At 38.4% G+C, this 144179-nt stretch overlaps 8 protein-coding genes and 1 pseudogene across 17 annotated transcripts; 3 read left to right on the top strand and 6 right to left on the bottom strand.

Annotated features, from left to right (window-relative positions):
• Window positions 1–1599: 1599 nt before the first annotated feature.
• On the bottom strand, window positions 1600–25458 carry tead3a (TEA domain family member 3 a). Of its 5 annotated transcripts, XM_028452847.1 has the most exons (14): window positions 25275–25458; window positions 17056–17297; window positions 12300–12364; window positions 12087–12149; window positions 11907–11969; window positions 8745–8756; window positions 8244–8354; window positions 8103–8146; window positions 7933–7994; window positions 7718–7851; window positions 5834–6004; window positions 5375–5515; window positions 4457–4609; window positions 1600–3164 (listed from the first exon to the last, which is right to left on the bottom strand). In XM_028452847.1, the coding sequence occupies exons 2-14, from the start codon at window positions 17060–17062 to the stop codon at window positions 3051–3053; spliced, it is 1140 nt and encodes a 379-aa protein (XP_028308648.1). In that variant the 5' UTR covers window positions 17063–17297; window positions 25275–25458; the 3' UTR covers window positions 1600–3050. The 5 variants fall into 5 exon arrangements, with proteins under 5 accessions (XP_028308648.1, XP_028308651.1, XP_028308652.1 ...); XM_028452850.1 differs by lacking the exon at window positions 11907–11969 and having other exon boundaries at window positions 3030–3164; XM_028452851.1 differs by lacking the exon at window positions 12087–12149 and having other exon boundaries at window positions 3030–3164.
• An 8391-nt stretch (window positions 25459–33849) lies between these two features.
• LOC114467388 (transcription factor Spi-B) lies at window positions 33850–45461 on the bottom strand. Of its 3 annotated transcripts, none has more exons than XM_028453629.1 (5): window positions 43838–44175; window positions 43639–43754; window positions 43328–43484; window positions 43007–43225; window positions 33850–34046 (listed from the first exon to the last, which is right to left on the bottom strand). In XM_028453629.1, exons 1-5 carry the CDS (start codon window positions 44100–44102, stop codon window positions 34018–34020), a joined length of 786 nt encoding a protein of 261 aa, XP_028309430.1. In that variant the 5' UTR covers window positions 44103–44175; the 3' UTR covers window positions 33850–34017. The 3 variants fall into 3 exon arrangements, with proteins under 3 accessions (XP_028309430.1, XP_028309429.1, XP_028309428.1); XM_028453628.1 differs by lacking the exon at window positions 33850–34046 and adding an exon at window positions 45260–45461 and having other exon boundaries at window positions 42773–43225; window positions 43838–44045; XM_028453627.1 differs by lacking the exon at window positions 33850–34046 and having other exon boundaries at window positions 42773–43225.
• An 18127-nt stretch (window positions 45462–63588) lies between these two features.
• On the top strand, window positions 63589–106064 carry lgr6 (leucine-rich repeat containing G protein-coupled receptor 6). The gene is made up of 18 exons (XM_028452762.1): window positions 63589–64226; window positions 79488–79559; window positions 86201–86272; window positions 88881–88952; window positions 91800–92015; window positions 92179–92250; window positions 95477–95545; window positions 95953–96024; window positions 96155–96226; window positions 96606–96674; window positions 98490–98561; window positions 98797–98862; window positions 98950–99021; window positions 101560–101631; window positions 102088–102213; window positions 103179–103333; window positions 103584–103664; window positions 103747–106064. The coding sequence occupies exons 1-18, from the start codon at window positions 64009–64011 to the stop codon at window positions 104889–104891; spliced, it is 2793 nt and encodes a 930-aa protein (XP_028308563.1). The 5' UTR covers window positions 63589–64008; the 3' UTR covers window positions 104892–106064.
• Window positions 105973–113285, bottom strand: ube2t (ubiquitin-conjugating enzyme E2T (putative)). 2 transcript variants are annotated; one of them, XM_028452764.1, is made up of 7 exons: window positions 113033–113285; window positions 112739–112853; window positions 110635–110704; window positions 110403–110508; window positions 109484–109582; window positions 107009–107092; window positions 105973–106161 (listed from the first exon to the last, which is right to left on the bottom strand). In XM_028452764.1, exons 2-7 carry the CDS (start codon window positions 112845–112847, stop codon window positions 106045–106047), a joined length of 585 nt encoding a protein of 194 aa, XP_028308565.1. In that variant the 5' UTR covers window positions 112848–112853; window positions 113033–113285; the 3' UTR covers window positions 105973–106044. The 2 variants fall into 2 exon arrangements, with proteins under 2 accessions (XP_028308565.1, XP_028308564.1); XM_028452763.1 differs by having other exon boundaries at window positions 112739–112893; window positions 113033–113283.
• Window positions 113286–115646: 2361 nt separating this feature from the next.
• LOC114467656 (uncharacterized methyltransferase YdaC) lies at window positions 115647–119694 on the bottom strand. Of its 2 annotated transcripts, XR_003674538.1 has the most exons (5): window positions 119413–119694; window positions 116957–117213; window positions 116613–116793; window positions 116235–116509; window positions 115647–116150 (listed from the first exon to the last, which is right to left on the bottom strand). XR_003674538.1 is itself a non-coding variant. In XM_028454115.1 (4 exons), exons 2-4 carry the CDS (start codon window positions 117209–117211, stop codon window positions 116313–116315), a joined length of 633 nt encoding a protein of 210 aa, XP_028309916.1. In that variant the 5' UTR covers window positions 117212–117213; window positions 119413–119694; the 3' UTR covers window positions 115647–116312. The 2 variants fall into 2 exon arrangements, 1 of the variants encoding a protein (XP_028309916.1); XM_028454115.1 differs by having other exon boundaries at window positions 115647–116509.
• Window positions 119466–128307, top strand: etv7 (ETS variant transcription factor 7). The gene is made up of 9 exons (XM_028454114.1): window positions 119466–119910; window positions 120031–120136; window positions 120677–120841; window positions 121896–122066; window positions 122726–122827; window positions 122918–123061; window positions 124744–124886; window positions 126113–126213; window positions 126301–128307. The coding sequence occupies exons 2-9, from the start codon at window positions 120031–120033 to the stop codon at window positions 126491–126493; spliced, it is 1125 nt and encodes a 374-aa protein (XP_028309915.1). The 5' UTR covers window positions 119466–119910; the 3' UTR covers window positions 126494–128307.
• Window positions 128308–128488: 181 nt separating this feature from the next.
• On the top strand, window positions 128489–132829 carry pnpla1 (patatin-like phospholipase domain containing 1). 2 transcript variants are annotated; one of them, XM_028453530.1, is made up of 9 exons: window positions 128489–128840; window positions 128916–129148; window positions 129225–129290; window positions 129383–129595; window positions 129679–129739; window positions 130071–130286; window positions 130455–130569; window positions 131866–131988; window positions 132093–132829. In XM_028453530.1, the coding sequence occupies exons 1-9, from the start codon at window positions 128666–128668 to the stop codon at window positions 132133–132135; spliced, it is 1245 nt and encodes a 414-aa protein (XP_028309331.1). In that variant the 5' UTR covers window positions 128489–128665; the 3' UTR covers window positions 132136–132829. The 2 variants fall into 2 exon arrangements, with proteins under 2 accessions (XP_028309331.1, XP_028309329.1); XM_028453528.1 differs by having other exon boundaries at window positions 130071–130569.
• Window positions 132830–133221: 392 nt separating this feature from the next.
• Window positions 133222–133824, bottom strand: LOC114467369 (60S ribosomal protein L12 pseudogene; annotated as a pseudogene).
• Window positions 133825–140150: 6326 nt separating this feature from the next.
• On the bottom strand, window positions 140151–142001 carry kcna10a (potassium voltage-gated channel, shaker-related subfamily, member 10a). The gene has a single exon (XM_028453590.1). The coding sequence runs from the start codon at window positions 141956–141958 to the stop codon at window positions 140210–140212; it is 1749 nt and encodes a 582-aa protein (XP_028309391.1). The 5' UTR covers window positions 141959–142001; the 3' UTR covers window positions 140151–140209.
• Between the last annotated feature and the right edge of the window lie 2178 nt (window positions 142002–144179).

The raw sequence follows: 144179 nt of genomic DNA, 5'->3' as shown, positions 1-144179 counted from the left end.
CCTCCTGCTGCTCCTGCAGCCTTTGGCAGATTGCCAGAATGTACCGTGACCGAGCAAAAAGAACCAATCAGAGCCAGGATTGTGTTTGATGCTATGAAAACTGGTGTGAATATTGTTTTGTAAACAGCATGCTGGATTGACTCCAGGAAGCAGCCGTACTTGTTACAGCTAATAGAGATCAAAATAAATACAAATAGCAGATACATTTTGGTTGCATCTTCAGATTTGCCACCTCTGAGGTCAGTGAGGTGTCATGGTTAGTCTATGACAAGGGTGGCAAACTGGTTTTCCATCAGGGGCCAAATACAGACCAGACCTAATCTCAAGTAAGCCACAGAATACAGGCAAAAAAGTTATTTCAACATCACTGTGCTCTAGTTTGCACTTCCATGTATAAATTAAAAAAAAAATGATACAACATCCAAGCACTAATAGACACATTATAGGCCCTGCAGGATCTTCACTTCTAAATTTGTCAATTTTGGTGTCATTTTTAGGGGGATTTTTCAAAAAGCAAAATTTGAGTTCTTTCTAAATTTTGTGATTAAAAAAAAAAAAAAAAAAAAAGGGTGCAGTCATAAAAAATAGACACGGGAAAATTGCAAGCCCCTGTAAATATTATGGAGTTTCATTGAATTTCCATTTTTGGAGGGACTGAGATAACTGAATTTAAACTTCTACCAAATTGGATGCTAAACCTATTGGATCCAGGGACCATTTACAGGAGAGATTTTACATAAACCCCCTCATAATCCTCATGTTAAACATAATTTGCTGACATACGTAGCCCTAAATGCATCAGAATTACCTTTTCTGTCAACTTAACTACTTTGTAGTAAAAAATAACCTATAGACCTGTACTAGTATTGTATATAACACAATGTGTTTAATGTATCACTAATAATCAAAATGATGTGCACATTTATATGAATAAATAAAATTGAAATAATGTTTTTGCACAATTTTATGGTCATCACACTTCAATGATACAGCAGTGAGTCATGTACATGTTTGTTTTATTGGTCCCCAAATATAGTTTGTAATGATACATGAATAATAGTATTTATGTTCATTATTTCAGACCCCAGTTTGAGAATCACTGCTCTTAAAGGGTGAGATTTGGCCCCCAGGCCTCGAGTTTGATACATAGGGTTAATATTCATATATATTTTTGGAATAACAGTAATTTAAATTCAAACCCACATTTTACAGAAAATACAGTAGAAACAAGATATTTAAATACACTGTAAAAAGACAGGAATTTTTTCACTCACCGTGACATAAAATCAGAATAAACTTGCTGTTTTAGGTCAAGTAGGATTTTCAAAACTATTTCGATTTGCTAAAAGTCAGAATAATGAGAGATGGAATTGTTCACGCATTTTATTTTATTACTTTAAATATATATGGTGTTTCTTGTAAAAAAAATGTATTTTCCCCCTGGGATCAATAAAGTCTGTCTGATTCTGAAGAAAAAACATATTTGATGGCGTTCATACTGTTTTGGCTAATTAAGATATATTTTACATTTGTTGATTTAAAAAAAAAAAAAAAAAAAAAAAACAGTGATTTATATTTCATAGAGTTGAATTAAAAGCATTGAATAAGACAGCATTTTATTTGCATTAAGGCACAGAATTTATTGGCTGAGCAGAGGTAACCGGCCACAGCACAAACATTAAGAGGAGAAAAAACCAAAACACTCCTAAATGACCACACAGTGAACATTACATAGCAAATTTCAAAACAGAAAAAGAATGCTCTGAATGTCAACATGTAAATTAAAAAAAAAAAAAAAACAGAAAGAAAAGCAGATTAAATTCCACATGGATGAACCGGACTCTGCCAGGAGGGGGCGCATTACAGTATAAAGTTCTTGTGAGCCAAAATACCAAAACAAAGCATTCAAAAGTAAATAGTGTCATCGTTAAAGTTTGCATGACAAAAATCTCTGCAGTGAAACACGGGGGACTAAACTGCACCAAATATCATTTTACATACGTCAAACACAGATAAAAACCAAAAACCACACATCGTTTAAAATGAGTTAACACTTGCTGCTCTGCTGGTGAAGAAAGTACAAACAGATAGTTCACTTTTATAAAAACCACTTTTTTTTTCAAATTGTCAAAAAAAAGAAAAAAACACAGTACCATTACAGGCATAGTGTACATATCCTATACAGTGTTCCTCAGCTTAAGGCCTTAAGATTCAAAGCACATTCTTATTCCAACTCGTGCGGAGGTAGAAATACTGCAGCGAGCCCAAAATGTCAGTGTCGGAAAATGTCAGTCTAACAATAAAAAGGTAAAGCCAACGTATAGAAACTGCTGCTGGCAAACAAACAAGGAACACGTGATGAGGAACTACTTCCTGTTCCAACGCACACTTTAGAGTTTGACTTTTCTCTCCACACTATTTACCGCAAACCAAATACCATTATGTCCCACACATAGCTGGGTCAGAAGTGAGCCATAATATACATATATATGTCACTGTAGTGCATTGTTTTCTGGCAGGGGGCTTACTCCTACTGTACATGATGTAATACTTGGGTTTTTGATTGACATTGACGCCATCTAGGTCAGATAAAGCTGTATCCAACTGGGATTACATGTGAAGGAAACAGCCACTCATGGGTTCCATTGACAGTGAATCTAATGTTCTAAACCAATAACTTAGTCACACCTGTGACATGGATGCATATGATAGTGTTACTTCCTTTAGCTACAATCTCACTGATTTCATGTACATACAAACATGGAGGGACAGCCCATTGTTTTAACGCATCTTTACTGGTTTTCAGTTTTTGTCTAAACTTTGCTTCTAATCAAAATGAAAAAAATATTACAGATTCAATATTACAAACTCTTTGCCGACCAAGTCAACGGGCGGAGGCACTAATACATGCAGCACGCGTGGCAGCGGTGTAATGTCTTTTTTTTGTTTTGTTGCTACAGAGATAAAAAACGAGCCGAGGAGTGATGATTCTGATGGATAAAAATCGAGAAATCAAGAAAAAAAAGTCTTTGCTTGTTGGTGACGCGTGACTAGTCGTTAACTAGTCGGTAAACATGGTACTGGGCTCCGTGCTCACTGGTGGACACTTCAAACACAAACGCGATGCACAGAAGAGTCTCTTGAGTCTCTCTGTTGGACACCACCTGTCACGGGACACAAATACAGACAGTCAGGAGACACAACACCAACAATTAACCAACAACCCAGCACATACATGAGTCATAAATGATGAGAAATAGTTTAGCCCAGTTGTTGTCAGTAAAACCTAAATGCTTACAGCTTTGCATTTCATCATGAAAACAGAACAGGAAAGCAATAAATGAGTGAAACTCTTTCACGTTTTATTTTATGAACATGTATGTTTTAATATCTGTCTATTCTCAAATACTGTTTTATATGTAAATGAAAGTGTTATATGTTATGTAGTTGCATCTTTTCACTGTATATTTTATTGTATATTTCCTGTAATTTGTGTAAGTTATATACTTTGGGGTGAAAATGCAGATGAAAAAAAGCTAATTCTGGTATATTTTCAGTATCAATTTTAATGCATACCGTCCCTGTTAAATAAACCAATAAATAATAAAAAATTAAATGAATTCATGTGGATCATTAGGATTGTTAAGTTTAGAAGAAAATAAAATGTGAATGAACATTAAAATATATTTATTCAAACAGTTATGCATTTAGAAAAGCTTGGTAGCCCCTAAAACAAACAAACAAACTCATGTCAAAGCCTTTCTCCTCAACATTATACCTTTTAGCTTCAACAAAATCTTTTAAATCAGGGTCACTTTTGGCTCACTATACTTCAACTTCACCTGTAAAATGAAAATAAAAAAAATAAAAAGTAACTATCAATAATAAAATGTTTGTGTAGCTAAATCAAAGCCAATCCACATATTTACATTACTTAGAAATAATGTAATATTGATAGTGTATTTCAAAGAAAAGCTGCCTGCAATAAAAAATGTAAATCATTGTTATAATGACGGTGACTATATTAATCACTGTGTTGTATCCCAGGAGTTAAACGTAATGTTTTTTTTAGGCTTTTCTTCCTCTCTACTGCATGTGTTTATTTATACTAAATAAATATATAGATATGCATGCTGCTCACCATTCTGTCCATTACTTGTCCAGTTGTCACACACGCACTGTGTAATTTTATAGACATTAACTTGAGTACACCATCAGTGCATTGTACTGTTATTGTTTCCTAGTCCGTCTTGAACGCCAAAAAAAAAAAAACAGTAAAAAAAGACCTCACACTTTTTCTGTAAAGTCTGCTAAGTTTGACCCACCGATTTGTCTCATTCACAAAACATGAATACATAAAATGCTTGGTTTTAAAAAAGTGTTTTCTTAGACTACTTTTTTCAAGGATATTTTCTCTACATCATCAAACGTTGAGTTGACTGTGATGCGCACACACCTGTAGAATGGTGAAGTTCTCCAGCACGCTGTTCATCATGTACTTCTCTGGCAGGTGTTTGAGTTTGTGAATGAAGTTGATCATATATTCACACATAGGTGAGCGATGGATGCAGAAAACATACTTTCCTCCTTCCAGATGTGCATACTCCGTCTGAATAGGTGGAGAAGAAAAAAAAAAAAAAAAAAAAAAATCAGAAAAAGTAATAAAAAACTAGGCAAGACCTAGTTTTTTATTACATTAGTAATAATTATTAGTTTTTATTTTTATATTTGGCAAAAATGAAAACCTTTATCTGATTTGTTGACAAGTTATATAATGCAGAAAAAATAGAAGACTGACCTTGACCTTAAATATGTGACCTAGATCAAAGGTCAAGGTCACATATTGAAAAAACAATGTTGTTCAATGGTACCAGTCTGCGCACTGTATCTCAATTTGTGAGCAAGTTATAGGGAAAATAATATTGTTTTTTTTTTTTTTACCTTGAGCAAAGGTCAAGGTCACACATCAAAAGAAAATGTCGTTCAATGTACCATTCTGAGTACTGTATCTCAATTTGTGGCCAAGCTATAAGAACATTTTTTTTGGTGAGGTCGGGAACTTTGACCCCTACCAATCATTTTACCGGTGGGTCGTACAGTTTCGATCCAATTAAATAAAGTACTCTACTTGAGATGAGCTTTGAATAAATGTAAGCGTCGAACTTGACGCGGCCTTGACCTTTTGGCTCCAAAAAAGGTTGACAGATCATCATTGACATTGCCCCTATGAGATGACAAACTTGTCATTAGTGCTGCATTAATAGCCTAGGAGTAGTTGTAGGACAAAGGAGTTGTGAAAGAAAAACTCCTACGATTACAATAATGACAAGGCTAGAGCAGCGAAGCACTGCTGTGGGTGCAGCCACACGCTCACCTCAACCTTCTCCACCACCTGTTTGCCAAAGGAGCAGACCTTTGTGGAGACGCTGATAGTGATATTTTCTGTACCACTGTACTGGCTGCTCACACCGTAGAATGCACCAGCGCCTTCTTCGACGTCACCGCTCAGGTCCGCCTGAGAAAGGAAACAACACAGGGCAATAACCAGGTTAACAAACACAGCAAGAGAGAAAATATCCTACATTTGAAGTCAATGATTCCTAAACACATTTAAGTCAGGATTAGAAACAACTGTGTACTACATTAAAATGTAGACAAATTACATCAGGAGTTATAAAGTACTTATATAATGCTTTTTTTTCTCCATTAAAAAACATTGGAAATCCACTTCAATAAACCTTTCCCTGAATAGCATTAGCTTCTTACATATTTCTCCCCCCAACCATGGCTTTTCTCACAGTCATCAAAGTGGGAAAGCTCTCTGTGCACCTACCCAGAACTTGACGAGAAAGAAGGCATTGTGTGGGCCTTTTTCGTAGAGCTCCTTCAGACCTCCTTTCTTCTCAGAGAACTTGTCATAAATCTGCCTCACATCTATAGACTCCAACACTGGGTCAGTGTAGCTTGGATTTGATGGTCCAATGTGTACAAATAGGTGTTTATGCTGTGACAGCCAAGCAACAGGACAGAGAGAAACAAAAGACATGTTAGATTGTTGGTAGACCTGTAATATTATCGAACAATATATAGTATTAAAGTGAAATCTTGATCTTTGCTTTTGTGAAGCCTTTGGCTTCATTCTAACCCGTTGAGAATGTCTTATTCGACCAGGGTGAAATGCAAGTATGTGAAGTAGAAACAACCAAAGCTTCTGTTCTTTCACTTCTTAAAGATCTACAGAAATATATGCCTCTATGCAAGTGTTTATACATGCTGTTTATATGTGTATTTCTGCAGTATCATATGGTAATTCAGTTTTTATTATAGCAGTAATTGGTCATTTGATTGATTTCCTATCAAGCATAAGTTCTGTGTTTTCTGCATTAGGGGCTAGAAAAGTGACGTCCCATTGCACATTAAGCTGTTGAACTAAATTCAGGTTGGCAAAAAAAAAAAGCCTTTGAAATTTGAATTTTTATTAATTTACTTTTAATCAGATATATACAGTGTAGCCCTCAGATCAATATTGCTGCTTGAAAGTTTGTTTTAATCCCCACTGTAAACACTTATTTTCATAGTTGGAAAAGTTTCACACACTGCATTGTGCAATGCATTGAAGAGTTTTTCTTCATTTTTACTGGAATTTTTCGTGTTTCTTTTCCAGATAAGGACAGTGAGTGGCTTGATGCCATTTTTGTTCTAGGTTGTTCCCTGTGTACCCCGTGGTATCACCTCACTCCGCGAGACATTCAACTTCGGATATAGATCTTTCCACGTAAGCCCCGAAAAAACGTTAGTGAAAACATCAGAAATCAGAAACACAAGAAATCACGATAGGAAAGAAGTAAAAACATATCCATGCATCTGTCTACAGGACTCCACATCCAACAATGTAATGTGTGAAACTTGTGTTTAAAGTGGAGATTAAAACTTTTGAGCGGCAATTTCAACCTTTTACATGCTTTTGTTTCGAGCAACCAATCTTCGACTTACCAATCCATGATGAGGCCTACACTGAGGGCCTGGAATTCACTAAGGGTGCAGCAATCATTAGTGCACAATCAGAACTAGTGCAGCCCGCCTCTATTTAAATGAGCATTGTACTCGTTTAATGTGGAAACGTCAGTGCGTTTCGGGAAGTTAAATTTGAGGCAGATACACTTCTGTCTGCTGCACAAACATTTAAAAATGTTGGAAACTAAATAATCAATCACGCGCGCACACATGCCCTGGAGCCTTATTTTCATCTCTGCTGTCTTTTCTGTCCACATTCACGGCAGCGATGATCTCTGCGTGTGTGTTTGCACCTCCTTCTCTGGTATTTTCTGGAACTAAAACTATCACCGCAAACAGTTCCAGATTTCATGAATCACATTGCGTCTCCTGCATCAATTTATTTGCATTCACTCCTCTCATATTTTTGCTCCGTCTACTATGCATATTTATCAAAGGGAAACGCACTAAATGGAATGAGGACATTTGGAAGATCAGCGGCGGCGCACACCTGATTCCTTGGGCTTTGTACTCCTTATTAGCACCTGGAGTGACGTTTGCACACATTTTAATACCATTAAACCTTTTGTGAATCCACCTTTAAGTCTTTATCTGAATTTTTTTCTTTGTCTCCAGCTTTAAGTGTTGGATAATATTTACATATTGACAACAAGGCTAATATTGGACATCCCCATTTGTTGGTCAACAATTGTATTATCTGTACCGTCTCTCTGTCCCTCTGGGTCTCCATAAAAGCGGAGAATTCGAGTAGTCGGAGCTTTGTTGAAGCTATTGTTCTGTCTTGCCAAACAGGAGCTGCGATCGCTGCAGGGCGAGGTGGTGGCAAAGTTTCATAACCTGGCAATAAACAAAAGAAAACCAACAACCATTGATAAACACAGAAGTAGATTAAACATCATATCATGTGTTCTTACTTACTGATGGATTGAGGGACAGGGGCTGGTAGTGTTGTGTATGGTGGCTGTGCAAAGGGCTTGATACTAAAACATATTAAAAAAAACAAAGTATATGGAGAGAATGAGTCCAAGATTGAAAGGAAAACTTTGCCTCATTTATAGAAAAGCAGCTGAACTTCCAGCAACACTTACTCCTGAGATTGTCCAGGCTGTCCGGGCATTGGGCCGGGCCAGAACTAAACAAAGAAGAAAACAAGGGAAAGGGGCAAATAGCGTTACTCGGACATTGGATATCTAGGAGGAAAAGAATGTGTGCGTTGATTTTCAGCTCACTCTGACTGGTGGAGGGAAGGGAGTCTGAGGTTTGATTACACTCGCTGATACTATCTGAGCTGATGACAGGTTGGCTACTGTTTGCAGAGCTTTGTCTTTGGATGCCTGGTCCTGATGGAGAGAGACAAAGAACACATAATGATCAAAGCGTCCTTCACATCACACACACACACAAACACAGGAATTCATTCCAACAACAGCCAGTGTACAAAGCAAGCCAGCAAACATGTCAAGTATTTCAGCGGGGTGCAGTAACTGTGGGATGACTGGGTCAGGAAGCAAAGCATGATGGGAAGCCAAAGCAAGTTGGACACCACACTAGAGGAGCTAACCGTCACCAGTATTGACTAAAAGCAACTAAAACAAAGGAGCCAAAGTGCCATTGAGCAGGGTTGTAGTGTCCAGCGGTGAAGCTGTTTTGTTGGCCAGTAGTAATATGATGCCATCCACACAGCATCAAGCCTGAAGCAGAAAACGATTAGTTGTTTAGCAATAACTTACCAAGTTCCAAGCCTAAGGTAAAAAAAGACATTTTATTAATTAACTTTGGTACATTTAAAAGAAACAAAGTCACACATTAGAAAAGGTGAGGAAGTATATAAGAAAGGGTGAGGAAACCCGAGTATCAGGGAACCAAAGCGGCGACGTTCTTACGACGACTCATTGAGTTACAAACCAAAGAAATGCAACAAGAAAACATGTGAAAACACTTGGTAACAATCCCTAAAAAACTGGAATGCAGGGAGTCATTTGGTAATCTTTGGTAACTCTATAGGCAAATGTTAAACCATACTTGAGTTCATCTTTAACAAAATACAAATCTAAGCAAAGAATCTAAGTTGTTCACATCTAGAATTTAATTGGACACATCTGGAATATAATGGAGACACAACCTTTAACAAGACAAACACGTTAAGAACCTATGTGATAGATTAATGAAATAACACAAAAAAAATTCTAACAACAATCATGCTCAACAGGGTGAGGGGTCACCTTTAGGTTAACAATGACTCAGTGTGAGTTTGTTTATGGCTGTAAGGCTTAATTTTAAACATACTGTAAATGCCCTTTACAATAAATATATTTTGTGTCTTTTATTATTACTATTTTTTCTTTTTTAATTATAATTAAAAATGAATGCCATATAATTTGTGTTTCTGGGGGTATATCCTATGCCTTATAGGGAAGCTTAGGAATTAGTAACTTTAATTCACTCAGGGAGAAGGGTTGGGTTCAAAAAACACATACGCTCTCAAAGATGTCAGTAAAACTGGAAAAAAAAAACCAACAACATTGTTCCTCTGTAATGATGTGATTCTTATAACTTTCCACTACATATTAAAAAATAAACAAATTATAAAAACAAATGAAATGTATGACACTGTAAACCCAAACGTTCAAAGTAAATAAACAAAATAAGTAGTTCATACTCAAAGTAGGGGTGTTGAAAAACATCAATTTGGCGATATATCACAATATTAAGTCACGCAATTCTCAGATCGATTAAAAATGCATCCATATCAAATTTTTTTTTTTAACCTTTATTAAACCAGGAAAGTCTTTTCCACTGCAGGAGACATTGTAACTACACAAAGAAGTGAGCGAAAACCTGGGCATGTTGACCAGCTCGTGTTTTTTAAAAAAAAAAAAATCTAAAAAGAAAGTACTAACTTTCAGCATTTATTTGTTATTCTAGGCATACACAGTACCTCAGTTAAGTTGTACTAAAGTCATTTGCACTAAAGTCATGTTGCACTAAAGTCAAAGTTGGTTTAAAAGCCACAGGCAGATTGTATGCTATTGTTTGATTTTAAGTTGTTGGCACATGGCATGTTAAAGCCAATGTTTTTAGTGTAAAATATGCCAATAAAATATATTTCATACATAATGTTCTCATGAAGGTGTACACATTTACAGATTGTTTCTTAAGTCACATATACAATTTAAAAAAAATCGCAATAATCGCCTTACACTTTAATATTGGGATACAACGTATCGTATCTTGACCAATGTTTCAGGATACGAATCGTATCGCCAGATGCCAGGCAATACACACCCCTACTCAAAGTTATAGAAAAAGTTCAACTAACTGAATTATGTCACGTTGTAGCAACATATTCTTCCTTTTTGGTTAAACCTAATTTTTGAGTAAATGGAACTATATTTGTTTATAAGTAAGCATAACTTAAAAGTACAACTTCATAGAATTAAGTAATTACATGCTAAGGATGATAAAGTACAATTGTTTCAAATAGGGATTATTTAAAATAAATGTAATTCATATAGCACTTTCACCATTATCAAAAAGTACAAGTAGCCAGTCATCCAACTTTGTAAGAAAACTTTTAAGTTCATCAACTTAAAAAAACTGAGGCAATCAATTGAGTTCTGGTAACTTATTTGAGTTTACAGTGTATAATTATATGTAAACTGAACTAAAGATGACAATATTATGGCTCCAGGCCTCCTGGATGTACACGACATAGGCTCTAAGGGTTTTCTGTTTCTAATCTTCAAAGGTGGAGCTTCAGAACCGGCTGGAGAGCGTAATGAGCCTAACAAGATTTAGCTGGCCACTGTCCTGGGCGGATACTTAACCAGCGTCCTGCGTGAAAGAGCTTTACTTCAACTGCTATCCCTGTGTTTGTTAGTGTTGTTTGGTGATGAATAAAAATGGAAATGCTTGCTGTGCGACCTCCCTCTCTTTATGTTACGGCTGTTGAAGCTCAGGCCAGAAGATGGCAGTAAACTGTAACTGTTCAATTTGAAAGCTGAATAAAACTTAGCTTTGGAGACACAGACAAGAACCAAAAAAACTAAACAAAAATAAGTTGAACAAAGATTTAAAAAACAAATACTAATTCCTTTAAAGGCCAAAACATTTTTTGAGGTGTGATATTTTTAAGTGCATGTGTTAAAGCGCACTGTATAAGCCTTGTATACATCTTACAAATCAAAACCGTTATCCACATAAGCAAATTAAAAAGGGTAGCAAAGTGATTAAAAGAGCAAAATATAGTTGAGCAATTAGAAACGCACCAGAAAAGAAAATCCTATTTGCGTGTGTGTTTTATCACACCCCTACAGATGATCACAAAGGTCAGCACACAGAGTAACTTGGTGTCATGCAATTATTTGCCCAAATCCACAAACCTCTTAAACAAAGAGCACAGACAGACGTGCATTACAGTAAAACTGTCATTATCTTACAAATCATGGAGCAAAATAAACATGCGACAGTGTGAGTGTAAGTCAATTAAAGAGATTAGGATCTATTTCCAGATATTTTGTGTGTATTTATGGTTTAAGATTAGCATGCCACAATTGTGAAACCACTCTGCTTTCATGCAAACATTTGTTTTTTAATTAAAATGGATTTCTAACTGTGCAATTAAGTGTTCCAATTACAAAAACATGGTATCCTCTCCAAATTATATACAAAGGCATTTTAAGTTAAAACCTATTCATTGCCGACCTGTTATAGCTCTCGTCATCTTTGAAGCCATGACATGTAGGATATTCACTCACAGCTACAACAGAGAAGCACAACTAAACATTGGCTGTGACAAAGACATCCACAGTAGATGATTGGGTTAATAATATAGTTTAAAGATGCATGCAAAGCAAAAGAACCAGCAGTGAAACATCAGTAAGCAAGTGTACCTTGAGCTCAGATTGAATCTCACGAGACTTTCTCTTGGCCAAAACTTGAAGGTGACTAGAGACCTGAAGAGAGTCAGGGTGGAAGAAAAAGGACGGGAGGAAACGGAAAGGAGAAGAGAAAAGAAGCAGACGGGGATGTGACTAAAGAGGGAGAAAGGAGCTGCTTCAGCAGGCACCCACCTTGATGCTTGCCTGGTATTCTCGTACCTTCTTACGTGCCAAAACCTGAATGTGACTAGACACCTATGGGGCAATAATAAGCCCCCATCAAAACACACAGATTAAAAGGATGATTGTGCAGTATGAAACAACCACTGCTTCATTATAACAACACTTCAAAGTCAAACAAAGAAATAAAACATTAAAAGCATGCAAAAAAAAATCTCTGCGTACCTGTTTGCGTGTACGCGTCTTCCCCGTTCGTAGCTTGATATAACGAGCTATCAGCTCATTTCGACCTGGCATTGAGAAAGCAACAAATGAAAAGACAAAAAATACACTTTATGATGCCTTGAAAGATGTGACCTGCAAAAATGCATTAGTTACACACAATATAGGCTCATTAAGGGCTCTATTCTCCCATGCGCGTAAGTCAGGAAAGCCACGCAATGGCGCTGTTTTTGGCTGCACGTTATTTATTCTCCCCCTGTCCTTAAGTCAGTCCCTGCACGCCTCCATCCCAGTAACGCACTGTGGGTGGAGCGGCCCTGAAATGTGGGTGTTCCCATTCAAATCTGGACTTATGTGCATTCTCCCGTCTGCTTCAGTTCTTTTCCTCTTACGCGCTTCTGAACTTGGAATAAGTGCAGCACCCCAATAAGGTGAACCATTATATTGCACTAGAACAGGGGTCTGCAACCTTTACTCCCAAAGGAGCCATTTTGCCTCATCTCACCTGGATCAAAGTCCTTTCGAAGCCGGAGAAAAAGAAAAAAAACCTTCTTAATGAAGACAATTCAGTGTATAAAATAATACACAGTTAAAATAATATTAAATAATTTTATGAATTAATGGATTTGAACGCCTACAAAATATAACTTGAATTTGAGAGCATGTGATCATGTCGGTCAACACATGCTAATTGCTAATTTCTTGCAACATATCAAGCATGCATATTAAGTGGGCATGTTGACAGTTAAATAAATCTTTCTCCACACATATAAAATCTCAATTTTCTTCCAGAATAGTCTTTTTGTTAGTTTAGTTATCTTACCAGGGATTTAAAACTTAAAGTTAGCCACAGGTGCAGGAAATTAATGGTCTGTAGATGTTGTAGGAGGTGAAGTAGGAAGGTGGCAGACTTATTGCGCAAACTGATTTATTTTTAGGTTATCAAATTGTTTTGCCATAATTTTATTTCAAGTTAATGTAATGAACCGTCAATACCATCTGTAAGAAATAACCATTCATTATTATAATATTTTTTTTAAAGCTATAGGGAGCCATTGCAAAAGAGTCAAAGAGCCACATGAGGCCCCAGAGCCGCAGGTTGCAGACCCTTGCACTAGAAGTATGGACTTAGTTACAAATTAAGCCACATGGACATTGCAAAACAAACTCCAAGAAAGAATCTATCCAAACTGACACTGTCACGGGGCTCAATTTGTTGACATTTAACAATTCTAGAAGGGACATAGAATGTGTTACATTTCATTATATTTTATCCATACCATCCTCGACTTTTACCGTAGAGTGGTGGGTGCTGTGTCGTGGAGCTTATCAGATGTGCGCACCCGAGTTGCACTGCTCAATAAATGAAAATGACAGACGGACATCACTGTGACCAACGTGGACAGAAGTCAACCTATTTTCATACCATGTCCAACGTAAAGTCACATCAGCTCCATAAGGCTTTAAACAGTGTATATTTAATGCAGGAAGCCACTGGTTCTGTTTCACTGCAAACATGTCTGTCTCCTCTGTATTAAAGCAGGACGCTCTGCGAGGTTATTTCCTCAAACCTCCAGCACATCACACTGGGTCACGTTTTAGATCAGGTACCGCATTGATAACGAATGATAATGATGCATGCGTTGATTATTTCTGAATGCAGGAATGGAAGAATTTAATAAAATCAGGCTTTCCACACAAGCAAACGGTAATCAGATTTTAACTGTGACTCGGACAGAAGAAAGTGGCGTTTCACATTAAAAGTGGACTATCATTTTCACGGATTTCAATGACATTTACAAGCGTTGGGAAAACTAATGACATCATGGCCCAGTCCTCCTCCTTGGCTTCAGACCGCCTTTATTGACAGACTACGCGCTTTTGGTCTACTTACGCGCGGTGGGAGCATCAGGAACCTGGACCGGAGAGTACGCGCAGGAGAGAGGCGCGTAACTGCAGGCGCGTAAAAAGTCCAAACAGGAGAATAGACCCCTAAATGCATAAAGCCTGCTACAAGAACAAGTCTTCAATTAGATTTCATAAGTCATTGGACGTACTGTCTCATCTGCTTGTTTGCAATGAAAGCTATACAAATCAGGCACAATGACATGAATAGCAAAACTGTATTTCCTGATGGTGAAACGACTTGACATATCTGTAACCAATTAAGTGCAAAACTAATGAGGGAAAGTTAATTCTGACAGGGCAGCATTTTCAATAGTTTTATAACTAAATACACAATTTGAGTAGAGGATATATTTAAATTGCTAAAAAAGAAGAGACTAGGTGAAAGAGAAAATACAATATGATAGCAAACACACAAGCACTGACAATCATTATTATTCTATCATTTGGGTAAAAAAATGTTGTCGTTCAAAAAACAGACTAAAAGAAGGTTTCAGTCCTGGAATCCAAAACACAAGTCAGAAGTGTTAAACATATGAAAATGTATTTAAAGATAAACATTTCCTAATTAACAGAATTGTTTGGAGACTGTGCTTTTAAGTCCAGACAGCCTGAGAGAGCTTGCATAATGTCTAGAGAAGTTATTGTGTATTTGTTGACTCCCAATTTCTACTGTAATGAAAAGAACTGCCGGGGTTTCCATTTCTGTGGCTGAGCTGAGAAATTCCCATTACAGCAGCCTGTGTCCATTTTGAGTCAGGTTTCTAAAACTGTTTGACTGTTGGTGGAATGAAAGGAAAAGAGAGATCACACTGTGAACATGTGTTCTAAAGCTGGTCACCATAGAGTGCATGGTCAGCTTTTTCTTTCACTGCCTCCACGTATCAAATGATCTGCTCCTCTGTAGATCCAGTACACTACAGTAAAGTAGGGCTATCAAACTCTTAAATGTATGTCTTTGTTTTAGCACAAAGACATACTAAGATTATAATAAAATAACTGCGATTTCAACATTATTAAGCCTCTGTTTATGTACACGTGTTTTTACTTCTATTTAACAATAGAATCTTCTATTTTATGGAAGTATTGAAAAAAAGAAGCCGCAAACTTACAGGACCTTTAGTCGTTCACGGCGGACAGGTAAGAGGCGTTAATTAAAAACCCACATTTTAATCAAACCCTCCCAATCTTAATAAAGTCAATCACTGGTTAAAATAGTAGCTATAAAAAGCATATTGACCAGTCACACACTCACCCAACTACCATTAAAACACTGAAAGCCCACCCCTCCTCTCACTGAAACACTGTGCCCCCTGGTGGTCAAATAAAGACATGGCCATTCATTTGATCACTTTCTCATAGCTGGCAAACATCTGTGGTGGGCTAGATTGGACCCTCTGGTGGTTCCAGCCCGCGGGCCGTAAATTTGACGCCTCTACTGTAGAAGCACCAGTTAGATGAGTCACTTTGGTTTTTGTGAGGTTACGAGAAAGAAGCTGACTCAGACACGCAGGAGAAGACTCCAACTTCTAAAAATGAAACAATGTGCATTCCAGCTACTTACCACAGCACCAAATAAGGAAAACACGCTTTTTCCCCAGAAAACAACCAACGTTTGAAGATGTAATACATTTCATAAAACCACAAAATAACAAGTTGTCACATTAACTTTCTGCATAACAGCCAATTGGTGCTCCAAAGTCAAAACTACCAAGGATATCAGGAAATTATCCTTTTTATAACTATTGTTGAAATTGACTGGGGCATGGTAAAATGTAATTGTATTAGACAATATTTAAAAGTTGTTTTAAAACCCTTTTGAAATGTAGATCACTGTACTCAACCAAATCAAGGCGACATTAAATAAATAATAGAGGACGACCGATATATTCCATTTTTTTTTAATTTTATTTAGCACTTTAGAGTTGCCATTAAACAAAAAAAGAAAAGAACATTAAAAAACATCCATTCGGATATATGAATATACTGTATATATCAAAATATATTTGTTGTATGAATATACAAAAAAAAAGTAATAATAATAGCATGTGCATGGGAGAGGTAGAAGCCAATAGGCTTACAAATAAAAAGCCGATATAATAGGATAAGGATATAATATAATAGTGCCTGATCAAATATCCTTATCCTATTATATTCTTAGGATATAATAGGATATTTGATCAGGCACCCGTGTGGGCAGCTGCAGCCACTGCTTGACTGACGAAAGGACTCCGCAATTATATCATATGTGTTTCAATTGTCTTTCATAATTAATTAAAGTAAATCGGCCTCAAATATTGGCTTCTAAAATCAGCTTTAGATATCGGTTGAAATTAGAAAAAAACTGCATAGGCCTTTGAAAATCCCATATCGGTCGACCTCTAATAAATTACAAACGGTTTTAATAAAACATTTCTTTAAGGGTGAATATTATAGAAACAGAAGCCTGAATACACTCAATAGGTGTTTTAAAATATGCTTAAATATTCAATAAATTAACAGGACTACAGCATTACTCTTTAACTCATAAGTGATTTGAGGTTTTTAGAGGCATTTCAAGTGGATTATTACATCACTTGATACACACACTCCCACCACATGTCTGTGAAGTACAATGTCACAAACCTTACACAATGTAAAGCAACCACCAACAAAAACCATCATCAACAAGTCATGAAGATGAGTTTGACCTGCTGTGGTCAAGGAGTTGCTGCTGTGACTTAGTTTTTGTAAATGCTCAGATTTTGGTGTTTTGGCCTGTGATTTGGTCCAGTGTCTTCATGTTTAATTCTTGTGTAGTTTTTTGTTTGTTTGTGGGTCGTGTCTTTCTGTTCTTAAATGTTGTGTTCCTCACCATACATCTTGCCCTCGTCTGAAAGTATGATCTTCCTCCTGCCACAGGGTGGGTAGATGGCAAGCGCCTCCTGGAAGCTCTGTTCAATGTCTGGACTCCAAACCCCCTCGGGGTCTCCTTCCAGTCCACGCTCCGGCCCATCGCCAAGTCCCTCTCCACTGTCGCCTTCCTCCTGCGCCCCATCGGGGCTGCTACGACAGCTCCACTCCGACGCAATGATGACGGCTCCAACCACACCGCACCTACATGACAGAAGACAAATACATATCTACCTGTAATCTTTAAAAGACAATGAATATGGCCAAGAACCATTTAATGGTTTTTGATGTACACAATGATCTTTGGAGTGCATTACTGTTGGTGGAATGCTGGAACTCAAAGCCTTTTATTAAAATGAGAAAAACGTTACAATATTTTTGTTATGGAGCTTCTTCATTGAAAATAATAAAAACAGATGATTATTTTAAAATTTGAACTATGTAAGTGTAGAAAAATATATAGTCATAATTAGAAAAGAGAAACTCTCAGGTCACCTTCAAAAAAAGTTAGTCTTTGAGCTTGGGTACCAAAATGTTACCCTTCATAAAAAAGTTCTTTCTTCCCACTTTTTTTTACATCAGATCTTTTCAAAACTCCAGACCTAACCATATATATAATGTTTTCATTATATTTCTGTGTTATTTTATGTTTGTATGTCATTTCTGTGATAAATACACTTTTTTTTTCAAATGACGAAAACAGAATGTGCATTTTTTTTTTTCAAAAATAGGGTGCAAAGTGGAACATTTGATATGAAATTTTTACAGACTTGATCGGGTCAATAATTGATAGGAAAATTGATTTTGAGGCATTATTACTTTTAGACCTTTGGGGATTTATTGAAAAAACCTTCTACAGCTTAGGTACCAAAACGGTACACTTCATAAAAGTGTCTTCAAAATGTCATATATAAATATTTTTCCCTTCAGATCTTTTCAACAACTCCAGACCTAACCATAGATATAACATTTTCATTATATTTCTGTGTTATTTTATGGTTTTATGTAATTTCTGTGATAAATACACTTTTTTTTAATGACAAACAAAATGTGCATTTATTTTTTTCAAAAATAAGGTGCAAAATGAAATATTTTATATGAAAATAATACAGACTTGAGTGGGTCAATATTTGATAGGAACATTGATTTTGAGGCATTAATACTTTCAGAGCTACGAGCATTTAATGTAAAAACCTACACTATTTGACCATAGGTACAACAACGGTACCCTTCATAAAAGTGTAATAGAAATGTTATATATAAATATTTTTTCACGTTAGAACTTTAGACCTAACCATAAATCTAAAGTTTCTCATTACAATATTATATACTTCATGTTTTTTATGCCTTTTTTGTCATGAACCCCTGATGGACCAGTTCATTTTGCCTTTTGTTATTCAACTTTTACACACGCCTTAACACACATACACAAAATATATTCTCAACCACATTCACACCACTGCTTTATGTGTATCCCAACACATCAAGACCATTTGTATGATTTTAGCTTTTCTACTGCCATGCATTTTACAGGGATGTGTCCTCCATTGAAACTCTACATAATAAAGCTCTGCTGACCCTGGTGTCTTGGTGGGTTCATCCCACCTAAAACCTGTTTTCCCTGTATTTTTTAAGGTAGAGGCTTAGATTTATTAGATATTTTTGGGAAAACCACTTTTACATGTCAGGATAACAGTATATCCAAAACATGTTGTTATAATGGGAGTCAAAGGGACCAAATCAGTCTGGAACTCAAAGAGTGTCAGTACATTTTATATCTCCTGTTCTATACATCTTGCAATAAAAGGGATAATTGAATTATGTACATGACAATAAAAGAAAACTTCTGTCCAAAGTTTGTATAATTAGGCTTTAAACTAATGAGATATTGAGAGTTTAAAACTCTGAATAAGCAGAAGGTACACACTTGGTCCCCAAAGGTGCCCCGAGGGTTAAATGTATTTGTATTGTTTTTCTACCTTAATTTTACATTGATGAGTGAGTATTAGAGCACAAATGATCTGAATTCGTGCTAAACTGTGTTTGCCTGTGAACCCCAGTTTAAGAAAAACGGCACCGGTTGATTTCTATTATTGTAAGCAAACCGGTGTGACCGGTAGGTTGGAAATGTTCAAAGACGGAGACAAAAGAGCATATTAGCGCTGTAGATACAGGAGAATGACAACAGGTTTTTTTTTCTTTAAGTACAAACATCTTTACCCTTCAAGACGAAAAGAACAGATAATGGCATTTTTTATTCCAAATTCTCATGTCTTGCAAAAGTATACTGTATGTCAAAATCCATCCAATGTAACGTTACAGGGAGAGATGTAGTATCCTGGGACGAGATATGTATCTAGAGCAAGCTCTAAGCTCCATCTTGAGCTAGCCTGACAGGAAGTTGTAAGGAGCAAGAACTGCTCATGTCATGCTCTGTCTGTCTGATGCTGAGATACAAAGTACAAGTACAAGAACCAATGTAACATATCTTTGGTCTCCGGCATCTTCCATGATTTTTCTGGGTCACAATGTTACACTGGTGTACTTAGCAATAACATCATGCCATCCAAGGAACTGGATGAAACATAACCAAGTGCCAAAATGTCACAATAAAATGTAATTTCACCAGAAATATATCGGACCACAAATTTGTTACAATTATGACGTGACGAGAACAAAACAGTGAACGCTGATTGGAACAAATATCCAAAATGGCTGTGGCCACATTTTGAGGAATATTACATTTGTCTGAAAGCAAAAAGTTTATATAAATTACTTAAAAGATATTTCTTTCACTAATTAGTTACATTTTATTATTCAGCTTTTAGACCTATGATCTAAAGTGCATTCATATGAAGGGTTGTGTATCGCTTTTAAAAAAAATATGTACATTTATCACTACAAACAATCTCAAAGGATTTTTTTTTTACATTCAATTCTTTGAAGAATTTCCCAGGGGCCTGTAAAGACCACATGAGGAAATTACACATTCTTTTGTTGTTGTTGAGGATGCTCCAACACACGACATAATGTAGCCTGCAGTGTAATGTTTTCCAGAGTGTGGCTAACATGGTCCCAGCCACAGATCAACCACAGATGATCGCACAGTTGCCCAACTTCTTTAGCTGTGGTTGTGCTACATGCTGTGTGCTTAGCCTTCCCAGTTTCAGGCACTGCTGAGTGGGCTGGACTTAATGCAGCTTTTAAAACACAAGAGTGTCTAATGTATCATTTTGATACTCAAGGGAAGAAGATTCCATTGCCAAATCTGTAGTTACAGGCTAGTTTCTCCTGCCTTGGTGTGATAGTGGATGTTACTGGTACTTTCAAGTAAATCACATACTTTTATTCAAAACTCCAATGATTTGAAGCATTCAATTACAGCTTTGTCTTTTGCATGAGTGGGAACATGAAAACACACAGCTTAAATGGGCTCTGCCAGTTTGAATATAGCTACCAGCGGCCCAAAGGTCAGGTGTTACCGTTTAGTGCAACGAGGAGCCAGCAGTGCATTGAGCTAAATAAAGCTATGAGCTCAGCAAGCTGCAAAAAGGCCGACTGCTTTCTGCTCCAGCAGCAGCAACAGTAGCATTATGAATAGCAACGTATGATTTCGTCATTGCACTTCTCAGATACCCACTTTTCTTTCTGCTCGCAAACTGCAACAGGCCTTTATAGATTTGAAACAATTGATCAAGCTTTGGAAGGTCTTCAAAAGACTTCAAAATCCAAAGGTCAGGGGTTTTTTTTGTTGATAAAATCAAGGACAGACAAGCTGGGAAAAAACCCCCCCCAAAGGTTTAGGTTTTCAGATTTCTTTATTTAAAGAAATAGATTTTCATAAAGCAAACATGAAAAGCTCTACTGTGCAAACATACATGTGTGTGTCCTGAATAAACCCTTTGCCCATGTACTGTTAACAACTGTGAGGTCATTGTATTGAAACTGACAATTTTTAGATGTGTCTCAGTGATAAAGAGGGTATCAGCTATCAACATAGCCTAGTAACAGAATACGGTGGTTCAATTCCCTCTGAAACCCAAATCTCTCTAAACAGTTTGTGCATATTAGCGTTCTCCAAATACTAAAACTTGAGTAATAATGAAATAAAGTCTCTAAACTGACTGTAGGGGTGAATATCAGTGTTATTTTTGAGTTTTTGATAATGTCTCTATGTCCCTGTAATCTCAGTGAAAGGAGGAGATGCATGGACAATTACTTTTTGTTGTTGTTTGTCTCCGCAACTAAAACTCTTCTGTTAGGTTTGAAAAACTCTTGTTGCCCTCGGTCATGCTCTCTGCAGGGCAACAAAAGATATGATGACTGAAATATGGAAAGAACCCCTAAAACATGTAGGATTTTTGCCCTCGAGGACCAGACCTGCCCACACCTGAACTATGCATAAAGGCCCAACTCTAAAAACTCAATAAGTAACACAATAAAATAAATGTTTAAAAACCAAGATGAACACACAGTATGACAAATAGTAAGATGATGAATGTGTCAGTTTCTACTGAACGTTCACCAATTTAAATCCTAGAATTAGTCGGAGAGCCGAGTGTGGGGGGGGGGGGGGGGGGGGGGGGGGGGGTTGAAAAAAAAGCAGCAGTCCCCCCGATAAGGTTACGGTGATAGGTGGGGGAAGCACTGAACACATGATCAGTAGCTAGTGTATACCGCTAATCAGGAATGAGTTATATGAAGAAGGTAAAAGCAACTGTGTGAGTAGCTGAAAGTATGGTAATTTAACTAGACCTAAACAACTTCAGTAGCCTATCTACTGACACTTCAGCACACACAGACTTGAGGTTGGTAATTAATCCACTAATCTTCTGATTTCCAATAACCTAATGCATAAACACATTTTCAAACACTAATAACAGTTTCTGTCAATTCAAATTGGAGCCATTACAGTATTTTCATTGGAGGACAACCTATTTATTATAGGCAGTGACTATCCGTAGGGTTGCCGCATCAATATACCGACATTATGTCCATACGCAGAACCCCTCATTGGCCAGTTTAGGTCACTAAGACTAAACCTAACTCTAATCCTAAAAATTGTTGTGATATAGAGTTATAACCTAACCCTAAGACGCTATGTACATGTACTTCGGTAACTGTACCAATAGCACCGGGGGTTTTCCGTACAGCAACCGTACAAATAGACACTTTCTTTATTATGTAAGTCAACACACCACGATCAATGGTTAATCAGCCCAAATTCCCGATTTTATTCCTATTATTAAAGTCTTGATTTGATTAGAAACCGAATTTCAATCATCAATTAGATTTTTCATTATTGCTGATTAGGGGTGTGCCAAAATATCGAGACAATATATCACAATATTTCCTCTTGTGGTACATTTTCCATACAATCCTGTCAAATATTGATCTTTTTTCCCTTTTTACACAAGTTAAGTACTAAGCACAAGTTACATGTTCTCAGGTTTTCAAGTTTACAAAGAACAAATTGATATTAGTATTAGCACTGAAATGTATGTGCAGTCTGCAGTGTGGGTTTAAATTGAACTTAGGGCTGGGCAAAAAATCGATTATCGAATTTGTAGATAAAAACGATTTTTATTTTGCAAATTCGAGTTTAAAAAAAAAAAAAAAAAATTATATATATATTTTTCCTCCCACCAGTTTTTTCTGACTTTTTTACATTCTGTCCTTGTGAGTTACCGCAGCGCAATGTGAGCCAGCCCCATCATTTGTTTACCCTTTGAGTAGGCTATGAGTGTGCCACAGGCATGTTTAATTTTTTTTATTCACACTAGGCTGAGATGCACAGAGTTCATTATTTTTTTAATAGTTATGTTATAAAATATGTAGTTATCTGATTTCTTAATCAGAAAATTTAAGCTACTGTGAAGTTGCTGTTGCACTTTTGCTTAAACCTGGGTTAAAGCCTGAAATTGTTGAATGACAGAACCTCATTTACTTTGGGATTGTTCTATGCATTTTAACTCATGAGGACATTCACAGCAATACAGTTGCACTTTTGACAATATATCCGATGTCTGCAGTCATTTTTAAGAGCACTGAAAAAAAAAAAACATCAATAACAATATTTTGATGAAGCATTATTTTGTATCAGTCTTCCCTTAAAAACTTAAACATAACACAAAGACATTGGACTAGTTGTGGTCAGTGTGTTATAGACGAGCCACTGTGCAGTATACACTTGTTTTACTTGGCTGTCATTCATGTGAAATTGATTGACAATGTTTTGTAAATCCTGTGAAATTGATTCAGTGCAGTCAAAATCTGAATTTCTTCAGGGACACAGATATCGCAATGTATTGTGGACAAAACTTCTCGCGATATATCGATTATCGCAGAACTCCGTATCGTGGTAATATCGTTATTGGTGGTCAAAAAATATCGCAATATATTGTATCGTGAGCGATACCCAGCCCTGTTGCTGATTAAGAATCGTCCATTTAACATCAGTCAGCGGCAGAATTACTTTACTTCTCTTTTGAGTAACACATCACAGCAACTTAAGTGTTATATGGAGTAAATGAAATATTCAAATGAGGAGAAATCATCTGGTTTTAATTTTATATATTTGAAAAATGTAGAATCAATTCATAAAATTGACAATAATAAAATCACGATTAATCGACCACCGCAATGGCAAGGTAACCCAAATGACAAAGTGAACTAAAAAGAGTCAAATATCAATTTTGCCAATAGGACTTCACTTGTTGAAATAAATAGAGATTTAAAAAAAAAAAAAAGAAAAGAAAAAAGAAAATGAAGGGAAGGAATCCCACACAAAATTAAATCAGAGCTTTGGTTGATTTGTCATTTCTGAGTACAGCCCAACAAATACGAGATTTTATGACCAATAGAGGGGGGTCATAAAAAGCCAATATCACATAACTGATATGTGGAATACACACATTTATATAGACTGGATATTAATAGTACTGTACATTAACACAAATTCTTATAATACTTAAAATACGATTAAAGACAAAGAAGCAAAACGCCATTAAATTAGAAAAAAGGAACTTAATCAGTAACACTGTCAACATAAGGACTGTAAAGACGCTGATAAATAAGAAATGGCAAGTTTGTTTGTGCAAACTGTATTTCTGGAATACAATGTAAAAACAAGTGAAAAAATAAAATTGCTCAAATCGCAAACCGTAAACATATACACACACGTTTATATATATATATATATATATATATATATATATATAGTTCAATAATGAACTAGTGTTTACAATTTTGTAGCTACAAAATTTCCAAACAGCAAAAAAAGTTACGAAGTGTCTATTTATACGGAAACGTATCAATAGCCACGGCAAAAAAAAAAAAAAAAGTTATTACAATAGTTAAATATTATAGCCTGGGCTCTAGTTCTGAGGTTTGTGTGAAAAAAAAAAAAAGAGAGATAAATAAGCTAATCAGAAGTAATGGTTTTGAGGGAAGTTAAACATAGTTTATTGGATCTCTACTGGTGACAGATGGATAATACTGATTAATAAATGTAATTTAAAGCTGATTTAGTCGAAATTAATTAATCCACAGATTTTTGTAATCTAAAATATTTATTAACTAAATCCTCTGAAACTATAAAAAAAACAAAACCCCTATGACTTTCAAACGTCAAAAGACCAAAATATAATGCAAACTGAAAACTAGCTGCCATTAGAAATACTGGTTTGACATCCTTTTACTGTTGAGGCGAAAATGAAATCACTGCCAAGCCTTGGACATGTTTGACAAACTGAGACTTGGACAAATCTGCGTTTAGAGTGAAACATTTCCCCCAAATTAATCCTCTAACAAATGGTTTAAGAGCCGAGGAGAACTTATATGTCTACAGAAACTTACTCTGCTGTAGCCTTTGTTTGGAAGAAAAACAATGCTAACACATTAGAGTTGGTAAGCTAGTTAGTTAGCATGAATGCTAACACTATCGCAACAAGCTGCAAACAAACTACGACAAAAGTTGTTATTTAGAGAAAGAAAGGCAGCATGAAGACACGCACGAGCCCAGGTTGAACACACAAATGTCTGAAATAGCAACGGCGCAGCGGGAAAATGCTAAATATGTCAAATATCCCAAAACTTTGAGCACTCCAAGCAGCAGCAGCAGCAGCGACGGCATGAAAAGTTACAGCTCACAACAAAGAAGTGAAGGCTGAAGGCACTCACCTCACAAACAGGCTTCAGGCTGGACGCACGGAGCTCTGTCCGCTCTGCTGTCCTGGAGGCCGTTTGCTTAGCAAACTGGGGACGGTTTTCAAGCTTTAAAACAATCGTGTTTGACAGGTAAAAAAGGCGGAATGCTAAGTATGAGAGAGGTATGAAGTGAACGCGCACAGAGGCGTGGCCTTCAGACACGCGCGCGCGCAAAAGTTTACAAACTCCTCCCATGACGTCACAACTATCGGTGGGACAGGATGAGGTGCTTTTTTTTTTTTTTTTTAGAAATGTAAACGAAGTGTCAATTGATACGTTTCCGTATCAATTGAATACGTATCAAATCAATACGTTTCCGTATCAATTGAATACGTATCAAATCAATACGTTTCCGTATCAATTGAATACGTATCAAATCAATACGTTTCCGTATCAATTGAATACGTATCAAATCAATACGTTTCCGTATCAATTGACCCCGGGACTAACGATGCCCGCTTTTGTCATTTTTTTTTTTTTTTCATTTTATCATTTTTAACACGGAAAATCCCACCTTTAAAAATACATATACGTTATTGGTTTGGGTTAGGGATAGGGTTAGGGCTAAAATAAAAGAATAGCAGGATAGCTAAAAAATAAAATAAAATAAAAAAAAAAAGAGCCAAAATAAAACTGACGGTACTTTAAGTCACGTGGTGTACCTATCACGTCACCTAAACTGGCCAATGAGAGGTGCTCCGTATGAATAGATGGTATGTCTATTCGTACGTTTACGTACGACTGGCCACGGCTAAATGTAAAAAAAAAAAGTGTCTATTGTAAAGTCAAACGTATTTTTAAACAACAAATGTGCACATAATTCATTGACAGAAAAACCAGTAACACAACACGTACGCTGGTGTACTCATTAACTATGTTTTCCCGAAATGGTTAACTCCAAAAATCTTTCTGCAGGCCTGATTGAACGATGTAAAGAAAATAATTTGACATGCAAAAGTGCATTTAGCACGTTGGAAACATATTAACCAGAGATACTATTGCAAAACCAAAGGTCATTACTAAAATGTTTTTTTTTTTTTTAAATTATTATAATTATCCTATTTATTTATTTATTTATTTATTTATTTATTTATTTATTTATTTATTTATTTATTTATCTATTTATTTATTTATTATTTTCCTTGAACAGATATACATTTTGCATATAATAAATGTGCTGAGAAACCATTCATTCAATTGATTCACTGACAGTTGAGTTGAGTGTTAGAGTTGTATATTTAATTAATATCTGTAATAATAATACATTACAATACATTTTATGTGTCATACTTGTACTTTAAAAAAATATTTTAAAAAATGGGCAACTGGTGGCCCGGGGACCACCTGCCACCAACCTTCTCATTTAGCATGGCCCCTCAAAGTAAACAGACAAAGAGATTTAAAAAACAAAGAAAATGACAGGAGAATGCACAAAACGACTCAGAAAACACACACAAATACAACAAAAGCGTACAAAATTAGAGTAAGATATACAAAATGACAACAAAAATATACAAAATGACAACATAAACACACAAAACTAAAATATAGAACAACAAAAACAAACAAAATTACATTGAAAAACTTACAAATTGAGGAAAAATTATACAAAATGCCAACTTAAACACACAAAATCCCTCCAAAAATACACAAAACCCTTGGTTGGTTGTTTATTGCTGAGATTGGTCAATATTCTAGATGCTGACATGGTTGTTGATAATGTTGATAACGGATCATGGGAACACATTTTTTGTGGTCATTCCGTGATAAACATCACCCATCTATAAAGTTAGATAATACGAGTTTAGTGAGTTTTAACAAACCTAAATACAATTGTCTTATTAAAGCAATTCTTCCAGTTTGACATTTTATATTTTCTTTTATTATTATTTTTAATTAATAATAAAGGTTAACAGCACTTAATTATGTACGTTTTTCTTTCTCTGTTTCTTCTCTCTTGTTTGGTGTTTGTTCTTTTGATTATAATTACTTTTATCTTAAATTACTTTTTACTACGGTAATATGTGCTCTGGTTTTTATTTATTTGGTTAACGGTTACTTAACCATACGTTTCCTTCTTTGGTGTTTGTCCTTTTTTTTAAAATTATTTTATTTGAAGTATTTCTTCAGCAGCTGTAACACAAGCAATTTCTCTGATTCTGATTAATTATAGTTAATTATACAATATTTGATTTGTAAAACTTATATCACCATGAATGTTATTTATCAATCATTTGTAAGAAGAAATTATGAATGAAAATGCAACGTTTATCTCTGTGTTGGTCCTTATAGTTTTTTCTAATAGTTAAAACGGTATAATTATTAATACACATTGTGCTGTCACTGTATTTATTAACTGCAATAACGCAGCCAGGCCACCAGATGGCGCGCCTTACTTTCAACTTTATTGCCCACAGGCCGACTGATGTTCTTCTGTGGTGGACAGTTGCGTTTTTTTTTTTAAACTATTTTAATTTTTAAATTGCATATTGATTCCTTATAACGATTATTTTTCGTATAAAATTAGTACATTTTAACAAAACCAACATAGATATAGTAATTGGCAGATTTTTCTCTTTAGGAACACGCATCAATTCACCTGTTGAATGAAGGTCGAGACAGTGTAAGTGTAAAAAAACTGCCGTGAAATTTTCCCAAGGTAGACAATGGGCATGCGCACCTGGCTAACTGCGCATGCGCGTCCGTCATGTTGAAAAAAAAAAAAAAAAGGTAAGAATCTTTCCTTTAATTTTTTGGGGTTTGGGTTTATCAAGTGCATTTGTTATTAGTTTTTGCAGTATATGCTGATAATATGTTTTTCTTCAGCTACAAACAAAGGTTTACAGCCAGGTACACAAATACATCTGCTGCTAATAAACAAAGTGGTGTTTTGGCAGAAAATGATCAATATAGTTCGTTTTCACCATCCTTTTATTTGACCGCATTTCACATTAAAACTAATATTACTGTGCACAGTTGAGGTCCAAGCTGAAGCAGGCAATTAGTTCAATTCAAGCCCACAGCTTGTGAATTGTCAAGTTTACAACACAAATCATATAAATAAAACATAATCGTAATCATCACGACATAATATATTTTAACAGTTAATGCCTCTTTTTAGTCCTGTCTTTTAATATATTTTGTGTTGTATTGTTTTAATCTTGTAGCACTTTGAGATTTAGTCTCAAATGTAACGTGCATTACAAATAAAATGTATTATTATTATTATTATTATTATTATTATTATTGGGTTAGGGTTAGGGTTTTCACTGAATAAAAATGTTGTTTTAGTAGAACTCAAATACTGGCAAGTGAAGCCTAGTCATAGCAGATTGTATAGAAAAATAGAACAAAATAACACATCAGGATGGGGAAGTTTGATCTTGAGCTGCTGGTAATAACTGTATTTCCCTTTTCTTGATCAACAGTGCATCAATGTTACAGTAATAGTGGGAAAAACTCCACAGAAACTCACTCAGACTGTTCACCCACCCCCATCCTGGGAATACAACCAAATGTTTTTATGCCACCAAAGTGCGAATTACTAAACAATTATAAGTAAAGTTGAAATGATGTCATTTAACCTGAGTTTAGTCTAGATTTGTGTCTAGCCTTCCATGGATGGGCTGCAGTGATGCTTTAGGATAGGCAGGAAGAGAAACTGTTGAAAATATAAAGAATAATAGATATATTCCGACATTAGAACAATGAAGGGCAAAAAAGGAGACATCAGATTTGCACTACAGTATCATACATACCCATAGCAGGTTTTTATTCAGTTATTCATTCATTCATATTCCATATAAACATAAAATGTTCTGAAAAATAAATAAATAAATCACATTTGAAATAATTTATAACATTTTTTTCAATGCCTCACTTTTTCAAAACTGGCCAAAAATGTATTTTCAAAAGGTTAAACAACATTAGCCTTCGTAGATATCTCCATCGAAGGCCTTCCTGGCCCCTAAAAACTAATCTTTGGTGGATAATCTATGATACATATGCACAAGGGGATAAAACGTATCTACTTCCGCTGTTCTTCAATGCAGAAGTTTATCTTCGTTTACACAATTTGATTGTTGAAAGTCACTTTTATCTTACTAATGGTCAGTACATACATTTTTAAAAATGTGCCTCTATTAAAACACAAGTCTATCTTTGAAATTGGATGTTTAGAAAAGAAAAAAAAACAAAAAAAAAAACCAAATACAGTGTTATCGATTTAAATTAAGTTGTGCTGCAACAGCAGAAAATAACAGTAGAACGGTTTGTCTATTCACGTTTTATTTGTTGTACAAGTGAAACAAGGCCCATTCATATCGTGTGTGCGTGTGTGTGTGTGTGTGTGTGTGTGTGTGTGTGTGTGTGTGTGTGTGTGTGTGTGTGTGTGTGTGTGTGTGTGTTTTAAATAATGCAAATATTTGCTGCTGTAAAGGTTGCTGGTGGAAAAAAAAAAAAAAAAAAAACGAAAAAAAAAGTACCTTCAGTGACAACTGAGCTGCTCACTAAACTGATAGCAGGACAAATAACACAGTGTGTCCCTGGGTGAACTGGGTGTGAGCTCTTAAAACACACGGTTATCAGCTTCAGCTGTCACAGCCAGTTAAAGGCAGACGGACATTAGTAAGTGGAGGCCTCTCCGACTCCCACATGCAATCATTGGGTTTTTGTGTCACTCATTATGGAAAAGTTGTTTGAAAAAACGCTGGACGAGCGTGACAAACTCCTCTCTTTCTGTGTGGGTTTGTTTGACATGAAAATGGTGGCTCTTCTTCTTCTTCTTCTTCTTCTTCTGCTGCCTCTGTACAGTAAAGTCTGCCTGTGACTATATTTGTCCTCGCTTCCTTCTCTCTCTTGCAAGGGGACAGGGGAGTTGGAGGGTGGCCAAAAGAGGCCGGGCCGCCCATGCAGCTGAAACTTTTACAAGCCAAGCAGGAAGAGACGCAGGGAGCGAGCGAGGGTAGAAAAGGAAGAAAAGAGGAGAAAAAAAAGAAGTAAGAAAGACATCTGAGCTCTTTTCTCTCCCTGTCTCTGCCTCTCCGTCTGTCTTTTCTTCTCTTCTCTTTCTTGGCCTTGTTAAAGCCATACTGTACTCGCCTGCCTTTGTTGGCAGGGGGTAAATGTAGGGCTTGAGGACAGGATGGGAGGGGTGTAGATGGAGGGGAGGGCGGACGTTGGGTTCAGAGAGTTCAGCTGAGGAGAGAAATAAATTCATAAACAACAAAGGAGTCGTGACGTCAGTGTGAGGGGCCGTCCAACCTGCTGGCTGAATCTGAGCCGCCATGGAAGAACCGGATTGTTCGCACTGTATGTTCCAGTGTGTGTGTGTGTGTGTGTGTGTGTGTGTGTGTGTGTGTGTGTCTGTGTACAGTTTAAATGTGCACATCCATTCCCCTGTCTTTGAGAAAAGACTTGTGGAGTCGAAAAAGAGAGTTGCTTTGTTTCTATGGTAAGTATTGTGTTAAATATTTGTATTCGGCTCTACATAGTTATTTGATTATACTGTAGTTGCTCAAAAGTTTACTATTTAATGTGAAATGCTTATTAGAGTTTTTTTTTTTTTTTTTTTTTTTTTGGTTCATCTGTTTACTGTCTTCCTCTTTTTTTTTTTTTAAATTGCACCCAGCATTTTTCAAAACGACGTAGGCCCAGAACTGAGCTCAGATTGGTCGCGTTTGTTTGGGATACCCGCTGAAACGCATCTGATTGGCCCACGCGTGTTGGGTTCTGCAGGAAGTCATCAATTTATGAACAGATGGATTCATGTTTTTTTCTCCTCATGATTGAGGTCAAATAGAGGTGACAGCGCACTGATCCAGGATCCTATTTGATGTTTGAGTCTCATACTGGTGTGAGAAAGCAAAAAGAAACCTGGGAAAGCTGCCAATAGCTGACAAAAAACCAAAAAAAACGTTCTCGTTCATTGATTCATTTAGCTAAACTCCCTTCAAACCCCTCCCATTCGGAGGGGCTGATATTATCCTGGATGCAGGCGGAGGATGAATTGAAAGGAGGATTAATAGAGAGGCGGAGGAGAAACGGTTAAAATGGAGCTGTCAGGGAGGACAGTAAAGTGTGCAGGGACTTCTCCTCAGGGCCCTTGAAGCTAATTTTCAATACTTTTGTTGCGCGAGTCTTCTTCCTGTTCAGTGTTCACAGAAGAAGAGTGTGGACTGGCTTTTCCTTTTCGCCATCTGTTTGTTGCCGCAGGACAGTGTGGGGACTAGATTCCGAGGTGTGTTTTTTAGTGTAAACGTTTGTAGAGCTCTGAGTTTCATGTCTTCCTGTTTTGTGTCACTTCTCCCGGTGACAACAGTAGACGCTCCTCTCCTGTTTTTCAGGTTCAAGCTCTCTTTCTGGGCTCTTTTTCCATGACTCCACTTTCTGTTCCTGCTCTTGCTACGAGCATGTCTCTCCCTTCCTCTTTCTGTGTCTCTACACCCCCCCTCCTCCCCCTCCTCCTCCTCCCTTCTTTTTCTCTCCTTCCCTCTTGGCAGTTGTGCCAAAGTGGGCAGGCAGACGGAGGCAAACACATGACAGGGCAGAGCAGAGGGCGATCTGAAGGCTGGCAAATTGATTTTGTGTGTGTGTGTGTGTGTGTGTGTGTGCGTTTTTTGATCGTACTAACTGTAAGTAACGTGAGATCACCCGGAGTGTGTTTAGAGTTTTTGTCACGTTGTTGTACAGTGTGTTTGATATTGTGATGTGTGTGTGTGCGAGGTGCAGACGTCCCTCTGTCACCCGTGTACGAAGAGACGCACTCACGCCAGGAGGAGGGGATTGTGGGAAGGGGGTGTCGCTCTGAGAGGGTGTGCTCTACTCCTCTTTTCCATTCTTCCCGCCATCACTGCCCTCTTCTCCTTCAGTCCTCGGGCCCGGGGGCCGCCGCTCACATACAGACTGCAGGTATTCTTCTCTTTATTCTTGCTGCACCTCTTCCTCTTCCTCTTCCTTTTTTTAAATTTTGTATTTCACTAACCTATAATCAGAGTCCCTTAGTTTCCTCCTGTCCTTTTTTTTCTTCTTGTCCTTCATCTCGATCTTCCTCCTGTAAATGTGTCGGTCGTCATTGGTTGCCACGCCGCACTGTGCTCGGCGCCATTTTGGCTCAATGTACCCAACAGTCGAAACTTTTCTGGAGCTTAACAGGACTGTTTGACTCCCTGCTGACCGTCTTCACTCCTCTGCTCTTTGTCTCTGTGCGTCTCACACTGCCTCTCCTCTCCTCTCCTCTTTGCTCTGGGACAGCAGGCGCTGGCAGGATGGTAAACAGTCGTTCTGTGGTTTTCTGTACCAAACAGGTGTCTCTTTGGAGGCTCGCGAGGTAAAACGACAGGGCCCGCTGTGCTGCTTTCTGAACTCAAAGGGTCAACTAAGCTAAATAGCTGTTGCCAGAATGAGTTTAGCTATGGGCCAGTGGCCAGGAGCTGAACCCTGCAGACAGGTGAGATGCCTGAATGGTGTCTTGTCTTGTCAACCTAATCTGTCTGGATAGGTGATGTGAGGACAGCGTTTGCTTCACTTCTCCTTTTTTTTTTTTTTCACCCACTGTTGCAACTTTTTTTACAACTCCATTGTGTGATACTTGTTTATCTGCATTGTTGAGTCCATGCAAACTTGTACTAAATGCAATCTTTGTGCAATCCAGAGGTGTGGCAATGTGGCATTTTGTTCCAGGACAGTGTGACACTGACTACAGTAATATGAGTCATTCACTTTAAAGAAACAAAGGGGAGTTTATTATAATAATGAGAAAATTAGTATGGTGTGCTGTGGCTTTAGTTTGTTTGCGTTTTTAAAAAGCACATTGTGTGACATAAGATGAGCTATAATTATCAGAAACGTAATTCGGAACTCTGCCCTCTCTTTTTATATTCTCCCTTTAATAAAGTGTTTCTTAATTACAATAATCATACATGCGTTGCTGTCACAAAAAACATGGCACGAGATGTATAGTGTTGAGAAAAAAAGAAACGTAACTTGGAGCATTGAGTTTATATTATAGATACTTGGTGAACGGCTTGGTGTTGTTCACGTTAAATTTCAAATCCACATTATTTGCTTGTTAACCCAAAAGTCAAATCCTTCTCTTAGCGTTTCTTGTTCTTTTCATTGGCTGTGGCATTTAAAAGTATTCTATCAGGTTTTTCTGCCCTGAATTTAACAGAAATGTGTTTTTTAATTCCCTGCTCTGTATCGTTCTCTTAGTCAGGCTTGCTGTTAAGATGGCGCCTTTGCGCCACGTGTAAATAACGAACAGACCCTTTTCTCAAAACCCATCACAATCTGTGGGCATGCCGCTCATTACTATCCACTTCTGTCGTCGTCCGACTTTAACATTCAACTGCAAATGAATTATAGAAAGGTCTCCTTGGTGAAAGTGTCTTTTTGTTGCACGTCGACATGTGATCATGACAGGAGGAACATGTTTAAGAGAGAAAGAGGCTTGAGACAAACAGAGAGTCACAGAGATAGAGCGAGAGGTAGGAGTGGGAACGCTCTTTCCCCGCCCCTCTTTCTATCCTCAGATGAACTTATCGGGTTGCCTCATAATGTTTCTGAGTTGTTTTTTTTCCTAGAGGCAGTCAGGCTAACTTCCTGCATTCAGCCTGAAGGTAGTTGATTGGTTGATATCTCTGCTGACCGGCCACTGTTCGCAGCCAGGCAACAGGAAGTTTCTCTCCTCGTGCAGGAAGCTGCAGCTGTTTTGCTGTTACATCCACCACTTTGCAGTCGTACCCACTGTGCACATGCAGAGCAGATAATGACACACGTTGTTACAAAAAGGGATGTAAATATCTGTGTGTTTGTGTGTACATGGTGTAGGTTGACTGACTGCGGTCAGGGACAAACATTATAACATGTGGGCGTGCAGCAACATGTCAGGCCAGGATTCAGAACCACCAGAAACATTTTGAAACTATGGTAACCACACATCTCATTAGCACATTCGCAAAAGCATAAACAAGTAGAAGAACAGAAGAGTGGTTAAAGAGAGTACACTCGAAGAGGAAGAAAGGAACCTTCTGCTGTTTTATTTCAATAAATAATACAATTGATGAAGTGTTTCAAATGAAAATGGAATTTATTTGAAGGAACAATTGCTAAGCTCTATCATTGATTTTATTTGATTTTTTTTAAATTAACCTGAGGTTTTACTAGTGTTTATTTCTTTGTTAAAATTGGCTCAACTTACGGTGCCACAAACATTACTGTCAACACAACGGCTCCTGTGTGTTGTTGTGATATAACACAGCATTTAATCCAGTGTAGATTAGAAACCATGAGTGTTTTATAATCTTACAAAACCTAAACTACAGGTAGAAAAATATGAATTGAAAAACTAAATTTATTAAACCCGTACTTTCAATTGAATATATATTTATAGGTTGGGTTGATATGATAAGGCTTTACTTTACTTGAATACCTTTGTATATAGAACATTTTTCTTTAAAAAAAAAAAAAAAAAAATAACTATTATGTATGGCTTTTAAAAAGTGAAAGCACCACAAATAAGCTAAAAGAAAAGAATGTCAAGCAATCTTACAATTTTTAAGATTTCAGAAAAGGTCAAACATAAATACTTGTATAAATGTTTGAAATGTATCTTAAAATCTGAGAAAACTCTTTGAGATCTTTAGACCTTTTGAACGAGGTGATTAAAACATTTTGCAACGTTCAAATTATACTGAATTATCAGTCACTAAACTCCCTAAATGACGCCCAACAGTCTCTTGCGGTTTTTTTTGCGAACTGTTTCCCTGATGAAACTCTATTGGACAGAACTTTATTACTTAAAATGCCAAGTTACTAATAGGGGTGTTGAAAAAAATCGATTCCGCGATATATTGCGATATTGCGTCGCGTGATTCTTGGATCGATTCAAAATGCATCCATATCAAATTTTTTTTTTCAATTTTATTACATTTTTTAAAATTTTTTACTTACCCTTTATTTAAACCGTCTAACCAAGTCTTTTCCACTGCAGGAGACATTGTAACTGCACAATTAAGTGCGCTGAAACCTGGGCATGTTGACCAACTTGTGTTTTTTAATGAAATCTAAATTTGTTGCATTTATTTGTTGTTCTAGGCGTATACTGTACCTCAGTTAAGTTGCACTAAAGTCATGTTGCATTAAAGTTGGTTTAAAAGCCACAGGCAGATTGTATGTTATTGTTTTATTTTAAGTTGTTGGCACATGGCATGTTAAAGCCAATGTTTTGAGTGTAAAATATGCCAATAAAATATATTTAATGCTTAATGTTTTCATGAAGGTGTACACATTTACACATTAGTTGTTTCTTAAGTCATATATATATATATATATATATATATATATATATATATATATATATATATATATATATATATATATATATATATATATAAATTGCAACAATCGCCTTATACTTTAATACTGGGATGTATCGTCTCGTTCCGTATTGTGACCTATGTATCGCGATACAAATCGTATCGCCAGATGCCGGGCGAAACACAGCCCTATTGCTGACTAACACCAAGACTAGGGAATCTTATTAATGTGAGGGAAATGAAACATCTGATATTTCTATTTCTATTTTGAGAATGGACTATATTTCAAAACCAACCCATTTTATTTTACCTAAAATAAATAATAATAATAATTGTTAAAGGCTAAAAAAGACCTGCATAATTTTAGAAACAATCAGACATTTGTGTATATATAGATGTTTTATTTGAGTACTTTTAAATACTTTAAACACATGATCAATCCCACTGCGCAAGAACACACTTACTTTGATTTACTTTCCTTTAGTGAAACTGTATTTCAATGTAAGTAGGCCTTTGCTTTGTCCACCACTAATTGTCTATAACTCCACATACAATGGTCCTAACTTTTGCTTGCGTGTATGTTTGCACTTGTCTAGCCTCTGGCTAATGAAGATATAAAGAACATTGGTGCAGGCTCCATGCCAGATGGGATGGATGAGGCTTGCTGCGTTTGTCCTTCGCCTTTTAATGTTGGAATCAAACGCTCCTCAGGGAGACGCAAGATAAATAAAAATGCTCCGATGAAATAAATAAATTGCTGTAGAACTTGGTGGCTTTAGACGTTAGCAGTACAGAATATTCGTTTGCATCTTTTCAAGAGCTGGATTTCTTCATCATGTCGGCCATTGTGCGCCATACTTCCTCTGCCAACTCCAGAACCCCCCCAGTAGCCTCTCCTCCCCTTCTCCTCTTTACCCACTCTTAGTATGCCATTATTCCCTTATTGAAATTCTGCCTGGCATACAGACACTGGTGGTTCCTGGCACAAAGCTCAGACACAGGGAGAGAGAAAGAGGGTGGAAGAAATACACAAGAACCTGTAACAATCGTCTGGTGCCCCACAGTGTCTGTACCAGTATTCACCCCTTCCCAGAGACCCAGAGACCAGTCCATCCAATAGGTATTTCCCTGCCACAGCTTCCTGCAATAATCCTCTCTAATTCTGGGGAGTTTTGTTGGCGACTAAACGAGCCGTGTGTGTGTTTTGGGATTTGTTAATTAATTTAAGAATTTGGGGTATTTGCCGGATTGCGCAAAAGGGAAAAACTTGCCAAATTCTACTGATGAGGAAAGGGAGCCGATGAAATGTTACTGAGATTTTGTTAGCGTTTTATGGCCGTTAATTTGGAAAATAGTTAATCCACATTTTAAAATTGAATAATCAAAGGAAAAAGGAGAGAAGGTTTGATGTTTAAGAAGGGGAAAATAAGGAATATTCTTCACAAATGAAATTATTGACATTGCGCTGATTATTTATGTTGTCTTTTTTAACTTCAAACCCAATGTAACTTTTCTGGTACCTTTTAGACCAGTGTTTCTCAAATGGGGGTACGCAATGTCACGACAGGGGGTACTTGAGAGAGGGGAAAATTTACAAATAAAATGTCCCTCCCCTGGCGTGAGATGACCAGAAATGATAAAAACTATAGATATAAATCTATTCAGGAGCCACAAAATCAGTGTTTTTCAACCTTGGGGTCGGGAATCCGTGTGGGGTCACCTGGAGTATAAATGGAGTCACCTGAAATTTCTGAAAAATGTTAATAGATTTATTTTTTAACTATTCTTCTTCTTTTTTTTTTAATTAAAAAACTCAATCTTAAACAACTGTATTTTCTATACTTTCACTTTGTGAAATATAAATCTAGTTCAACTAAAAGCAGTAAAAAAAAAAAAAAAAAAAAAAAATATATATATATATATATATATATATATATATATATATATATATGTGTGTGAACTTAAACATGATCAACAACATATTCTACATAAAAATAATTTGGGGTCGCCAGAAATTCTTGAAATCAAAATGGGGTGTCACTGTGTTAAATACTGTTTCTACATTTTTTGGAACATTTTACAAAATTTGATTCTTTAAAATGTGTGTTTTCACTAGTCAATTCCATCATTATGTTTTCTAAGCAAAATATTGTAGGGGGACAAAGGGGGTACTAGCATTCAGAAAAAAGAGAAAGGGGGCACATGAGCCAAAAAAAGTTTGAGAACCACTGTTTTAGACAACACAACTGGTGTATCATAGATTTATATCATAAACTTCTACTTAAATATTCAGAGGAAGCAACCGTAGCACAAGTAGCTCTGGTTACCAACGTTTAACCTTTTCTATAAAGTTTAAACTGCTCTAATAAAATGATGGAGAGGTCAAATTTCATCATGAGAGGACTGACCCTGAATTAAAACGAAGAAAAAAAAAAAATCTGCTCTTCTGCCAACGAAAAACTAGCCTTGTTTTTTATACCAAATTATTCTGACTCGAAAGACTCAAGAAGGGTACACACTGTCCACAAAGCCAGTCTACCACGTGGTTATAACAGAGGTGCTAATAAATGCTAATCAGAAAGATAAGGATTTTGAAACCAAAACAAGAAATTGCCCCCAGGACAAAAAAACCCCCTCCTAGTTCGATCCAGCAGTGATGGGGTTTTCTGAGGCCAAAACTGACTAAAGACTGCGTATATTTTTCGGTGCTTACTTCCCATGTCTTTAATTCTACTGCATCACAGATGAAATGATGTCAAAAGGAAAGCTCGTTTGTTCAGTGTTTCCAAAACCCTGAAAGGAAAACCCACAAGCAGCCGTTCCCTTAAACATTAATAAGGTGTTTCCCTTTATACACGTCCTGTTTAAATCTTCATTAATTTGACCTATTTCGCCGAACACATGGTGTCATATCACTGTTTGTCTGGCCTTCACGTCCTCCTCCAGTCAATGGATGTTTCCCGATGACCACACAGAGCTCCTAGATCTGTCACTGGCAGGGTGGCAGAGTCGCGCACCGCGCCAACACTCCCCCCACCAACCCTACCCTGTTTTATCTGTCTGGCTGTCTGTAATCAGACCTGCATGTTAACTATGAGCTGGTCTGGCCTAAGTCTCTGGGGTTGTGGCTGTATGCTAATTTATGCAAGCAGTGTACTTTCTGACCTCTCCTCTGTCTATCTGGGGCCCAGGTCTGGCATTTAGTCTGGCACTCATTAACCCTTGAGTTGCTGCATTGTAAACAAGCTCCATCTCTTTTTTAGAAAAAGTTGAGCACCAGTGTAGTGAAAACCTATAAGTCTTATCAAAAAGTAGTTGCAGCTCCACTATTCATGGGAATATCAGTTTAGCATTTCTGTTTTGCTTTGGCTATCTCAAACTCTGTGATAAAGGTTAAGTTTCTCCCTGTTTTGATACTCGTGACAGTGTATCATCTGAATCTATTGGCTTCAGTTCTTGGAAGGCTGGTTCTCCATCAGTTCCGATTAAAAAGCTACAATTTCCTTATCATGGGACCGCAGACACATGAACAAAACCCTGAAAGGTAGACTTGATAAAGTGTTTTTAAGCAGAGCTAAAATGGCCGTAGCTCAGGACGCCATTTTGTGTTTCCTCGTTGTGTTTTTGTAGTGTTTTTTTTTTTTTTTTTTGGTGGACAGCTTTGCATTCAAACAGAAACAACCCTAGGAAGCCATTCTTTCAGGCATCTCTGTGTATACCTCAGTTTTGAGAGCAGCAGCCGGCCTACACATGGATACACAGGCACAGCTCTCGGGAATTAGCTCTGTGTGTTTTCTGGCAAAATCGGAAAAAGGACTCTTGGCACGGAGTCGAGCAGCTCTCTTATTTTCTCTGTCGATCACACGCCCCAGATTCAACAAGCTAGTGAGTTGTTTGTTAGGATTTCACGAAATACTACTTCATTTGTTTTTGTTCGTGTATTTCCTAAGAATGTTGATCTTGACAAAATAAGTGTCTAAACTTTTATTAAAGGCGTGAATGTGTTGTTCTGGTGAAATGACTCAGCTGCGTTAAAGTTGACTATATTTTCTGTCTCTGTTTTACAATTTCTTTTTCTGTTTGCTGCAGGAAAGTTACCTTTGTGGATCATTGGAGCGAACAACGTAGATGCTGTCCTTGGGGCTGAGGTAGTAGATTGAATAGTTGTGGGGTTTCGTAGCCTCTTTTTGAGATAACTATACAATCTACTGTCTTTCCCAAGGAGACAGCTGAGCCAGCTGATCAACGACAGCCTCAAATTACACATGAAGTCAAACGGCCGTATGCAGATGATGAAAAGATGATGACGTGTTTGACCCGGGCTCTGGCAGGATGAGGTAGTAGGTTGTATAGTTTGGTGGGTGGGATTTGAACCCTGCTCAGGTGATAACTATACAGTCTATTGCCTTCCCTGAGGAGGTCACTGCACAGCCGTTTTCACGTCTCAACATACAGTATAGAAAAAGTAGAAGCAGAATACATGTATTTTAAATTCTTTGCCTTTTCACGTGTGGTTGATTTTGATTTGACAAAATATGTAAGATAATTTGCTTTAAATAGAAAACATAGAAATAAACACTGAAAAAATGTTTTCCTGTAATAAAAATGTTAAGGTGGAAAGTGCTTTTGTATGACTGGGAAGGTTTTCGACTAATAAGCAGGAGAATGATTGTCGGAGTGTGGCACCCTCTAGTGGAGTTAAAGTGCATGTAATGTGACCGATTCTAGATATTCAACATGCTACTGTAAAAACAGTGTACAAGGAAGTAAATTCACCTATTATCTATTATTAAGTTATTAGATCTCTGGGATTGGTCAAGAAACTGCTGAGTGTGCATTCATTTTTCTTATTTTCACTTGACTAGCGTGAAAACCTTAAATGTGAAGTTGATAAGAAACCAATGAGGACTTCAGGGACAATATTCACATTCACAGTGTAAACAGCAGCCTCATTGTAGGTGTCATTTTTCTATTTTGTGGCCAGAATTTATAATGTGCACAGCTATTCTTAAGCTACAGCACTTTCCTATTGTCGTTGAGTGGTGACCTAAAACACTTAAAGTTCTGGATAAGAAACCACGTCTATTTCATCACTGCAATATTCTGTCAAAAATAAATGTTATTAAGTTGGGGAAATCTCATTGAGTTCACAAATGTCTATGTAGTATATAAAATCCTTCATGGCCTGGCTCCGATGCCTCTTAGAGAGTTTCTGAGAGTAAGGTCCAACACCAGTCGCCTCACTAGAGGAACATCCAAAGGAGATTAGTCTGAGTTTAGTCACTCAGCCTTCTCTGTTAAAGCTTCAAAAGAATGGAACGACATTCCAACACCAATCAGAGAAATCAATAGTTATAATGTATTCTACTCGTCGTTAAAACGTTGGCTCCTTAGCAATCAAACATGCCCAAACTGAACTCTCGCCGCTGCTTTCTTGTGTCGTCTTGTACAGTATGTTCTTCTCATCTAATTTAGATATTGCTGCATTTGAATGTTCGCTCTCCTTTTAAAGCCTTGTATTATAACTGACTAATGTTATTTATTATGTCTTTTAATACTGATTGTAGTTGTTTCATGAACTGTTACTTGTGCCTTATGGTTGTTGCCTCCGGCTGCATTATCTAATTGTCTAATTTTGATATTGCTGCATTTGAATGTTCACTCTCCTTTTTAAGCCTTGTATTATAACTGACTCATGTTATTGACTGTCTTTTAATACTGATTCTAGTTGTTTCATGAACTGCTACTTGTGCCTTATATCCTGTTGCCTCCAGCTGCATTCCCACTTTAGCTCTGTCGCGCATTAACTCTTCTTTTTGCTTGTTTGTTTTGGTGTCTTATTCCTGCTGCTGCTGCAAATGTAATGTAATGTTTATGGTATTTTGCCATGTGATAATCATCTGGCTTTACCTATTTCCAGGGTGCCTATTGTACATCTGGCTTAGGACTCCAGATGAAAACTAGTTTTTTGGCTAACTCTGGCATACTCTACAGTCCTTGTAAAAACTAAATAAATAAATGGAGGCATATTACATGAAACAGTATGAGTTTAAATGTCAATTGATGCTAAGAGTCACACGTGTTTAGTTTCCAACCTTAAAGGTCACCAACAAAAATGTGTCCAAAACAGCCATTGCTGTTCCCCCCCATACATTTGGCCATCCCCTTTGCTTTTTAGGTATTATCAGATACAAAACAAGAACATGTATAATAACACACATATGGTCCACATGATAGTGAACAGAATGCGTGTATTCTCCTATCATATACAGTATGGAATAATGACAATGAACCCAGTGGACCCATACAGCTGAGCCCTTGATCCCATTAGCCCCCACTCAGCTGATAATCAGTCTCAACAGTGATCTAACATAAACTCTATCAAGAAGTCAAACAAGATTTGTCCATGTTTTGCCCTAAACATACATTCAATACAACTTTGGTGTAACGAGAGGATTAGATGAAGGCTGTGCAAACAGAATAATTATTCAAAGAGGTCAAGACTGGCTCGAGTCACTCCTAACACTGTTAAAAAACTAGAAATGACCTTGACACTTGCACCCATTGTTGTTTAAATTGTGTTTCAAACTGCATACCCACTCCGTTTCAACTGAAAAGAAGCCATGTGTACCTTTTAATAAAAGAGAAACCACATTATGTGCATTTTTTCTGAGTAGTGTGTGTAGCTGTAGGTTTTGGCCCATAGCAAATATTTGCTGTGAAGCGTTCAAGCTCAACACAGCTAAGGACGCTGCAGCCATATAGACCACTCTGATGTTTGTATTGATGCAATGCTGATATTTACATTAAGTGCAATGTGCATAAACACAGACAAGCAATGGACTGAAATTCATGATGTTCTGAAAGTGTATTTGTTTTATTTTTCATTGAAAAAGTATGTTTACACAAATATAAAATGCTTTTATAAGTCAACGTCACATTGTGTGTTCATTTAGCTGTAAATGCGGAATATCTGCAATACAGAATCGCACACAAAAAGCAAAGCAAAAGTATTAAAAAAAACATAGTAACATAGATTATAATATATATTATACTTATAAAGTAGATATTAGACAATGACTCTTCAGATTTACTCACCAGATGCTGAACTCTCATTTTGCTTTTCTCTGAGGTTTGCATCCTCATACAGTCATTTCTAGGGAGCTATAGAGCATTTTGTAAGCACAAATAAGTTTTCTTATTCTATGAATACACAGTACTCAAGTGATTTTTAAATGTGACAGAGTTTGAATCAGCAGAAAACACTTTTTCTACCAATATATCCTCCATACCACGCTTTTTACACACTGTGAGAGTCTCCTTGCAAGCCTCTCAGCGTCTTTTCATCAAACCGATAAGTGAGCTTTCTCTTTACTTTGTGAATCTCACCAGTGCGCGAATAGTTCCTCAGGGCCCGGGCCATTTTCTGGTAGGTCATTGTCTTGCGGTTCCCCTTTCGACGGCCCCAAAGCTGAGCCAGGCACTCCTTGTTCTGGGAGGAGAACTGAAAGGTGCCAGAAGAGGACTGGACCCACCAGATGCAGCTATGCATCGACGGTGTCTGAAGCATCTCAAACAGAAACTGGAAAAGTCGCTCCTTTCTCTTTCCTGATGAAAATGAAAAGGATGAAAACACAAATCTACAAGCCTCTTACTTGATTATGTGCTTGTAATCCTTCATAAGAATTACTCATATAAGTGGTTCCATACCTGACAATGGTGCAAGTGGTAAGGGCTGTCTGTCTTTTGAGTCCCCTGTGTCAGAGGACGGTGATGGTGAGTCCTGGTAGTCAAGATACTGGGAGCAACTTGACTGTGAATCTGAATCAATGTATGCAGGTGGCACATTGGCTTGTGTGACATGGTCCTGAAATAAAAATAAAAATGCGTCTTTTTTCATAGATTGAAAGAAAAAAAAAAAGTCTTCTTTATTAGGTAATGAATATTGTACCACCACGTATCTAAGAACAAGATAAATTGATTAAATAGCATCATGAGAAGCTTGGGATTCTCAAACTCACCCATTGGCTGGTATAGAGACCCCACCAGGTTGCAGGCGGAGCCTGATTTTTGTGCTCTTCATTTTGTGCATGGGAGCCACAGTGCCACTCATAGGCATGACCTGACCAACTGTTCTCTACAAGAAAAGAAAGACCATCAGCCCAATAGAAGACACTAAAACACACCCAAGATTTCATTTCTAACCAATAACTAACAAACCAATAATCCTGCTGCCGTGTTGAGGGTGTGTTTGTTGGCCGACAGCGGTTAGAGGGGATGTTGGTGTGTGTGCTGGCTGGACCTCCAGGGAATGCTCTTGTAGGTATTCCTCAATGACCTCCAGGTCTACCTCAGCACATGAGGAGTATGCAGCTCCACTCCAGGCCACCCGACCTTCACTCCGCTTGATTTCCGTTACAAAAGCCATCTGATGGTACCAAAACATCATCATATGCAACAGGCTTTTAAAAAAAATGGCATCCATGACCCCTTAGGGCATCCAGGAACCATAGTTTGATGTTCTGTCAATTATTAAAAAAATTGAATTGTTTTGTAAATAAAATTGTCTTAAATTAACAACTATTTCAACAACAAAATAAAACTACCCTTGTCTATTTCATTTTTATTTAGTGTGAGGTTTTAAGGGAGTAGGAGTGTGACGATATCTCGATACGGCGATATATCACGATATTTTTTTTCCCACGATCAATTATTTATTTATTTTTTATTTATTTTTTTATTTTTTCAAAACCGTTTCTGATTTTTCACTAAAATGTGCTGGTAGGTCTTCACTGAAATTTTGTCACTGTTTGTTGAAGGAACCAATATAGTGTTTACTGGAATATTTCACTATAATGGTGTCACTGGTAAGAAATACCCTATTTTTCATTTACAGAAAGCACTATTGGAGATACTTATTTGTTTACATTGGTATGTTGACACTTATTTACAGAAATGTTGCACTAAAATAGTGTCACTGTTCATAGGACACTTTTTCAATGTAATGTCTTTCAGAGATATAAAATAAAAAATGATATTTTCACTTAAACTCTCAATTTTTTTCTTGTTATGTCATAGATTATTGTAGATTGATTTCTAACCAATATATCGATAATCGCAGTATCGTCATATCGTGAGATAATCGTTATCGTGAGCTTTGCATCGTGTATCGTATCGTGAGGTACCCAGCGGTTCCCACTCTTTATAGGGAGTCCCCAAAAGTAGGGGTCTTTGCCCCCCACATCCCAAATTAGCAAACAACATTGTAAAGTCACCTCACACAAGCAGATTTTTGTCATGGTGAAGAATGTCTCATTGATCGTGTGGTTTATACAGTAATAGCTTTGTAATATTTCACAGCTTTATTCCTTTTTCAGTCTTTTTACACAAAATAAGCCTCCACTTCTTCATTTGTGAGCTCTCGTCTTTGCAACAACCCTGTAACCACGTGTGTTATCGTTTGACTAGCAAATGTATGCATATGTTTTGATCAGCATAGATAACAATGAGATAACAGTTATGAATGTCAGAAATGTGTTCTCCTTTCTTTTTTTTTTTTGCCATGGTAATAAATAAACAATTGCAGCACCTAAAAAAAGAAACTGAAAATAAGACAGAATAGACATAGATAGCGTGACTCACCATCTCCATTTCTGCAAACATACAGAGTTTATCAAACACAAAAATCCAAGATGACTATCAGGATTAAAAGTCACATAAAGACTTCACTGTCTTAACAGCTACAGCCAGGGTAGAGGAAGACAACAAAAGGTGTCTGTGGCTTGTTTAGACAGAGGTACGTTCCTCTAACAGGCACAGAAAACAGGTATCCTCAGGCAGTGGAGAGTAGAAAACAAGACAGTGAACACGCACCTGTAATGCTTCTCCTATTTATCATCTCTTACAGGGTTTGCACAGCATGTCCTTCCCACTTGTGTCAGCCAATGAGAGTGGTTTTTAAAATAAAAGATATTTTGGGCGATTTGTTCATCTATTGTTTCTTTAGATTACAAAAACACCTTGCTGCCTTAGACACTTACCCTGCAAAAAAAAATAAAAAATAAAAAATAGATGACATTTTGAAAAACAAGACAGTCTTTGAGATGTTTAGCTCTACTTCATGAATTCTACCTAAATGTGTAATTTCTTAACTTTTCACACTGCACAATACTAAAAATTCTGTTAAACTAATGAGAGGATGAATAAAGAAAAGCCAAAACACAAAATACACATTTATTTCTATGTAGAAAAGGTGTAATATTAAACAAAATACAAGGAAGACTGCCATTTTAATTCATTAATTAAGGAAAAGAGGGGTGAATTTAAAAGTTATACTTCTCCTCACTCCTTTTTTTTGTTTGCGTATTTGAAACACGTCATTCAATCGACTAACAATTGACAGTTACAGTGTCCATATGTATCCTACATAAAGGTTTACTTCATTGATGTGGACTCAATTCAGTGCTTACACAATAATGCATTACATCATCAATGTGGTGAGAAAATAACTCCAACAAAGTTATTGCTACTTACACTGGTACATGGTATGTTCAACTGGGAACAACTTGATTTTTTTGTTTCCTTGTTTGTTCACATAGTATTAGATGTTGGCTGTTTTTTCCACAGTACAACATTCAGGTATGGGCCACAGCACTTTACCAAATGGTTTACATGGAGGTCTAGTTGAGTTTAAAGGTAGTGAATGAATGTCACGAGTGATGACTTCTCTGTGAGCATATGAATGTCTGACAAACTTACTTTTAGATAAACTGTTGAGCCACATACTAGTGACGATATACAGAAAAAGAGAAGTCATTCATTACACCATAAGTTAGGATTGCATGAAGTCATTTGAGCTTTACTTGAACAGCTTGTTATATTACGTCAAACAGGAGAGGGAACAGGTTCCTTGTTTTTCATTGTGATGAGAGAGTTATTATTGCAGACGTAGATTCCCGTAAACAGTGCAACATGTGCTTGTGTCCGTGTGTGTGTGTGTGTGTGTGTGTGTGTGTGTGTGTTAGGGTTTTCCCCAAAAATTTTCTTGGTTGTCACCTGCAAATATGTCGCCCGCTGAGGTAACAAAGGTACATGCAATGTCAGACGTTTGTATTGTACCATGCCTGGTAACCACGGCTCAAAGACAATGAAAACAAATAATTTCACATTTTGAAAAAGTTGTATAAGTTGCCACATTATTTGCATTTTGACGTGTTATTACCCTGCCGATCTTTAACCGAGCTACACCATTCAAATGTCAAATTATTCTACTGCTTAGTGGCAATGCTGCTATCTAATCTGTAAAATGCTAACACACTTTTACTTTTAATGTAATATGTTTTATGCTTTTACTGCAAACTGCTATATCTCTAATATTTAACTCAGAGATGCATCAAAGTGTTGTCCATTTTCTAATTGACATATCTATGTAATTTGTACAGGTTGCACTCTGACAAAATGAATTCAAATTAATTAATTTTTAATGTGACCGTTTGTCATGCTGCAGGCAAATCTTTACCGATTAACACCATTCAAAAATAAAAATGTTCTCCTGCTTAGTGACAATGTTAATATCTTATTTGTAAAATGCTAACTCTTTTACTTTTAATATAATTTAAGGTTTTATGCAAATTAGGCTGCTTTTGCAAGCCTAGAGTGCTTGATTAGGTCTGCTAGAGTGTGACAGCTGCTGCTCATGAACTTTGAGGGAAAACTGCTGTTAAAGCTTTAATTCTACAGCTACAGCCACAATTTGTAGCTTTAAATGTTGCTGCAATCGTCCTCTTTCTTAAAATTATACTTTTATCGGTAATGCTTAGCAATCATTCCTTACTTTGCTTCCACAAATAGGACTTTTACCCTGTTACTTCTGTGGGCAGCTTTATCTCAGTGTGATCAGAGCCTGCTTTTAGCTTCGTTTGAGCTGCAAATGTTGGTAATGTGTACAAACTTGACAATGACAATAAACCCAAACAGCTGACAATTTTTTTTTTCGCATTCCCACTTGCATTGTCGTGGCAATGCAACTTTTTCTAGATGTGGTTGACTGCAATTTTTTCTCGCCTGCCAACCATCCCACTAAAGAGGTGTAAACAGGGATGCATGCGTTCAAATCTCATCGCACATCTCTTCATGATTGATTTGGGTACTCATGGCCTTGGAAGCACAACCTCAGTACATCCATAATGTTGTGCCAATAGCCTTTGACCTCTTTGAACGAATGATATATGAGATCAATGTGAGGCAGTCTTTTACTCCTGGGTCATAAAGTCAACATGATAACAACACAAGTTGCACAGGGCCATAGGTATGAAATATTACCACAGACACTGTAAACCATCATAGTACACAAAGATGATGGTTTAGTATTATTATACAAGAGAGCCTACTGTGATCAGAGAAGATAAAAATAAAAATCAAATAGTTGCATAACCTACAAACCTCTGTTATGTTTTGGTTTACTGCACATTTAAACATGAAGTCAAGATAAATTCCCAAAATCCTGTTCTGCAGGATTTAAATATAGTGTCTGTGAAGCATATGTAGCCTTTCCAGGAAAACGAGGCCAATTATGTCACGCAATCTTTATTCCATAAAGGCTGCAGGTTAGAATCATGTGAAATCACATTTGTATAGAAATAAACATTGCTTTAAAATGACCTAAATCGTTGCAATGCTCAAGGGCATAATTTTACATCCTCACAATGATTCCCTCCTAATAATCGTATATCGTGTCATACCTGTTCCCTCCATTGCCCTGGGGCAGTCTGACAAAATCAGCCCTTCTGATTTACTCCAAATTTACATCATATCATATGAACATCAGGCCAGGCAGATGTTAACTTTTTTTTTTGCTTCTGAAGCTGATAGTTTTGACCCACAGCTATGTTACATTGAGTTTTTGTTTTGTTCCATCATAACTACATGACATTAAGAAATATACATGAGTTATGATGTTTGTGCTTACAGTACCTGCACAGTTAGAGAAAGCAGTGAGAGAAATGTAAACATTTGTACAAGAGTATGAATAATAACATAAAGACACTAAGAGAATAAATGGGATAAATATGCTTGGGAAAACCCTCAGCAGTCATTGAAACGGGTGACGGTTAGGATGTGCGTGTAACTTATTTTGCACCTGGTGGAATCAGACAAGGTGATAAGGCCAAGAAGACATTGGACCCTTGAAGTACGACATACACTTACAAGACAGGTGAAACCTGAGAATCGTTGCTTCACCAGAACAAGTAGGTGTGTATCTGTATTTGTTTTTACAAGTGTTGGAGACTGATTTCAGTCAAACTTGTAAAAGGATTAGTGGGAAAACCTGAACAAAAAATAAGTTGGTGGGCTTTCAGGAGCAAGCGTGAGAACCAACCAGGTACTGCAAATGTAACACCTACCGTAATTAGTTTAGGTTTTTGGGGTTTTTTTGGACATTAACTGAATGTTTTCAGGCAAATCAATGTAATCACAGTTGCTTTGCATTTCGTCTGTTATACATAGCGTGTAACAGGATCCCTGTGTTCGGATGAAAATTTGGAGTCTAAAATGAAGTGGATCAGATGCCCCTAAGCAGGTGAATCGCAAGACTAATCGTGAGAGCACACACAAACGTAAATATATAAAAAGAAGGTTGACCATTAGAGTGTGAGGTCAGGTTTGTAGTGGGATCATTAGCAGCAGTGAGATATTGATGAGTACGGGGTTTTCCTCTCTCTCTCTTTCCCTCTCTGTGTGTGTGTGTCCAGGTGTGTTGGGTTTACAGTTAAAGACAAACCCTGTAGATTAGTAGCATACGCAAATCACCTGTACACATGCAGGCTTCTGGGAAATCCCCTAAGATGCACAACTGTGCACAGAAAAGCCCACACCTACACACAAACTCTTACACACAGAAACACACACGCCTTTGCATGACTTGACTCGATCGAACAGCTTAGCAAAGTACAACGTAAAATACTTGTTGACGTTGTTTTGAAATTGAAAGTTGATGTGATAATCGTCAATTTAAAGCTACGTGTACTTTTTCTGTGATGAAATCAATTGAATGGTGAGTAAAAAGCACTAATGTTTGGTGTTCACACCCTTGGGGTAGGGCTTTAGTGATTCAGATGAATAATGTTGCAGGTGAGAAAGCAGTTGGACATGCCATGTGGTTTGCAGGGGCTGAGACATTGGCAAGTATGCAAAATTTGTAGTTGAATGACCCCAGTTGCCCAATTCGAGTTGGTTTTTACTTCTCTATCAACCTAGCACACTCCATTCTTTGTTTTTGTCATATTTTTCCCTTCAACACTTCAAATTATGTGTGCATATAAGTTTATAAAAGGAGAAAAAACACACTTTAGCCTAAATCAGTGGTTCTCAAAGTTTTTGGCTCAAGTGCCCCCTTTCTCTTATTTCTGAATCCAAGTACCCTGTCTATCCCGCTATCATTTTGCTCAGAACACTATGAAAAAACAACTATAGAGCACAATGGATGGAATGAATGGGTGATAACACACATTTTAAAGAATCACATTTTGTAAATAGGTGGAATTCAAGTATTTTACGCCCCCTGAATACATTTATTTCTTTAGTTTTTATCATTTATTATCCGGTCATCTCATGCCTGGTGTGACTTATTGTATTTTTTATATTTGTCAAACTCATGGCCCGGGGGCTGAATCTGGCCCTTTGGAGCATTCAGTTCGACCCGCAGGACTGAGAAAACATTAATCATTGTGTAAATGAAACTCAACAATATTTGCACAGTTTCCCCTGCGCTTATATTGCATGATTGCAGTCATGTTTAGTGTTAAACTCTAAATTCCTACAAAATCCCTCAACTTCCTCAAAATATTTCCCTTAGTTTAATGGAAATTGGTCATTATCTAGGAAATTTATAGTGAAGACCCTTTTGGGACTGATATCTGTCACTTATTGTTTGGATATTGTCAGTTTCCGACATATTTAGTATTTTATGTATATGTAGAGGTGCAAACTAGGGCACAATATTGTTGAAATTACTCATTTTCCCGCTTGAAATCTGTGTCCCACTTGAGATCAAACTGCTCCGTATTTGACCCCTAAACTAACACGTGTTTGACGCCCCTGATTTCCATCATCATTATTATGATTTTCATTTTTAATTTAAAAAACATTGTAAAACTCCAGATATTAAATGATTTAATTTCTCAAGTGCCCCCTGTAGTGCCATTGCGTACCCCCATTTCAGAAACGCTGGCCTAAATGAACCTGTCTTAAAGCCTGCAGCATGCAGTCAATTCTGCATTGAGTCATCTACAGCTCAGTTGTCAAATGGTCTCTTTTTTTAGTAGATGATATATATCGCTAATGTGGGAATGCTGGAGATAAGGAATGGGATTGGGAACCGGTGGGACTTTACATTCCCACAGATTACCCCAATCTGTAGTCTCAATAAACTCCCATAAACGCAAGTGCAAAGACTGTACATAAATCATCTGTTTTCACAGGCAGATAAGCCCCAGTAAAGAAAGACAGGGACAGAGAGGTAGAGAGGGAGGGGCTTATTTTATATGGAACATCTTAATGAGATTTGTTTCCATCAAAACACCATTAAAGTCTGACAGTCCTTGATGGGCCATTTTCACAGCAGTCCCTGTTTCACAGAAGGAAACTCCAAACATATCACACATTGATGTAACAGAGCATGTGTTTCTGAATGGTCAACTTGACTTAGTGTTTATTTCTCCCAGTGAAGGCCCCACACTCCCACTCTGCAGCTGTCATTGAGGCCATAGCGGATCAAATCAGTGCTTGTTTGCTCTATGCCGTATCATAACACACCACCTCAGTAGCACATAATTCTGCTGTGCCATAGACCAGTATTTGATGATGCTCAAATGTTAACAGAGTGATACATTATTTTCTTCCTTGTATTTTTTTTTTCCCATTTAAAAAAAACATGTAAATGGTAAGTTATTAGAAATAGTGCAAGGCATGTCAACGCTAGATTGAATAAAAATGCTGAAAATAAATGATCTTAGGAAATCATAACGTAAAACAGATTTTAATGGCCAATGTTAAACAGTGCATTTTCATTTCCAGCAGATAGAAAGATAGAATAGTGGTTGTTTTGGGGTTTTTCCCCCCCCCCCCTATCATTAATTTAACCTGATAAGTAAAAGTATTGTGTTTGTGAGCCCTCAATGACATTAAAGCAATATGTAGGTGGTCTTTCATTAGTGGAATAGGAGTGGGTTTATTGGATAATAAAGAGGAGAGCAAAGCAAGCAAAGCAAAGTTGAAAAATATCTTCTCAAAATAAGATGATTAGGGTAGTGGTTCCCAACCTTTTTCTTGTCATGACCCCATTTTTATATCACACATTTCTGGCAACCCCAGAGATTTTCTTTGTCAAAGTGACTATTTTAATACTGCATTTTATTTGAACTAGATTTATATTTGAGAAAGTAAAAGTATAGAATACACTCATTTCAGAATATATGTGGTGTTTTAATGTAAAAAAAATAATAATTATTGTTATTTGTATATCTATTTCTGTGACATTATGTATTGGGTTTTTTAACTGCCCAGAATAATAAAAACAAATACATTCTATTTTAAAAAAAAAAAAATCTATTCTAATCAATAATTTTTCAAATTTTGTTATTACGAGACATTTCAGGCGATCTCATTTTATTTCAAGGCGACACACAAGGGTCACGACCCCAAGGTTGGAAAGCACTGGACTAGGAGAAAAAACTAAAGTGAAACTGAACCACAGTTTGAATACATTTTAGGAAAACAGTTTGAAAAGTGCTACAAATAACCTAATGTATATTTAGTTTAAACAGTTAAAAAGGTCTTCAGAGTTTGTCTGTAGGGTAATAAAAATGTCTAAAGGTGAATTAATTTAGATAATGCAAAAAGTGCAGCAATCCTAAATGACCAGGAAAGCCATTATCAGGATTGAAGTTATTTCATGGAATACAAGTAGCAGACAATTGAACAAACCTAATGAACTAATGCAACTGTTGTGTTTTAGATATCATCGGTTTGTTTTTGTGTTCCCTTACATTTTTAGAATGTAATAATGTGCATTCTGGGGTATACATATACAAAGGAAAATCAAAGTTTGCGTTCTTACATAAAGGAGCTTAAAGGTTTTCTTGGATACCACAAGTTGTTCGGTTCAGTTTTACCAATATGATGAAGTTGTGTTGTTGACAGCAGATGGCGCCACTGTCTTATTCATATCATAATGCAGCCTGGGTTCATTGTGTGGAAACATTGATTGATTAACAGAGTGATTGTGATCATTTCTAGGGTCTGATTGCTTCTTGGGTGTCTCAGATATGCTTTAAAAAGCTGTAATCTCTCAAGAGGCCCCATCAAACCCCAGAATGACTTATCTTGCTCTAACAGGATACAATAGGGCTCCACTTCCTCCACTTGTTGAGTCGTGCCTGTCCAATCAGGGTTCTGCCTGAATGAGGCTGTATGGAGACACCCTGACACGCTCAGTCACTGCTAACGTTCCACATCACTCTCATGCTATGGTGGCAGAACTGATACCATCATAAAGAAGCCAGTGCTACAAAGAAGGCACAAGTACTCATTCACACAAACACAGCTGCACAAGCCATTTAATGCACGCATGCGCAGACTTAACTATATATTTCAAGGTCAATCAGCTTTGGGAAAGATTTCACAGGTGTAACATTGACTCTGATGCTCTATCAAACCTCCAGCTATGGTTACTGTGGCGTCACCCAGGCTGAATGATTCTCTTTACGTGCGCCACATGTGCAGACCTGTCAGCTTCAGTAATTTTTCTCTTTTCATTGTTTTGACCTCTCGAGCATCACATCGCTGCAGAGAACTTCTCTTGGTTGTGCGTGCAGTCAGTGTAGCATCAGATACTGTAAATCTAGGAGGGTACAAAGGTGTTTCACTACCTTGCACTGAAATGTATTTCTCCTCTACTGAGTAAGTGGATTGTGCACAAGAAGACACAATGTGGTAGTTTCTCTACTCTATAGGCATGCTGATGCACAAATGAATACAAGTGTATGACTTGATGCATCCTGTGCAGGATGTGCAGTAACATCTGTATCAGCAAGAAATTAATTGAATAAAGATTTCAACTACGCATGTGCAAAAATTTGCAGTCAAAGGTCACTGCTCATCTCTCAGTGCCGTATTTACATTGGTTATAATTAGGGAATTTAAGGTGCATTCATACCAAACGCAACTTCAGCGACTCTGGCCTAGATTTTATTCCAAATCAATGTAAATGATGCAACGTCAAGCGACTTCCCTTCAAGCGATGCGACTCACCTGAGTCGCTGGAAGTCGCTCAAACTTGAATATTTTGAACTTTTCAAGGGACTTCGACATTCAATCGACAATGTGTTTCTCCCCACAAAACTTCTCTGGTCGTCACGTCACTGGATTAGATGAAACGATGAAGCAAGCAAAAAGCGTGACTACTGTATGTTCAAGCGACTCATCACAGACGATTTAAGCAACTACAGTCGCTGAAGTCGCATTCGGTGCAAACGCACCTTTAGACTGTTTTTAGTCCTTAATTTTCCTTAAGTCAGTATGTCTGGCCGAGGCGGTAGAAGCCCCACCAAGAAGGTGGGCGGGGCGCTCCTGAGTGCGACCCGGCAAAGTGTGTGTTGCTCACAGCAAGTATACCTTAAATCTTTTGGGTTTTTTTTATGAGCTAGGGTTGGAACTGTCAATGTTCAGGATGCGGACAAACAACCTGAAGATCTACTGGCTTCTATGCATATTTTTGGTCTTTTTGACATTTACTATTATGCCAGTGAGCTGGATGTCTGCTGTCGTATCACTCACAGCCGAGACTTCCTCCTATCCGTACAAGCATCTGCAACTGCTATCATACCATCAAACATTTGTATGGAACTCTGTAGACCAGGACAAAGGCCTAAACATCAAAAAAGAGGAAGGAGAGGTGGCTCAACGTTTCGGCTCGAACATCATCGCAAGCTCCCCCCCCTCCCGTCCGTCCTGCTGTCAAACTTTCAGTCCATCAGGAAAAAGATCGACGAGTTGGAAACTCATGCCAAGTTTAAAATGGAGTTTAAGGACACTTGCGTGCTTGCTTTTACTGAAACGTGGCTGTCGAGAGAAGATCAAGACCCCGGATTGTCTTTGACCGGATTTGATGGCCCTATACGTCTGGATGGGGACCCCGAGGCAACCAGGAAGAGCCGAGGAGGATGTGTGTGCTTAAATCAAAGGTACTGCAACACTGTGGTGATTCGGGAGAGAATATGTACTGCGGACATTGAACTGTTGTTAATGTGACAGCGTGCCAATGTGACAGCGACTTCTCAGCTGATCGCTGACGTCACGCATAAACTGGACACTATTAGCCCAGAGTCGCCAAAGTTTTTTTTGGGTGATTTTAACCATTGTACTCTGGACAGAACGCTCAGAGCCTACGAGCAGTATGTCACATGTCCAACTATGCACAGAAACACTAAGCTGGATCTCTGCTATGGTTCTGTTCCGTAAAAGTCATTGAGCCTCCCTTCCTACAGCGCATCCTATCATAGCAGCGTGTATTTAATCCCTGGGTATGAGCCGTCCTTCAGGCGCTTGGAGAGGGAGGATTAGAGTGTGGACTGAGGATCGTCTCCAGGCCTCTTTGGAGTGTACTGCCTGGTACTGCTTCTTTAATGCATCTGACAACATGGATGAACTGACAGATACCATCTCTTACATCACTTTCTGCACAGACTCAGAAGTTCCGACTAAAAAAGTGACTTTGTATCCCAATAATAAACCTTGGATAACAAAGGAACTTAAATCTGTCATTAACAAAAACGAAAAGAGTTTTTCGAAAGAAAGGCTGTCTCAAGGGAAGATAAGAATGAGATAAAGAAAGCAAAAACAAAGTCCGAAGAGAAAATTGAAAACCAGTTTGCTGAGGGTGATCTTAGAGCAGCCTGGAAAGGCATAAAATCCACGTCATTGCTTAACCATTCAGACTGTAAGCCCAAACAGCTTATCAGTATAAATAGTATTAATGACAGTAATCTCCCTAATGCTTTTAATTCATTCCTCTGTAGGTTCGAAAGGACAGACCTTTACCAAACTGTTCACATCTTAAAAATATTCTTGAACATAAAAAGGAAAATAACCTGATGATAACTCAGGAAAGTGTCACCAACCAGTTCAGAAAAGTGAATCTCCGTAAGGCCCTGATTTAATCTGTGGGAGGACACTGCGCTACTGCGCTGAATGGGTAAGTGGGGTATTCACAAAACTGTTTCAACTATGTCTAAACAGTAGATTTATACCTAAACTGTGGAAGACCTCAACCTTATTCCCTTGCCTAAATCCAAACGGCCCATAGAGCTGAAGGAATTCAGGCCCATAGTTCTGACATCCCTCGTGATGAAAAATCTGGAGGAAATTCTCAAAGAAATCATTCTTGACCTTAAAGACAGCAAACTTGATCCCTTGCAGTTCGCATACCAGACAGGAAAAGGAGTGGATGATGCCAACATTTTTCTTTTGGATAAAATATATGAACATTTAGAAAAACCCCAGTCCCATGCCAGAATTATATTTGCTGATTTTTCCTCTGCTTTTAATAAAATGCAACCACATATTTATATTGAACGTTCATCGTCGTATTTTAACCTCCCTGAGCAGATTTTACTATTGCTTTTAAACATTTTAACTGACAGAGCTCGACGGGTTTTAGTGAATGGCCAATTTTCCAATTGTGACCCCTCCAGCACTGGTTCACCCCCCAGGGCTGTGTCCTCTCACCAGGAGGGCAGATATTGTGACTTCAGGAAAGACCAACCAACGCATGATGCCAGCATCATTAATGGTGAAAAGGTGGAACTGGTGGACAATAGTGGTGAATACCTTGGCACAATTTTTGACATCAACCTCAAATTTGATAAAAACACAGAGGCTGTTGCAAAAACAGGTCAACAGCGCATCTACCTGCTGCGGAAACTGAACTCTTTTAATGTATCTAAACCTATTTTATGATTCTTTTTATTGAGAGTCTTGACAAATATTGCCTGTCCAACATTGTAAAAACTTGTGCCTGGATCATATGTCTGCAGATTCCTGATTTGCACTCTCTTTGGAGAAGGCAGGTGCTCCGAAAAGCAAAGAACATCATTGGCCATCCATATCATGTTCTTAAGGAGAGGTTTGCCCTGATGACCTCTGGGAGGCGCTATCTCGCTCCCAGCAGGAAGACAAATAGATATGCAAACTCTTTTATTCCTGCAGCCATCCAGCATTTAAATACTAATGAGAGGTCCAAATGAGATGTATCTCATGTGCCGTTTTTTATGGTTGAATCTATTTATTTTCTATTTTTTAATTGCCACTATTGCACTTTATCGCAATGTTGTAACTGTTGTAGCTACTTCATGGCTCTCTGTTTTTTGTGTCTAATGTTCTGTCCCTTGATGCAACCCAACCCACTACTGCAAACTGAATTGTCCCTTGGGGATAAAAAAAAGTTTTCTGAATCTGAATCTGAATCACATTCTGCCCATATTTGGCTAAAAATTCTCAATTTCGGACCAAAGTTGTTTGGCAGTGGAAGTTGACATTTAAAAAATATGTAATAACTTTTGTCAAATATATGGAAGCTAGTGAGCCTTAAATTTCTATTGAATGCCCAATATCAACCTATCTTTACATTGGTTTGGTTTATATGCTATAGTCTATACTATACATAGTTCCCACAGGCCACGTGACTTCCCCAGACACCATCTTTGAGGGCAAGCTTGGAGGCACGCTTGTATTGTTTACCTGCTTTGCTGCATTCTACTCCACAAAAGATGGTTAAAATGTCTTACAAAACCAACACAAATGGCCGGTAAACCACCCAAAAAGTGGTACAGAGATACGACAGCAAGACGGAATGCATCAGTATTGATCCGTACAAAGTTCGTCACACCAAAATACCGCTGACCACAAATACCTTTCTGTTATAACGATCATAGACATTCTAAACTATTTGGTTTGTTCCAAAAGTGCTTATACTATGGAGGGCATACAACCAGTTTGTGAATGGTTGGGGGAAAGATGTGTACAACATGACGGCGAATGGGAAAGTGCTTGGGACAGGCAGGGTATGAAAAACTGTTTAAGTAAACAAGGACATTTATATCATGGATTTCAATAGGAGGGGAGGAGTGGGGAACCCAGCGGGCACCGCAGCTGGGGAGATCCGCGAGAAGGGCCCGTCGCGCTTCCAGAGTAGCCGCTGCCGGCCGCCGAGACCCGGCCCCCCCTGGCCGGCACCGGACACCGCCCGTCTGCTCCAACCCCAGGCAAAAAGTGCCGACAACAGTGACGGGGCCAGGGAAAACCACTTTTCTAAGCAAAGTGGTTTGGCAGTGGAAGAAGACATATTTGACTTTGGTCAAATATATGGAAGGTATTGAGCCTTAAATTTCTATCAATATCAACCTAACTTTACAATGGTTTGGTTTCCATGTTTGTGTATTCCTTTAAGTTAAAAACTTTTTATTGTTAATGTAGTAACACAGGGGCCACAATCACGTCCCCTAGACATCCTTCAATAGGATCCCAAGGGCAGATTCAGGCTGTTTAAAACCAGCAGGTTGTTCATTTCATTTTTAGCCGCTGATATCTGCTCTTGCTCTGAATGAACAATCCAAATACGTTTGCGTAACAAAAGGCTAAAATTCTGCTTTCTAGAAACTGTGAACCCTTATTGATGAATTCAAAAAAATGTTGCACTAGCCAGTGCTTGAAATCAGATAGTTTGTATTTCAGTTGTGTCTGCCATTTACCATGCAATTATTTTGGTTGCTGTGACCTTTGGTCAGATTCCACAATGCAGTGCGGCTGAGATGTGAAATCTGTCTATCGTCAAGGTAACATAAGTGTCTTTCACTCAGGAAAAAAAGATTGACTATAATTCATCTCACCAGCAACAAAATGATGATGTGACAGAAATTGTTCAGATTTCAGTCTCAGAGAATGGACTTTGGTAATAGTAGTCAAGGAAAGTTTTTCAATTTTAGTCTTGCTCGTATCAATTCTCATATCATATATATATATATATGTATTTAGCATTTTAGCATTTGCATAAATTTAAAGGAGCTTTGTGAGGAGACAGGTGAGTTTGTTAGAAATGAAAGACTAAAGCTTTTGACATGCTAGATAGATAAATAGTGCATTACATCTTCTGTATTGCTTATTTGCTATATATTTCCAATGCTGACTCATGAAAAATGTTGATTTTGTTCAATTAAATATGTTTGGTTTGTATAATATTTTGAGGGTTTCCCCCTTCCACATGCCCTCAGTGAGCTGGGATAGACAAAGATGTTATGGATGGCAAAACTCCATAGATTATATTACAAATTCAAATTCCTTGCATGCAAGTTTTAAAATGACTTCACAGCTTTGTAAATTCAAAGATAGCTTTTAAAACCAGTACTTTTCCACTCTGAACTCGGGAATAGAAATTGAATTCTTTGAGCGAGCACTGTTGTTGAACATTACCCTAAGGGCTGATGATCATCTCAGACAAACACATACACGAAAAACCTCCTGGCTTTGGCTGCTCATCTTTACACTTTCTTTTTCAGCACCTTTACCCAAGATTGCATCCTCCTTGCTTACCTCATCCTTTTCCTCCGGTGCTCTTCCTTTCATTCCTTTCCTTTGTACTGTGAGATGGAGTGGCGGGGAGGGGGTGGTTGAAAGGAAGGAGACAGATCTTTTGTTGGCTTTCAGGTGGTTTCACATGAAAAGCCGGAGCACACACCTAGGTTGCCGCCACCGGCGAACCATAGCGTCTCACTTACTTCCGCTGTGTATACCTGAGTTAGCGTACGATTGCCTCTGTGCAGCCTCAACATGCATGAGTGCAGTTGAAGGCAGACGGGTTGCAATTATATTTAGAAACACTAAATCAGCTAGACTCTGAAAGTTTGTAGCTTACAAAGACGTTTATATCAATAACATAGCTGTATGATTGAGGTAAGAAGAGTTGTGTCAAGGAAAGGTGCTTACAGGAGGACGCAGTGATTATGGGTGATAACCAGCAAATGTTTAGTGTGTGTGTGTGTGTGTATTAGTGGGGGTATAGCTCAATTGCACGGCTACTTTCTCTGATCTCTTTGAATAAGCTCCTCTGGCTTCAAGTAGCTCAGGTAGCTGTGTGTGTGTGTGTGTGTGTGTGTGTGTGTGTGTGTGTGTGTGTTTTCTTCCCAGGTAGGCCTTACTGAGTGCTCTCAAGTTAGTGTCAGGTGTCAGGTAGCTACTTGTCTTTGTGTCTTGAAGGCTGCTGTGGCTTGGATAGTGTTTAGAGCTGAGGGAGCCCAGCGGAGAGGGTGGGGAGGTAGCGCTGGCTTTGATCTGTTGTTAGCATGTGTATGATCAAGAGTGTGAGAAAGCGAGGAGAGCAATATTAAAAAGAAAATATGGGTGCACCAATGCATTTGGAGAGGCACTGACAGTACAAATATTTGCTCAACTGTGTGTGTGTGTGTGTGTGTGTGTGTGTGTGTGTGTGTGTGTGTGTGTGTGTGTGTGTGTGTGTGTGTGTGTGTGTGTGTGTGTGTGTGGTGAAAAACCACAAAGGTAACTGTTGTACCTATTGTTCAAGCTGCCTAATTCCCACTGACCACAAACACACACATTAATGCACATCATCTCTCTGATGGGTCCATCTATTCACAGGTGACCTGTGAATAATTTTTTAATGTGACGCTGTCAGTAGCTGCATTTCCATTGCCCTTGGAAATGTGCCAAATCTAAAAAAAAAACTGGTAATAGAAACACCTGAATTTCGCGAAAACACTCGAAAGTTTTTACGCTTTCATGAGGAGAAATTTCAGATGTTTCGTTATTGAAATGTGTCGCAAAAGCGCCATGGGAACACCTTTTTTGCATTTGCAATTTTGTACCACCACTGGATTGTGATATAATGCTGCAGTTATTCAGGTCTCCAAAGTTGCTTCTCGAAGGATTCTGGATGTATAAGTAAGCTCATAAAAAATTTAAAAAAAACCCACAACATATTCTTATCCAACTTACGCTCAGTTTTTTTTTTTTTTTTTGAAGGCTTCTACATTAAAACTCATAGCACTGCACTGAATCCTTCTATAGATTTTAAACTTTGAATAATAATATTTTGTCTTCTACTGGTGGACAGTAACTCATATCTCATACCCACACATTTATCAATGTGTGTGTTTGTGTGTGTGTGTGTGTATTCTGCCTCTTTCTGTAGAAACAAAGAAGATAAATGGATAAAAGAGAGAGTCACAGAAAGAAAAAAAATTATAAAAATGTAGGATACCAGGAAAACAAGTCGTTTTACTACGTGTGTTCTGGCCCCTCCACCCCCAACCCCAGGGCCAGACGATTAAAGAGCATTTTTACGAAGAAAAAAAAAAGGAAAAAAAAGGCACACGCCCAGATTGAAAAAAGGTAGAGGAGGGGAGAAATTTTGCAGGTGTTAAAGGAACGTGTGTATGTGACTGTGTGCATGTGTGTGTCTCGTGGTATTACTGCTAGTCAGTGGAGTACATTGAGGTACAGGGAGAAAAACATACTTAAACATTAGTTGTTCGTGAATTACTCAACTTTTTAAAACCAACAATGGCCACGTTTACAGGAGAGCTATAATTCCCTTTTAATTCCTTTAAACTCACCTTTGCTCGTCCTGTCGCAATGAGGCGCTGGTGACAACATAATCCAAGATGGCCGCCCGGACTCGAGCCGAGACTGTTTATTTAATAAAAGCCTTAGAAGACATGGATATAATGAAAAGATTGGATAGATGGAAGCATAAACATGCGGACAATCATGCAAACACACAGATTTATTACACACATACATGGACATCAGCAAACGGAACAGGCTTCATTGACATAAAGCCTTGAACCAGATCACAGAGCTTCTCTAATGATGCGCCGATCATCATAAAGCTCTCTTTCCACTCAGCATCCTCTATAGTGGAGGTAGAGTGGTTGTTGCACTAACTGTTGGCTTTAATTGGCCAAAGTACGGACTTCTATCTCCTTCTCCTGCTCAGCGGACGAAAGTGAAACTGTATGTTATTGTCAAGCTGCTGCGTCAAAACTACAATCAAAATAAAAATGAAAACAGTTCTTATTATGTGGTCTTCTATGTTGTAGCGGAAAAGAAAAGGTTGGTTATGTGTTTTTTCCCGATAGACGTGATATGTCACGTTCGCCCCCTGTCCAATCAGAACCCTTCCCAACCCCTAGACTTAAAGCGGAATTGAATAAAGTCGAATAAACCTGTTTTCCATGTAAACCTCAATTCGGAATTACATGTAAACACGAAGCAGAAGCCTTTAATTCTCAGTAATTTAATTCCCCAAAAATAATTTTGAATTAAAAAACATCGTGAGAGAAACATATAGATACATCAGACATTCCACCCGAGAGAGAGGGAGAAAGAGAGAGAGAGAGAGAGAGAGAGAGAGAGAGAGAGAGAGAGGTTGTGAAAAACAGCTCTGAAAGAGTTTTTGTGGGGCTGCAACAAAGGCCCTTCAGAATACACAGTGGCATAGGAATGTTAATTAATTAATGAGAAACTATTCAGCCTACCAAGGACGGTGGAGAAAGAACGCAGCAGAACGACTAAGAGACAGACTGACTGGCAAGTAGAGAAAATGACTTCACTTTACTCCGGGTGCCGTGTTTAAGTCTGTGTGCCATTGCATTCTCGGATTGGGCATTGCATGTGTGCCTTTGGGTATTTATGTGTGACATGCTGCTGCTGTCAATCCAAAGACTCACTTCCTCAATTCAAGCCTCAGCTTTTCAGGAAAACCGACTGCTCTTCCACAATAAAAATAACACAACGCATACATAACTGGAATAACCAACTGAAAAATCTACGAGTGGTTGTGGTGAATTGTTTTAGGACTAGTACATTTTCTTATAAAACCTCCAAATCACCTAAACTGCTGTGAGAGACAATTGAATCCAACCCTTGTTGTGGTCATTTTGGCAATGGAATAATTGCTTTCTATTCCAAATGCAGCTTTTTATGGTTTGATACAAGATGTACGATGGTTTTAACAAACACTTTAAAAGACACGCCAATTTTTTCCTCTTTGATCTTTTTTAATTTACCAAATGCATCACTAGGATATTATGCAACATCCTTTACTTAGTCGTGCACATTATGTAAAACTTAGTTGTGCAATGTATGAAAGGAAGCCTTCTTTATTCTACTTTACCACTCTTTTTTTTTGCACTGGGATTAGAATACTCAGCCCATTTGCCGATAAAAGTATGCGATACATTTTAAAAAGTGAAATCAGATTACATTATTGTCAATATTCAGAGTGAGTGAGTACAAAGGGTCTGTGGAATACAGACAGGCTTTAGCTGGAGGCAGCTGACACTTCTTAACAAATCTACACTGCTCTCTCCGTGGACCGGAGTGTGTGCGTGTGAAATGGATACGAGAGTTCCTTCCCACCGATCACTCAGTCTGTTATTTATCTTTGGGCATCCATGTGCGTTTGTGCATGCATGCTTGCGTGTGTTTGTGCACGTGTGTGCGATCGTGACATTCCGGCAGCAGAAACTGGAGAAGGTGTGACTTATGAGATTCTGGATTCTGCTTTTTCTGGGGACTGTGAGGTGCTGAAGTGTCAAAATTCCAATTTCCTCCAAAGAGTTACTTTCAGTCACATGCCCTGAGACACACACACACAGAAACACATGGGCGTAGACACATTTTCCTTAATTCCATATTGTGTTTCCATTGTTCTTTACTTACAAAGTGTTTCTTTCTGCCACTCAAAACACTCCCGCTGTCTCCTGTCTCTAATGTATTTACATTCAGTGAGGATTTGTAGAATGAAGAGAGGTAGAAAGAGAGAGAAAAGTTTGAGAACTGCGGGCCCCTCCTACTTTCCGGAGATGCTCCAGCCCATCCCTAAATAATGAACCAATAAGGTTGCCTCACTCACAACTCATAGGCTCTTTCTACAATAGGTAAGGAGAGAGAGACAGAGTGGGCAAATGATATTTACAAGGAGAGGAGGAGAGCCAAGGAAGAATAAGTGAATGTGTTCGAGGACAGGCTGTGAAAAGCAAAGGAAGAAAGAAAGAAAGAAAGAGAGAAAGAAAGAAATAAAGAGGTGATAGAGCTGAAGCTTCTGAAATCAACTGAGAGACAAGCAGATGAAGAAAGCAACTTTTTGACTGGACAGATTTTTAGTGAGGACAACTTGTGTAAAAGGGAAGAAACAAGAAGAAACAGGAGTTAAAAGAAGACTCACTAGGTGTATTTATTAAGCAGCCCTCTGGAGATAATACAAGGCAAAGAAGGCAAGAACCAGGCAGGTGTAGATAGAAGCAGGTGGACAGTCAGGAATGATGCTGGTGCTTCTGCTCCTCTTCGTCGCTGCTGGAATTTGGAGTTCTACGCCTGGAGTGTGGGGACATGGACGGATTCAGGAGAGACAGGGGACAGTGGCACTGTGTCCTTCTCCGTGCCACTGTGAAGAAGATGGCATCTTTATCATGGTGGACTGCTCAGAGATGGGACTATCCACTGTGCCCATCAGCCTCGACCCTCTCACTACGTACTTGTGAGTACAACCTTAAGTTTTTCCTTTCTTCCAAATCATTTAACCCTTGTACCTCTGGGCCTGTCACTGCATTCTGAATTCCCCGAATCTTCTCCTCACATGTGTCACAAAAAGAGGTTTAAAAATGAATGAATGCTTTTCCTTTGAAGCCGGTTCATTTGGTTTATAAAAATAGAGTGAAGGGCAACAGTTGGCTGGATGTGTGGCTAGGAAACACTGACAGAGCCCACTTGTAGATAGAAATGGGCAGGATGTGTGTGTGTGTGTGTGTGTGTGTGTGTGTGCGTGCATGTGTGTGTGTGTGTGTGCGAACTGTGGCCGTTATGGCAAAGTAACTTTGATACTCAGGTTTCTGGGCATAACTAAAAAACGTATCATGAATGTGTTTAAAGGTGGTGTGTGTGTGTGTGTGTGTGTGTGTGTGTGTGTGTGTGTGTGTCTGTGTGTGTGTGCACACGTGTTACCGTGTTGTGTGTGTGCATGTTTAGCCTCAAGCACTAAATTAATGAAAATACAGCATGTATTTAAAAGCACAGTGTTTAAATAAAATGATCTCAACTTTCTGGAATCTACTTTTTAGTCATATTTGAGAGACTGCATAATAAACGAATTAGATGTATAAATGAAGTGATATATATATATTTTTATATCTAATATGTAATTATTTCATAGTTTTGTGATACACATTTAGGCAATCATTTATTTGTTTGCTTTTACAACAGATACTATTCCGTAGCCCTCATTCAAAAACTAAAAGAATGATTTTTTTTCCAAAAGCACTTGTTAATATTAGTTTTAAGGGTCAGCTAATTTGTTATTGAAGAGAATTAAAGGCTCAAGCAAGCCCTATGTTATTTTTATTCATAAGCCTTGACCTGAGCGTTTTTTTTTTTCTTTTTCGTACTTCCCTACTTCCACCCCTCCTTCAAATTGCTTCACCACATGAGCCCTCAGAGGACAGATTACAGAGGCTCTGTGTACCGATATTGAAGCGATAGAAGTCAACTCCAGGAAACAGGGTGTGATGGAGCAGATCTCACTGGGGTATCTGCAAAAATTGCAATAGTGTTGAGAATTTGGAGGGAGTACGGAAAGATCAGCAGTTTGAAAATGCAAAAAAAAAAAAAAAAAAAGACATAAATTAACTTTTCAATGACGCTTTACTCTTGGGGCTGTCATGAGATCCTGCGACAGCCAGGGTTTGCTGTGTTCATTTAAAACTTGAAACACATGTTGAGTTTATGGCGTTGAAATATGGTCCCAAACTTCCATCAGGAATCACTCTACCTGATGAGAGCATTAGGGCCAATGACGCTGGCTGTTACACAATAAAATCAAATCCAAAAAATTAATCTTATGAATAATTTCATCGGGGGACTGTTGAGCCTTTCATCACTGCTCACATCCAGCCACACACAAACACACATCATTCCCTACAAATACAGGCTTAATTGTTCATTTCCTTTCATTACCTAACTGTGGAACTGGACCAATTAGTGAGTTTAGGCTGATTTAGAATAAGATAAATAAACAGAGGGACATACCGCACATGCTCACACACGCACAGATGACACACACTGCTCGTGAGTGAGAGAATAAGGAAACAATATAAAAGTACACAAACAGCATTTCCCAAAGAAAATGCAAGGATAAACAAGATGAAGCCCTCCTCAGAGTCAGTATAACCATCAGTGTACACCATGGAATCAGTATGTAATTTGAAGGGGTCATTTGTTCAAATTTGTTTTGACAATAAAAACAATAACCATCAAACTTATGAAAATGCCAGAAAATAACATCACTGTCTCGAGTATTCTGTATGTTGTGGTACCCGGTTTGGTACAATCAGACTAAATGTGGAGGACGAGTTAACCGCCGAAAAATGTATGTAATAATAACCATAGTGAGGAATTTATTTACCAGTAACATGCACAATCCTATCATTTCTAATGTGTCTTCTGACTTCCTGGTAAAAAAAAAAAAAAAAAAAAAAATCATTACATCCCAAAAAAACTTTAGAAACCCGATCACACGCATTGCACACAAACACACATACCAAAGAGCACAACTGCAGCGAGCACGGCAAGCTCCAGTTTCCCAATTTCATCACGGTGTATAAAAGGTTACAACAGTGGTGAGCCGATCCAATCCCCATCAGGATGTGTCCAACGGTCCAGCATGCCCCGCTGGGCCCTGCAGCCTGGATTAGCCTCCGAGCACATATTCTAGGCTGTGGAGGTCACAGGGATTTGTTTGGGAACAGTCCACATTACAAAGCACTTCCACACTAGACTGTTACACTATATGACATCATTCACACTTGTCACTGGAGAACTCTTCAAAGTGAGCTCAAATGTATGTGCTGTAGCAACCAAGAAGACAATCCTGCAAGGCAACAGGCTCTATTTTCTACTGGTTATTCGCACACTTAAATGACCTTAGCTGTACATAGGTGGAGATGGGGTGTGGAAATCTAAATTGCAATTTGCTTTAGACGATGAGCACAGTTGACTCTTCTAAGGTATTCAGCCCCTTAGAAGCTGAGGTGCTCCAAGCAACTCCGACCAAAGGAGGTCGAGATTTATGACAATCATGGTTTCCAGGGGCAGTGCCTGAAATGAGCTGTCACGTGAGCCGCTGTGAGAGACCTTCTCTTTTCTATCAGTGTATGAAGACGGTGCCCGAGGGTGTGTGTCTGCGTTGAGAACACTTTGTACCAAACACCACAGTGATCTGTGGGGTTCTATGTGTGGCTCTGAGCAAAACAATTTGTCACCAGAATGCAGCGTCTGTTTGCCACAATAGCTGGGAGGAAAATGACCCTGATTAATCAACCGATCAGACAATAAAGTGAGATCACCTGTCTGGTATTGTTGTGGCCGTTCTTTTGCTCCCCCTGACAAGCAACAAAGTGTGATGTGTGTGATTTGACACCTTCCTATCAGAAGCTACATTAACTTCTGTAACTCAAGCTACAGTAGCTCATCTGTTGGATCGGATGACATGGAACATGTGCCTTCGCTTCTCACTTGTATCAATGAGCCTTTCCCGACCACTTGGAACACCCAGCGAGAGCTTTGGAGCTCCTGCACAATATTTGCCGCTTTGAACATATTAACTTTAAGTGACTCCCTTCAAAAGGTGCCATGATGAAGTGATAATCGTAGTTTCTCACTGCCCCTGTCAGCAATCGTAAAGTTATACGTGATCAGTTGTCGCGACCAGGACATATCTTTTTATTTGTCTATAGTTTGGTTCCTAATTTCCTGTACCATATATTTTTAATTACTGGCTCCAATCCTCTCAGGTGTTTATGTTCACCCATTTCACACTTGAGTGATGCATGCATGTAGACGAGTACATGGGTCTGGTACTGCTCTGTGCAGTGGAGGTAGCGGTTATTGTGGTAAACTACTAACAGTGTTTTGGCCGAAGTCAGGAAACCACAGCTAATGCATTACCAGACTGAGGAAAACCAAGGACTGTGTGTGCGCGCATGTGTTTGTGTGACCGTGTGCGTGCGCGTAAGTGATTGTGCTCGTGTAAAGACCACCCAGACTGCAAAGAGGAATTTTTTTCATGTGTCCACGGAGGTGAAGCAGAAGTGTTAGAAGCGAAATGTGATGAAAAGATGCAATAGGTCGGGGTGGAAAAAATAAAATAAAAAAATCATTAGAGAAATGTGATGATTAAGTTGCGTGTTGTGTGAAGCTTGCTAAGCACACACACGCGAGGCAACATCCTGGCTCTTTGTAGTAGCCGTTACGGCAACAGTCGTGTGCGTGTCATTAAGCCATTATGTTGATAGAGCGATTCCTATCACCAGTAACTGGGGGTCAGACTGTAAACAGAATGTCTGAGAGATACAGACCGGGAGAGACAGAAAATAGTTCAAAAAAATATGTGGAGGAGGAGGTGAAAATCTAAAATTATTAAAAAAGAGAATGAAAGGAACAGTGGACCCAGCCAGTGTGTGTGTGTGTGTGTGTGTACGTCTATGGTAGCCCTCCTCTCTGACTAGACTCTATTCTCCAACATGCCTCCCCCCCCCCAGACACACCTATTCTTCTGTCCTCACCCGATTTCTTTGGCCTCCAGCAAACTCTGCAGCAAATTACGCTCTACCTGATTGAGTGCGTGTCTCGGCTCTGGCAGATGTAAGAGTAAGATCAATGATTTCTATTAGTCTATTTAAAAGATACCAGATGGATTCACATTCATAGCCAATAGGAATAAGTTACTTTAAAGAAGTGGTTCTTGATTTTTTTTTTCTGTCGCCCCCCTTTGAAGAGTGAAATATTTTCAGCACCACCCCCCCTCCCCCCTCCACCCACGTTCATAAACTCATCATTGTCAAAATAAGTCATACAGACTTGGCACCTGAGGTAATAACTCCAATGCTGTCAAGGTGTGTGTTTTTCAAAGTGGGGGAGGTACCTCTGCTTGGAGCCAACTAATTGCCAGCTATGATCAGAGCGTTAGACACCTTTGATTTTGCAGAGGAAGAAATTACCAACATCATCACGTCTCAGTTTCAAAAACAGTGTGAAGCTACTTGTTGTTTTTTCTCTCCCTACTTCCTTCCTTCCTTCCTTCTTTCAATTCAAATAAAAGTGACTTCCTCTAAGCGTCAATTCCTCAGCATTGTCCTAGATTCCTTGAAGGCTTCAAAGGGAGGAAGTCACATCCACTCTCTATAAAGTTAAAATCTATGCCTGAAGGGTGCTGGGAGAACAAATCTGCTGTGGGCCGAGCACCATAGATAGTATTTTTCTGGGAAGCAGCCTGGGAGACTTTTATTTGTTGCTCATTGACAGACAGCAGGTAGGCAGGTACAAAACACAATGGAAACAATGACAATTCCCCTAGGAGCAGCAACGGGAAGAAGACACAGAGACCATAGTGTGCTCTAGCGTTCCACATCCTGTTCTTTACAAAGAAGGTGAAAACAATCATGACAAACGATCTTGAGAGGAGCTCGGATGGAGGAAGTAGAGATTATAGAAAGGAGAATTGTGGACGTTGATCAACTGAAAGTTCTATTGCGTTGGGCGATCTATAACTTTTGTGTGATGGAGATGTGACATGAGCGTGCATGACGTGTGGTTGTGGGGTGAAGAGCTGCAAGTGACTGGAAAAATTCAGATGAGCTGCGTGGCCCAGATTCCAAATCAGCCCCTTTCCTACCCTAGGAATTCATGGGAATGTGTGTGTGTGTGTGTGTGTGTGTGTGTTATTCTGTGCGGGTGTACCAGCCCTCTCTTCTCCATCACAGAGAAGGCATTGTATTTTCCTGGGACTGACCTCAGCAAATGTCACAAATTGTACAAGTACATGTATGAATGAAAGCCTATGGTTGAGTGATCTCCATGTTCAGCATGAATGATGACTTTGCAGCCTGTCATGTAGGTCAGTGTTTGAGGACGTATTATGATGGACTAAGTTGTTTTTAACAATTTGAAATAAAAAAAGTGGGTACCTCTTTATAAAAAAAAGACTTGCTTTTTTTTGTCTTTTTCTTGTTAGTTTTTGTGTAATATTTTTTTTAATTCACTTCAAAATCTTTTACTTGTTTTGAAAACATCTTGGTAAGTAAATATAACCCTGATATTACTTTATCAGTAATATATCTAATCAGGCAAATAATAAGCATATATCGCCTTCATTTGAATTGTTTTTATCTTAATCATTTTTCCAATTTTCTGCAGTATTCTGATGGGCAAAGCGGCTCATGATAGGCTGGCAGCGTGCAGGTGATGAAGAGCAGGAACGAATGATTACCTGACATGCCAAAATGCATATGATGCATAAAGAAAGAGTGTGATCATAAAAATGAGAGCATGGAAACTCAGCGAGACTCATAAAAACTAGACTATTTGCATTACCTGAAGAAAATGAGGATTTGTGTCAGACAGGTAGGACAGGAAATCTTTACAAAATCCGCTTTTATTTTGAAGGGGCCTTCACAATATCAGCTTTTACATTAAGAAGATCCCTGCGGATCAAAGGAGCCCACAGTCATTCCTGTGTGGTGATGTCACTGTTTCACTGTGTTTTATTGGGTAGCCATTACCATGTTGCTCTGGTAACCACAGCTATGGTCATTGTTGCCCGGGCAACGACACATTTTGATACATTAATTGCTAAAATCGGACTAAATTTGTTGGACAATTCTGCATCAATATATTTAGATGCTTTTGGTCTATACAGAAGCAAATGTATGTAATATATTTAAAAATAATCTCATTAAAGTGCCAACACTAGAAAACTAAGGCAAAGGCATATTTTATATTACTTTGTGCATGCCCGCCATAAAAAAAAGCTATAAAAGATGAAATGCAGAAAACAGAAGGAGGAAACAAGTGAGATAATGTATGATGAAATCATTTTACGAGCTCCTAAATTTGCAGCGTCGGATTAACTGATCTGAGCGCAGTCGGTTTTCTGAGACTGTGGCATTATTGTTACTAAGAATGGAATTTAATTTTCCATTTGCTGTGACGAGACATTGGAGGCAAAGCTGCTATTGCAGACAGACTCAAGTTTTTACTATAAAGTCTGAGATTGTGCAAAAGAAGAAAATCTGGACTTTTTACATGTATGGCAGGAGGCCAAACTAAATCTCTTTAAACCAACAGAAGTCACATATTTTCACTGGTATGGGATGAAATTTCATTATAAGAGATCTGTTAACGCTGATCGTAGAGCAAAGGAAGGAGTGAGGCAGATGTGTAGCAGCTTTCCAACCAGGTCCACTGTCCTCCTGTTTCTGCTCTTTTACAAAATAAAGTTATTTTAGGGTTTGACACTGATACTAGCGAGGATTTATTCACTGATTCATCCAGTGCAATGAATCGGCCTTATATCAGTATGGATGGGAAAAAGTAGCTCTATAGTAGGAGAACTTTTTAGGAGGCACAGAAAAATACGCAACATTTGGCACCTTTTTCATCAGACATTTGCCCTAAAAAGAAAAATAATAATAATAAGCAATACATCGTTTCTGCCATACTAATGACATTAGTAAAGTATAAGAATGGTTCCCTTCTTAAGTCTTGGGCACCCTCTAAACCTTTATATCATATGATGTGACTGCATCAGCAGACTTCCCTGAACCTTCTCCTATGTCTGGATCAACTGTAACTTTGTGTTTGAGCCACTTGTGTTCTGTCTATTTAGGTGTTACCATTTCTCAAGCTGTGGCGCAGATTGTTGCCAACATCATTGGACCACTTGTCTGGCACATGCATCAATAAATGTATTTTTGAAAGAGGCTTACAAGATATATAAGAAGCAAATCTTATCTTCATAAATTACACTTGCATTCTCCGAGGCATGTGCGTAGTGCGTATCCCTGATTAGGTATTATTGGACTACGAGCAGCTGACTGAATGCCTTTCAGCTTCCAAAAAGTTATGGCCTACCATCACCAGCTGTCTGTCAGTGCTGTCCACATGTTAGAAGCAGTTCTATGTTGTGTATGCCGACTGTTCCATCACTTCCTGCTCCATTACTGAAGTGCTTGACCTCCAACCTTGCTCGCCCTTGGTCTCATGACAGAGGGGTGTGTGTGTGTATTTGCATGCATGTTATACCAGGGTATGAATAAGTCCCAGAGGGCATGAGTACGTTTCCCATGACATGGCCTCAGACTAAACAGCCGCTCTCTCCACCCAGACATCCGCCTGTCATTCTCTTATAAACCGCAGAAAAAAAAAAAGAAAAAAAAAGAGCACATTACATGGAAGCATCTTCCTTTTTCCTTTTTCTTCCTAATGATCTGCTCTTTTCTCCGGATCCCTCCCTCTCTGTGTTTTGCACTTCTACAGTTCAGTCCTCTCCATGTTCAAGTCAAAGACTTCTCCCCGTCCTCTTCCTCGGTCTTTGTGCGTTGTGTATGTGAGAAAGGAAGAATAAGAGAAGGAAAGATAAAGAAAGAGAGTGCCTTTGGATACAAAGGGCAGTGCACCCCTCCCAGGAAGTCTGGGAGAGAGGAAGAAAAAACCCACATCTTTAGTGGAAGGAGGAGGGGAGGACAGCATTGTACCCTTCTTCCTGACTCTTTGTGTGTCTGAGTGTGTGTATGTGTGCAAGCTCGTGTGAGAGAGAAACCGAATGCCAAAGCAGTCATTCTATTCAGATCGAAAAAGCAAACACACTTAGACCTCACCCTGGCGTACAATACGCTCACACTCAGCTTTCTCACACACAGAAACACACTAATGCACACAGACATTTAGGCCCTCTTAAAGGTGGCGCCTGAACACTAACTATCAGTTGCATTGTGTGGCAGAAAAGATCCCCTTTCATCATGCCTTAACTTTTTCAAAGAACTAAGCGGAGAGGATCAGACGGTCTGAATCCAACTGAAGACATTACTGTCATAGTTACAGTAAAACTCATTCAAGGTGTGGCTCATGCACCCCTAATGCACAACTTCATGCCCTCCAGGCACAGCTCTAGTTGTTAATTTCCACTAAAGATCAATTACTGTAATGGTCTTCACTGCTAAGCCACCTTCAAAGGTGCGGAGCTTAGTGCCATTATTGACTGTTTGTTTGGTAAAGTCTCCACCTGAGTGACGGAGAAGGGGGAAGAAGAAAGACAACGGGAATTGAGGGAAGACCTCAGGGCACAGCTCTTGTGAGCAAACACTGGATGTGTGTGTGTGTGTGTGGTATGTGTGTGTACACCGAAGCCATTAAGAACATCCTTTTCAATGGAAACAATGTAAGCCTGTTTGTTTACATGCTTTGGTCCTCACTTTCATGTCGTGTACCCACATGCCGTTTTATACCTGAGAAAATCGCCTGAAGTATTACCACAAAATCATTTTTTTCTTGGCTTTGCTTGACTGACAGATTACAACATTAATACTCAAAACAGACACATGTCTAACTGATCCTATCGGCTCTAGTCTAAATGGATGTGACTCGCATCAGGGTGGTCCATCATACACCCCACAAAAAAAAAAAAAAAAAAAAAGAACAGAGCTGAGAGAGTGCATGAATGCCTGTCAATGTGGTGTGTGTATCTCAGGCATGTTTTTCAGATGATGTGGCCAGTTGTTTTGCTGCGCTAAATCACCAACCCTTGTCAAAAATGCGCCCACTTTGAAATTTGCTACAATGGGGCTAGGGGCATATTCACACCCACACACATAGCACCTTTGATCACCGAGCCGGTGACATACTTCAGACATTCTCTCGACAGCAGAGGAAATATGATAAATCACATTATTGTTACTACAGTGAAACCCTATGCTCCAATTGAATTTTACAGCAGATACAGGGAGCTTATAAAAAGAGAATGCAATACAGTGGCTGAAAGGGTCGAGGCCCATGAATGGAAGCTCTGCCTCGTCACGCTTCCGTTCCTTCCTTAAGACAAGCTCCCCTCCATGGTTACTCTATCAATCACAGAGTAAAGAAGTCACATATTCAGTGCTTTATCTTTATACCCTGCAAAGGCTTCTAGATTAAATAACTTGCATTTACAATGACGCAAAGTGCAAGAAGAAGAACTGGGAGCTACATTGATTCAGTCTTTTTCAGTGAGCCTTACAGTGAATTGGGGGTCAGTTCAAAATGTAATAAAGACTGAATTTGTGGCTGTTTATTGAAAAGTTTCTTAATACCCAGCGTGGCTAAGGCATTTTACTTTATCAGTGTCAAGAAGGGATCAACAAAACTTTCAAAAAACAGTGAAAAATTTGTACGGTTACCGAAGTACACGTACGTAGCATCTTAGGGTTAGGATAAGGTTTAGGGTTAGGTTTAGGTTTAGGGTTATGGGTATTGTTGGGGTTAGGGTTAGGTTATAACCCAATATTGCAAGATTTTTTAGGGTTAGGTTTAGGTTTAGGGTAAGGTTTAGTCTTACTGACCAATGACTGACTTATTATGTGACTTAAACTGGCCAATTAGGGGCACTGCGTACGGATAGAATGTCGGCATATTGATACGGCAACCGTACGGATAGCCACTACCAAAATTAAATGTGAGAAGACCGACGAAAAAAGCCATTTTTTTCCTATATGGTACGACCGAAATTTGCCATTTGCCATGTTGATACTGCTATGAAACAGAAGTTGATGAACATAGATCAGTTCGTTGTTTGTTGAAACAATAACATAGTGTGTCTCAGGGTACAGGAAGAGGACATTGTTGCAGAAGTATGGAACAATGACAATATATCACTCTTTTGTTTGTAGTTGATAAAGAATAAGGGTTATTAAGAAGCGGTAATGTGCACATATGTGAGTGTTGCTGATGACAAAGCTCTCCATGTCTGTTTTCTTTGCTCCAAATGCTGCTATAGAGTTCTGAGTTCATCACTCGGCAGCAGAGGTAGATCATAGGGGAGGCCGTGGCCTGTCAGCCTCCGTCAGTTGAGAGATGTGTTGTCCTGTGAGCGATATCAGGCTGCTGTCTTGATGCCTCGATGGCCAAGATAGGGTTCCTCGCTTTCCCTGCTGAATACTGACATGAAAAATAAAGAAGAGAAACCACATGGACTTCTGCACACACACACACACACACACACACACACACACACACACAGATGCTCGCACGCATACACGTCGTCTATTTGCTTCAACGTACACGATGTGGTGAAATCACATCTCAGAACTTTAGCCACCACATCTGCAGGCCTATTGGAAAACAATAGGGGTGTGATAATGAGCGACAGACATCGTACCACTCACACCACAGCCACCTACAAATGGAAAATATTTAATATTGTACGCAGTGATTCTGACGGACAGAATATCACTCGTTCCTAAACAGCAAAAAACAGGGACGCACAAACCCCAATTCTAAATGTAAGACTTGCACACACTGTCTCATTTCATTTTGGTGCCGTTTATTTGCGCTGAAACAATCTGCACGTCACAGCGCCAGCCGACACAATGCGCATGTGGTAGTCATCAATCATAATTATCGTGGTTTAAAAAAGCCACAGCTGTTATTTGATTTTAAAAACAAGCCATAGCGCGGTGCCTTCCAACGATACGTCAAGTTGTCAGCGGAGGCCTTGGCCTGCAAAGCAGAACTGTCTCTCTCTCTCTCCAGCTTCCCAATGAGCCTGTTGGAGAGTGCTGCCGAACGGAGCTGCGTTCACCCTTTCTCCATGACTCACCACTTTGTGTCTTTATTCTTAAACATTTTCTGTCTTCGTTGCTTTGTGTATTTATCAGGCCGCCGTTATGGACTTCAAACAAAGTTTGTTTACAGTTACTGTAACGAGGACCAGATAATGGACAGTTTCCTTTATCTCTAAAAGCTGTGAATGTACATTGGCATACATGCATCTAAATACATAATAATATGGTCTGATGATCTTCATGAGGTCTCACAGGCTGCCTGTGTCATACATGATGTCATCTAGTCTTGATTATGTCTACTAGCGTAAGTCATTTTCATGGCAACCACATTATGCATGCTGACTGTGAAATTGATACGTTTTATTGAAAAGTTCATCATTTCTGTTGAATTTAAAACAAAAAGTACTGTAATGTTTTTTAATAGGCTTTAAAGAAATTATCACAAAATGCTCCATTTTTAAATATTCCTTTCCTTACAGAGGAAGGGATTACATGCAAAAAATTTTATTCTCTTTTTCCAAACTTGTGGCACCCATAACAAAAATGACCAGTTATTGCACTTTCTTTTCATCTTAGAAAGGACAAAAGTTGTCATTTTTAATCTTGAAGATTTTTAGCCTTTTGCCCTAAAGTTTCTTCAGTTTTTAAACATGATTCACATTCAAGATACAAGATTGTTGGGGTACTAGAGTCTAATCTGGCTGTTTCAGGGTGTGAGTTGAGGCAGGATGCTAGCCTTTGACAATGAATCAAATAATTCCAGATACACAGATTAATTCTATGCCCAATTTAGAGATTTTAATTTTACTAATGCACATGAATTGGCACATTTTGGCAGTTATATTGGCCCATCATTCAAGAGGAGGGTATGTTCCAATTAAAACAGTGTTAGAGTGGAAAAATATAAACATTCTGTCTGACAAACATGAACTATGTGCACATGCCCGGCCTTCATCACATGTGCTGCCAAGTACAACTATTTCCAGCCCTGAAATCTTTTCAAAAGTGGTGCAGTTTTGATAATGCGATTAAAAAAACGTACTTTACATTTATTTAGTAATTCTGTTTTTTGCCATATTCATCTAAAACTGCATGCATTTCTTGTTGCACACTATGTGTGCAGAAAGGTATTCTTTGTATTTGAGTATTTAGTAGCAAAGATACAAAGCCACATACAAACCTGGGGGGCATTACATTATATTGGTCATTCTTAAATGGTCAAGTGCAGGATATTTTAGAATAGACGAGAGAGAAAACAGTTTTGGGAAAAAAGGATGTTGATGTGGCCGATCCGCCGCAGTTGAAAATATAAACGGGAGACCTTGTAAAGGACCAATGAGTCAGGCAGAACATACTCAATAAAGAATCCCTGCTCTGCCCCGACAGAGAAGGGATGGCAGGTTAACAAAGGGGATACATTTGGGTCATTTTGCTACCAAGGGGGACACATCCCCCCTTATCCCTCCTCAAATCGCCTACTGCCTGTACCTACATTCTACAATAAAACTCCCAAAACTTGATCGTCCCACATTGCTTTATTTCACTCTACTGTTTAAAGGCCTCCCCTAATTTTAACCTCATCATACATTTCCTCAGGGTTTGGTGAGTAGGATTTTCATTATTTGTGATCAATGTTTGCAATCCTCTCTGTTGCGGAGGCAGCGTACGAAACCCCAAATATTTCCATCACCCAACTTCACAGATGGCACAAGGAACTCTTCGGATAATTTTACTTCTGGTCTGCACATTTGGATTTTTACCCTAGCCAAGCATTTTGGTAATTGATCTCTCTGTACTGGGTGCATTACTCTGAAAGGCCTGGACTTTTCCTTTATATTCATTGGCAAACTGTAGTTTTTGCCTTGTGTTTTTTTGGACAGCAGGGACTTTTCTTTGGCACAACTCTTATAAAGGCATTACTTGTACAATCGTTTTTTAATTGTACATGTACTCTTTTACGAAGAAACAGTTACCTGTAAATCGAGGTAAAGTTCACTTAAGGATACATTTTTTTTCTTACAACAGAATAATCGTTTGGTTGCGATGCACAAACACATCTAAACTCTTTCCCTCAAGGAATGGGAGGGCTCTCTGAATGATGACTCCAAAGACTTCAAACACAATAGTAGAAAGTTGAAGTTGGAAGTTTTATGAGAGACACTTCATTAATCACTGTTTAAAGTGGATCAAACCATTACCCCATAATCTAATGCCCTGGTTCCAATTCTATGAATTTGAGGGTGTGACAAATTACTTTTCTCTCTTTTTTTTCTATCTGCATTAAAAGGGATCAAGCTTTTACATGTTAAAAGCTACCTGTTCCAATAATAATCTTCTTTTATGATGTTTATAACGTTTATTATGTCACCACATGTATGTCAATAATTGTACGCCTGAAAAATTAAAGTAAAAATAATTTGTAGCTGGGTTTCAACCCGTAGAGGCAATCACTCTTACGTTTTTACAGTTACAAAATATGGCCAATTGAAATACTTTGACTATGTTATAGAGGGCAGTGGTGGCGTAGTGGGCTTGTAATCAGAGGGTTCCTGGTTCGAATCCAACCTGGGCCATCACTGTGGGTTGTTGAGCAAGTCCCTTAATCCTTACTGCTTTTTCAGGTTTGAGGCTTGTACTATCCAATTGGTCAAAAACACAAGAAAAAAAATGCTGTGTACTTTTTACCTGGAGACTATTTTTGAACAGAACAGTAACCTTAAATATTGTATTTTCTGTTTTGCAACTGTTGTAAAGGCATACTGTGGTAATCCGCTTTGCTTCACAAACCAATCCAGTTGAAAGTGTAAAATGTTTTACCATTTTATTCCAACTAAGTCATCGGACATATCATTGTGAACATGTCCTAAAACTTCAACCTTTATATGGTACTTGTGAAAATACTGAGAAATTAAACTCTGAACTTTAAAATGCATCTCAGTGATTGACTGCATCCACCTGCTCTGTCCTTGAACCAATTCTAAATATCTTTCTCTCTAAAGTCAGACCTCCCAAAATTGGGCATTTGCTATGGGAAAATCTTAAGAAACAGTATTAACTTTCCATTATCATTCTTTTAGAGCTAAATGTTCCCAAAAGCAGGTGCTACATAATTATCTGACCTCCCAAATGTCATGGCAGAAGGAAATAATTAACATGCAATTTTATGGTAAGAACAGAACCGACTGACAGCTTATATCAGATGTTATCCTTGACAAAGAACCAAACTCTAAGCACTGGATTTTCCTCATCTGCTAATTATGAAAAATTACTCCAATACTTGGTTGTTCGAACCAGACTATTGCTGTGCTGTATTTTCCTCCCGTTAAACTGGAAATAGATCACGCCTAAGGAGGGATCCATCCTGCCTCTCCGTCAGTTTGGCTGACTTTACAAACAAACAGCCAGTGTCAAAACTCCCAACAGCAAAGGGCTTCTGAGAGTACAGTTTACACTCACGAGCCTGGTGGTCTGGCTTTATGAGCAATGGTTAGTGTCATACACACACGCAGACATGCACGTACATATGAGCCTCGCTTCTGAGGACTCATGCAAGACCCCAAGGTCTGAAATCAAAGAAGGGCTTACGCAACACCTCTTTGCTTTCATTGTGTTTATAAAAGAGGTGACCTTACATGACTGGGGCCACGGGGTTATACGCCGTCTCTACCAGACGCACAAGTGTTTGTCAGTGTTGAAAAATGTTGTCAACGTGTGTTGATTGCGTGTGCGTGTGTTTGAAGCAGAGAGGTAAAGAATTAGAGTGCTTGCATGTTTTTAAAGCAATGAATAAAGAGGAGAGGGAGAGAAACCTGAGAATGAAAGAGTGAGAATGGTGAGGAGAGAGTGATTTGAAGGAGACCGAGGGGTCAGATCTGAAAGCAAAGTAAGACATCTGGAAAAGAGAAAGAGTCACTGGGACGAGGAGGAAATTACATCTGCCCAACAATGATTCATTGGAGAAAATTCTCCTCTACATTTCCCTCTCCTCCCTTTTGTCTTCCAACCTCTCAACCTAACCCTCTAACCTCTCTGTTTGCCACACTGCTTCATCCTTGTGACTTATTTCTAGTAGAATCCTAATCATGTGTAAGTCAAACATACCCTTGTACCTGATGATACATTAAAGTGATGATGCCTCATCTTTTATCCTCCAGGGATCTGAGCATGAACAACATCAGCGAGATCCCACCAAGGGCCTTCCATCGGCTGCACTTGTTATCAGAACTGTGAGTATTAAGTTCATTCAGCTCAAGTTATCGACCCTGTACTCTCATGACTCACATGTGCCATAAAACCTAAAATGTTTGAGCTGCTGCAATGCACAGGCTTTAGTAATAGAGCTTGATGATTCGTACATGACGATGATCTCTCCGCTATGAATCTGCCTGCAGCAATATCCTGGTAAATCCAGGGATGACTGCACAAAAAGGGGGGACAGAGTGGAACCTGATATTCTCATAGAGTGGATATATAGTGCAGTCAGATCCTGTACTTTACATTGGAGCCTGTTGCTGTCTTGCCCCCACTTGATTTTGTTGCCGCTGGACAGCTTTTAGGTGCAGAACACGCATAGCAGCAAGAACAAGAGCTATTTTTAATAATTGAGTATTTAAATGAGTGCAAGATCATTCGGTCACTGTGGTAAGTTGTAAATCATTTGGGTTGCGGTGAAGATCTCAGCCTTTACATGAATGCTTGACTTCTGAGTTCTACCATGTTTGTATCTACATTATGTGTTGGAACAGGGCTGCTGTTTTCCAGCTGCAGCCTGTGAGGCACGGGCTAATGAAGATTAAAGTTAATGGTTAACAGGGAAACCATTCAGATAGCTGTATGTTATCAGGCTTCAATAGGAGATCAAAGCTGAGTAAATAGTATTTGCAACACTTTCAACTAAAGATATAAAGACTTTTCAAGACTTTTATTTGTTTGAGTTCATTGAATTTCTGATCTCAAAAGGTTTGCAGTCATAAAAAATGATTCAGCTTTTTTTTTTTTTTAATCTTTTTTTTCTTGTCTGCACATGCTGTCAAAGGTCAACACCACAGGAAGTGCAATCATTATGAGACAGCAATGCATATTTTGTTATTGCAAAAAAATACATTGATTTATTTTATTGCTTAATTGTGACCATCACCAGCCCTCCCTAAAGAAGGGTAAGAAATCTTTTATTATAGGGAGGATATAAAAAGGGAGAGCAGTGTTACACCTAAGTGGAAGGGGAGGGGGAAGGGGAGGGGAAAGGGAGCAGGGAGGAGAGACTCAAGGCAGGAAATAGAAAAGGTGGGGAAGAATAGACTGTTCTTCTTATACCAGCATATGTGCAAAAAAAAAAAAAAAAAAAAACCGCTACTGCAAGCCCAGGAACTGCCCTGGGCCCGCAGATGCAGCCAGGCCAGCAGAAAGAGCGGAGGCCAGGGAGCCCCAGGCAACCCCCCCGAGGCCGAGCAACCCCCCAGATGCCCCCAAGATCCCAGGCCGAGAGGCAGCCACCGCCCCCCACACACACATCCGAGGAAGCCCCAAGCAGCCGAGCACCCAGCGCATCCCCCCACCGACCCCAACCCCCAACCCCAAGGCCCCCCGCCAGCATCCAGCCCCCCCCACCCACCCACACCCAAGCACCCAACCCCTCGAGGGAAGGGCCCAGAGAGCCCCCCGCCCGAGACCCCAGCAGAGGAGCCAAGGCCCCCGCCCAGCAGACGGCCAGAGCCGCGCGAAACGGGCAGCCGGCGGGCGCCCGCCGGTGGGCCCAGAGCCAGCAGGGTCCGGACCCCAGGCCAGAAGGACCCGGAACGGAAGCAGCACCGAGAGCAGCGCCCCCAGGGATGATTTAAAAAAAAAAAAAAAAAAAATGATTCAGCTCAGATATTGCAGTTGGGGTAATAACGAGAACCACATACTATCAAGTGATTCTGAACATTGAGCCTGACATTTGCCTGCATCGGGGGATTGAGAGTGGGGGTCTTGGATTGCACTCCACCTGCAGTGCTCATCCAGACACAATCCTTCCAGTGTTTTATACAGTCCCATTGATCTTGCTTCATCTGTATTGTTCTCAAGTTCTGACACTTTGTAGAGTCATTTTTTTTTTTGCTTTGTAAGTCTTCCAAGGAGGACGTTTCTGTTCTGAAGCCAACTTCTGCAGCATGCTGACCATTTCTGGAGATGTGTTGAGTTATGGATGATGTTCCAAGGCAGGGGAAAACATATTTTCAAATGTAACTCTGTCTTGAAGGTTCAGATGGATGAAGCTTAGGAGTTTCTGTTAAAATAATTAGAATTACATCAACTTAACACAGAGAAAAACAAACTGAGGCGCTAAACACAAACACTGTTAGTATGTGAGTGACAGCTTTTGATGTGGGTCTACAGCCCTGGTTGGTAAACGGGGAAAAGCAAGGGCCAGGCATGTTGTGACTGGTAGAGTGATAAATTGTCTGATGTTGGGCTCCGCTTTTCTGCCTTCACTCACTTGCTCTGTCTCCCTCCCTTCTAATTCACTTCTGCAGCCCCCTATTTTCACTTTACTGCAGGCTATTGGAAGCCTTTTGATACTTTTAAAACTCTCCTTCCCCTTTGGCACTCTGCATTTTTACAAATGAGAACAATCTGCTTGATGCAAAGAGTCCAACCTTTATCCTTTCATTTACAGTTACACTGTGGACAGGGGAATAAAACCTTATGAGCTACAAAGTGTCATTGAAAAGTGCTGCACTAAAGTGTTGCGTTAGGCTTCCTCTCATCTCATTTCTCAATCCTCACCTTTAAATCATCCAAATGCATGCAGTCAACCCCTTTCAACCTCCAAATTAGGTTATTGAACTAACTCACTGTGCATGAAGCAAATCTGTCAAAACTCAGAAACTCTTTGATCCAATGGGGCGTTGCTATTGGCTACAAAATTTAAAGGTAATTAAGTTGTTTTTCTTCTTTAACTTTTTAAAGATCTGACACTAATCATCAAGTCCCTCATATCAAACCTTTTACTCAAAACTTTGAACAGCATGAGTGCCTTTTCATTCAAACACAGCCCTTATAGCCACTTTCAGCCAAAACAGGAAGGAGCAGACCACACGTCTATTGGTAATTAGAGGGCAGCATTTGGTTACTAATCTACCTGACATATCAAAGATACTGTCTCTTTTCATATCATCATAACCTCATGTGTTATTGCCTTTCACTATACTATTGATCAAGTACTTTGATCAGGTGTCTCATAAACATCCTTATATTATTTGTAGATGTCTGTAAGGTAATAATAATTATCATATAATAATTCGTAACAATAATAGGAGTTTAATTTATTCTGAGAGAGATGAAGAAGAAGTGGTGATCGGAGGCACACATGCTCTTCTCTTCCATTTGGCGATAAGATTGTCTGCCAATAGTCTTATTATATTAATTGGGTCAGCATTTGGAGATTTTATTATCAGCTAGCTCGATGCCCCAGGTGCATCACCCAGCTAAAGCTATCTTGGTCAATGAGGACTTTTCCCTAAGTGTTGCCAGCACTCAACATCTCCAAATTATACTTTAGTAATTTTAGAGGTTAATGGTAGGCTAAGTGATTGACCTTAAGGCTGGACCAAGGGGTCAACCAGGCGTTACAGAAACTATTATTCATTCACTCCAGTCATACTGGCGGTGGTAAGCTACACTTTAGCTGCCCTGAGGCATACTGACTTGCCATTTCGCTTCTATAGTCCCTCTGACCACCACCATCAGTCAAGCACAATTCATACCCATTCATACGCAGTAATGAAAGTAAAGTGTCTTGCCCACAGTTATTGGACAACCCACTCGCAGTTGTGACAGGTTTTCTTCATGTCTTTGGAATCATTGGTGTGCATGCCTGTATGTTAGACACTAAACACTGCGGATGGCACTGTATCATTTTCAATGTTGTTGTTGTTTTGTTGCCTTTTTTTTGTATGATTATGGATCCTCCTGGGTCTGAAATACATAAAACTCAATCTCTACCACTGAGCCACAGTTACCCCAAATGCTAATATAACAATTTCACAATAATTAAACTTAACTATTTTGATGGATATTGAGTGAGGATAGAAGTATGTAGTTCTGTATAACCTTGATTACAAAGTGATCCCATCCACTGGAGTTTTCCAACATTTGTGCTGTGGCACATTAGTGTGTTGTGAAAGATCATCAGGGGCGCAATATGAAATGTTGGAACAATGTAGGATAAAATATTACTCCATGTCAGAAGGGGGCGAATTTCTTCTTGGTTATTCCTTGAGTTCAAGAATGACTGCTGTGCAGTTGGTACTTTTTTAAAACAAGGGGTGCCAATAAAAGCTTAAGAATAATTCTTTGCTACTTTATCTAGTATGAATTCTAATCTGTTTGAGCTACCATGCACATTCTGCATACAATGAACATCCCTGTGCAGTGTTTCAGTCGCAATAATTGCCTCAGCAAAGCCGAACCGATCAGTGGAGCAGACAGTATTGCTCAAAAACCTCAAAAGGTTTCACAATGGTTGAATGCAAAAACTGCCAGCTTAGCACAGCTTTGTGGGCTTCAGAGGAAGGTTAGATGTGAGATCATGTACAATGTTGCCAGATACAGCTGATGATTTCTATAAACTGTTGAGACACTGCCAAACCCTGGCCAAAAACCACAAGCTTTGGGTGAATGGGATCAACCTCTGGATGCATGTAGAACCAATGGTCTATTTATTTTCACTGTGTTATGTTATTTGATCTTGCAAAAAAAAAAAAAAACATTTAATTTGATTGACAAAGATATTTCCTTGTAAGTATACCGAGTGATCTGAATTAGTAGCATGATGAGTTGGAGTCATCAATTCCATTTTCCTTCAATCCCTTTGAGGTACTGATAGTTTCAGTTATTTATTGTCTGGACTGTTTCGATCAAGCTGAATTACGTTTAGGTGCTTTTTATTCAGTTCAGAACAGGGGCCAAGAAAAATTCCCACAACCTCTAAATCAAACAAAATTGTTGGAGTCACGCTTTGACAAGAGCATTAGGCTGGTGTTGAGCCACCTGAAAGCTAAGTAGGGAACAATCACTCAATGTGAATCTTTTACACATTGGAACACAAAGAAAATGAGCACTGATATCATGGAAACAGCAGTCAAAGGCAACTAGCAGTGAACTGTTGATTCTACACAATAACCATCTTCACATAAGACATAATCAAAGGTTTGACAAATGCGCCAAAGAAACAAAAACAGAAAAATACAAAACTGGACTTGAATGTAATGCTGTTCTGGCTTTGGTAATGCACCTAATCTAAAAAGGCTGGGTTGGCAAAAACATTATAACATAGCTTGAACAACAATGTTTATTTTGATCTTTGATTTATTGGCCTATAACATCCCATCCTACAAAGAGACATTTGTTTTTCTTTGGTGTTACTTTTATTGTTTTTGTGTTATTTGCATCTGCAACTAATCACTGCACTAGAACAGGAACCAGGAGATTTCACCCAGGGGTCTTTTCAGAAATAGACTTAGATCTATTTTACTAGTGTCAGGACCTCATGAAAGCCACCTGAAACAGTTTCCTCAAAAAATGTAGCCAGTGGAACAGTCCCCTGTGACCAGGCAGCTTGTGCAAACGTAGAAACGGAAATGGTGTTGACATATCAGACCTTTTGTCCTTGCCGGTAAAACAAATGGTCACAAGTCCTTCCATGAACTTTAAATCCAATCTGGACTTTTTCATTGACCACATAACTGATTAACTGTGTTACATGTCTGTCATCAGTGTTAAATCCATGTTGACAGATCATGTGGCACAGTCTGTGCCTTTGTGATTGAGTTTTGACTGTGGTTTGAGAGGCGTGACGAAATGGCACAACAATGACCTGGATCACGATCACTCAGTTTTGTACAGTGGTGTGGGTGCGTGTGGGTGTTTGTGTTGATAAATATGAGCTCTGTAAGCCTTCTAAACTGAGCTTAGTGTGAAATTTGGCAGACATTGGTAAGCCTGTGCGGTCTGCCACTGCACAGTAATACGACTAAGACATGTTGACATGAGTATCCGATGTCAGAGGGAGTTTGCTGGGAGCTGTCATCCATTACCATCTTGATGAGGGCAGTGGAAAGGCAGACAGTGCTCAATATCAATATTTCAATATTCTGGCACAGCCTATGCAACTTTACCAGAGGCTGCCTGCTTAGCAGCTGAAATGTCAGGCAAATGTCACCTGTGGAGCAATGTTGCGAGGTGGGGGAGGGATCTGATGAGTAACGTGGAACTGTGTGTGTGTTTAATAAAAGTGGGTGGTCTTGAGCTGTGAAGACTAAATCGGTGTTTAAACAGTGCTTCCAGCCTGTGACCTTGAGAGTTACTTTGTAGGACTGAATGTTATTTATTTGGACATCTTATACACACTCACAAATGACCATTAGGTGCTGTGTTTGATAAACAAACTGATTGGATTGCTTGTGTGAATGTGTGTGGTTTTACTCCCTTTCTGTCCTCAAGGCCTGTTCAGAATGGGCCCAATTTACGTCAAGGACGTGGAAAGTAGGGCACACACTTAGACCGCTGACATGTGTCCGTGCGCATGCACACGCACACACAGAAACTCATTCATATGTGCATGTTAATGGACGCACAGCACTTGTTGACTCACTCTCAATCTCTTATAATTCCAAATTTATTCACTCACTGAAGCTCCCAGTATTGATTTTGGTTTCAGGGATTTCTCAGAGCCAATAGCAGCTACACCGGAGAGTAGCACATTAGCCCAAAAATAACCCTCAAGCTACACCGTGATTAAAGTCATATCAAAGCCTGATCCAATAAATTGTGATTATTTTAAAGTTTTTTAACCATGTTTAATTTTATTCTTTGTTTTTTCTCGTAGGCGTATCTCAGGGAATCAGCTCAGGTATATCTCAAGCCAAGCTCTCCAAGGTCTTCACAACCTCAAAGTTCTGTAAGTAAACCTTTCCTCCATCGTCCCTCACACACTCAGGTGCTTCAGTTCCTCATGTCAGCCCAAACACTATGGGTCGTTCCACTCAGGCCTTCGAGGGGGAAATTGCGATGTTCTCCAGCCTTGAATGAAACACACAGGCAATGCATCATTAGCTGCAGTTAAAGTTTATGGGCTGAGGAAGACCTGCTTTGCTCACTGCTCCTTTATGACTAAATAAGCCCTGTTTCAATTGGAAGCGTGCACAGACTGAAGCACACATGCAAGCACGCATACATGCACTTATTTTCTAAATGCAGGTGTAATGCAGGGACCTCCCAGTAGCACCACCCACTGAGATTACAGCAAGTGACTAAAATACATTACATCTGAACTGCATTCAAAGGGTTCTTTCCAACACCCCATTCTTGATACTGTGCTTACTGTGTCATCTGTAACCACCAACGGTTACAGATGCTGTGAACGATTAATACCAAGAAGGTGGAAAGCAAATTAATCACATATTAGAACTGGCCCTCAAAGCTGCTGCCATATAGAATAATATACATATTAAAATAGGAATACATATACTCTGTTCCAGTCAAAAATCTGTAAAAAACGCAAAATACTAACCTAGCATGTTGTGCAATTTTAGGAACACTAGGGAATTCTGAGGCACACCATTTGATCCTTGTTCCCCTTCTGTTCTACAATTCTACAATTTCAATCAGCAGATGCTTTTGTCCAAAGTGACGTTCAACACAAGCAAGTTTCTGTTGTGAAACTTATCGAGACTATATAAGTTGGCCAAGTCTGAGCTGTCATTATCATGTCAGGAAAGCAGGAAAAATCTTGGATTTGTGCATGTCTGGAAGCCTGTTTTGAGCAATGAAGGGAACATAAGCAGGTGAGCTTTTGTATTCCTACTTAAAATGTTAATGTAGTCAGGCCATTGGCAACTGCACTAACGCATAACATAATCTTCAAAGTTAAGAAGTCAGTATGAAAAACCGAGAACTCACACTCTAGCTGTGATATTATGACCTGTACTTTAGAGGTACTTTAAATATTTTACTTTGGTTTATTATATTCTCTTCAATTTATATAACTCCAAAAATGACCTATTCATCCCATAAAGTGTATTACAAGCTGGTTTAACTGGGAACCAGATCAGGAACATCAGCTCCAAAGCCAGGACACCTACAAAAAAATAAATCAAAGGAGAAAGAGGATAAATCATAGACTACGGGATAGATGGATATTATTTATGTATCAAAAAAGATGTAGAACTATTAGATAGACCAAAAAAGTTTCCTAAGCAGTCTAAACCCACAGCAGCAGAACTAATAAAGGCCAGGTTTACAAGGCCAAATTCACGCCTTTTACTTTGGTAAGTCTAAAGTCGAGACCTAAAAGTAGAGAGTGCTGGCCTCATGTACTGAAATTGGGAGCTGGTTCCAGCCTGATATCTCAGTATAGAATGAATATGCGAGCAGCATCATTACATCACATTAAGTCTCAGTACAAAGATTATAATACAACATATACCAGTCTCTCTTTGTTTTGTTTTTTTGGTAAATCACCCAACTGCTCAAGGCACTCTCCAGCTTTTATACAAAAGCATTTATTTCTCCATCTTCACTGTGAACACTAGCATCAGCCTCTTGGCAATAAAATGCCTAACACATTATTAGTGACTATTTGCTTTCATATGGTCCTCAGAGAATAAGACTCAAACAGTCTATGGGTGGGCAACCCAATGAATCTAAGGCTGAATCTAATTATGTGCTGTCACTTCGATTGATGCACCTGAATATTTAATGCAATGCATAGCATCAATTATAACACTAATTTTATTATCCTGACATTAAAAAAACATGGAAGTAAGTGAATCAAAAGAAACATAAATCATGTCAAATGAACTTTATTGAACCCACTAAGTAACAGTGCACTCAACCCGTTTCCTTTTTAGTTGTCGGCATTTGTCATCATTGCTCAGTTTTATGATAGTTATGCACTTGTTTTAGTCTTGTGGAAAAAGTTTTAATTTCAGGTCAAGTTCGTGACCATAACTAATTCTGGATCGGAGCTTTGTTAACAGTACGTAACCATAGCCAGAAGACAGAAGTGCAATTTCTTTCCAATAGTCATGAAAAGAAAGCCAACCAGAGAGACTCTTTATTTACAGCAACACTTTGTATGACCTTCATCGTTTTTTTATGCTGATGAAACAAAAAGAGGCATATTATCCTACCGAGCAGAATAGTCCCTATGAACCATTTGCAATTGACAATAAAAGCTAAAAAAAAGCCACAAAAAAGAAAAATGGAAAGAATGATAAAAGGAAGGAAAGATAGAGAACAGTATGCAAGGGTGAGTGAAGAGAGAGTGTATTGTTTGCTTCCCACTTCCTCCTCATTTGTGCTTCATTCTTCTGAGAATGACATCAGCAGCCCACCCAAGGAGGCACTCTCTTTCATTCTCCACTTCTCTTCAGGCTTTTACTCACCCTTCACTTTGTGTGTCAAATGTCCCTCATGATAAAAATTATCCATGTGGGCTCACACCACATACACTATGTCATATAGATGTGTTATTCAACACTGAATAATTTCCTTGTGCCTTTTAGGATGCTACAAAATAACCAGCTGGAGAGACTTCCTGATGATGCTCCATGGGACTTGCCCAACCTTCTGTCTTTGTGAGTCTCATTCTTCCACATATACACAAACTAATCAGGCTACTCTCCCTCATCCAACATCCTTTGGCCACCCACACATCCCTACGCTAACCGCAGCACAGGTATAGAGTACCACTGACAAATTACAGCTCATACCCTGATGCTGGTTGTTACAGTTGTGCATTCAGTTCTGAACTGCCTGATGGTTGGAGTCACAGCCTGATTGTGTCAGCGCAGTTCATGGTAGCATCTGGAAGCCATGAGGGAAACAGCAGACACTGCAGGCCGGGGAGAGCATCTCCAATGAGCTGTGAAACAACCCCATTTTCCATCAGTCCCCCCTCTCTTCCTCCTCCACTCCAACTCCTCCATTCTTCTCCCACCACCCACACCGCGATCCCTCTGGCTAGTCGGAGTGTTTAGTGGCTTAATTGTCTAATCTGTGGGGTCACAGTGTGTATGTCAGTGTGCGTGTTTGGACATGTGCAAGTGGACCACCGCATCTATAAATCTTCACCCCTCCTGTCACCCTTCCAGATTTGTACCACATACACACTCCCGATCTATGCTTTCCGAAATGAATGATCTTTTTTTGCAAATATTCATAAAACCATTTCCTTCATCCAATGACAGTTCCTACCACAAGCACATATGATCACACACATTCTGCAGCTCTTACAAAGGAGGGGCATACTTGTGTTACTCCTCTACCACAAACCATGATTTCCTGTCTTTAATACAACAGGCCTGTTTTCCCTTAATATAGTCTCTGAGTACTGAGTATACTGTGTTCATACAGGTGTGCAGAACAGAAAGTAATTGCGGGGGTACGTGCATCTGTGGCAGAGATTTGTTGTCATCATGATGTCCATTTGTCTTCATGAGTGCGTCGGCTTTTTCTTTAATTTCTCATTCGTCGAAACAGACAAGCACACACAGAGTGTATCTACACACACACGGATGCACCTTGTCATTACAGTAATGATAAGCTCAGCAGGGAAAGAGGATTGGAGAAGCTTTGGAGGGTGAAGCTGTTTGGCGCCTCACAGCCATTAAAAACGCCAAGTAAGGTAAAAACCACATAAGCACTTGGATTATAGATTGATTTAGATGTGCAGAGGACGTGTTCTTTCCCAACAAATCAAGGCCACATCTCTTCTTTACCTTTTTCGAAACAAGGAGAGTGAGAGAATAGATATAACCCTTGAAAAAATGTTAAGTAGAGGCTGATCTAAGATGTCTAAGTCTGATCTAAGTTGGCCAAGCTTGACGTCGTCATGATGCTAAACCCTCAGGTTAGGTAGCGTAGCTGCCACTGACATTTATAAGCAGATTTGAATCAGCCTAACTGTGTTTTAAGAGATTTGACTCAATGGTAGTAAAACAAGTCCCTCCAAGTCCCCCGACAATATAAAATTTGAGACATCTGGAGAACTGAACCAGCAGAAAAACAGGTCCTCAGATCTCCTGGATCATTTAAGAGATCTTTCGCTTTTTGTCTCTGCGTCTCACTCTCGTGTTCGTACATCAGACTTTGATGTGATGGACAGGAAATAGTCTGCTTTATTGGCTCCTGTGGAACATTCCTACTTCTGTCTGGACCTTCGACAGACCTGGCAGGTCGACCCAAAGGAGCAATTATTATTTTGCCCTGGAGAACAACTCAGAAAGTTGAAGGGCCTTCCGGAGCTTTCATCCTGCGATCAGGGTCAGGGACAAACAAAGTCCACAGTTGAAGAGCACAGGATGCACAAGGACGGTGCATGGCGCTTTGAAAAAATGTGTCCTTAGGAGCTAAAGATGAGGATCAAATTTGAAGTGGTTTGAGTGTGTGGGAAGGTACAAATCCATCAGCATTTACATGTATGCTTCAGGGCGTCTCTGTGTGCAAGCATCTGCCAGTGTATACAGTTGCTTCCCTGATGGAAAATGTCCCTGAGGAGAAAAGTCCAGAGATCAGAGTTCAAGTTCAGATTTCACTTTGATGATGCACGTTGTTTGGTGAAGCCTTCAGGAGTGCAGAAGGATAGAGGGGGAACTGCTGCGAAATAATCAAAGACGCCCAGTGGAAAATTGATAAGGGAGGGTGTCTAAAAGAACCAACAAGAGTTAAAAGCTAAGATTGAAATGGTTTCACAAGAAACTGGGAGTTCATTGATTACGATGTGTAACAAAATGTGTATATTTGAGCGCCAGAGGGTGGAAAAAGAGAGTAATGAATACGTGTGAAGGGCCAGAAAAAGAAGAATAGCAGAAGGAAGTGGTCTCAGCTTGTCGGTCTTGCCCTGAGGGTATCATTTATCAACAATCTGCGATATGTCCATGGGGACGCAGTGGTTAAAGGCATGAAATTATTTGTGTCCATTGGTAAAGCTTTGTATGAGCTACAATAAGCTATTTGCAAGAAGAAACTTTGGGAAACTGATGGTGATGTTACTGGAAGTACGAAAAAGGAAAAACATGGAGGAATATCATTGACTGTTCCTCCCTTCTTACCTCAATTCGTCTACCAGACAGTCGGACGGAAAAAAATGAAATAACATATAAAATGAAGGTCTAAATCACTCTTACATGTTTGTGTCTGTGCTTTTTCTCTTGTAAAATGTCATACATGTCTGTGCTGGTAAAGCTTTAAATTACTTATTTAGCTTTTGAATAGATCATAATGACGTTGCAGCAAAGATGAAAGAACAGGAATAACAGATACATAATTCTCTTAATAACCTTCCTGTACGCCAGAGTGTTCAGGTGCCACGACCAACAACCACTAGCACGCACATAAGTGTGGACACCCCTGCACTAGAGCAAGTGTATCTTGTTTAGTGTTGACGATTTATGCACTGAGAACTGTTTCTTTTCACCCCGCAGGCGTCTTGATGCAAATCTGTTGTCTGAGGTGCCGCCTGCAGCCTTCGAAGGTGTTCGCTCTCTGAGACATCTGTGGCTGGACGATAACTCCTTAACGGAGATTCCGGTGGCAGCTCTGGACTCTCTGCCATCCCTTCAAGCCATGACATTGGCCCTCAATCAGATAAAACACATCCCAGATTACGCCTTTAAGAACCTTACTGCCCTGGTCGTACTGTGAGTGACATCCTGATTTGTTTTGCTGAAAACCTTTCCCAACTAACCACAGAAATTTCCTTCTGCTGACCCTTAAAACAGGGCGGTTATGATTGCAGCGTGGAACCGTTTATAAAAGTCATTTATGATAAGTTGGAAAACATTTGTGGACTCTTTTTTTCAGGCATCTCCATAACAATCACATCCAGAGTATGGGCTCGAGATGTTTTGAAGGTTTACACAGTTTGGAGACACTGTGAGTATGCACGCACGCACACATTTTGCATATGCTTTATTGCTTTTATATTTAACTTTGATTAATGATGTGCACCGACTTCTTTTCCCACGATAGTCCGGGTTGCAACAACTCACATGGAAGCATCAAAAAGTGACTTCATATCATTTTGTTTACCAGATAACTGGCACAGATATGGTGATGACAAAGTATTTTCAAGGATTACCAATAATTTATTATGGTATTGTTTACAGGAATTACATTGCCTCAGACAACCTTAAGATATATGAGGATGATGATGGTGTTGCATGGAACACTTGGAAATGGTGCACTTTTATAAATCATGTGCAACAAGTGTTCCAAAGAATTGGTGTAGAACTACATTATTAAGTCAAAATGATTAATGTCCTGGTAATTTCAGCAGGTGCTTAGTTTCACAAACCGCAACCAATAAAGGAATAATGGGAATGTACAGATGAAAAGAACTAAATTTAATACTTTGAAGTATTACCAACAAATTCCTGTTTTGTTAAAGATATTGCCAAGCAGTACAAAGGCCATGCCGAAAACATTTGTAGCTACAAGAGAACACAACGTGAACACGTGCCAAAGATTCGATTACTAGACCCTAACCACAGACCAAAACTGAAACCACAGAAACTTGACACAGTCAAATAAAAGTGGTGGAAGCAGAAAGTAAGAGGACTAAAGAGGGTTGCAACTGCACAATTCATGGTGGTCTGATGAAAACACTGGTTTCTGGCTGGCTTCCCAACAACCTGTTGAAGTGTTTGAAAAAAAAGAAAAATAATTAAACATTTTGTTTTATGAGCGTGTGTGTGGGCACATCATTGTGTGTGTGTGCTGATAAGCAAGCACTGGTGCAATCATACTGCTTTACACCTCAACTTAAAAGCCATTATCCATGTATAGAAAGACAGAAATGCACGGTGTAAGTCAGCAGAGCCGCACATGAGGGGATAAAAAGAAACCAGAGAATGTGAAAAAGAGGGATGGAGCTCCTCTGACCAGAATAGGGTGTGTTAAAGTGTTTGAGTCGTCAGTGGTTGGGAGAGACAGATGATTCAGCAGGATAAGATGACAGGTGTCATTGACGTGGGGATTGCACTGGTATGAGGGGTTAATCTCTCACTGTGGCCTTTCCTATTAGAAATATGAGAGACCTTCTGCATTATCAACACCCTCCAAAGCCTCTGTGTGTTATAAAATCATTAGTTCAAAGCGCCATCTAAGAACCACAGAAAAACAACAACAAAGGAGGCCAATTGGACTTATTTTGGTTGTTTGCATGACAATTTTGTGAACTATGTTGTTATAAAATGCCAGGATATACTTGGTAACCATGATGTGCATTCTCACAAATAATAAATCAATGTAGTGCGTAGCTTAACGATAAAGTTACATTTTGGCACTTCATAAAATAAGCAGATTCATGCAGTAGAACTATTAGGTACAACATTTTTCTATGTGTGAAACTGCTCTAAGTTTAAAACTAATCAGGAAAATTATCAACCTAGACCTTACGCCTACTAAACAGCAGTATTCATTTTGTTGACTAAACATATTCAACATGTATTTCGTCAGCTACATTTTTTAGGTTACAATATCTGGGCTGTGGCTAATTAAAAAAACCAAAAAAAAACAGGGAAACAAACATTATATGAAAATATGGCGTTTTTCACAGACTAATTCAGTGATTCTCAACTGGTGGGTCGGGACCCAAAAGTGGGTCGCAGACCTGTACTGGGTGGGTCACGAACAGCTGGTCAAAAATAAAAAAATATGTCTCTCATGATGGACTTGTCTTTTATTTTGAAAAAACCTTTTCTTTTGACAAGCATGCTGTAAAATGCAGGAAACGTATATAGATTTATGTTTTAAATATTTAATATGTATGTGTATGTTTTCAACAGATATTTTTGGAAAAACTACCGGTAAATTTAGTTGGTTGAATTCTAAAAAAAAAAAAAAATTAAAAAATTAATGACCGTGGAAAAATGTGGGTCCCAAGGTCAGAACAGTTGAGAACCCCTGGACTAATTAAAACTAAACTATAATGTTTACATGTGTTGAAATTCAATCACAACAAAGTTTTGTTTTTGGAAGTTGTCCAATCAAATCTAATTTTGTTCTGTGGAAGGGAGGAGGTGATCCAACAGGAAGTAAACTGATGGAGGAAGTAAGACGACTCATGTGGTCTCACGTATTGATCACATTAGATCTGTCTGTGTGTATTTACACACACTAATGCCATCCCACATCATGTATTGTTGATCATTGGCAACTGCATAAACTTATATGCTCTGAACAAATATATAAACGCAACGCTTTTGTTTTTGCTCCAATTTTTCATGAGCTGAACTCAAAGATCTAAAACATTTTCTATAAACAAGACAGACCTACTGTATTTCTGACAAATATTGTTCACAAATCTGCCAAAATCTGTATTAGTGAGCACTTCTCCCTTGGAACAATATTTGTGAGAAATAGGTCTTGAAAAATGGGAGCAAAAACTTTAATATTTTTGTTCACTATATTTTAGTTGACCATATGTGTAACAGATTTGGTCGATTCAAATCTGTCATTTAGTTGACTAAAACTAAAAAACTAGATTATAAATGAAATAGTCCCAATAAGTACATTTTGACTAAAACTAAATTGCATTTTAGTCAAAAGACTATGACTAAAAATAAATCAAAATTAACACTCCTAGACAGGTGGCCTTATTTACACTACTGCAGTGATCTGTCAATTATTAAGGGTGGCACTCTGAGGCATCCAATCAGGGTCAAGAGCAGCCATACCAGCCATCCCACTAACGCTGCTCTGTTCAAAACATGTTTTATTCACTTTGCTGTCTAAAACAGATGCTACATGAGTTTATATTTACCTGAAAGGCTGAATAAGTATTATTCACTTTTGAAAAGCAAAGTCTGAAAAGCAAATGGCACCGCATAAATCTGGGAAATTCTCATTTTTGTACGCAGTATGAAGTGTATAGGCCTACAGCAACAGCTGTTTACGTCGTTTTTTTTTTTTTGGAAACTAATGAGACTCAGACCAGAATATTGAGGTCATAGCTACAAAGGTCAATCCTCAAACTTCACACTCACCAGCTGTCAGCCTTAGACTTAACCATATGTGTATATATGACATCTTATCCTGCACTGAAACTTGAAATTTAATATTTGAATGTACCATTAATTATGAAATATTTTCCTTTCAGAGATCTAAACTACAACAACCTGCAGGAATTCCCGGTGGCCATCAGGACACTCAGCAAACTTCAGGAACTGTGAGTTCTCGCACACCTGGTCGACATGGCTCCCATGGTTGGGCTATCCCAAGTAATCTTGTTAAGCGACTTTAATGTGGCGCTCGGATACAATCACTCTCGCCCAAAGCAGGTGGTGGCGATACGCCCACACAGCTCATTGCCTGCACATAGCAACACACGCACTCGCACACAAGCCAAGTTTTAGCTAAGCTTTCAGCAGATGTTCTGCAGTGTGCATATGTGTCACAGATACCGTGTGTGTATGAAGGGGGGGCGGTTTGCATTGCATGTGTTACAAAAATGCTTTTCAGCTGTGCAATGGCAGGTGCTACATGAGGACATTGGTCCCGCCTCTCACTCACAAGCAAAGAATGAGAACCATATTGATTGACTGTTTGACTAAGAATGTGTTATTTCATTTGCAGGGGCTTCCATAACAACAATATCAAAGCTATCCCTGAGAGGGCCTTCGTGGCAAACCCTCAACTTCAAACAATGTGAGCAGTTTATTTACGATACAATCTAAACAAAACATATAAACAAATAATAGCTTTTTAATATCAACAACTTTCATTTCTAAATATGGAAATTAATTCAATCTGTTCATTTTTGGTTTTCTCATCGCAGCCATTTCTATGAGAACCCAATCCAGTTGGTGGGAAAATCTGCCTTCCAGTTCTTACCTAAGTTACACACACTGTAAGTAGGCGGTGAGCAGAAACCCTAGCAGTGAGTTAGCCCAACCACTGTTTAAATCATCCCCTGTGCTTGGCAGTGAGCACTAGGTGGACATGTGTAATGGCTTACTGAATGATGTTGTGTTAGTGTATGTGCTGATGTGTTAAAGAGAGAGTGTGTTGTAAGAACATGTTGAATAGTGTGACTTATGATATCTAGTGAGACAGCCAAAACAGCCTGTGTTGATTTTGGAGAAAAAAACCTTGATGTCTGAAACGAGCTGTTAGACAAGGTCTGTGCGCACGTGTACGGAGAGTGTGCATGTGTGTGTTTGTGTGTGTCAGAAAAGAAAGTGAGAAAGACGTTTGGCCAATACTTTCCCTCTCTTGTTTGACTGCAGTTCACTTAATGGGGCAACTCAGATCCGAGAGTTTCCCGATCTGAAAGGAACCACCAGTCTGGAAATTCTGTGAGTGCATTATTTCTATTTTTATTTTTTTTTTAATCATGCCAAAGAATGTGCATAGAAATACTCAGGTTGAGTTAAAATGACACCACATTTTTGGTGATCCTACACAGCTTCCTTCTACTTCTACCTCTATGACAGACATGTGCAACTGGCCGGGGCCACTTGCAGCTCCCAAAGTATAAGCAGAAAATGACAAAAAAAATACACATAATTTACTTACAAGATGACTACAGAAATACTGAAAACTTGGAGGAACAAGAAAACGCCAAATATCCTCTTTGCCAGATACTCACAGTTCTCTGGATCATGGTACCATGATCAATCACACTTAACGGTTGTAATAAATTCCTAGCACCTGGCTGTGCTGTTGTATGATCAAAACAGAAAGTGACAGGAACTTATGACAAGAGCATGTAATGTGCAAAGTCATCAGTAGGTGATTTTTTATAAAACCAGGGGGCGTTTAATCACATGCTGCTCAGGGTTTTTCCAGGTATAACCTGTGAGTCCGGCTCAGTTAACCCGGGAACTAACACGATTGGCTGTTTCATCTTAGAGAGAACACCTTAGTTGAAATAGTAACACAGTCTGTAGTACAAATCTGCTCCTGATCAGGTTTTAGTAGCATGCCTGGTTTACCTGCTGCTGGCTTGGAGAAGCACTCATAAGAAACCACGTCTTCATTTTGAAAGATATCATTTTAAGGTTCTTTAAAACACTCAACAAAGATCTACGTATGGAAAGAGGAGTAAAAAACACTTACACTTGCAACATCTTTAATAGGAAATTAAACAGAATATCATGGTTAACGTTTAATTATGATAGATACTAATGACAAGAGAATTGCCGTCTTATTACGCTATGTTTACCGTACTTTTTAATGAGTTGATCGCAGTCTCCATGTGTTTTAAACCATCGATCGTCTCGCATTTACCACAGCATGTCCATTCATTCAGGATCCAAAGATTCTTGAGAAAGCTCTTAATATACAGGAAGAAGGTGTTCAGGGACAGGGCAGACGATTTAGGCTCCCCAATGCCAAAATCCATAAACAGTATCGCTCTTTCGGGAGGTGAGAAGTGGGTATCGATCGACTTTTCAAATTGATACATAATCAGTATCTTGATCCTTATGTCCATGTGTAATCCCTTTTTCCTTATCCCATTTAGGATATTTAAAAAATGTAAAAAAAAAAAAAAAAAAATCAAAATCCTTCTATTAGTCTTTGAGTTTGAGTTAAAAATTAAAGTGAAAATAAAAAAATCCCAAAAAACTATATAAAACAACTCCAAAGACGCACGCAATGAAAGAAAATATGCAAAACCACAAAAAAATACACAATAATGACTCCAAATACACATTATCAAGACAGAAATACACAAATTGACCACAAAAACACACAAAACAACAAGAAACACAAACAAATGACAGAAGAAATACAAAACTACAACAAAAACCCATCAAATGATCGAAAAACAAACAAGATGACCACAAAAATACTCAAAAATAGCAGAAAAAATTACAACTTACACAAAGCCCTTTGATCTTTCCTGTATTATCAGGATTGGTCTTTTTAAATGTTGACATGGGTGTTGATAATGTGGCCCTAACATCAGACAATTACATTTTGGGGCCCCTGTAATAAATGTTGCCCATCTTCTCTATACCAATTCATAATAATAACCAAGTCCACCCAAGGAATCAAACCATGTCCTGCACCGTTGGCCGTCCTTAGAGGCATCCAATTCAAAGTCTTTCTTTTGTTCACTCACACTTCATGTGAAATGAATGAGGCATTTCTCTTTTTCTCTGTAGGACTCTAACTCGGGCTGGTCTCTCTGCTCTACCTCTGGATCTATGTGAGCAGCTGCCCCGCCTCAGAGTGCTGTAAGTGCGCACACACACACGCACGCACACAGCGCAGAAGGTAAAAACCTATAAGTGCTGTATAAATCCAAACCATCACTCAATCCCTCTACTATGAACTGTCAAAAAAATGACTTTCCTGTGGCTTGCCTTGCTCACACTCACATAATCCTGTCACTCACAATTTTCCACTCTGTAAACCTTTGCTGGCCACTGTGTGAGGTGTGTGTGTGTGTTTGCTTTGTGCACTGTGTAGGGAGCTGTCTTACAACCAGATAGAGGATCTACCCAGCTTTTACCACTGTTCTTCCCTTCAAGAGCTGTAAGTAATGCCAAAAACCTTCATGCATGAATGGATCACAATGAAAAGTTAAAGCAAGAAACTGTGACATGTCATTTTTTTTAAAAGGGGGCTACAACATAATCAAATCAGGAGGATAGAGTCAAGCACCTTCAAGCAGATGACATCACTAAAAGCTTTGTGAGTCCAACTGCTCATCATTATTGACCGCTGACAGACAAAGGCAGTGGTATAAATCAGGGGTGCCCACACTTTTTGACTTGTTGGATCATCAGGATCTAACATGCAGATCAGAATCAGCAAAAGATTATCAGAAAATTACAATGTTTCTTTGATTTATATTATTCGTTGAACGTTTCAAACATGAAGAAAAACAAAGCACGACACACAATTTAAGAGCATTAGCTGCTCGTACCGTCACTAAAGCAGCTCAAAATTACTCATATTTATAATACTTTTAAAAATTATTTAAACAATTTATTTTCTTGTTTTCAGATCGTTGACGAAATTTGTGATAAAATTTTCATCTGATGAAAGCTCTGCTATTGCACAAGCAATTGTCATAACAGCAAAAGTGATTGTCCTGCCTTATAATGCAGTGAGACACATTTGACAATGTCGTGAAAAGATGTGAATTCTAATAGTAGTGAGTCATACTTATAAGTACATACAATAATAAAAGCTCAGTCAGCTCTGACGTTGACAATACAACAAGTTGTGACTTCCCTCCCATGTCAAATTGTATAAATAAGTGTCTGTTTGATGTGTGGAGAAAAAAAAAAGGCATTAAAAATATGAAATAGAAAATAATAGGTATGCTGTTTTGGAATCAGGTTTTGAACCCTTTATGATAAATAAGATGTGATTATTTTGTGAAGGAAAATTGTCGTTTAAAATGCAGCAATTTCAACTGGTTCAGCCCCACCTTTTAAAATGACTCCTCATGTGTCTAGGCGTGAGAACCAAACACAGGTTGGTTTTAGAGGCACGCAGCAAGGAAGGTTACAGAGCTCATGTGCCAAAGCCAAGCACCAAGGGTCAATCAAGCCATAAAGTGCTCACTCTAGCGCTCTAAAAAGTGCATGTTTTTATCTTTACTGAACATATTTAGGTCATATGGTAAATGTTAATTGTATGAGCAGATTGAACAAATGCTTGAGCAGAGGAAAAGTACCTGTATACAGTACAATCCAACATTAATACAGACTGTTTGCAGGTGGGATGACCTTTTAATGGTACATGGGTATAAATTCAGTTCTATTCAAATCACTTTAATTTAAGAGCATAAAAGCAGCTTCAGGACAGACATACGTATACCATTGCACAATCAGATAAGAACACGCAATATTAATTTAAAAATACACTCACACTGATTTAAAACTTTAGTGTGCATGTATTTAAATGCATTTAGTTGTCTGTGTTTAAAATTAGGAAGCTGAATTGAGGAACTGGACAGACTTGGGGACAAAGAAGTTTGTCCTCTTTTGATTGTTACTTCTGTTTTACCTGCTCGCACTGTTTTGATGGATAATTACAGTTTAGTCATAGCGGTCTTCTGACAATTGATTTAGCATTATTGTTATTTCAGCCTTGACAATTCCCTCTGTTTTCAGTCTTGTTTCACTTCCACTTGAACCTCTCAAAATACTTTCTAAATTGGCCTATTGCAATGCACTTTGTAATGCTTTCCACACTCGTTTGTAATGAAAAGTGAAATAAAATTTTAAAAAAAAGGAATTTTCATTACCTATGTCTTATTATTTGTCCTAAAAGCTTTTATGACATTTTGTAACTTTCCAGACACACATACTGCACAACCTGTAATTGTTTAAATGTGTATCCTCCTTATTCCTTTTTAATTTATTTATTTTTGTATTGTGGGAAATGCCACTACTTTTTTATTCTCAAAAAACTAATTTCCCAACTGTGGGACAAATAAAGGACTATCTTATCTTAAGTGAAGCATCTGGAGGCCAGAAATGTAAATATTGGCACCTTTTTTTTTAAAAAAACAAAACAAACAGAAACATCTCTTAAACCGTTTGTTCTCAAACTGGGGTTCAAGGACCCTCAGGTTTTCTTGAGCCGTAGCTTTTGGGTCTTTGAAATGAATTTAAAAAACAAAAAAAACCAAACAATTTGCATGCTGTATACCATTACAAAAGTGTACAACTACATATGGGGACCAATGCACCAATAATCCAAACATGATTCACTGCCTTTAACAAAAGTACACATATTTTGTTTATTAGTAATACATAAAACATTTTATGTTAAATACAAGACAAGTACCTACTCTTTAAGGTAATTTCTACCAAAAAGTTCTTAGATATTTAAGTTGAAACATTCAAAGAATAAATCATTCCCATGGCATTTACTGTATGGGTACAAATGGCAGCAAATTGTGTTTAATTGCCGCAAGGGTTATGAAAAATGGTCTCCCCTGTAAGTGGTCTCTGGGTCAAAAAAGTGTGAGAACCCTTGTTTTAAACAATGTGTATATATCCACTTTTTTGTTTGAGATGAAATCGCTACCTATAATAATACATAAATGTTATTAGCTAAATATGACCGCTAAACAAAATCGGTCTCATTCCTGTAGTAGAACTACTATTTGGGATCATAATGTGTAACTATGACTAGTTACTGACATCTAGTGGGGACATATAACGGAGAAAAAAAAACATCTAAAAATCAATTTTCCCCTCTATTTTTCAGAGATCTGAGCTGGAATATAATTGAGCGGATCCACCCGGAAGCCTTTGCATCACTTTTCTCTTTGATCAAACTGTGAGTATGCACAGATACTTAGCAAATGCAAAAAATGTGTGCCTTTCAACTGGTCCTACAATGGTGTCACTCCACACCCCTGAAAAGCATGCTGAATGAAAAACTCTCTCAGAGTTTCATGCCTACGCCAACACTTTTCCTTTGTTTCATGTTTCATTGAAATGCAACATTTGTCTTACACAACCTCTCTGTGTGGCCAGGAATCCCATCTCCATCATGCCAATGCAAAATTGCTTCACTCTGTTTACACAGTTAGAAGTTTGCCTAAATAAACAGATATTTAATATTCTGACGGGAAGCACAATCTAGAGGGAATCTGATAGAGATCCTTGTCTGACCTTATTTAAATATCAAAGAAACAAGCTCTTTTTGAAGATGACCCACAGCAGGAGCAGGAATAACAGCATCTAAACCGCCATCAATTGGCTTTCTCTCCATGTTTTTCATCTGTTACAGGGACCTGACAGAAAATCGTCTGAGCTCCATGCCAGTCGGAGGTTTGGGTGGTCTCACTCATCTTAAACTGAGAGGAAACGAAGAATTATTTGATGCTTTTAGCCCGGATCAATTCCCCCAAATGAGGTAACAACATTCTGTATTGACCAGAACCAGAGTCAGTTTTGCATTTTAGCGGAAATTACACTGAGATGAACAAAATTGTATATCCGAACTGTGTTAGTGTGTCTCTACATGAGGGCTTGCAATGTCCTTCCTTATTTACACATGGGAGGCTTTGCAGCCAAAAACTGTGAATCACTGTTAAAAGCAAGAAAAGTGAAACTATACAAACTACACACACACACACACACCTGAATCCTTGCATCGCTTGGCTGTAACAAAGCAAAGAAAAACTCTAATCTCATCACTCAACGTATTCCTTATCTCACTCTTTTCAATTATTATAATCAATTTGCAAATAGTTGCCAAGTCTTGTAATGATCTAGTTACAGTAAACCCCTGCAGGTCATTCACAAGTTGCATTTCAACAATGAGAAACTTGTTAGCAGCAAGTTCAATCGTGTTACGAATAGCCCTTAAGGCCTAGAAAGGTGTGGTGAAGTGAAAATGAGAAGTGAGTTTCAAAGACATTCAAGATGGCATGTGATCAAAGTACAGTGTCAGCTGTACTGTAGTAAAAAAGTATAAAAAGAAGCTCGATGAGTCCAAAGGCAGAAGACAAAAATGTTTCTCTTGCATTTTCTATAAGGAGTTCACTGTTTATAAAGCATGTGAGGAATTGCCTCATTGTTAAAGTTATCCTCTTCATCTTTCAAAATTTGAATCCTTCTGCTTATTGTGTCCCGGGCATTCGTGGAGTTCAAAGCCTGTGTATTACACTAGATCCTATTACTTATGTTAGGAGAAGAGGTTGTTCAGAAAGAATCTGTTTGTCCATTCATCTTTTATATTTTCCTCCTGGTGCGTGTAATGAAAGCCACCCAAGCTTAGGGCAGATCACCATTCTTGATGTGGTGCAGTGGTTTTTCCTGTTTTGCATTGTTCTCATCTTAGCCATTATCTTTGTTGTTTTTGTGTGTTTGACACAGGGTGATCGAGATGCCATATGCCTACCAGTGCTGTGTATATGGCACATGTGATGGCTACAAGACGGCTGGACAGTGGGACACAGAGCAGAGTAGCACAACTGAAGACCTACAGAAGAGGACTGTATCTATGTACCCCATCCATGGCGACACACACTGTAAGACAGCAAAAACACAGCCCAGACAAACACTGCATACTAAAGGTGGGACGAGATATTGTGATAATGAAACGGCGCAAGATGCATCAGCGAGGGGGAGTTATAGGAAGCTGAAATTAAAGAAAATACAACATATCAAAGAATAATGACACCATCATGTTACAATAGCATTATCAACATACATTATCCCAGGATGTTACATATCTTACCATGGAATCTAAACATTGACAAAAACAATGTTCTCTTCTAGATGACCCTGACCTGGAAGAGTTCCAACAAGAAATAGAAGAATCTAAATTACAGACCAGCGTCCACTGCACACCCACACCAGGTAAAGTGAAAATTGTCAAATATAAATTGTGTCAAGTGTTGATGTCGGCATTTTCAACTCTTAACTTGTATGTCTGTTTCAGGTCCTTTCCGCCCCTGTGACTCTCTGTTGGGCAGTTGGCTGGTTCGAGTTGGATTATGGTCCATCTCCCTGGTGTCCCTCCTTGGAAACTCCATCCTGCTTCTGTCCCTTTTCGGCTCATCTGGTTACCTGTCACCGCTGCGCTTCACTGTGGCTTGCATGGGTGCTTCCAACCTGCTGACGGGTGTGTGCACGTGCACCCTGGCCCTTGTGGATGCTCTGACTCTGGGGGAGTTTGGCCACCATGGTGCTCGTTGGGAAGGTGGCCCTGGGTGTCAGGCGACAGGATGGGTGTGGGTATTTGCGTCCGAGGCTAGCGTGTTGCTTCTGACTCTTGCAGCAGTGCAGTGTGGTGTGAGCGTCTCCTGTGCCTGTGCCTATGGGAAGTCCCCATCCCTCAAGAGTGTGCGCACATGTGCACTTTTCTGCCTGACTCTTTCACTCGTTCTAGCTTCTTTACCACTGCTGGGCGTTGGGGAATATGGATCCTCACCCTTCTGCCTCCCCTCACCCCTACCACCCCCAATCTCTCGTCTGCCGTCGTCCTTGGGCTTCCCATTGGCACTGATCATGATGAACACCCTGTGTTTGCTTATTGTCACAGGTTCATACATCCGTCTTTATTGGGAACTGCTGAGGGGGGACTGTGAGGGTTTGTGGGACTGTGCTATGATCAAGCACGTCGCCTGGCTAATATTCACCAACGGTCTCCTCTACGTACCTGTAGCTTTCCTCTCTCTTTGCTCTCTTCTGGGACTCCTCTCTCTTGGAGAGGAGGTACTAAAATCCGTCCTGCTGCTCCTCCAACCTCTGCCAGCATGCCTCAACCCTCTCCTGTTCCTCCTTTTCACAAGAGACCAATCCCAGTTCTTCTTCTGGCCTCACCTCAAAGCGCGTCCACAACTTCGTCGAGATCATACACTCGACTCATTGGTTTCTGTGGAAACAGAGAAGAGCTCCTGCTGTGACTCATCCACACAGGAGTCCCTCACTGAACCTGATGCCATTTGCAGTGGTGGATCTCTGCTCCAGAGTCGACTGGATCCCATCAGATTTTCACATTGCTCCTCCAGTTCTTCTGTTCCTCTCATCCCTTGCCAAATACCCACTCCTGCTGGCAGAGATCGAGAGAGGGCTGGACAATGAAGGATCCTGGGCGGCGGCAATGAACTTTCAGACTTTGAATCCATGTGACTCACAAAAAGTGCCCTTTAATGCTCGCCATCTCACCTGATTGTCCATTTAATCTTGTACACAAATGAGATAAAAATATAATTGTATTACATCAGCAAATTTTTGAACTGCAGTCAACAAAGCCGCCGCTACATTTTTTTAAAAAAAGTTGACGTAAAACTAGGAGCCTTTGGTTATTCAAGAAATTGCCATTACTCCTGTTTAATAATGGACTTTATGGAGAAATACATTTAAAAAAATGAATTGGTGACGTCAGCTACATCAGTGTAATAGCTGGGGAGCATCGTTGGGTGAAAGTGGTAAAATGGTTGTATATATATGTAATTATGAGAAAGGAATCTTGGAAGTTACTGAATGTTTTATCTTATTTTAAGTGGTGTTATCTATTTTCAAATATATAGTTATGTTATTGCTACAGCCTGTGTCCAAAAAACTCTTTGTCAAACTAGGCTTTTTGAAAAAAAAAAACAAACTAAGCTATTTTTTTTTTTCCAGTCACTTGAGTATCTTCCTCCGTTATAGACCTCTACACAATGTGTAATAAAACCTTACCATTTCCTGAAAGCGACAACCACTTCCAACAGCAAATTAGTCGCAGTTTCATATGGTTTGGTTCATATGCAACACTGCCAACCAGAAGACAAGCTGCTATTCAGAGTGAATAAGCTGTAACTGTCTTCCTGGCGCAAAATGTAAATACAATGTAACTACCTCTGAAGTAGCATAATCATGGCTCATTACAGACTTATGAGGCATGTCTCAGTTCATAAATATGGAAATGCATACATTTGTGTATTAAGAAATATTTCCTAGTTTGTAAAAAAAAAACAAAAATCTACTATTTAGGATGTACATACTTTGTATACAACTGGCATATGTTTGAATAAAATTACTATTCTCATACTGTACAACTGTTTATACCACTGTTCATACAAAACAGTATGAAATATGTTAACATTTTAGTTTATTTGAGCAACAAAAATAGACATGCAGAAATGGATATCCTATTATATAATAAAGACAAATGCCCTTCTAGCAAAAGTTAACTTAATTTTTTTATTTGTTATGTGTAAAAGAAAATGAAGTTGCAAGAGCAAAAAAGAAACTACACGCGGCCTCTCTTTGGGGACTCTTCTGTCTCCGGCTGTGCACTGACTGACTGTCTTTTTCTAGATGAAGCTCCCTGCTGTGGAGTATTTTCTTTGTTGCCCTCAAGAAGTCCCTGAATAAAAGACACATGGAGAGTATGAAAATCATGCTTGTATATTTTACTCCAACAAAAACAAAATGTAGCAGTTCTGAGAAATGTTTCTAAACCATGAGAGCTTAGGGTTAGCAAATTTGAAGCAAATCTTGAGGAAATTATATGTAGGAGCACAGCACAGCCATGTGGTGCAAAGGAAGAACTGCAGGTAATAAACAAGATAAAGAGAATAATGTAGAGGAACATCAGCCATTGTGTAACTATTTAACTCATTTCCGTTCAGGAACCACAATAGGCCCAGTTCAGTCTCTAATGGGCCAAACCAGAAAAACATTGTAATTTGTACAACACTTTACGTGTAAATGTAATGCATGCAGTTCGAGAGATTCGGAATTGGATTATGTACTAATTTACAAAATGCCAAATGCACTTTTTTCCCATATATCAAAGCATTAAAGTTTGCTCATTTGAAAGAGAAACTTACTGGGAAAACAGCAATTATGAAGTAAAACTTAGATGTTTGTGTGTCACTGTTTTGCCTTTAAGCAGACACTTTTTGTCGTATAAGTCATTTACATCAAGTCATATCAATGTAGGCACAATTCAGGTATCATTTTCATTATATCTATTACAAAAATGCTTGGATTAATCTGGTTTGGTCAATTTGATAAACTGGGTTGAATGTTGTCCCTCAGATAAAATGACTGACACTTAAAGAATAATGTTTTTAATTATTATTATTGTTATTTATTGTTAAATTTTAGCTAAATCATCCTGTCGCATCACCCGGATTTTGCCTCCGGGCCACAAGTTTGACACACAGGAATCGATCATTGTGCATTGCTTTTAGACAAGTGTTACTTACAGTGTTCCTCTGAACAGCATGGTCCTGTGTCCACTTTCTTGCCTTCTCCATGTAGTGATGTTTGTTATATTTGAACTCTGCCGACTACAAGAAAACATAATAAAATTAGTACTTTCCTTGGTTTAAGTACTATAAATGAACTGCACAGTTGGATTAAGCCTAGAAGCTGAATTACAAATTAAACTTATTCTCACCGATGTGTACACCATGTCTGGCTTCCTCATGGGGTACAGAGTGCTTTTATTGTAGGGGTGGAAATCTTTAGGTATCTTACAATTCCATTTGATGACGATTATTGGGAGTGCCACTCGATTATCGATGCATTTAGAATGCACATTTTCACAGCATTTCTTTGTTTCTCAGACAGTGACCAATGATTATTTACCGTTTTGAAAAACATAGCGAGGAGACAAATTCACCCCTTTTACCTTTTTTTCCCCATTTGAAACCAACAGATCATTTTGAGTCAGGACTGCATACCAAAGTAAGAACATTCTTGCATGTAACATACAACATAATTAAACTCTAAACAAAAGCTTATACATAGTTAACTACAGTGGAGTGAAAAAGTTTTTGCCACTGCCTGATTTCTTACTTTTTTTTGCATGTTTTCTACACTTAAATGTTTCAGATCAAACAAATTTAAACATTAGTCAAAGAAATCACAAAATACAGTTTTTAAATGAAGGATTTTATTAATGAGGAAGAAAAAAATCCAAAGCTCCATGGCTCTGTATGAAAAAGTGTCTGCCCCCTAATAACTGGTTGGGCCACCCTTACCAACAACGACTGCAATCAAGCATTTGCAATAACTTGCATGGAGTCTTTCACAACGCTGTGGAGGAATTTTGACCCACTCATCTTTGCAGAATTGTTGTAATTGAGCAACACTGGAGGGTTTTCAAGCATGAACCGCCTTTTTAAGGTCATGCCACAGCATCTCAATAGGATTGAGGTCAGGACTTTGACTAGGCCACTCCAAAGTCTTTATTTTGTTTTGCTTCAGCCATTCAGAGGTGGACTTGTTAGTGTGTTCTGAATCATTGTCCTGCTGTAGAACCCAAGTTTACTTCAGCTTGAGGTCACAAACAGATGGCCGGACAATCTCCTTCAGGATTTTTTGGTAAACAGCGGAATTCATGCTTCAATTTATCACAGCAGGTCTTCCAGGTCCTGAAGCAGCAAAACAGCCCCTGACCATCACACTGCCACCACCATATTTTATTGTTGGTATGATGTTCATTTTCTGAAATGCGGTGTTACTTGAACGCCAGATGTAATGGGACACAGACCTTCCAAAAAGGTAAACTTGTCTCGTCAGCCCACAGAATATTTTCTCAAAAGTCTCAAAAATGAGATGAGCCTTAATGTTCTTTTTGCTTAGCAGTGGCTTTGGTCTTGGAACTTTGCCATGCAGGCCATTTTTGCCCAGTCACTTTCTAATGGTGGAGTCATGAACACTGACCTTAACTGAGGCAAGTGATGCCTGCAGTTCTTTAGATGTTGTTGTGGGGTCTTTTATCACCTCTTGGAGGAGTGGGTCGCTGGGCTCTTGCTGTAATTTTGGTCGGCCAGCCACTCCTGGGAAAGATCACCACTGTTCTGTGTTTTCGCCATTTGTGGAAAATGGCTCTCACTGTGGTTCGCTGGAGTCCCAAAGCTTTAGAAATGGCTTTATAATGTTTTCCAGACTGATAGATTTCAATTAGTTTTTTTCTCATTTGTTACTGAGTGTCTTTGGATCTTGACATGATGTCTATAGCTTTTGAGGATGTTTTGGTTTATTTCACTTTGTCAGGTAGGTCCTATTTAAGTGATTTCTAGATTGAGAACAGGTGTGCGGTAATTAGGACTGGGTGTGGCTACAGAAATTGAACTCAGATTTGATCAATCACAAATATGTTTTAACAGGAGCTGGGGGCAAACACTTATTCACACAGGGCCATGTAGCTTTGGATTTTTTTTTCTTCCTCATTAATAAAACCCTTCATTTAAAAACTGCATTTTGTTTTTACTTGTATTATCTTTAACTAATGTTTAAATTTGTTTGATAATCTGAAACATTAAATGTGGAAAACATGCAAAAAAGTAAGAAATCAAGAAGGGGCAACTGTATATACGTATAATAAATTATACAGGCAGCTTAACTATAGTGCTTTTAAAATATCCCTTAACCTTCTCCAGTTTTTCATGTAACTTACTATTGAAAAAAATGTTTATTGTCAGAATAATAAAACATGTAATTTGTATTGCAATATGTATATATATATATATATGATTTTTTTTAATTAAAAACTAGAAGCCAACATTTGCAAAAAAAAAAGTGATATTGGAAATGTATGTATTAATTATCAATCCCTAGTCAGATTAACACTGCATTGACAAGGATGCTTTAGGAACACAGAATCAAACATTCTGATTGTATATCAAATGATCTCTTTCTTAGGAAATGACTATGTAGTGCACTTGACTTACTATGTCAGCCATTAGTGGGTCATCAGGATTGGGTTCAGCCATTAGGAGTTGGATTGAGGTGAGGACTGTAGAAATGTTCAAAGAAGGTCTCCATGCACCCTGCAAAAACCAACATACAAATATATATTTCACAGCAACATCAAATACTGACTGAATTTAGGCTTTATTTAATTTTTATTTTGTGAATAGATAAAAAACAAACTATATGTAAAACTAAAAGAGTTATACAGTATACATTCACATATAGGGCCCTATGAAATCCATTAAAACATTTTTTTCCAAATTCCACGTTTTCAGCATTATTTTTTTATTCCATTTTTAAAGAAAAATTAATAAATTGTTTCAGAAAATGTTAATTTTTAACTCCTGAGAGGAAACAAAAAACAAAACCATAATTAAACAAAAATGTATGTCAAAAATAAAAATGTAACTTAAAATAATGAGTAGATACAAGTTGTACTGACATGGATTATTCTGACTGCTCCTATGTAATTATTTATAATATGTCATAAAGGTGTGTGAGAGCAGCATTAATGTCACCTATTTTACCCTCAGGGATCAATGGTTTACTGAATCTGAGCAGGTTTATTGATCAAGTTTTGATCAACTTAATTTAAATGAACCTAATTTAAATGATCCTGATGACATTGCAGATGGTGGTAATTAAACAAAAACAAATGGAGGCAAGGATGCATCAGTTATTTCACCAGTCGGGACCAGAATATTTTACAGTATCAGAAGCTAAATTATGACTAAAATAATTGTGATTATCATTTGTTCCATTATTAAGTAGCCCAAATATATACATCATTAGATCACATCTAAATAAAAGAAATCCATAGGGTTCCGGGGGGATCTCTAACCCACCATATATCAGAGTGGTTAGAAATAAAATAATGTATATATTGTCTCATACAACCTTTGGTGGAAGTTTGAGAGCATCGAGACATATGCGTCCCGAATTGTCAATGTTGGGGTGGTAGATTGGGGTCAGGAATCTTATTTTAGGAGGCTCAAATGGATACCTGTGAAAAAACAGACAGACAGGTCAGTCCATCCAGAGTGCGGTAAGGATAAATATACAGTCAGTGCCATTAATCAGTTAAGGCAGTATTCATGAATATTCAGACAACATGCATTGAAACAAGTACCTCTCAGGAATGTTCACCTCTAGCAGGAAAAGTCCACCCTCATAAGGAGTTTCTGATCCTCCCACTATCTCTACAAAGGAGTGATGGAAGACCATTAAATATTACATTAGATACAAAACCTTTCATATTGAAGATAACAGATGGTGATTAATATTTCAATAGCCTTTTGTTCTACTGTACATTATTTTTTCCACGTTATTGCTTCAAAGCAATAACATATACAACAACTTTTGTCCAACATATTTCTATTGTTATAAAGGGGAAGGAATTTTTGGACCGTCATATTTTTTGTTTTTGTACAATAGATTTCATAAAGATTTATTAGCATGGCTAAAGAATTCCTTTGCAGGTGAATGCAAAGCAGAAGCCCCAGAAGGAAAGATTCAAGTGCATCCAGCACTTGTTTATGATTAATGTGCATCGCAGCTGCTTGAAGGGCCGGTTGTTGTGAATTGAGCTGAATTAGATGTGCGTTCCCTCATTTACAGTCTTGTTTGTGTTCTTACTCAGGGATGGACTGGCCTTATGAAATGTAACCTACGCTGGCTCCTATATCGCACATTAAAGTAAAGGTAAAAAAGGATATTAACAACCTGGATCACAATCAAATTCCATGATAGGTTTTATATGTGCAAGGAAAACTTGAATCTCTGGAAGCTCAATTGAACGTCACCTTAGCACTGGACAATATATCGAGATTCAATACAGAGTTTTCTATTTTGTGGATATCAAAATCAAAATATTGCCTATATTGATGTACACGTTTTTTATAGCTGGTTTTGCTTTAAAATACTAGTTTTAGGAGTCGCTGCTTTCACTAATTCTCAGAACAGCATAAAAAGCAGTTTGATGGATCACTGAGTGAGTCCTTACCCAGCCCTTCCCCTAAACAAGCCACACTACATAACTCACTCACATGTGCTGTCCCTTAAGAGAAAGACTAAATTGGCAAATAATGTGCAGCTGTTTATCAGTAAATGTGTCTGTGTCGCATTTCATCAAATTTAACCCAGAATTGTCTTTCTCAGACTTCATTTGAAAAAAATTTATGGAGATTTACATCGTATATATCGCTATTTTGAAAACAAATATTGAGAAATGAGTTTGGTCCATATCGCCCAGCCCTACACCAGCCATAATCTGCAGACTATTGGAACTTCTCAGCGGTGCTCCTACATCAACAACCTACTGTCAACACCACTTTTATCACAGCGGGGGTCACAAAAATGTGGTTGTCTAATCAGAGTGACAAATTATAAATATTCACACCAGCATTTAGAATAATGACCAATCTGAACATTATCATCATTTTTGTTGTTGCTTTATGTCTTATTGTGTAATTTTTATATTGGCAGTGGCTATCCGTACGGTTGCCGTAACAATATACCGACATTTTATTCGTACGCAGCGCCCCTCATTGGCTAATTTAGGTCACGTGTTTAAGACTAAACCTAACCCTAAAAATTGTTGCGGTATAGGGTTATAACTAAGAATGAATTATTAATTGCATTTGCGATATCGCAGTATTGTAAAATGTGATTTTCTAATTGCAAAGGCTGCAATTTTTATTTTATTTTTTTTTTCTTGTCCTGTACTGTTCTGTTAAGTTCAGAGTGTTTAAGAAGTACAGTCCACATGTTTACATGTTTCATGCAACGTGAAGTTAGTTCGATATGTTGTAGAGGTAAAGCCACGGATTTGTTTGCTTTAAAATGTACATTTTATATTTATTTAAAGTTTACATAAATTTGAAATTGTTTATTACAAAACAGAATTATTTATTGCTTGTGCTCATTGAAAAATATATGACAAGAGGCCCTTGAAAAAAATTATCACATATCATTTTCCAAAATCGTCCAGCGCTAGTTACAACCTAACCCTAATCCTAAACCTAGGACGCTACGTACTTGTACTTCGGTAAACGTACCAATAGCACCGGTGTTGTCCGTACGAATAGACACTTTTGTTTTCGTGCTCTTGGCATCATTTCGTAAAGCTTCATTTCATTTGGGGTGTTTTTGGTGCAATTACTTTATTTTCCAACGTGTTTTTGTTATCAACTGTTAGAAAATTCGAATAAAACAGGCCAAGACCGTTTACTTACGTGCCCGGAGGTGGTGCATCTGTTCCTCCGTCTGCCAGCAGGTGATCCCGGGAGGAGGCTCGGTGCTCAGCATCTGAAGCTCTCGCTTTAAACGGGAAGCCCTCTGCATTCTGGGCTGATACAGTGATAAATAACTAGTGCAGTGTGTCGTAAACCTAGTATTTATAAAAATAAAATAAAAAAAAAAAAAAATATCACTTCACTGAAAAAACCAAATAGAAGACACCCAAAATACACGTCAGAGCTAGACACTTGAAACCACGTTCGGGTAAATACTAAAGAAAAATTGCCTACTTTTGCAGCAATAATCTTCTTTGTATGAGAAAACACTAAGTCATCGTGTGTTGTTGTGGTAGCTCAGTTAGCTCGTTGCTTCCTTTCCTTTCATAATCAAACTTAACCCGCCTCGGCTGCTCTTCTTCTTCTTTTGGTTAAAAAGCAGAACTCTGCACAGCGACATCGCCCCCTGCTGTTCACTTCACACATTTTCCCCCATGTTGTAGAGCTGGGATCAACAACCTTTCTGAAACTAGCTACAGTACTTCAAAGTTACTGAATAATCCAAAGGGCTACCAGTTCGACACACACACACACACACACACACACACACACACACACACACACACACACACACACACACACACACACACACACACACACACACACACACAAATACTACTACAATATCCCAGTTTCACTTTTATTAGAGGGAAAGATAATGAAGAACATGCAACACTTTATTTCCCTTTCATTTATGCCATTGTTTCATTGTAAAATGACCACTTCTGAAATATTCAATTCGGAATCATAATGTTTTTATTTTACTACTGAAGCATGTCTTACAATTTAACAAATATGTACGATTTTATAAAACCCGACTTGCTTTAAAAAAAATTCTATTTATGTATTTATTTTTAGAAAAAACATCAAAATATAAACACCAAATCTGCAGCATCTTTAATGAAATCCTATCTGCGATACATGAACACATTTGTCTCAATGTTTCAGTGAAAATAATCATTTAAGGATAGTTTAATTTAATACAAAAACACATCAACTGCAGCAGTATTGAACTCTACTAACTAAGGCTCTGACTATATCTGTCATCTGAACTTATCTTTGTAGGTTTGAAACCTGGTAAATCATATTTTTTAGACGGAATTAACTGGTGACTTGTGCTGCTGTTAGAACAGGCCTGAGGGGACCTCACATGGTCCATGCGGGCTACCTGGGGCCCGCGGGCACCGTGTTGGTAACCCCTGATGTAGAGTATAAATGCTAGTTTAATCATAATGTACAACTGATTATAGCCGTGTAGAGCACTAGCAATAGATATTGTGGTATTGCACTTTAAGAATGCAACTAATTAGTTAACTCCAGCTCACTATATACTATGGGTTTTTATCTATTTTAGAAACTTTTAGAAGGTCAAACCCACAGTGCCCCCGACTGATAAGTTGTGACTGTTTAATGTTTTACTCTTAATCAGAGGTGAGCAACTGTTATGACAGTGGGGGCCAAAAAGCTATTGTTTGTTTGATCCGAGGGTCACATTATTACCATTCATGTCAGCATTTAGAATAATGACCAATCTGAGCATTAATACAGGAGAATAGAGGTTTTGTGCTCAATTTGTGTGTTATTGTTGATTATGTAATTTTTTTATTTTATTTTGTGGGTTTTTGTTGTCGTCTTGTGTACGTTTGTTGATGTTTTATGTATTTTCTTGTCATTTGGTTTGTGTCTGTTGTTTTGCATGTTACTAGTTATTTTATACATTTTTGTTGTCAGTTTCGGTTTTTGGACTTATTTTTGTGTACAAGTGTTGTATTTTGCGACAATGAAGTCATTTGTGTGCATATTTGGTGTTGTTTTGTGTGGTTCTTTTTTGGTTGTTTTGTAAATTCCTCTGTCGTTTTGTATATTTTTCTCTCATTATGCTTTCTTCGGTGTATTTGTGTTGTCCATTGTATTTTCTGTAATGTTGTATATTTTTCAAAGTCATTTTGTGCATTTAAATTGGGGGACTGAACAAAATGTGCGTGGGGGTCGAATGCCATGTGCCCACTGCTCTAAATGTCACATCAAAAACGTAACTGATTGCAGCTGACCGAACAACGTGTTACATTAGAGATGTAAAGTTTTTTTTTTTTTTAATACTTTATTGCTAATTAAAAACAAAAAAAACAACAACAAAAACAGGGGGAAGCAAAAGTTTTAAGAAATACATACTTTTTGTTGAACATCTTTTGATGCAATTATGTAATTGTGTAGTCTACTTAGTCTATTTTTTAGAGTACATTTCATTCATTTTTTTTTTGCAAGTTATCTCTAATTTTTAATGTCATTTTTTTCATCATTTAAAGTTTTCTCTACTGTTCTCAACCAAAGATTTATTTTGGGTGAGATTTGTTGATTAAAAAAATAGAAAAAGGGAGAGATATAAAGCTACACCAACTAGTAAAGGTGACGAAGCACTTCTAAAGAAAAAAAAAAACTCTCATCAAGTATTTATTCTGTTAAATCAAAAGAGTTGCAGTAAATATCAAGACTTTATCTTTTTAATTCTTCCAAAATCTCCACATCTTGAAATACTTGTCATCAGTGTTGGGAACGTTACTTTAAAAAAGTAATTAGTTATAGTTACTACTTGTTCCAAAAAGTAACCGAGTTAGTAACTGAATTACTCTATAATAAAAGTAACTCATTACCAAGAAAAGTAACTGTTTGCGTTACTGTTTAAAAAAAAAAAAAAAGTTGCTATATGTCAAAGAATTCACATTTTTTAGATGCGTGTGTGTCGTGAGGTGCTTCATTAAATTTGAGTTGCTTACAACGGATGTGGACAAAGTCTTCTCTCCTGGATATAATGAACACTTCACATGCACGTTCTTGACTGCTCCACGCTCACCATCTCTGCTGATTCATCAAATCTGTAGTGGTTGTGTGTGTGTGTGTGTGTGTCGCGTGTGCTGGCACGTCGCCTTAGCCAATCATAATCGCTCACCTTGTTTTGAACAAACCTCCTCACTATATTGAGTAAGAAGCCAGGGATGCTTTCGGATAACAGTTTATTTAATCAATGCACGTAACGCACCGCATTTAACGTTCAGCAACGATAACGGCGTTGTAACGGCGTAAAAAGTAATTAGTTAGATTACCCCATTACTGAAAAACAAACGCCGTTATTTTAAACGCCGTTATTCCAAACGCTGCTTGTCATCCTCCAAACCAGAAGCTCATTTTTGAAAGGAGTTGACTAGTCAGTAGCAGGGCTGTTACACCTACTGAGCTCTAACCTTGTATAAAATCCTCTCCAGATCACATTTGGCATTCAGTGTAATTTCCATCTTCAACTCAGTGAGGTAAAATCTTATCCCACTAATGATGCAGAAAACCTCACTGACAAACACTGAAAAATAAGATGAAATCCAGCTTTGTGGTACATGTCTCAAATGTCATCAAGAGAAAAACAAGTAAACTACTAATCTCCTACCTGTTTCTGGGAATAGTAGATTGCAGATCATTTGTATTCAGAAAACAGAATCAAAAATGTGTTTTTAAAAACACACACTTATTTAGTGGCAGTGGCATAAATAGCCTGAAAAGTGACTCCATGATGCTGTTTGTCCTCCATTCTGACATCAGTGAAGCCCGAGTCTCTCAGAGCTGCCATGTAAGACTCTGGACGCCAATTCTCCCCCGGCATTATTTTTTTTGCAGCCAAAGTTGCTACATGCAAATGTCTTAATGTGGTGACCATCAAACCCTCTGTAGAAGTGATGCAAAGGAGAAATAAAACAGTATTAGGAGAAGAATATGGTGTCAGTGGCTGGTTTAACATTCTATGATCATTTAGTAGGATGTATCACACCTGGTTTCATCACCCGGTGAATTTCTGCAGCACCCTTCCTGAGGTCAGGCCAGAAGTAATAGCAGTTACAGTGGAAGACTTTATTCACGGTGCTGTCAGCCAATGGCATTGCTGCTACATCGCAGTGGTACAAAGACACTTTCCCACTGGTTATGTATTTTTCCATTCGTTTTGTAGCCATCTTTATTGAGTGTGAGAAGAAAACGGACTCTTAAAAATGTTTCTAATTCTATTTTGATAGATAATATATCATGCGTCTGGTTTTTTGGGGTGTTTTATTCCAAACCGAAGCAGCAGTCCATAAATGATTTAAAATACATGCCATTGGAGGATTTTCATCTCACCTGATGCATATACTCCGAGTAATCCACACCTATTAGGTGACCCGTGGGACCAGTCAACAACCCGGCTGCAAACAGCAGACCCAGACCTGGCCCATGACCCAGCTCCAGCACCGTGTCCCCTGGTTGAATTGCACATAGTCGCACCGTGTTTTCCTCAAGGATTTGGTTGCGAGCGGTGAGGAGTTTACTGACCAACCATCCCGATACGGATTGAGTCGGACATCCCAGCTGCTTCCCGAGATTTCTAGCAAACATCACTGCAGAAAACAGATTAAAATGTTGGCAAAGGCTATCCGTACATAGCTGTATCAATATACCGACATTCTAGCCATATGTAGCGCCCCTCATTGGCCATTTTAGGTGACGTGATTAAGATGCTACGTGCTTGTACTTCTGTTTGCTATTAATAATTAGATTCATTAACTACGTTACGGACATGCTACGTGTTTATGAATTGTTGTGATATTCATACGTAGCACCCCTCATTAGCCAGTACTCCTGTTTGCTATTAATACGTAGATTCCTAAACTGTGTTACGTACTAACTAACCCTAACTCTAACAGTAACCCTAACCCTAAACTATGTTACGGACGAGCTAACCCTCACCCTAAACTATGTTACGGACAAGCTAACCCTAACTCTTACAGTAACCCTAACCCTAAACTATGTTACGGACGAGCTAACCCTCACCCTAAACTATGTTACGGACAAGCTAACCCTAACTCTAACAGTAACCCTAACCCTAACCTATGTTACGGACAAGCTAGCCCTAACCCTAAACTATGTTACGGACAAGTTAACCCTAACTCTAAACTATGTTACGGACAAGTTAACCCTAACTCTAAACTATGTTACGGACAAGCTAACCCTTACTCTAAACTATGTTACGGACAAGCTAACCCTAACTCTAAACTATGTTACGGACAAGCTAACCCTAACCTTAAACTATGTTACAGACGAGCAAACCCTAACCCTAAAATATGTTACGGACGAGCTAACCCTAACCCTAAACTATGTTACGGACAACCAAACCCTAACCCTAAACTATGTTATGGACAAGCTAACCCTAACTCTAAACTATGTTACGGACAAGCTAACCCTAACCCTTAACTATGTTACGGACAACCAAACCCTAACCCTAAACTATGTTATGGACAAGCTAACCCTAACTCTAAACTATGTTACGGACAAGCTAACCCTACCCCTAAACTATGTTACGGACAAGCTAACCCTAACTCTAAACAATGTTACGGACAAACTAACCCGAACCCTAAACTATGTTACGGACTAACTAACCCTAACTCTAACCGTAACTCTAACCCTAAACTATGTTACGGACTAAATCTAAAATTATTAGCATTCTACATAGAACAAAAAGTATATTAAATAGAGAGTATCTGAAGTTGTTTTATTCATCTCTTATATTACCCTTACCTGACCTATTGTTCAGAAAGCTGGGGTAATACATGTAAAAAAAAAAATGTCTATTAATGAAATTACAAAAGCGAGCAATAAGAATAATACATAATGTGGAATTCCGGATACCTACTAATGAACTGTTTAAAAAATCTAGAACAAAAAATTAAAAAATAAATAAAAATCTACAACAATAAAACTTAGGGATTTAGTAAAGCTAAACGTGTTAGAGATTTTATTCTGAGTAATAAATAAAAGCCTCCTTTGGGTATTATATCACTTTTAAACTAAGAGAAGGAACATATAATTTAAAAGGGGTGATATTTAGAACAAATGTTAAAAGAAGATGCACTTCTGTTTACAGTGTTAAAGTTTGGAATCATTTTACGTTAATGAGTTCACTGTCTATGCTAAAAAAAAATCTTTAAAAAAAACTAAATATTTTGCTCCTATTGAAGGATTATTATGTATTATGTATTATAGGTTATTGAGTTGTTTCTATTGTATTTTCTATAATGCTGTTTTGGGATTGGGCTCCGATAAGCAGTTACTGCTTCAGCCAAGTCCATTTTTGGTTGTTAAAACGAATGCTTATTCTTTGTATTGTATTGTTTGAAGACAGCCAAGATCAAATAAATATCTATCTACTTTTTATTCATCTTGGGCTGCTGTAACAAGTGATTTAGCCCATTTCGGGATAAATGAAGTAGAATCTATTATAATCTAAAATAGTTTAGTGATTTTTCTTTTTTTGGGTTCAATTTTGTTTTGGCCTTTCCTTCGACTTTTGCGCTTTGTATTGCCACCAAAATATAGACCCACTGCTTTGGTCCGCAGTCCACATGTTGGACACCCCGTTAGAGACAAACAAAGACTGACAGACAGTTGTTTTTTTGTTGCTATTATAGACTTTATGTTGCTGCAGTTATTCATGTTTAGTCCAGACCTCGTCAAGTTAAAAGTTCTGCACATTAAGAAGTGGTGAAGAAAGCTGTACTAACCACAGAGACGGGGTTAGGTTTGTTTTGAACGGCTCTTACCTTCTGCACTTCCTGTCAGCACGAGCGTCTATTCTGCGCATGCGCTGCTACTACTTGTCTGAGCGCTCCAAACACTTTATCTCTGGTCTGAACCTACAGCGATCAATTATCACAGTCAATGCTTTCTATCTAATCGGATTCTGCACGTCTATGATAGGCTACATTCACTTTGCTAGTCAATTGAAAAGTAAAACAAACGGAAACGTGAACATTTTACAAAGTGAATGGAGCTCAGTGTGAGTTATCGATCGATATCGCTGTTGATAATCGATCCAAACAGATACGGAGATCCTCTGTTACCGCTTCCTTGTGTGTGCTGTGTTTGCACACACCCCACAATAACACACACGCTTTCTTTCGTTTTCATTTCCCGGAAAGGTCGAATGTGAAAGCGTTTTGCTTCTCCGACTCTTTATTTCATTTAAAATGGCTTGAAAAGGAGGTGTTTTGTCTTTAAAAGAGGGAAACTTTAAATGATAACCGCCAACTTCGATTAAGGTAAGCCCAGCTCTCATGAAACCACTTCTGAACATTGATTTTAAAACGTATCTCCTGTCTTTTTGGTGGTAACACCATGAACTATTGTAAATAAACCAGTGTGTGAATGTGTGATGACAGATGGAAGGTGGGGTTTCTTCTCCCACGCAACTTTTCCCTCCAGTAAAGGTTTCTCTGGAAAGTCCCCCCTCTCAGGACGACCTGTGGCACCTACCTGGACGACTCAGTGAGTTTATATATTATGTTTGGTTTTTATTTCCTCCTTTGATCATATCAATGTAAAAAACCATCGGTGCCACATTAAAAAGCATGACAGTTTAGTGTGTTTAGTATGTTGGCTCACTTTGGATAAAATTGATGTGAATGTGGCACCTGGACACCTGTATGTGTATTTATACAGAAGTAATAATGTAATCTAACCTTCCCACCCGACATTAGAAACATCGACACCTTACCTTTTCACATCAAAACCTAAAAACCCATCTCTACCAATCTGCATATTTTTTGTAATTCAATGTTTCATCTAATTCCAAAATATCTCCTACATTTTTTTTTTTTTTTTTTTTTTTGTATTATTCAGTTTTATTTTGTATTGCACTGTTTTTTATTATTCTGTTTTTGTTGTAAAGTGGCCATGGGTGGCCTGAAAGGCACTTTTAAATAAAATCTATTATTATTATTATTATTATTATTATTATTTATCTTCCATCAACAGTGAGTTTACTGTATTTTTCCTTCAAAATATGTATTATTTTTTCCCCCCAAGGAATAAACCCATCTTTGTGGAATAAAGAAGACGTTGCCCTCTGGCTCCAGTGGGCTCATAAGGAATACTCTTTGCGGCGGCCGGAGAATGGACACTTTGAGATGAATGGCCGAGCTTTGTGTCTGCTCACCAAGGAGGATTTCAGACACCGCTGCCCTAGCTCAGGTAGATATTTTCAACAATGAAAAATAATTAAGTTCAATTTGATTATCAATAAGTCATCTCATAGCGCTCATCACAAATATAGAGTTGTGATGAAAAACGTAAGTAGGTTTAAAGTTTTACTGGATGTTACTTTATAACATCCAGTAAACAGACAAACTGGGAGTGGAGTGTTCTGCTTGGAAAATAGGGCACTAACAGGTATTGAAGATATACAGGAGCTTGATCAATAGGAGGGAAGCCAATACTGGGGAAAATGCTCTCTCCTGCTTGTACCTGTTAGTACTCTGGTTGCAGCTTTCTGGATTAACTGGAGACTATCCCAGTACTCTACCATAATTGGTAATCTAGTCTAGATGCAACAAATGGCATGGGTTAGTTTTTCAGCATCACTCTGGGAACAAGATATTCCTGATTTTAGAGAAATTACAGCGGTGGAAGAAGGCTGTCCTTGATTTTTTTCTTAATATGAAAGTTAAAAGATAAATCGGTATCAAAGATAACACCTACATTTTTCACTGTGGTACAGGCTGAGAGATTAATGCCATCGAGAGATACTGTTTGCTCTGATCATTTGTCTCTGAGGAGTTTTGGACCAAATAAAATGACTTGGGTTTTATTCAGGTCAAGAAGGACAAAGTTAAGGCTCATCCAGGTGATAAGCCTTAACTTTGAGCCTGTGATGTCTTTAAGGCAGGCCTGGAGTTTTATTAACTGATGAGTTTCATCTGATTGAATTGACAAATAAAGCTGTGTATCATCGGCATAGCAATGGAACCATACATAAATGTAAAATGTAAAGCACAATGGGCCTAAAAGTAAACCTTGGGGAACTCCTTGACTCTGGTGTGCACTGAGTACAGATTATTAACATGAACAAAGTGGGTTATGTCTGATAAAAAGGATCTAAACCAATTTAGTACGGTCTCTTTAATACCAAAAATACTTTCTAGTCTCTGCAGCAATAAATTATGATCAACTGTATCAAAGGCTGGATTCAGAACAAAGTTAAAAAAAGTTGAGTGTCTGTGATGTTTGCTTTCATATGTGCCCTTAGGTGATGTTCTGTATGAGATACTCCAGTGTGTGAAACAACAAAGAAGGGGGGCTGTCACCAAACCCATGATGTCCTCTGTGACGATGGGACACAGCCTGAGTCCTGTTTGCTGCGAGACCCACACGTATTCTCAACCTACCCCTGTGTCTCCCACAGACAACCTAACCACGGGTATGCAATGTGCTTAATGTACACCAAGAAAATATTACAAAACATGGTTTTAGTTATAAAGAAAACAAACAGAATATGTATGAATTTCATTGCACACACGCACACACACACACACACACACACACACACACACACACACACACCCCCACACCACATGTTTTGTCCTACTCCAAAGTGTTGATTGTGTAATGCAATGTACGTTATTGTGGGAGTGTCTTATGCTTTTTATTTCCTTGTACTGGTGCTGTAAATACTTCCTGATAGATGTGACAACTCATTGTATTTTTCACTGCCTTTATTTTTATTATATTTGTCAATACAACCTCTCACTGGCTTTTTATTACCAAACTAATACAATTCTGAAAAACATCAAGCTATGTGGTTTTGTGTATGAGCTTAACCTTTTTTTTTTTCTTTACCTCATCAACTACGTCTGCAGATGACAGTTTACGTACTTCCATTCTTGCAAACAACTCATCAACAGGTTACCACTTATTCTGACTTTAACGTCACAGTCCAGAATATTGTTTTTGCATTGCAATTTCACCATTCAAAGTCCACCAGGCCCACGTAAACCTTGCACTAAGTCCCAATGTTTCTCTGAGATCACTTTTGCTTTCAGTTTATATGAGTTCCACTTCTTATTTCTTGCTCTCCAGGTTTCCCCTCCACACCCTCGGCGTGCAGCCAGCCAGAGCCTGTTTCACCTCTCAGGGGTCAGCCCGTCATATACTCATGCATTGCTCGACTCACAGATAACAGTGAGTATCAGTAATAAAGGTTCATGATTATACTTTTGATTACGACACACAAAATGCAGTGCTCTCCTAACTGTCATTTCTGTCTGTCAGACGGATCTGCAGCCGCCTCCACAGTGCAAACGATCCATGCCCAACATCCTGCAGAAACAAAGAATGAGATGCAGCAGCCTCTGAACCTGTCTGGTCGAGGGAAGCCAAGGAGTCCTCTGCACAAAACATTCGGGCGAATCCCTGGTATTGTTACAGATACTGATCTGCCATTAGATTCTGATTACTGACATGGGCAATGCTTAGCAGAGATGTACTATATCATAGCACCAGTTCATTGAGAAAACATAACGATTTCATTGTTTGGCTGAAAAAATTAGAACAAAAAGATCAGGTGTGAGAATCTCCTAAACTGCACGTACTTTGGTATTTTCTTGATCTATTCCGTTTTAGGCTGTATCTTATTCTGTAAAGACTTTTCATTATAATTTATTAGGTGTGGGAAAGGTAAAGTGGAGTTCACACAATAATAGGCAGGGAATCAATTTGTGGTCCATGCACACAATGTTGATAGATTATTCAGAAACTGTACATGTTTGTCATTGTGAGGTTAGCACAACATTTAAAAACTTGGATATTTATTGTAAAACTTTTGACTATAAAGTGTAATTGATATAGCATATTACAAACTTATTTTACATAATAACAAAACTAAAACAATTGTGCTCAAAAGGAGCAGGGAGAAGTTCAAAGAACTTATAAAAACCTGGCCCTCATTTCTTATGCATCTAAATCATCACTACACAAACTTTCAGCGTATACTCGTCTAAACAACACATGTATGAGTCTATATTTGTACATTATTAACAATCGTTTATGGCTGTACAATCAAAGGAAAAAGAAAAGCACAATTTAAAGTCATACCAATAACAAAGCACATATCTTACTTTCCGTTTATTTCCAAAAGATAATGTATTTATACATTCTTTTAAAGTGTTCTAGCCTTTTAGTCTCTTTCCAACTCATTCCACAGAGTTTTTCCTACTTGGGAGATACACATACTTTTAAGGGTGGTGTGAACGCAATGTTTTCTCATCACAAATTCTCCTCTTAAATTATAATTTCCTTTTCTACTTTTAAACAATTTTTGAATGTTTATAGGGAGAATAAATCACTGCTTTGCCAGATATTGGCAGTTATAATCCTGATCATGGTACCATGATCATGTACACTTTAAAGGCTTGGAAGAAAATTGTAACCCCCAACATCCCATTTTCCCCCCCCAAAATTGCAATGAAATGCGCAATCCAAATCTGATGTGGGTGCAACTCAGTGGGCTAATCGAGGAACCAACCCGACATAACTAAGTCACATTTTTTACAAAAGATTGGTCAAATATGAACCAAAATAGGAATTCTTTAAATTTCATCAATAATATAATATGGAGATTTTAAGATTTTTGAAACGGATCCAGATTCCCTCCAAAATTGAAAGGAATCTTCCATTGCTTAAGGTCTAGCTTTGGGTGCAAAGAATTTCTGTTAAAAAATGTTCTCATTATCAGACAAACTGGTGAAAATATGAGGTGGAAGTAATAAAGGATTTGTGTTGAAATGTTTTTTAGGGAGCATCAGTGTGATTTCACTAATAAGAATGCTCTTCTTTCACACCTCAGCACCATGCACATACAAATAGCAGAATCTAAAGAAATTATATGAAGCTCATTCCCCTGAATTCACCTATGGCACTACGTAGATCCATAAAGCCATAATCTCCAACTTTAGAACAATCCCTGCACACTCTAGCTCTACTTTTATATGCATGAAGTTGATGTGTGAATTTTCATTGTACAATATAAGCTGTGTGCTGTGTCCTAACAATGATAAACTGAGTTGGGTTATATTCTTTTCTGATTGGATTACGCCCAGAGTGCAAATTGTTGTGGGACTACGTGTATCAACTTCTGTGTGATGACCGTTACCAAGATTACATCCGGTGGGAGGATGTGGACAGTATGGTGTTCAGGGTGGTCGACCCAAATGGACTCGCAAGTCTCTGGGGAAACCACAAGGTAAGTTCACATTTGGAAATATTAGCATCCAATGATAATAAATAATTAATAGAGGGTTTTCACGGCGCGTCATTAACCTGGAAGTCGCCATTTTGGAGAAAAGCAGCAGGTTTACAAACAGCACACATACAAGCAAATCACGAATTTTGAGAGGAAATGGTGAACTATTGTGTGTTTGGCTGTACTAATGGGTCAGACCGTGAAAAACGTGGAGTTTTATAGACTGCCAAAAGTTATAACAAATCAGGGAGAACAATGTCTGCATTTTATAGTCAGTAGTTCTACATCAGGAGAGCAGTGACATGAGACTAGCTCACTGTTGTCGCACCAGTCGTTATTGGTGTATATGCAAACACCGCCGCCCTCGTCTCCCGTCTTGCATTTAAATCCAGCTTCAGGTATTCCAGTTTGTTTTCCAGGGAGCAGACATTAGAACACAGGATGGAAGGAAGTGACGTTCTCTGAGGATTAGCTTTTAGCTTGGTTGCTAGCCCCGCTCCTGCTTCTGATCACACCGCTTACGTCTCCTCCGCTGGTAGACACCGCTGGTGCGAGGCTTTGCTGCTTTACAGGTCGCTGGATGTAGCCGGCGTAGCAATCTGAGGCTCTAGGTCTAGAGTAGTCGCATCTAACGGACTATAACTGTTTGATTTACCTAAATCTAAGATCGCCTGGCGGTCGTATTCTATTTAGTAACTACGTTGCAGGTTCACTGTGAAATTATTAGAACTGTCTGAGTTATCTGCTGATATACAGTATATCCGTTGCTAACGCGAGCCTCTGCAGCCGTAGCTGACCTCCAATCTTCTATAAGATTTAAGGTCTTCCACTGTGTATGGGCTTGGTGAAATCCAGGTGGTTGACGATACCAGGATACATAATAGACAGAAGAAGTCGTCATTGATCCAAAACGAGGGAGACGACAAGTATGGATCTGTACCACCAATAAACTGTATTTTTTCCAAATATCGTGCCCTTTCCTGTGGACCAAGTTCTTCCCTGTATGCCTTTGCATTTTGCTTTTCTGTGATTTATCCATTGCAGAGTTCACCTCCATGAGCCTTTAACATGTAGTGTCAACATCTGCTTACCTCCAACATGTCCGCGCATTAAGGTTACTGCCCACAAAGTGACGTCGATGAAAACCCTCTATAATGTGTTTTTGTTGTTGTTTTTTTTTATCAAACAGATTAGATGTTTTACATGGTCTCATTATTTTTATTCAGAACAGACGCAACATGACCTATGAGAAAATGTCCCGCGCTTTGCGACACTACTACAAGCTCAACATCATCAAAAAGGAGCGAGGCCAAAAACTGCTCTTCAGGTATTTACCTCCTCTTTGTCTTTTGCTCCTTTTTTTTCTTCATAACATTACACGCTGTCATCTGTCAATTCTCCACTTCCGCATCAGATTCCTGAAGCTCCCAGACTGTCACAGGAAACAGGACGTTGAAGTTATGGGGTCTGCAGAGTCGTCTCCTCCTCAGGACTGGGCCAGTTCTGATAGTAGCCCACATCATCAGTTCAATGAAGGCCATTTTGAGGTCTCTCCTGACAGGGCATCTCCACACCCTTCCCCTCCGTCTGGTGCACCAGTGCTATGAAAAACTAAAAACAGCATACATGTGAACACTATATACTGTATGGTTACAGGATGTAATTATCAAATCAGTTCAGCTGCCATCTAAAAAATGCATGTAAATAGGCTAGACATAATATTTTCTTTCTAACTTTTCTAATGCGCTTCACATTTCTAAAAAATATAAAATCTTGATGAACACTAATGTTAATTACCATATGAGTGTTTCATTACTGTATCTGCTCATCAACAGTGATTTATAATTAAATTATTTATTTTCATTTCTATTGTTTTCTTAGGGAAGTTGAAAATCCAAATCGTCTTTTATGTCCTTTAACATGATTTAAAAGAGATTTTTCTTTTCTCTTCGTTTTTGCTGTTATTAACACAAGCCTTTTTCAGCAATGTCAAATGTCTACCAGCATGTGGTGGTGTTGTTGTATGATCATGAGGGGCTCAGCTGTGGATAAACTTGACTTAACGCTGGGAGTGTTTCCATCTAGCATCTTTAATCTCAGGTGAAATGCAGAGAATAATGTGCCCTAATTTGCACTTCCAGGTTTAAATATTATGTAAAGTATAAGACTGTGTCAGATATTAGTCCCTGTAAATGATTTTGTGACTAATTTTTATTCATTTCGGGGAGATGTTTTGGAATAATTTCAGGATAATCACACAGGAAATTTGAAAAAATTGAGTATGTCCAACATTCTGAGATTAAAAATGGCTGCCATCATGTGATACAAGCAGAAGGAAACCGAGTCCCTGCAAATATTGTAGAGTTTCATTGAATTTGTGTAATTGGAGAGACTCAGATATTGACAATTTAATTAGTTGGGAATAATTCATTTGTTTTTGTCATTTTTACTTTCTAAAGGGTGGATGCTCTAAAGCACAACTGTCAAACTCAAGGCCTGGGGACCAAATCCGGCCCTTTGGAGCGTCCAATTGGCCCCACAAGAGAAAGTAAAAACGACAGAGAAAACATGAATCATTGTTTAAATCACGTGTCAAACTCAAGGCCCGGGGGCCAAATTCGGCTCTTTTAAACATCCAAATCGGGCCGCAGGGGAAAATTAACAATGGCTGAGAAAACAGTGTAAATTACCAAATAACTTAGTTGTGGGTATCTCAGAAGGTTTGCAAAAGGGGCATAAAATATCTGGCAAATTTCCACGGGAACTTAAGCTCAGGAATTTTGGCAAAATTAACAAAAAATAGAAACTTTTCATGGGAATTATTTATTGAAATTAAGCAGAAATGGGGAGGCATTTTAAATCACTATCATCTCCAAACATATATTGGCATCCACGCAACATAATACACATACATAATACATAATACAAAATAAATAAGTAAATAAAATGAAAAAAAAAACAAAAGAAAAAAAACAATGAAACTCTACAAGAAATCAATATTTTTTCCAAGATCCTGCTCAATCTTCAAATTATATGACAAAATTTCTCCAAATTGAATAAATATTGTCACTACCTGTCAACTATTGCTTGGATATTGTAGGTGCCTTATATACTACATACTTTCATTTCATTTATACATGGAAATGCAAAGTAGCACTAATGTTGAAGCAGTTCAACACCCCTGCTCTAAAGGAATGAATTTGGCCCTCGAACCCATGAGTTTCACACGTGCTTTATATGCTTTAAACAATGAAGAACGGCTTTTGTTCTTTGTTTTTTTATTTAAAGTGCATTAAAAATACATTTGTTTGGTTACATTGGTTTGTTTGGATACAGGTTTAATCTTGTAAAAACTACACAGTAAGTTGGAGTTTCTGTGGATAGTAGCCTTACCTTTTAATAAAGATGTATTTCCTTCACAGTATTCTTGCTTTGACTATCATTATCACTGAGAATCCTGGTCGCATATGTCTGCATGTGTTAATAATCACTTTCCCATATTTTTTGCATTTCTTTTGGTCTTTTTTTAGTTTCCAGATTTATAGTTTTTAGACAAAAAGCCATTGTTGCTGTTGCTGGTTATCACATGGCCATGACCAACAGGGATATCCAATTGGGGTGCGTCCCATTTAAAAGAAGAGATTGTGAAAACCTCACCCACTTTCACTCGATAGGTTCTTCAAGACTGTATTGCTTAAATATAGTTTGTTGGGGTCATGATTTTGTTGCGGTGCTTATGAATTGAGAAGATTCATCGGATCATTGAAAAGCAATCCAAAATGTCTCCTCAGTCTATCTCCTTTTCTGGATCGGGATTCCTTGCCACTTATCAGTTGGGGGTGGCCCAGTGTTTTCTCAACCATGCACCATGGATCCTACGCGGTGCACCTTTTGTCTTGGGTGCTTCTGCTGGCTCTCTGGTTGCAGCTGCTGTGGTCTGTGAAATGAACCTGAGTAAGTGAATCCGATGTTTGACCTGCCTGCATTGTATTGGGAGTTATTTCCATCTAACAACCTAATCTTTGGCAGTTACCATCACAGATCAGATGCTTTGTTTTGTCAAACGCATGAGGAATTTCACACTGGGACCTTTAAACCCATCAGTCAGTGTTTTTCACTGGCTGGAGAATCTTCTACATGAACATCTTCCTCCTGATGCTCACCAACTTGCCAACGGCCGCCTTGCTGTAGCTGTGACTCGCTTAAGTGACGGAAAGCAAATGATCATATCTGAGTATCAGTCTAGAGAAGATGTTGTGCAGGTAAGTAGTGTATGTCGCTCTTGGTGAGGTGCAGTTACACAGGCAACGCTCAATCTACCAGCCATGTTGTCCTCAGGTTCTTCTGTGTAGCTGCTTTGTGCCTGGATACTGTGGGACTGTCCCTCCATCTTTCAAAGGAGTGGTAAGCAACTGCTGGTCCTCTCACAAGCTTGGTTCATTCATGTATTAGGTTCATTATTTTTTGTAACTCAAGTCTGTGATGTTGTTTAAAAGCTATATTTGGATGGTGGCTATAGCCGCATCCTTCCTGTGATGCCTGGATCCTCAAGTCCACCCTTGACAGTGTGTCCATTTGCTGGAGACGTGGACATCAGCCCCACCGATCCGCCATGTGCGATGGACCTTGTGGCGACTGGGATTGTTCTTAAGGGTAACCTGGCCAACTGTGCCAGGATCCTTAATGCTCTTTTCCCCATGACTTTAGAGGTCAGACTCCAGTTGATCAACAGATCAACATCACTTTAAGGCTAACAGTAGAAACATATTCATATTTATTCTCTCTCTCTCAGACTGTGGAACAAGGCTTCCATAATGGCTACAGAGATGCTTTGCAATACCTGGAGAACAACGGTAAGTAAAATACAGAATGTTTTGTTTTTATGACCTCTGCCAAATGGTGATATTTCCTCCATTGTTTATCTATTTGTTTGTTTGTCTGTTAGCAGGAATACGACAAAAGTACTTAGAGTAAAAATTGGCATTTAGGTATGAATTACTTCTGTTTTTCAGCAGAAAAAAGGGGTTTAGTTACTCTTTTTAAGAGATTTTGACAAATGTTTTCACCAACCCTTACCGGCAAAGAGGATGGTTGACTCTTGGCGAGGTTTGCGCTCTCCGAGTGCACTTCTTTTGTGTATTTTTTATTCTCAAATGTTTTCAAATATCTTTTCAACACTTGCAGGTATTGCCCCATGTTTGGTTCTATGCAAAGCGTCAGAAAAGACCTTCAACTTTAACTACACTTGCAAGTCAAAGTCACTGGAGAAGGACAAGGAGGAAGAGAAAGACCTCATTGGAACAGATGAAAATGGAATCACAGAGACGGATAATTTTTCCGAGCAGGATTTTCCTGGGTTTGAACAAAGAACCTCTCTGAATTTGGAAATCTTCAATCATGGTACAGTTAACACTCACAACACAAACACAAACATGCAGGTACAAACACTGTGGATGACATCATTTGGTAAAATCTCGATTGAGACATATTTCAGTAGAATGAGCTCTTCCATAATTGACTTAGCATTTCTTTTCTATACAGTATATGCATTCACCCTTTATGTTTCAGTTTTGCTGTTCCATGTGATGGCCTATCTCAGCATGTTGGGGTTCCCGGCAAAAATCCTGTCATACCTGCTTTTGCCCCTCGTGCTGTTATGTGTTTTAATCCAAAATTGGCGAAGGTAGGTGAACGACTTCAACAACAACTCTAATTGTTTTTTAGTTAACCTAACTAAAACAAAAAGATTAACTGCGTTTTCTGATTCTGATGATAACACAGGCCATAATTCTTTTAGAAAATAAATCAGCCTTAAGACGACTGATTTTATCTTATTAAAATGGTTTAAATATGGCAATTTCACTGTTTCTCGAGGCCAAATGTGAAATGTGTTCATTTAGTTTGCCCATATTGATAGTTATACAAACATAAAGGTCAGCGTTGTTATTTTATACCATGATTGGTAAACTTAGTTGTATAATAAACAGTTGGTATACTCCTTAAAAATTAAACATTTGTTAAATATTAAATGTTTGCATATATTATACTCATCACTTGTGCTTCCCTATCTGTCTTACTGCTCAGAAATTTGGGGAAATGCTTGTGAAACACACATTGATCCAATAATTAAATTAATAAGATGAATTAATGAAGTGAGATGCCATGACCATACTAATTGACTTTTTTTCATAAAATTAAATATGTAAAAATGTATGGTTATAGTTTGGTTAAAAACACTAGAAATGTTGTTTCGAGTTGTGAACAAAGATCTTCCTTTAGGTATTCAAGCATTCTTCAAATTAAGAAACCGTAGATATAACCTTAGAGGTTTTCTTCAATAAAAAAAAAAGCAAGAACTAATAGACAACAAAGTGTATCTGTTATTAGAAAAAAAATCTGGAATGATCTTAATGATCAACTCAAATCAATTAACATACTATCTACATTTAAAAATACTTTAAAATATGAAATGATTAACGCATATACACCGTTGTCATAAAAGTAAAAAAGAAATAAATAAATAAAAAATCAGGAAAATAAGTTATTAAAGAAAATTTATTTTGAGTTGGAAATTATGTATGTATTAAACTTAATTCAGAATTGTTGTGTTTAAATTGTTTAAATTGTAAATTGCTCATATAAGCTTCAGCCCAATCCCTTTTTGGTTGATATGTGTTAAGTGATTGTTTACCGTAGAATGTGGTATTTGTCAATGTACTGTGCATTGAATGGACAACCAAATAATATCTATTCATTCACTCATTCATGATGATAAATGTGAACAAGCAGCCCTTTGTCACATAAGTTATGTGAGCCTTGCATAACAACTGTAGGAAAGAAGGTTGTGCAACTAACCGACAGTGAATCACAACATTTCATTTTTTACATGGCTTTTTCCACAATAAGTGTTTATTCATGTTTAACTGTTTTGTGTAGGGTGTGTCTCACTGAAAATGATGTGACCTCTTATTTCCCACAGACTGGGGGGAATGTTGAGCATCCCTCCAAGTTTTCTATATTTCACATGGCAAAATGTAAGACATTCTACCATTTTTATGTCGAGCATACTTATGTGGACATTCCAGAAAAACATAAAAGACAGGTAAGATAGCACTGTACGCACCCAGTGGAAGCTTTATTCTCACTTTTATAGTCAACCCTGTCTGAATTAGAGTTGTATTTTTTTTCATTGTGTCTCTCTTTTAGGTTTGAGCTCATTTCCCTTTTATTTCACTTGCTGAAGATTTAGGCTGTTCGTTCAGCACCAACACAGCAGTGAAACTACCCTGTCTCGTGTCCTATTGGATTTCAACATGAACTCTGCTTCTCAATGATGGGAAAAGCCAAGAATTGAAGACGGGATATTAAGTGGTGTTGCTATTAATGCTTTGATGAACTTAAAAGGTCTGCAAGTAAATAGTATAAAAGTTGTATTCTTTGTGTTGTCGCTTCCATGCAACAATATTATTTATTCACTAAAAAAAAATATAAATATGGATTATTATTGTATATATTAAGGTTCTTAACCTGGGTTTCATCGAACACCAGGGGTTCTTTGTGAAATGTTTGGCAGGGGTCAAGACACACAGTAAAAATGTGTTACGCAACACACATTTCTACAATAGTTATTCAAAGATAAATTGAGATTATCATAAGTTTAAATATTAATTCATGAAAATTTAAATTAAATGTGTTGTGAACAAATAAATAAAATATATACCTATGTACTGAAGGAATCATATCTTTTTTTCTAATTACGAAGGGTTTGGTGAATGTGCCGATGAAGCTCACAGGGTTCAGTACTTGCAATAAGGGTAAGAAGTAAGAATCAATGTATTAAGGTGTATTTTCTGGAGCTCTCCAATCAGAATTTTTGCTTAATATATATATTGCTAAACTAAAACACTTTTAATTTGATGTGGAAATTGGTTTATCCTTTTGTGTAGGACATATTAATCCTAATGCTATTTAACAAAGCTGGAAAAAGTGTCCCTTTCCTTTTCACATGAAATACACATATTACTATATTGGTCCAGCTAAACTGAAGTAAGACAACATAACCTCTGGTATGTCTTCTTTTGACACTAACTTTTTGACTCTTGGTTTTGCTGTGGATGAACTTCATGGCACCTACACATTATATTTTATTGTTGGAATGTTTATTGTAACTTCAAATAAATTACTACTCCTCCATTTACTGTGTTTTTCATTTTCATATCAATTCTTTTTTTTTTTCTTTTTGGGGGATGGGATGGGGTGTGTGTAATAAACTATTTAAAGCAGATTATATTGAAAAAGCAGTCTTTCATTCTTTTTTTTTTTTCTCAACACTTTATTGGAGCATTTAGTCAGTTGGGCACTCCACTTTTCCACTGTTGATGTCATCAATGACATCATGAGGGGGGTGACCGTCAATGGTGCAGCCCACAGATAGGGCGGTTCCCAGGATCTCCTTAATGGTTCCAGAGAGCTCCCTGGCGATGGAGCGAGGCCTCATGACACGAGCCACGCCCACAATCTCATCGAAGGTCACGCTGCCACTGTGCTTAATGTTCTTGACCTTCTTGCGGTCATGAGGAGGCTCCTTCAGGGCTTTGATGATCAAAGCAGATGCAGAGGGAACAACCTTGATTGCTGCCTGCCTGTTCTGGATGCTCAACTTCACAGTGATCCTCAGGCCCTCCGAGTCTCCAGTTGCCTTGGCGATGTCATCACCAACCATCTTTGGAGACAGACCCAGAGGTCCGATTTTAGGAGCCAGAGCTGACGTGGCACCGACCTCTCTTCCTGTGCACCTCATGTACATGATTTTGATCTCGTTGGGGTGGAATTTGGGAGGCATGCTGGTGCCGTGTAGGTTGAGCTCAGTTCAGCTTGGGTTGGTGAAGGTGTCGGATGAAACCGGGTTTGGAACGACCGATTATTGTTGCACCGTCACCGCTAATGGGGAAGGAAAGTCTTTTATTCAATTAATGATGAACATCTAATATTGCCGTATTACACGATGAACTGTCTTATTATTATATGATTCAAAACAACTTGGAATGTTTTCAGCTTTCCTTGTTAACTTTTGATCTCTGTCCAACAATCCTCTTGTTCATATGACTGAAGATCACGTCTTCCAAGTTTATTCAAATTTGATCTGGATGACAAAAGTAAAGCAACCTGGAGAGATGGAAGTGGTCATGTAACCCTAACTCAAAGAGAAACATAGGACCAGGGTATGAGCGATATTTCAGAAAAGAGCCAAAAATGATTAAATGAACCAGAAATAAAGTTGTTCATTTCAGTGTTATTTTTTTTTTAACAGATGGCCTGTACCTGAGAAAAGATCTTCTTATATAATTAATGCACATGGATCATACGGGATAACACACACATCTGCTGCTGTTCTGCATCCGTCACTGATCCAGTCAGTGAGCTGGCAACCAGCTGGCCTTACAGAGACAGATCAGAGTCTGCGTCCGACTGAAAACATGAGGGATTTTATTTGGAGAATAGATGGGAATGAATCTGCTAACTAAACCAATACATGCAAGCAGAAGCTGCTCTCCTCTTCTGCAACATTTTCAGTGATTTTCTGTTAAACGCTGCAAACATTGATCTGCAATGGCCCAAGTGCTGCTACACTGTACATGGCACGAAGCACACGCTCGATTTGTAATATTTCAGACAAGGTGTGGCGTGCTGTTTGAAAAGAGCAAAATTTATCGATTGGTTGACTCTTTGCTTCAGTGCTCATTGCAAAGGTCAAAAATCGAAAACTATTTTTTTTGACAGCCAAGAAACTATTTTCATTTAGTTATCTCTTCATTCAATTCAACAAATCAACAATATAATGCTTCAAGTATGTACCATACCACAACTATATATGGGAGTTCATGTGACCAGCGATAAGTGCAACATAAGTGAGATGATAAAAAAAATCATAACAGTATGAAGAAAAACCCCAGAATTTAGTGTGACGGCAAGACATAAATGTCAAGCCCTTTGGATATAAGCACTATAAATGCACTGTGCACCATTTACTGCAATTGTGCAGTTGCATAAGATGACCACCAAAATTGTTTAAAAACAAGTATATTGTGTATGCAACATGATGTTGATAGACAAAGAGTAGTTTGCAATAGAAGAAATTGAGTTTATAACCACCCAAAAGAAAATATGTGCATCTTGGATCTATTCAAATCACATTGATAATAATTTCTATGTTAATTCCTGTATTTACCTCACTGGCGTTTATTTAATTGTTTGTTTGTCTGTTAGCAGGATTACATCAAAAGTTCTTAACAGATCTGGATTTTTTAAACCAAAGATAGGCTTAATTGCAGTTTCGTAGAAGATCTAGAGCAGGGGTTCTCACCCTGGGACCCACATTTTTGCCACGGTCATTAAATTGAGACCCAAATTTTTTTTTAGAATTCAACCAACCAAATTCAGTTTTTTCAAAAATAGCTGTTGAAAACACAAATATATAATCTTTTTTAAAACATACATCTATATATAGTCCTGTGCAACATACATTTCACAGCATGCCTGTCAAAAGAAAAGTTTCTTTAAAAATAAAAGGCATACAGTATTAAGTATTTATTTAATTTTGACTAGCTGTCCGCGACCCACCCAGAACAGGTCGGCGACCCACTTTTGGGTGCCGACCCACCAGTTGAAAATTGCTGATCTAGATTATTGTACTGATATGGATCAGTTTTAAAATAAAAAAAATCCCTATCTCTCAATATTGGCAAAATTTCAAAATTCATATCTTGGTTCGTAATTGACTGATCATTACCTTTCTCACCCCACAGTTTCAACCGGATGGTGCATTTTATGGTGATTTTTTGAAAAAATGTGTCTTACCTATACATTTGAACCTACTGCATTGTTATAAATTGGGATAGATATTTGTGTATAAATGTAAATGCTCATTATACCATGATAGGGATCACTGATCCAGATAACTGTCAATATCTGGCAAAGAGTATATTTGGTGCTCGGCAGAGGTTTGCACTCTTGTGGATTTTGTCCCTTTAGTGTTTCCTAAATTTCTTCTGTCTTGTCGGTGTGTAAGTGTAGGGTTCATGTCGCCCGTCACAGATGAATCATATTCTATTTTCCTAATTACCTTTCCTATACAATCTCAAAAGTGTCTTCTATGCCTTCTCATGGCTCCAGTATCTTTGCCACGTCATTTAAATTTAAAATGCAAGGAGTTGCAATGGAAATCTGTAGATTCACATAATGCTTATTTGAATGATGTGTTTTTAACACTTTAACTTAAGCATGCATGTCTTTGTCTCCTTGTCTGTCTTGATGACATGTAATCTGAGGTTGTGTTAAGCAGACCATTTTGATTAGTCCAGTTCATTCAATTGGTAAATCCAAACAGATGTTTGCTATGTTTCACCAACGGCACAGATGGTAAAGCAAGTGTCTGCTAATAGCAGTGTTTAAGCGCGTGCATGCATTGGGGGCCAGGCGCCGTGATTCAATTGAGTAGTAACCAGCGACAGATTGACAGTGGTTTTTGTTTCTAATCTTTTCTTCTGCCTCTTCCAACTCCTTCCAAATTTAGAGCTTTGCTGATTGAATTCAAACAACATGGTGATGCAGAGCAGGAAGAAATCATTCTTTAATCACATGAAGGTATTTGCGTAAGATGATTGGCCCTGTGGTGTTTTTGGTGGTAAAACTTGCAATGAAAGAGCGCAACTGTTCAAAGTGAGAGGGTTCATTGTTCTTTACTATGTGGCTTTGAAATTGTTTAGAAGGGGAAACTGCTGGCTTAGCGTATAGCTTATGATGTGCGTAATGGTGTGCGATGCTGAATACAAGTCATAACCAGATCTAAATAAAACCATGGGACCTCAGTCATTCACGTTAGCATTTAACCAGTGGGTAAGATTCTTGTGGTACTGTCGAGCATCACTTTCTTTTGTTCAAAACAAACTGGTTTAACAGTTAATGAAGCAAGAAAGCAGTGAGTCAACTGGTAATGCCTTTATAGGAAAAGTGAAAAAGTAGAAAAAAAGAAACAGAGGGACTTTTTTTTAATCTCATGACTAGCTGTCTTGAAAAAACAGTTTAGTTCAGAATTGGTTATACAACATGTGGTTTAACCATTCATACTGGTTTATTCTTACATGATGAGTACAAAAGGTGTTTGTCTTTCAAGACAAACGTTTTATTAAGAGGATCAAGTGGGATTTGCAACATTAGGGCAGATGCTTGACTTTACCAGACAGGGTCTAAATTCTGAGGCTCCTCGTTTCAGGAAAGGGACAATCTTGATCTTCACATGCAGTCTCTAGTCTTTGTGGTCCTATCGTGCAGTTACGAACAGGGTGAACCAGAGGTTTCCTGTGTCCAAAACACAGTCCCTAGAGACAGTGGAGGCACTAAAAACAAGATCACTCAGAGAGCACAAACCTCTGCCAAGCTCCAAATATCCTCTTTGCCAGTTATCGGGATTAGTTATCCTGATCATGGTACCTTGTAAGAAGTTTATATCCCCAATATTATTAACCATGCAGTAAGTCTAAATGTTTGGGCACAACTAATTCTTCAAAAATTCACAATGAAAAACGCAATCCAATCCAGATAAACTCGGTGCGACAATTGAGGAACCAATTCTATAACTGAGTCATATCTTAAAAAGATCAGTCAACTCAAAAACATACTGAGGTATACATTTTTGAAATTTTGCCAATGATGAGAGATACGAATTTTTTGACTTTTAAAACTGATCCAGAATAAGAATATTTATCTGGATTGCCTGCAAAATTGGATGGAATTTTCCATGGTGTAAGGTCTATATTTGATAAAAAATTTTGTCAAAACCTATGAAGTACTTTTGAGGTACTTATGGGGTCTTTGGAGATATACTGAATAAAAAGAAGAAAAAAAATGATAATTAAATAAATGTACATTGAATTAACTCATCTTGATCAAGATGCAGAGAAAATATAAACAAAATATAAACGGCAGTTAACTAAAGCTGCATTCTTTGAAATAAAATACGCTCAACAAAAGTGTAATTTTGAGTCTATTTTTTGTTTTCTTTGAACTGCTTGAAAGAATTCAAGTTATAAAATTTGTAGTTGTAAAAAGTATAAAAATATATAGGTGTAAAATCACTATTTTGGAGTAAGAAATTGTGTAAATATCTATAGAGGAATATGACTGGCTCATCTCTTTAATAAACTAGAGCACTCGCAGAGCGCAGAGCTCCACCAAGTAACTCATTTCCATCCATATTGTGATTTAAAGAGTACAGCATGCACTTCCCTACCACTACTACATTACCCATAAGCCACCACATTTAAAGGAGCGGGCACATCTACTCATGTTGTGATTTCCACGAGTGGTAATTTCTCACTTTTGGTAATCCAGAACATCACAAAAAAATGTTCACCTATTCCTTGTCCCATTATCAACATTTCCTGAACATTTCATCCAAATCAGTTCATAACAAAGTTATCTTGCTAACAAACAAATGAAAATACCCAATTTCGTTCTTAGCTGTTTCAACATTTTGATAGAGGTCAAAACCCGACGTCAATACCAAATTTGAATGAAATCAAAACTTATTTAAATTGTATAGGAATTTTTGAAAGTCGTAAATGGGATTTCCAATGTTAATTTCTAAAAATTGCTCAGTCAACAATCTGGATCGGATCCAGATCCTGTTTGGTCAGTTGTTGCATGTCATAGCCATCATCCTGCAAAATAGTGAATGAATTGATGAAGATCTGACCGAGATACGAGTTTTAGAAATGTTGCCCCATGCTAAAGAGAGGGATTTTTGCGATTTTTGATATTTTTTGTGACTGATCTTGAACCGTAATGGTCTAATGGTCTCATCTGTGGCCAAAAACCAATTAACAGAAAAAAAAATTGAAGTGGATTTGTCAAAAATTGAGGACACTACCGTGTACACAAACAAACACACAAACATAATGACCAATATACTTTCGAAAACCATTTTCGAAAGTAACTAACAAACAGACAGACAGAGACAATCAGATAGACAGACAGACAAACGCAGGGTAAAACATAACCTTCCGCTCTGCGCTTCACGCTTGGGGGAGGTAATAAATGTTTTCATGTAATTAATGAGTTTTAGTATGATCAAATCACAATCATTAGGGTTGCTACATTTGGCAACCCTACGCTGTAGCTGGGCAGATTTCTACCACAAACTATAAAAGGAAAAGTCTATACATTTAACTGTAGCTATGATCCAAGTATATAATAAAGTTGTGCCTTTAAAGATACGTACTACCCAACTTTAATAGTACCTAGCCAGCACTCTGCTACATTAATAAACCCACATCTAAAAACCATGACTGCCTGCGACCTGACCCACAAATTGAGAACTCTTGCTTTAAGCTTTTACAGAATTTGATTAATCAGCTAATTATGGTTAGGATTTAGAAATGATCTAATATTGTTAATTGTTAAGTCTATGCAGATGTTGATTTTTTTTCCCTCCAAAAAGGGATTTTAGAGTGAGAGTAAAATCCAGGATTAAAACTGTTGCTTAAAATCATCGTCTAGCAAACGTGATTGTGTAACCAATATTAGTGCGGCTCTTTGAAGGTGATTTAGGTGAACATTTACATTTACACTTTTCTTTGAATGAATGTGACTTGTTCAAGGTCATTGTTCAAGAAAATGCTATCAGGTTAGTACTTACCACTTATTACTGAGAATGTAAGTTGATAGGAGTCACAAATCAAAGGGAGTTGTGTGTGGTACACAAGTTACACTTACTCAGAACATTTACTCATTAATATAATGAAAGACTTTGATTTCAAAGAAACCCCCTTCCTATAAAAAAAAAAAAAGAAACACGAGTTCTTACATAAAATAGTGTTGCTGCAGGGTTGAATCTCTTGTTCACACCAGTATGAACTCATACACAAATGCAGTTACAACAGCAGGCATACAACAGTGACATGATGTCTGGACTAGTTTTAATTCGAGCAATTGGTTCAGGCTGTGTACACATTGCCACAACAGTAAAGCTGAGTTAAAATGTCACAAAGTAGAAAAGAGGGAGCTACTGTATACTAAAAGTCTGTTAAAATTATAACAAATCTTCAGTTTAACACATTCAAATCCCCAAACAAGGACTCAAGCTCATGAACATAAAAACTATCAATCTTTCCACTCTTATTGTCAAGACGATAGTTCAAATTCATACTCTGTGGAGGTATAAGTTGTATACAAACTAGGAAATAATAACAGTTTAAAGGTCCCCATCTTGTCCATGTTTAGTTCCTCATGTTGTGTTCATCCTCATTACAGCAATGCTGTTACAGTTATATCCTCTCGTCAGTTTGCCATGTGCCATTAGCCTTACTGAGTGACATGTTGCTGCCTTGCTTCACACTCATCTCTGACTTCGTGACTTGCTCAACGGCATCTTTCAATGGTAGCTTGTCTTCAGCTTCTGTCTCTCTGTGGTAGAAGTAGTTGAAGTTGGACACAATGACAGGGACAGGCAAAGCTATGGTCAGCACTCCTGCAATGGCGCATAAGGTTCCCACCATCTTACCGCCCATGGTGATAGGGCACATGTCACCGTAGCCTACAGTGGTCATGGTAACCACCGCCCACCAAAAGCCATCGGGAATGCTGACAAACTGTGTGTTAGGCTCGTCTACCTCAGCGAAGTAGATCGCACTGGAGAAGAGGATGACACCAATAAAAAGGAAGAAGATGAGCAATCCAAGCTCACGCATGCTAGCCTTAAGAGTCTGCCCAAGGATCTGCAAGCCCTTGGAGTGACGGGAAAGTTTGAATATACGAAACACTCTGACGAGGCGAATGATACGCAGGATGGCTAATGACATGTTGTGTCCTGAGCTCTCCGCTGGGGTAGTAGCCAGTTCTGTAATCACAGTCACAAAATATGGGATGATGGATATAACATCAATGAGATTCATGAGGTTGTGAAAAAACTGTTTTTTGCTTGGACATACTACAAAGCGCACACACAGCTCAAAGAAGAACCAACCAATACAAGCGGTTTCAATGAAGAAGAATGGATCTGAGAAAATTGTCAGCCTTGTCCTGGATGTGGCAACAGGTAAAGAGCCTTTGGAGTGGTTAAAGGCTTGTACAACTGTCGCCACAACAGGATCAGTGTCGTCTCGGAATTCTGGCAGTGTTTCCATGCAGAAAATAATGATGGATATGACAATGACAAAAACAGACACAAGTGCTACACCTCTGGCCGCATTTGAGCTCTCGGGGTACTCAAACAACAGCCAAAATTGCCTATACATGTCATTGTCAGGCAGTGGGATCTCAACATCTTTAATGAATCCTTCATCTTCTCTAAACTGTTCCAAGGCTTCATTTCCAAGCTCATAAAACACAATTTCATCTGCGAACACATCAAGGGGGACGTTAGCTGGTCGCCTGATTTTACCTCCTGACTGGTAGTAATACAAAATACCATCAAAACTAGGTCGGTTGCGATCAAAGAAGTATTCATTCCTCATTGGGTCAAAATAGTTCATCCTCTTCGAAGGGTCTCCTAGTAGTGTGTCTGGGAACTGGTCCAGTGTTTTAAGTTGCGTCTCAAAACGAAGACCAGCAATATTGATAATAACTTTTTGATCTCCATCATCCAACCCTCGCTTATCCATAAAAAGATCTTCGCAGCATTCTTTGGTGAGCCGGTTAAAGATTTTCTCACTCTCCATAGTGCCTTCACTACTAAGCAGCAATTTCCAGTTAGAAATCATGGTGGTGCAGCTACTTTCACTCTCTTTGTTTGGATTTTTCACCATTTGAGCATGAGCAGATTTTGTTGATGCATTTATTTGCAGCATGGGTGAAGATGAAGTGGACTCCCAAAGATAAGAGGCCACTGGGCTGCAGTGGGAGGGCGTAGACGATAGTTGAGGGGCTTGTAGAAGGTAGTTACTGCTTTGGCTGTTGAGCTCTGGAGGCATGTCCACAGTGAGAGTTGTTGTCTCGTCTGCAAAGGTGTCCATCTCATCCTCGAAGCTGCCTTTAAGTCCTTCAAGGCTCCCAAAGTCCACCAAGGGCACCTCCATGGCTAGAAAGTGTCTTTGTGAAGTCCAGGAATTACTTTCATAGTCTGAGTGATTAATCACAGGAGGCAGCAGTCAACTTTAAAGGCATTCAGTCTTCAGTACGACTCAGGGGAAAAGCGAAGGTGTTTCATATCCCTTCAATATGTGGAGAGTCTACATTGGAGAGAACAAGAGTGTGTTTAATTCAAAAATATGTTTGCAGACATTCATTAATTGTTACAGTACAGATATAAATACAAATACATATTTCAATTATGATTTTGGAAAAAAAAAAAATAATTCGAAGCATTTTAATTTTTTGGTTAACAATGGGATGAAAAACAGGTGAGGGTCAGAAGTAGCCAACAAAGAGACACTTAAAGCACATTTTCACAAGTTCTAGTTTAGCAGCCAAATAAGAACAAGTATTTTGATGAAAGTGTGGCATCCTTTCGGGTCCTTTCAACGTATGAGCGTAGACTACATCACTTCCTTCACTTGCAATCTTTACGACAGAGCTCCTGGGGCATGACATTTGAATGTAAACCGACCATACGAAGTTTGTTAAATATTTTAATAGTATATGTGACTGTTTTTTGTGGTGTTTTTAATTAATTAAAAAAAAGGCAAAAATGAAAAATCACCGCAAGACGATATATGCAAAAACGGATCAAAACACAATACACAACAATGACGATCAAAAACCAGGCCGAAAATAAAACAAAAACCAAAATAAATCGGAATTCCCTCAAAATATAAATTTCAAATTCTTTTTAAATAGCATGGTTTCAACCTTCTCAATAGTACACAAACTGCTGTAAAATAGGCCGACTGGATGTAGACATGTTTCGAGCTTGCGTTGAAACTAGGGGTGTGGAAAAAAAAAATTGATTTCCCAATAAATTGCGATTTAAATATCAGAAAAAAGAAGCTATATATATATATGTACATATATATTTTTTGTTTTTTTTTCTTCTTTTTCCTGATATTTAATCAATATTTTTCTTGTTGTATTTTTCACATTTTCGTGGATGTGTGTTTTCTACTGCTGGAGACATTGTCACTTTTTAGCGGAGCAGCCCAACTACTGGGCATGTTGACGAGCTCCTGGTCCGACATAAAAACCTTGAAAATTGTGCCACTTTCGCACCTCCACTCCAGTAGATGGCGCCGTAGATGTAATAATAATAATAATAATAGATATGATTTTTAGAAGCAAACAGTTTTGACTCAATTAGTTCTCAGAATGATCAATATTTTCTGATGAGCATAGACAGCAACTTGATTGTTCATCTCTGCATTTAATTTTTAACTGGGTAGAATATTGCAATATATCATGATAATATCGTATCGTGACCCAAGTATCGTGATATGTATTGTATTGCAACATTCTTGCCAATACTCACCCCTAGTTGAAAGAATCCGAAAGTATTGGGCACTGACAGCTACATCTTGTTGTCTAATCACACCTTACTTTAAGTTAATTGCAAAACGACACTTGTTGCAGGGATAAAGAAATGGGTAGACACATTGTCATTGCCTGACTTCAGGTTCTCAAATAAGAGGTTAGTGCAAGGTAACGGTGTAATGAGACTGAGCATACGCTAGTGCATAATTAAATGGCTGTGTAGTGATAGCATGTGTCCTTACATACACCCGGACGGACACATTATGGCTGCATTGTGCAAGTGAAACTGAGCAGGCTCTCTGTCATTGTGCTTTTAATAGTTGAATAATAGACTCTTTACACCATAACAATTGGTTAGCTGTTTTGGCGGGAGAGTCTTTATTCACTTGTTTAAACATGCCAAACTTTTAGTCTGTGTAAGTGTCTGTGTGTGTGTGTGTCCAGTGACGCCTGCAGATGTTTAATTTAAGACTCAAGCGATGAGTCACCACCTAAAACTAGAGCCAGTGATACCAATCCTGCCGGAGGAAAACGAGCGACAAAGACGGAAAAGGAGTGAACAAGAGGGATGACGTGAAAATTGTTGGGAAGACAGATGTGGGAGGAAAGACTGAGTGGGAAGTGACAATGAGAGAGAATAGGAGTTGAGCAGTGGGTGGATGGATGGATGGATGGATGGATGGATGTGATGATGAGAGAGGAAGGAACCCTCACAGAAAAAGAAGGGTGATTTATCTAGAGTAGAGGATGACGACAGGGAGAAGATGAGAAAAAGAACAAAAGCAGACAAACTGGAGGAACGTTCATTCAAGTCAAAATTGGTAGCACACATTT

The sequence above is a fragment of the Gouania willdenowi genome, chromosome 7 (assembly GCF_900634775.1).
Source record: "Gouania willdenowi chromosome 7, fGouWil2.1, whole genome shotgun sequence".
NCBI lineage: Eukaryota > Metazoa > Chordata > Actinopteri > Blenniiformes > Gobiesocidae > Gouania > Gouania willdenowi.
This window is presented reverse-complemented; position numbering and strand designations above follow the sequence as displayed.

Coding starts and splice junctions, on each gene's coding strand:
- kcna10a (XM_028453590.1), bottom strand. CDS start 141,958: ATGGAGGTGCCCTTGGTGGACTTTGGGAGCCTTGAAGGACTTAAAGGC.
- LOC114467656 (XM_028454115.1), bottom strand. CDS start 117,211: ATGTTTGCTAGAAATCTCGGGAAGCAGCTGGGATGTCCGACTCAATCC. Junction 116,794..116,956: donor ACTCGGAGTATATGCATCAG/GTGAGATGAAAA, acceptor CACTCAATAAAG/ATGGCTACAAAACGAATGGA. Junction 116,510..116,612: donor TCACCGGGTGATGAAACCAG/GTGTGATACATC, acceptor TCACTTCTACAG/AGGGTTTGATGGTCACCACA.
- ube2t (XM_028452764.1), bottom strand. CDS start 112,847: ATGCAGAGGGCTTCCCGTTTAAAGCGAGAGCTTCAGATGCTGAGCACC. Junction 110,509..110,634: donor GAGGTGAACATTCCTGAGAG/GTACTTGTTTCA, acceptor GTTTTTTCACAG/GTATCCATTTGAGCCTCCTA. Junction 109,583..110,402: donor CTCTCAAACTTCCACCAAAG/GTTGTATGAGAC, acceptor TGGTTTTTGCAG/GGTGCATGGAGACCTTCTTT.
- etv7 (XM_028454114.1), top strand. CDS start 120,031: ATGGAAGGTGGGGTTTCTTCTCCCACGCAACTTTTCCCTCCAGTAAAG. Junction 120,137..120,676: donor GCACCTACCTGGACGACTCA/GTGAGTTTATAT, acceptor TTTCCCCCCAAG/GAATAAACCCATCTTTGTGG. Junction 120,842..121,895: donor ACACCGCTGCCCTAGCTCAG/GTAGATATTTTC, acceptor ATGTGCCCTTAG/GTGATGTTCTGTATGAGATA.
- LOC114467388 (XM_028453627.1), bottom strand. CDS start 44,102: ATGGATGCCATTTTTTTTAAAAGCCTGTTGCATATGATGATGTTTTGG. Junction 43,485..43,638: donor GTCTCTATACCAGCCAATGG/GTGAGTTTGAGA, acceptor TTTTTATTTCAG/GACCATGTCACACAAGCCAA. Junction 43,226..43,327: donor ACCACTTGCACCATTGTCAG/GTATGGAACCAC, acceptor CATTTTCATCAG/GAAAGAGAAAGGAGCGACTT.
- pnpla1 (XM_028453528.1), top strand. CDS start 128,666: ATGTCTCCTCAGTCTATCTCCTTTTCTGGATCGGGATTCCTTGCCACT. Junction 129,596..129,678: donor TTTTCCCCATGACTTTAGAG/GTCAGACTCCAG, acceptor TCTCTCTCTCAG/ACTGTGGAACAAGGCTTCCA. Junction 131,989..132,092: donor CAGAAAAACATAAAAGACAG/GTAAGATAGCAC, acceptor TCTCTCTTTTAG/GTTTGAGCTCATTTCCCTTT.
- tead3a (XM_028452847.1), bottom strand. Junction 8,147..8,243: donor CCTTCCCTCCACCAGTCAGA/GTGAGCTGAAAA, acceptor TTCTTTGTTTAG/TTCTGGCCCGGCCCAATGCC. Junction 4,610..5,374: donor AGGTGGTGGAGAAGGTTGAG/GTGAGCGTGTGG, acceptor CCACCTATTCAG/ACGGAGTATGCACATCTGGA.
- lgr6 (XM_028452762.1), top strand. CDS start 64,009: ATGATGCTGGTGCTTCTGCTCCTCTTCGTCGCTGCTGGAATTTGGAGT. Junction 95,546..95,952: donor CTCAGCAAACTTCAGGAACT/GTGAGTTCTCGC, acceptor TTTCATTTGCAG/GGGCTTCCATAACAACAATA. Junction 96,025..96,154: donor AACCCTCAACTTCAAACAAT/GTGAGCAGTTTA, acceptor TTCTCATCGCAG/CCATTTCTATGAGAACCCAA.